At 40.2% G+C, this 144,179-nt stretch overlaps 1 long non-coding RNA gene across 1 annotated transcript; it reads right to left on the minus strand.

Annotated features, from left to right (window-relative positions):
* Positions 1 to 13,612: 13,612 nt before the first annotated feature.
* On the minus strand, positions 13,613 to 79,101 carry LOC122458148. The gene is made up of 3 exons (XR_006278029.1): positions 79,052 to 79,101; positions 48,705 to 48,820; positions 13,613 to 13,875 (listed from the first exon to the last, which is right to left on the minus strand). It is a non-coding gene; the product is annotated as an uncharacterized LOC122458148 (long non-coding RNA).
* Between the last annotated feature and the right edge of the window lie 65,078 nt (positions 79,102 to 144,179).

The raw sequence follows: 144,179 nt of genomic DNA on the forward strand, positions 1-144,179 counted from the left end.
ATACAGTGCTATTCATCAGTACATCTCCAAGTGCTTTGCAAAGGTCAGCATCAATATTCACAGATGGGGAAACAGAGGCACAGAGCAGTAATGTGACTTGCCCAAGTTCATGCAGCAGACCAGTGGCATAGCCAGGAACAGAATCTTAGGCCTCCTTAGTCCCAGTTCAGTGCTCTATCCACTAGGCCACGCTGCCGAGTGTCTTGTGCTGCTGCCTATAATTTAATTTGTATTCAATTTACATAAAGAAATACAATAAATATCAAAGTACAAACCATCATTTTGGCATGAAGTATATGTTTTTCCTGGCCAAAAGTTAATACAGCGGCGGTGTTTGAAACATGCAGGGGAGTGACGAGGAGTAGCTGTTGTATTTCTAACTTATGTCCCTACCAATATTCTTGATCTTAAGATTTAACATGTGAGCTGCAGCAGAGAGATTTGGCAATAGATGTGAGATGGTGCATATGATAGGATCAAAACATTAGTACAACACTTGACAAAACCATGCCAATACCAACTTACATTTACATAGCACTTTCTATTCCCAGAACACTTTACAAACTACGGTTTTGAACCTAACTTCAATGGGAATTTTGAGAGCACAGCAAGGTCAGATTGGGTGCTACCTATTGAGGACTAGATTGAGAGTTTACTCTCAAACCCATCGCAAGGGACGGCATGCAGCTATGCTATTTCAGGAGCACACCAAGAAAGGAACTCTCAGAGTTACAGTTTCCTTCCCAGATCCCCCCTTGCTCTGGGGGCAGTAATATGCTATTGGCATATCCCAATAGCAGATTACTTCCTTGACACAACGCCTGTTTCATTGGTTGACAGAGTCAAGGCTCTGAGCACTTGCCCCCCCCTTACCCCATATCCCTCATGTAGGAGGGGGAGCAGCAGCCCCACCAATGTTGTTCTTCCCTCAATCTGTAACACATAATACAACTAGCTTGTGCACTTGAGCACTGATCTAATCCAGAATGACAATTCCTATAAAGGAGTTATTTTGCCTTTCACCCCTTTCTAAAAGGGGTTACTACTGTGACAGATATGGCAATCTCCTACAACATCGTTAAAGAGACTTTAGTGAATTAAGTTTAAGTATCTTTGGTATCCACTGCATTAAATGAATGGTTCACATATTACTGAGGGCCAAGATTGTATGCAACCTCTCAAGTGGGGAGATATGGCAGATACATGGGGAGACCTGGGGACTATACTGGACAAGTTACACCTTAAGGAGCAGGTCTTTGCCTGCTGATTACCTGTTACATAAGGCCAAGATCAAAGGCCTGAACTGTAAATAGAAATGGCTGCTCTGCTGACTCTGGGTTCTGGTTCTGAATCTGAGGCAGTTATGAACTTGTAACCGTAGGAAAAATTCACTTGTGGGTTTTGAAGGACTGACACTTATCAGAGGCTGATTTTGGAATTGGGGTAACCTTTGGTAAGCTTTTTAGCATGTGTGTAGGTTCTTTTATTGTTTTTAATATGTTTTTCCTGTAATGTTTTCACCTTAAAAATGAACGTGCTTGATTAAAAAGCACTATGCGGTAATGTATAACTGCTGGCAATTATGTTGTTCATAGCCTTCAAAAAGAAAGCAAAACACAGACACTGGCCTGTTTAGGCAGTCTAGCTAGCTGGGAATATCACAGTATAGGCAGGTAACTGTGTGCAGCTGGGAAAACTCCAGTCAGGAAGGAGACAGATATGGGTCTATGCCCAAGAGAGATGACAGCTGAAGATCCAGGAAAAACCTAGAATGGTGCTCCAAAAGGCCCACATAGGAGGAATATAAGAGCAACTGCCCTGAACTGTAACAATGACATATAAACTTTTTGGCATTGATGTATTTTAATGTGTTAATTTTACATCTTGATCTAGCTCTAGCACTGTATTAACTATACTTCAAAAAGAGATTTAAAAAGATTCGCCAACTGACCAAAATAAATTAAATTAAATTTGCTGCTAAGGATGAAAACATAAGTCAAACAAACTCCTGTGTTGTACACAAACAGTAAACATTTTAAGATTTACAGAAGGATTTGTGTTGCAAATAGTTTTCAAAGTACTTAATGAAAGCATTTAAAGAACAAAACAAGTTGTTAGAATCTCTAATTTACTTGACGGGAGTTTCAGGAGGAAAACTTTATAGCTTTTTATTTACAAAAACATTCATTGCTTAAGCTTCTGAGCATGTTTAAATTAGTACGACTAGATTGTGACTTGGACTAAGGGCTTGTCTTCACTACCAGGGAGATCGACACTGCTGCAATTGATGCAAAGGATGTCAATTTAGCGGGTCTAGTGAAGACCCACTAAATCGACAGCACAGTGCTCTCCGGTTGACTCCAGTACTCCAGCTCCCCAAGAAGAGTAAGGGAAGTTGATAGGAGAGCGTCTCCCATTGACGCAGCGCAGTGAAGACACCCTGGTAAATTGACCAAAGCTATGTCGACTCAAGCTATGTTATTCACATGGCTGAAGTAGAGTAACTTAGGTTGAAGAACATCGGTAGTGAAGACAAGCCCTGTGTAGCCATGTAAGGAAATAAGAACTCCTTTTGACACCCATATGCAGGCTACCCATACCTTGGCTCAAGCGTGTGGGAGAGCTACTTACCAACGTACTCCATTTCTGGAACAGGTAGGTGGAAAGTGGGCAGGAACGGGGCAGAGCCTTGCTTTCATCCACACCCCCCACTCACCAGCCAGAGTAGTTGAGCCAAGCCAGCTTACTTGGTTAGTAAGCCAGCAGTAAATTACTACCCTGGGGACCACTATGAACTAAGGGAGGAATTATGCCTCATAGATGTGCCTGTGAGTTACAATATCTACCAGGGATACTACTGGAGTGGAGTAGTAGTGCACCAGCCCTTGCTCACACCTGTGCTTAAAGTAAAAAATAGCTCATAGAAAACAATTACACATTATTGTACTAACCACTGGTTGCAACAAGAACCATCCTCAAAGTTACAACTATCCAATGACTTAATAAAAACAAGGGCAACCTTCCCTACCCATTACCTGAAAAGCCCTAAAAACAAAATGGTCATTGCAGCAAATCAAACAAGTCTGAGTGAATTACATATGATGGGGTGAAATCAACACAGTCATCTGCTTGTGGAGCAATAATTATTCCTTGTGTGCTACTCCAAAAATCATGATGTGATGCCATTATCAAAAGTATCGTATCTCTGAAATAGTACTTCTGGGAATGGTGCCAGATTGGGGTTGATATACCTTTCCCTTTCTGTTTTAAAAACAAATGAATCTTCACTTTTGTCCCTCTGCTGCATCCTTTAACACAAGCCATGCTCCCAAGGTGGAAGAAATATGGAACAGTAAATCTATTTGTTAGCGTAGGATAGAGCTATGCAAACTACTGTGGGCTTGATGCAGGAATTACAGGGTGAAATTCTATTTCCCGTTTTATGCAGAAGGTTTCCTGTTTTATGCAGAAGGTCAGAATAGATGATCATAGAATTGTAGAACAGGAAAGGACTCGAGAGGTCATCTAGTCCAGCCCCCTGCACTCATGGCAAGGACTAAATATTATCTAGACTATAAAGTATGATCATAAAGGTCTCGTCTGTCCTTAAAATTATTACTATTACTATAAAATGAAACTCCATATGCAATTTGCTTGAGTTTGGGTTGTTACTAAGCAGCCCAAGCTCATGAACGCTGGAAACAAACCCAAACCTAATTTCAAATAAAATTGGGCCAATATATGATTTAGAGACCAAGCCAGGTGAAAGTTGGTGGTTTTGGCTTATAAATCCATAGCAATCATAACCAAAGAACATAACGGGTTTCCAACAGCTCTCCATAGTGATAGGTGATGATTCTGGCCCTCTACATTTCCTTACTTGGCTCAGCCTGATTTCTGAGAGACTAGTCCTAGCTCTTTGACACCAAGCCTATACAGCACGGCTTAGCACTGCTGAATTTTGTGGGTGTGAAGGAATTGCCACCACCCCAAACTATTTTGAGGTTGTAGTAGCTCTTGCTGCTTCTGTTTCCCCAATCCAAATACTGCTGTGTGGAGATGCGGAAAGAGCCCTTTAGCAAATGGTAAGTCTGTACATACTTGAAACACTCTGGCGAGAGGAATAGATATCTGTTATAACCCTTGTCATAAATATAAAGGGAAGAGTAAACACCTTTAAAATCCCTCCTGGCCAGAGGAAAAATCCTTTCACCTGTAAAGGGTTAAGAAGCTAGGATAACCTCGTTGGCACCTGACTACAATGACCAATGAGGAGACAAGATACTTTCAAAGCTGGAGGGAGGGAGAAACAAAGGGTCTGGGTCTGTCTGTCTGATGCTTTTGCCGGGGACAGAACAGGAATGGAGTCTTAGAACTTAGTAAGTAATCTAGCTAGATATGTGTTAGATTATGATTTCTTTAAATGGCTGAGAAATTAGATTGTGCTGAATAGAATGAATATTCTTGTCTTTGTGTCTTTCTTGTAACTTAAGGTTTTGCCTAGAGGGATTCTCTATGTTTTGAATCTAATTACCCTGTAAGGTATTTACCATCCTGATTTTACAGAGGTGATTCTTTTTACCTTTTCTTCTATTAAAATTCTTCTTGTAAGAAACTGAATGCTTTTTTCATTGTTCTTAAGATCGCAGGGTTTGGGTCTGTGGTCACCTATGCAAATTGGTGAGGATTTTTATCAAGCCTTTCCCAGGCAGGGGGGTGCAAGGTTTTGGTGAGGATTTTGGGGGGAAAGATGTTTCCAAACAACGTTTTCCCAGTAAACCCGGACGTTTGGTGGTGGCAGTGGAAGTCCAAGGGCAAAGGGTAAAATAGTTTGTACCTTGGGGAAGTTTTAATCTAAGCTGGTAAAAGTAAGTTTAGGAGGTTTTCATGCAGGTCCCCACATCTGTACCCTAGAGTTCAGAGTGGGGAAGGAACCTTGACAACCCCCACCAGACTTTCATCACTGACCCCACAATCTGCCCGCCTGGTTCTGACCTGCCCCGTTACCAGTGGTCCCCGTTGAACAAGTTCCAGACTGGGCAAGGTCTCTGTGCAGCCAACCAGTATTGCTGGGGCGTTTGTGACAGCCCTTTGTGCAGCTGCAGCACAACACAGATGATGGCGCACGTTGTCGATGAATGCCTGCTGACTAGGTTCAGCGGTGGCCTAGAAGAACTGCATCACACCACTGAAGATGCCATCGCTTGGCTAGATGGCTATGTACACGCTAAATAAATAAATGGGCTCCCAAATTCTGCTGCAGACAGTATGCTAGAAGGAGGCAGTCACACTTAGAGAACTGCAATTGTAATATGGAAGAGCTGGTTGGTAACAACGTTGCCACTGTTTTGAAACTTGTTGAGCTCATTTCTGACATATAGTAATTCTGAAACGAGGCCGTTGTATCACTCAGTAAGTGACAAGTTCAGCACTAATCTTTAAAAATTACAGCCTCCATATTGCTCAGCTCATTAAACTGACTCTGTCTTCTGGCCACTCATTCAGCTTCATAATCATTCTCTATTCAGCTACTAACCTCTTCTGTATGTGTAGTTTATAGTACACCAGGAAGTCGAAGTAGATGGAGATTTTCTGCTAAAGAGCAGCAGTTTTTAGTTGTTACTTACTTTAAGTGCAAGGATAAATATGTTAATTCAACATCAAATTTTCAGTCAAAAAAAAATTAAAGCAGGAGTTGCAAATAGTCAGATTCTACTGCAACATTCATTTAGCTCCATGGTATTGTGTTCCATTCCTGTTCTTGTTAAATGTGGTTATTATTTATGCAATACCATTGGGTACAAACACTTAAATTACGCAGGTCCTTACAACTGGAGAAACAAAAAACGAGAGGGGAGGAGGGTTACCGTAAGAGACTGAGATATGCTTAGGGTGGCCAGGGCTGCATCCCCAGAATACCAGACATTCCAGGAATGTCACGACCCCGCCTCTGCCAGTGTGACCTTATATCACGGGTGGTGGGTATCAGAGGCTGGGGGAGGCTGTGCCTCCTCAAACAGCCAGGCATGGCCCCGCCCATGTTCCACCCCCAGTAGGCCCCTTCCTACTTCTTGCTCGGCAGCTCCCTGTCTGCCATGGCCCCGGCTTGGGCTGGGGCTGCACCAACCACTCTTCCGGCACTCCAGGGCTAGCGGGAGGAGGGTTGCAGGGGCTATCCTGGGGCAGAGACTGGCGGCCACTGTCGGCAGGGGAGTCAGGGCTCTGGCGCTGGGTGGGGAAGCAGAAGGGGCAGGGCCTTGGGTGGAAGGGGCGGGGTGGGGGTAGCCTTCTCCCAGGCAGGCAGTTCACGCACCTCCCATGCTGTCATAAATATAAAGGGAAGGGTAACCACCTTTCTGTATACAGAACTATAAAATCCTTCCTGGCCCGAGGCAAAACCCTTTCACCTGTAAAGGGTTAAGAATCATAGAATCATAGAATATCAGGGTTGGAAGGGACCCCAGAAGGTCATCTAGTCCAACCCCCTGCTCAAAGCAGGACCAAGTCCCAGTTAAATCATCCCAGCTAGGGCTCTGTCAAGCCTGACCTTAAAAACCTCTAAGGAAGGAGATTCTACCACCTCCCTAGGTAACGCATTCCAGTGTTTCACCACCCTCTTAGTGAAAAAGTTTTTCCTAATATCCAATCTAAACCTCCCCCATTGCAACTTGAGACCATTACTCCTCGTTCTGTCATCTGCTACCATTGAGAACAGTCTAGAGCCATCCTCTTTGAAACCCCCTTTCAGGTAGTTGAAAGCAGCTATCAAATCCCCCCTCATTCTTCTCTTCTGCAGACTAAACAATCCCAGCTCCCTCAGCCTCTCCTCATAAGTCATGTGCTCTAGACCCCTAATCATTTTCGTTGCCCTTCGTTGTACTCTTTCCAATTTATCCACATCCTTCCTGTAGTGTGGGGCCCAAAACTGGACACAGTACTCCAGATGAGGCCTCACCAGTGTCGAATAGAGGGGAACGATCACGTCCCTCGATCTGCTCGCTATGCCCCTACTTATACATCCCAAAATGCCATTGGCCTTCTTGGCAACAAGGGCACACTGCTGACTCATATCCAGCTTCTCGTCCACTGTCACCCCTAAGTCCTTTTCCGCAGAACTGCTGCCGAGCCATTCGGTCCCTAGTCTGTAGCGGTGCATTGGATTCTTCCATCCTAAGTGCAGGACCCTGCATTTATCCTTATTGAACCTCATTAGATTTCTTTTGGCCCAATCCTCCAATTTGTCTAGGTCCTTCTGTATCCTATCCCTCCCCTCCAGCGTATCTACCACTCCTCCCAGTTTAGTATCATCCGCAAATTTGCTGAGAGTGCAATCCACACCATCCTCCAGATCATTTATGAAGATATTGAACAAAACGGGCCCCAGGACCGACCCCTGGGGCACTCCACTTGACACCGGCTGCCAACTAGACATGGAGCCATTGATCACTACCCGTTGAGCCCGACAATCTAGCCAGCTTTCTACCCACCTTATAGTGCATTCATCCAGCCCATACTTCCTTAACTTGCTGACAAGAATGCTGTGGGAGACCGTGTCAAAAGCTTTGCTAAAGTCAAGAAACAATACATCCACTGCTTTCCCTTCATCCACAGAACCAGTGATCTCATCATAAAAGGCGATTAGATTAGTCAGGCATGACCTTCCCTTGGTGAATCCATGCTGACTGTTCCTGATCACTTTCCTCTCCTCTAAGTGCTTCAGGATTGATTCTTTGAGGACCTGCTCCATGATTTTTCCAGGGACTGAGGTGAGGCTGACCGGCCTGTAGTTCCCAGGATCCTCCTTCTTCCCTTTTTTAAAGATGGGCACTACATTAGCCTTTTTCCAGTCATCCGGGACTTCCCCCGTTCGCCACGAGTTTTCAAAGATAATGGCCAAGGGCTCTGCAATCACAGCCGCCAATTCCTTCAGCACTCTCGGATGCAATTCGTCCGGCCCCATGGACTTGTGCACGTCCAGCTTTTCTAAATAGTCCCTAACCACCTCTATCTCTACAGAGGGCTGGCCATCTCTTCCCCATTTTGTGTTGCCCAGCACAGCAGTCTGGGAGCTGACCTTGTTAGTGAAAACAGAGGCAAAAAAAGCATTGAGTACATTAGCTTTTTCCACATCCTCTGTCACTAGCTTGCCTCCCTCATTCAGTAAGGGGCCCACACTTTCCTTGGCTTTCTTCTTGTTGCCAACATACCTGAAGAAACCCTTCTTGTTACTCTTGACATCTCTTGCTAGCTGCAGCTCCAGGTGCGATTTGGCCCTCCTGATATCTTTCCTACATGCCCGAGCAATATTTTTATACTCTTCCCTGGTCATATGTCCAAGCTTCCACTTCTTGTAAGCTTCTTTTTTATGTTTAAGATCCGCTAGGATTTCACCATTAAGCCAAGCTGGTCGCCTGCCATATTTACTATTCTTTCGACTCATCGGGATGGTTTGTCCCTGTAACCTCAACAGGGATTCCTTGAAATACAGCCAGCTCTCCTGGACTCCCTTCCCTTTCATGTTAGTCCCCCAGGGGATCCTGGCCATCTGTTCCCTGAGGGAGTCAAAGTCTGCTTTCCTGAAGCTAGGATAACCTCGCTGGCACCTGACCACAATGACCAATGAGGAGACAAGTTACTTTCAAAGCTGGAGGGGCGGGAGGGAACAAAGGGTCTGTCTGTCTGTGTGATGCTTTTGCTGGGAATAGAATCAGAATGGAGTCTTAGAACTTAGTAAGTAATCTAGCTAGATATGTGTTAGATTCTGTTTTGTTTAAATGGCTGGTAAAATAGCTGTGCTGAATGGAATATATATTCCTGTTTTTGAGTCTTTTTGTAATTTAAGGTTTTGCCTAGAGGGAGTCTCTGTGTTTTGAATCTGATTACCCTGTAAGGTATTTACCATCCTGATTTTACAGAGATGATTCTTTTACTTTTTCTTTAATTAAAATTCTTCTTTTAAGAACCTGATTTTTTTTTCATTTTTCTTAAGATCCAAGGGTTTGGGTCTGTGTTCACCTATGCAAATTGGTGAGGATTTTTATCAAGCCTTTCCCAGGAAAGGGGGTGCAGGGCTTGGGGGAATACGTCTCCAAGTGGGCTCTTTCCCTGTTCTTTGTTTAACACGCTTGGTGGTGGCAGCATAGGGTTCAAGGACAAGGCAAAGTTTGTACCTTGAGGAAGTTTTTAACCTAAGGTGGTAAGAATAAGCTTAGGGGGTCTTTCATGCAGGTCCCCATATCTGTACCCTAGAGTTCAGAGTGGGGAAGGAACCTTGACACATGCCTAACATCAAAGTATGTGCAAGGGACCAGGGACCAGGCAGACATTCTTCAAAATGGTGTGTCCTGAATCCATGATACTGGACAAAATGGCATCTGGTTCAGTCTGTTCATCTGGTTCAGTCTCTGTATTGGACAGGGCATAAACCATAGAAAACGAGGACTGTCTGGCTATCCTGCCTAGATATGCTTATGGTTATTTTTGTCACTATTTCTAAAGTAAGAGAGCATGTGTCCATCCATCCCTCTAGTGGCCGACTCCAATGGGTCCCCATTTGCATATTAAATGTTGCAGAACCAGGACCTTACAATTCCCATTGACGCTAAATGGAATCACATGCATGTACCAGAAGGCAAAATCAGGCCCTTTTAAAGTCTGCATATAATCAACAATATTGTAATGCTCTTCCCCTTCCCTGCCAGTGGGTGTGATCTGAGAGAAGCCAGTATTCTTTTGTGGGTGTGGGGCACCCTGTTGCCAATGCTAGTGGAGGCAAGTGCTGCTGTGTGAGGTCTCAGGCTGCTTTAAAGTTTGTTGGATTTTTTTTTGACAATTTCATCAAGATCTTTGGATCACCTTCCTTTGGATACCCATAATGCTATAGTAGATTCATGGATTCATAGATTTTACGTCTAGATGGCACCATTACGATCATCTAGACTGACCTCCTGCATAACACAGGCAACAAGATCTTTAGAGAATTGTAATGTTTACATACACTCTTTGGTAGAACTACTAGAGAATTTTAGGTGTGATTGGCTCAGAAACTCGAGAAAGGTGCATTTAAAGACTGTTTTATGAAGTACCTTTGGAAGACAATGGAAAAGTCAAGGCTCTGAGCATTCAAAAGGACTATTCCCTAGTGAATTTTGTTAATTAAAGCATTTATATTTACAAAGAAGATGATTGTAGCTAAGACTTGCTCTTTAAATGACAACTCTATTTGCATAAAGAAAAGGAGGACATGTGGCACCTTAGAGACTAACAAATTTATTTGAGCATAAGCTTTCGTGAGCTACACTCACTTCATCGGATGCATCTGATGAAGTGAGTGTAGCTCACGAAAGCTTATGCTCAAATAAATTTGTTAGTCTCTAAGGTGCCACAAGTCCTCCTTTTCTTTTTGCAGATACAGACTAACAGGGCTGCTACTCTGAAACCTATTTGCATAGTGACAGGGACCAATATTAGGCAAGAGTTTCTGAATGCATTGATAATGCAGGGACAGTGAAAGGGAGGGCCAAAGAAAGAGGCATTTTATTCATTAAGTTCCACTCAGATTGAACACAAATAAGCTGGTTGTTCTTACTCTTTAATATCAACTAGGACTTTTATTTTGACATAGCTTTATATTGAGAACCTAAAGAAGTGATTTATATAATTGGGTTTTACCAACGGGAGCACATTGTTTTTTTTCAGTCTGTGTACAAGTAACATGTATTTAGTGTAGTGAGATTTTTTTTTAATAATGCAATGAATTTATAGGAATATGAACAATGAATATTTAACTATCAGCCAAAGTTCTCAGTGCTAGAACCAACACTTTTCTCTACTCTGTTATGCTTATTAATATATATTTAGCATTAAGCACCCAGTAGGCAATATACAGGCAAATATTAAGGCAAGATCACTGGGGTCTACCAGCATAGATTCAGTTGGAAGCTATGACCCTAAATAGACAACAGAAAGACAAAAGATGATGGGGAATGGGGAAAACTGGATCTCTCAGCCTTAGTGAAGTCTGTTTAAAGAGGAGGAATAGGTGCAGGCACAGCATGGTAGGTCAGAAAGGGTCACAGAAGAAAGTACAGATTGGTAGAAGGATATAGAGGAAGAAACAATGCACTTTTGTAATTAGGGAAGAGTAAACTTATTTGGACTAATTTCAAATCAGTTTAGTCATCACTGGTTTGAATTTCAGCACAAATGTTACTGAGTTCACATTCCTCTTTAGAGAGACTGTCAGGAGGGGGAAAAAGATGAGAGATGGAAATAAACATGCGGTATACCTTTTGGAGGTTGTTCTTCTGGCTGTAATACACAGTAAAGTCTTCCCTATATCTAAGAAAACTTAAACAACGAACAAAAACCAACTAACCCCTCTGCCTTGTGGAAAAACACATTAAAATTAGAGGAAAAATATTTTAAACAAAGGAACTCTCAAACATTATGTTTGCCTCTTCCTCCTGGTAATATTTCGTAGATCACTTAGACTGACCACCTTAGAGCCCTTCACTCTCTATATGCTAGATAACAAGACATTGTTGGCAGATATTATCTATCTTGTTACTTATATGGCACCCCATTACCATGGTATCTGAGGTCTCACAATTTTTCACAAATTTATTCTTACAACTCCCCTGTGAGATAGGTATATCACCATTTTACAGATGGGGACCTGAGACACAGAGAGACTAAGCAATTGGTCTTAGGTCTTCCTGTGGTGAAACAAGGAATTGAACCTGAGCCTCCCAAGTCCCAGATATCAAGCCAAATTCTGCAGTCAGAGTGGTGTAAATCTGGGAAACTCCAATAACTTCATTTGAGTTAATCTAGACATACAGTGGTGTGAATGACAACAGGATTCACTCAATACAGATTATAACAGAAAAAATAAGTAGAGAAATGCATACATCATGAGCCTGTTTCCCAGGTTTAAATCATACTAGATTTAATGTGGTAATAGATGGTAAAGACAAAGAATTTAATAAGGACATTCAAATCTCTCCCCTAAAATTAAGGATCTTGCTCTTTAATAAATCAGCAACAGCCATGCAGCTTCTTCTATCCCACCTTGATTCATGATTATCTGACAGTAACAGTGATGAGGAAGGCACTTTTGATGCTTAATTAGATAAATCAAGGCAGCTTCGCCTTTCTGCTCTTATTGAAAGGTCTTGGCCATCAAGGGCTACCTTGTCAGAAAACCAATAGTTAATTACTTACTCCAAGTACATTGCCCCTATTCAGTTCACTTCTCCTCCTTTGAAATGGCTCTTATGCCTTTGATTAAGCCAGTCTGTAGATCTCGAATAAATATTAGACAGAATGTCTCTTTGAAATACATCCGATTCTTGATTCTTGTCTTTTGCATTTCCAAATATGGAATTGTTTTCCCCAAAAAGCCATTGTTCCAACATCCTGGATGATTAGAACCATTAAACAATGGTCCTTGTTCTGCTTTAGAATTATAGTGCATCCCCCTATTTGTATAATAAGCAGTACAGTACATTACAAAATAGAAATGTTAAGTGGTTCTGCCATACAAATAAACTGAAATATAATGCAAGTGAAGCAAATGTTAAAAAAGAATCACTAAATCACTACTGTCTATATAGACTATGCACATCTTAGGGACTTCAGTGGGCATTGGAGCAGGCCTGTAGGGCCAAATTCTGCTCCCCATTGAGGCAATTGGAATGAAACTGTGTTTCTCTAGGGGGCAGAATTTGGCTCAATATGGCAAGAAGCTAGAATACGAGACAAGCACTTAAGTATCATTTTAAAATATTTGAAGTCACACAAGATAAAAAACTTAAAAGTACAAAAAATGGGTAAGAGGCAATGCTTTCAAGTATTAATTTTGGAAATACAAAATGCATAGCACTGTAGGGCTGATCCTATACCCATTGAAATCAATGGAAATACTCCCACTGCTTTCAATACTTTCAGGACGAAGCCTTTTCTGCATGTGAGTAACTTCAGTTAGACGAGCAGGCAACAGGGTTGTGCATGTGAGTGAAGATATTTATATGTATAAATGTTTGCAGGGTCAGGCCCTTATTCTGAACCTGAAACATTTACTGTTAAGCAAGGTGAATAAGAGCTGCTGTTCAACAACAGCACACACATTTACTAATGGTATTTACATTTATAGGCCAAACTATCTTTTTTTACATATATGATTATAATATTTGCTATCTTGCTCTGCATTGCATTTTCTCCAGTCTTTATAACTTTGTTTTTTTACAGTCAATGATTCTAAGTTGAAGTAACATACTAATCTTTGTACACACGTGAAATGTGCAAAAGTAAAAAATATTCGAAACATTATTAAGTTAAGTTTTTAAATGTGTGCATGGATTTTTTACTTAAGCAGTAATTTTTAATACAAAGTGGATATTTTTATGTGTGTCAGTTATCAATTATTCTGCTCAGTGATTCATTTTAAATCTTCTAGAACTGATGGCCAAAAGATGCTCTAACTGGTTTTGAAGTTCACGCAAAAGCTGGGTTTTTATTTTTAATATGATGTGCACTGAATAACTTCTATAAGAAAAAAAGTTTAACACTATTCTGAATACTGTCCATGCAGCGGGCCCATCTTACTCCTGGCTTTGGCATTATTTTCTAAGTCTTTGTAAATTTATCAAGCTTGATTTATCTTTTTATAATCTACATGCTTTATTACCTTCGTAGTCAGTGCACATTCCTTCAGGTGTGAAAAAGGCCTGACACTGCTATATCTTAATGTCCACAAAGAATCAAGCCACTGTCTTTGACCTGGGTCTTCCTGGGGAAGGTTTCTTTTGGCATGCCTGTTTGCAAGTTTCATCCAAATGAGGTCCCTCTCTCTGACTCCTCTTTTGAGGGGTACTGGAGAAAGGAGAGAAAAAGTAAATCTCTATTGGCCCTATTTGTGCAGGACAGATGTTTCCTGGTTTGATTACAGTTAGAGCAGGGGCACACAGAGGATGTCTACAGTTCATTATAAACTTGGGTCTGAGGGACCAAGGCTTATGGACTCAGTGTTTCCAAGCCCGTGCTTGAGCATCCACACTGCATGGTAAGCCTGGGTTTACAATTGTGGACCCAAGTCTCACAGCCATGCTATTCTGTGTCACTACACAGATCCAATGACTTGGATCTGCAGCTGGGAGTACATCCACACTGCAAAATGACAGGGCCTGGACCTGAATCATAGCAGGACTTGGGCTCTGACCCACCCCCCAGCAGGTCTTAGGAGCAGGATCCTGAGCAGGTTTACTGACCTGAGTCGGAATGATTTGTGAGGGGGACAAAAGTGAGGCTTGGGCTCAAACCTGAGTCAGGGCCCAGCTTCATGTGCAGTGTAGTCTCCACAGAGGAGACTTTAAATCTTTCCCCCACATATACAGGTACTTCTAGACTCGCAGCAATAAGCCAAAGCAGCAGCTACTGTCCTGATGTAAGAGGAACAAAATGAGACTGTTTCAATAGTTTAAATAGGGCTCCTGCAAATCTGCCAAGCCTGATTCATTTGGAAGGAGATTCCCTCATAATGAGGCCTTTTTAAAAGCCTCTTACTCCTTTGATGAAATATTTTCGCTGTGTGAGACATTTAACATCTCCCTCATAATTTTCTGAAAACTCATTCAACTAATACAGCTTGCCAGCCCTGCTCATAAGTCCATTGCAGGAAGAGTGGCATTTAGACTAGGGAACTGCTGGCCCTGCCAGCTCCATGGTGGAAATTATTTGCACTTGTTGTTAAGCTAAAATGGATGAGAGCGGGTATTGTTCTGGTTCAGTTCTCTGTTTCAAAAGCCACCTGACTCAGATGCACTCAGAATGGTTTTATATACTGCTGTGAATTGGAGATACAGAGTTTTGTTGGAAGAGCACATAAGTATCAACCTCAAAGGCTATGAATTCTGTTTTTTTCCCTAAGAGGAGATGACTGGCATGGGGAGCTAGCTGTGGTCACTCAATTAGGGTGAACTCCAAAGAATGGGGCAGATAATCCTCATAAAACTGGTGGATATCCCAATACTTAGATTCACCAAGCCAGCATAAAACAGCTTCTTTATTACCTTACTGGTTACTCAGAAGTCCAAACAACACAGTTCCCTTAAAGTGATCCAGCCTCAGGCTTCCATTCAGGTACCCATGTCCAATATGATGAAAACTTTTTAAAAATTTTATTTCATCATATAAAAGAAAAGGTTCTACTAATCCCAAAGGATCAGACACATTACCTCCCAGGTTAATGAATGTTTCAAATCTTACCCAAATACAAGCTACAGCCAGTTCTTATTAACTAAACTAAAATTTATTAAAAAACAAGAGAGAGAGAATATGGTTAAAAGATCAATATACATAAAGACATGAGTTCAATTCACTTAGGTCAGATTCATAGTAGAGATGGTGACCTTTGTAGGTGCAAAGAGTTCTATCAGAAATAGTTCATAGGTTATAGTCCAGTGTCCAAATATCATATTCAGAGCATACCAGCATAACTGGGATCTCAGTCTTGCGACTCAAACTTCCCTTGATGAAGCCTAAGCAGATCTGAGAAGGCAGAATCAGGACCCAAGGATCTTTTATACAATTTTGACAAGTTGACGTTCAAACAATAATTAGCATGACTTTGAAGGAGATCCATCACCGGTACTTATCTCTAGAAATAACGTAAGGCAATTTGCTTGTTCTTCCACCATTCACAGTACATTTCAAAGAGAGATGAATACCGAGATATCCTGTGTTTACAATTCATTTAAATGCTAGGATGTTCTTATGATCTCTGAACTATCAGAGTACAGCATAGACTGGGACTGTTGATTACATTGTCGATCCTACTCATGCATATGTAAATACACAAAAACACAAACACTATCTTCCTACAGGATTATTTATTTTGCAGGATGTTTATTTATTATTTACAGGAGGGTTATTTATTTTGCAGGATGTTTAACCCTTTCTGGCCATGCATTACAGTATTGTTCTGGTTCAGTTCTATATTCCAAAAGCCACCTGACTCAGATGCACTCAAAATGGTTTTATATACTGCTGTGAATTGGAGGTACAGATTTTTTATGGAAGAACACATAGGTACCATCCTCAAAGTCTATGAATTCTGTTTCTTTTCCTAAGGGGAGGGTATATAATTACCAGGGATAACGATGATGACATGGGTTCTTTTCAGTGCCTATCTCTGTGGTTACCAGATTTCCATACTTTCCATCCATTGTCATAGTTCAATCACACTCTACAATTTCCCTGCGTTCAATACTTTCATATTTCCTGTTTTTAGTTCTGGTTGTGTCCATGGTGGCTAGGCACTCTGTAAGTGCATGAGAAGACATATTCCCTATTATGAGGAGATGGAAACCTAATAAAAAAGAAACATACAAAGAAAAGAAGGAGAGAGCAGTACTCTTCATATCCAGTCATAATTTGCAATGACATAAAAATTATAAATCATGGCTATTAGATAAGAAATTTCAGGGGATGGTGATTAACAGCCTTATGCCATTGGTATGAATTCATTCAAATGCACATATAACAGACATAGTCATGTCTGTATTTGTTCAGGATGTCTACTCAAGTGTGTAGTCATATTTTCTCAAACATATCATATACTGCCATATTTTATCATAATGTTAAATTAAGATTGTTGTCTTGAATGGGAGCCACAGGTAGGTGAAAATCAGGCCAGATGTTTCTAAGTAGTAAGTTAAAGTTTGCTTATTCTCATGAAGGAGTCAATTCTTTTAAATCCTAGGAACCTATCCAGGACATCTTCCCCCACCTACATGAATAAATAATTAATCTATTTTAGGTCTTGTTAGGATACTGCTATGGTGCGTTTTACAAACTCTATGAGGTAAACCACAAATAACAGCATAACCATAATGAATTGACTATCTATATTATTTAAAACCTAAAAATAATTCCTTCCTGAGTATAAATTGAAACATATACAGCAAAAATACACATCAGCCTGTTTGTTAGTCTCTCTGTTCTAGCTAGAAATGAGCCAAAGAGTTGTTTTCCAGCTCAGGATTTTAGGCAGCATTCAGGTTAGTGATTAAATCAAAAGATGGGTTTCAATTTGATTGCACTTGAGTTATGCAACCACTCAGGTGAGATTTTAGCCCCAAATGGCCATAACCTCATACAAGCTGTTCTCAAAAGAGGTAGGCTAAATCTGGACCAGAAAACAGGCCCATTTCACTATTGGATCTCATTTGAAATCAGTGCTGTAGGGGCAGGTTCAGATCTAAAGCTTTCAATCCCAAACCCTTTCTAAATTACAAGGGTTTCAGATAAAAGTTTCACTTTTACCCATCTCGGGCTATAACGGTGGGTAACACAGGGCCGCACTTTTATTAACTTCCAGTTAGAATTATTGGTCCAGATTACACGTTATGCAAACATAGCTATGAGAGAGAGTTTGAGGGACCCTATTTCATGGAGGATGGGGGCCATAGAAAGTTAAAACAATCCCTTGCTCAAGTATCACACACAGTCCTGTCTCTTAAGCACATATAACTACATCCTATCTTGCAAATATTTCAAATGTCAAGAGCATAACTGGAAGAAGACCAGACAATACCAACTCTATCCTTCGTACACATTCCAATCAGACTGATTTGCACTGCCATAACTCACATCTTTTCTGCATTGCCTTGTTTAAGCAATTTGGGAAATTCTGCAGAGGGAGACCACAAAGTGGAAGAGCTACTCCCTTTCTACTGCACCAGCCTAATACTCAGAGTAGCTGCTGTGGACTTTAGTGCCCACTCCCTGTGTGAAGTGTAGACATAGAGTCAGAGGATTTGTGTCATACTTGACTCCAGTACTGCCCAATAAGCTGGAAGTGCAAACACCTGCACGGCCTCCCAAAATCTGGTCCTATCATTTCTACTACAAACGGGCTTTTTTTTTCATCTGCAGAGATCTGTCCCTGAAAGAAAGTGACTTTCACCACTTGCAAAATGCCAGAAAAGCTTAACATTAATCAAAACTAATCTGAAGGAGAAGCAGTAATGAAAAAGTGTTGTCTCAGAAACACACTTTGTAAAATTTTCCATATTTCTAGAATCACAATCGGTGTGCACTGACACCAGAAATGAAGAACAATATAATCTATAATCTAATATTGATATTTATTTTATGAACACCAGGACCTTTTCTGTTCTTCTAAACTCAGGTCTGTAAGACTGCACATTATGGGGAAAAGAAGTGAATTAAACCTGTTAGAGGGTTAATTTTATTTTATATGAAACAATTAACCCTACTTGTCGCAGTAATAAAATTTACTACTACAGGACAGCCTGAGAAGCCAAATGAGCTCTTGCAAAATACAGAAGAATCTGCATTTAAATTAGGCCACAACTCTCTTGAGAGTCTCTCCTCTCATTTGGTAAAACAGATACTCAGAAGTTATACAAAATAAGGATAGACCTATAAGGACCTTAAGTACCATTTATACTCCTAGATCCCTTTATCTGGGGGGAAAGACTGCTTATGTGTTTTATCAAAATGGTACCTTGAACTGTTCCACTAACCATACATGATGGCAGAAAAACAGGATTATAATCAGTGTTTGAACATCCTCACCCTTTTTGTAATAATCCCATGTTAGTTTATTAAATAATAATTTTCACTGTCTAAAGAGAGTCAATGTTTTTGTAAGAGTCTGATTAAAAAGAAAATATAATAGCTAGACAGTGGCAAACCTGTTTTATTCATAGGCAAACAGTTCATCCAAATTGCCTTCAAATCCAGTGGAGATGAGCTGTGGTATGCTGGTAGCATATTCTCTGCCATACACGTGTGGCAACGCTCATTTTTACTTGGTGAAGTGTTTTAAGACTGGAACTTTTCTCCAAAGTATTTGAAAAAAAAAAACAACTTAGCCCTGCAATCCAATTCTTTCTTTTGCCTTTGTGAAGGTGATTATAAAGGTGGCAGAGAAGAAGGATGAGTTTAGGGTTAAGACACTGGACTAGGACTCAGGAGGGTTCAATTTCCAGCTCTGCCATAGACTTCCTAGAGATAAGTTGGGTGAGGTGATATATTTTATTGGGCCAGCTGTTGTGGGTGAAACCAATCACTACACTCTAGAATGAACTCACACAGGAAAATGATAAAAGACAAAAACACACTACCACCTCTGGGTAAATACTTTTCACAGAAAAGCACTCCATATCTTCCTCTCAGTCCTCCTCATCCTCAAAGAAAACCTGCACAACACTGTCAAAAGTCAAGCTCTGAAAGCCTAAATTCAGAACTTTTCTAGACACTTGAACTACCCCTTAGAATATGTGATAACTTCTTGTGCTAAACAATTCTACCCTGCAGTTAGTCATGACTCACTGAGTATCTTTCTCAGACCTGAAGAAGAGATCTGTGTAGCTCAAAAGTTGTCTCTCTCACCAACAGAGTTGGTCCAATAAAATACATCACCTCACCCACCTTGACTTTCTAATACTCAGCTATAACAGCCCTGCAAACAGACTTCCATCCTATGTAAAATGGGGTAAGTCAATGAGACCTTGAGTCAGCAAAGCTCTTAAGCATATGCTTAAATCCCATTGGCATTCTATTTTCAATATCAGTTAAATAGAAAGTATCACACACTGGATTTTATTGCTGAGCAATAGCTGATATATGCATTGTAACATCATAATAGGGGTTGCAATTTTCTGTGGCATATTGTACATATATGTTGGAGAAATGAGCCACCCACTTTTGGACATTGGCAGTTTACATATGCTGTGACTATGTAATGCTAGCCTTTGGTCTGGTGCAGCGTAATTGTCATGGCATATTAAAAAATCTGTATGTGAAATGTACATCCTTCTCAAGAAATACGAGCCACCACAAGAGAAAATATTGCAGCCTCAGTTCACAATTCAAAGAGGCAGTTTCCATTGCAAGGCATTCACTCCTGCAGAGGTTTGCAAAATAATTTTTAATAACTTATTTTGTTCATCCCAGATGTGTGAAGTTATTTAGTGTCCAACTAACTGACTCTCAGGGCCTGCTTCTTGACTGGTGTAAATCAGTGTAGGTCAATAGAACAGGTTCTATAGCCATATAAATAAGAAGAAAACTAAGAAAGAAGACGTGGGGCCGCTAAATACTGAGGATGGAGTGGAGGTTAAAGATAATCTAGGCATGGCCCAGTATCTAAACAAATACTTTGCCTCAGTCTTTAATAAGGCTAAAGAGGATCTTGGGGATAATGGTAGCATGACAAATGGGAATGAGGATATGTAGGTAGATATTACCATATCTGAGGTAGAAGCGAAACTGAAACATCTTAATGGGACTAAATCAGGGGGCCCAGATAATCTTCATCCAAGAATATTAAAGGAATTGGCACCTGAAATTGCAAGCCCATTAGCAAGAATTTTTAATGAATCTGTAAACTCAGGAGTAGTACCGAATGATTGGAGAATTGCTAATATAGTTCCTATTTTTAAGAAAGGAAAAAAAAGTGATCCGGGTAACTACAGGCCAGTTAGTTTGACATCTGTAGTATGCAAGGTCCTGGAAAAAATTTTGAAGGAGAAATTAGTTAAGGACATTGAAGTCAATGGTAAATGGGACAAAATACAACATGGTTTTACAAAAGGTAGATCATGCCAAACCAACCTAATCTCCTTTTTTGAAAAAGTAACAGATTTTTTAGATAAAGGAAATGCAGTGGATCTAATTTACCTAGATTTCAGTAAGGCATTTGATACCATGCCACATGGGGAATTATTAGTTAAATTGGAGAAGATGGGGATCAATATGAACATCAAAAGGTGGATAAGGAATTGGTTAAAGGGGAGACTGCAACGGGTCCTACTGAAAGGCGAACTGTCAGGTTGGAGGGAGGTTACCAGTGGAGTTCCTCAGGGATCGGTTTGGGGACCAATCTTATTTAATCTTTTTATTACTGACCTTGGCACAAAAAGTGGGAGTGTGCTTCTAAAGTTTGCAGATGATACAAAGCTGGGAGGTATTGCCAATTCAGAGAAGGATCGGGATATTATACAGGAGGATCTGGATGACCTTGTAAACTGGAGTAATAGTAATAGGATGAAATTTAATAGTGAGAAGTGGAAGGTTATGCATTTAGGGATTAATAACAAGAATTTTAGTTATAAATTGGGGACGCATCAATTAGAAGTAACGGAAGAGGAGAAGGACCTTGGAGTATTGGTTGATCATAGGATGACTATGAGCTGCCAATGTGATATGGCAGTGAAAAAAGCTAATGCGGTTTTGGGATGCATCAGGAGAGGCATTTCCAGTAGGGATAAGGAGGTTTTAGTACCATTATACAAGGCCCTGGTGAGACCTCACCTAGAATTCTGTGTGCAGTTCTGGTCTCCCATGTTTAAAAAGGATGAATTCAAACTGGAGCAGGTACAGAGAAGGGCTACTAGGATGATCCGAGGAATGGAAAACTTGTCTTATGAAAGGAGACTCAAGGAGCTTGGCTTGTTTAGCCTAACTAAAAGAAGGTTGAGGGGAGATATGATTGCGCTCTATAAATATATCAGAGGGATAAATACAGGAGAGGGAGAGGAATTATTTCAGCTCAGCACCAATGTGGACACAAGAACAAATGGGTATAAACTGGCCACCAGGAAGTTTAGACTTGAAATCAGACGAAGGTTTTTAACCATCAGAGGAGTGAAGTTTTGGAATAGCCTTCCAAGGGAAGCAGTGGGGGCAAAAGATCTACCTGGTTTTAAGATTCTACTTGATAAGTTTATGGAGGAGATGGTATGATGGGATAATGGGATTTTGGTAAGTAATTGATCTTTAAATATTCAGGGTAAATAGGACTAATCCCCTGAGATGGGATATTAGATGGATGGGATCTGAGTTACCCAGGAAAGAATTTTCTGTAGTATCTGGCTGGTGAATCTTGCCCATATGCTCAGGGTTTAGCTGATCGCCATATTTGGGGTCGGGAAGGAATTTTCCTCCAGGGCAGATTGGAGAGGCCCTGGAGGTTTTTCACCTTCCTCTGTAGCATGGGGCATGGGTGACTTGAGGGAGGCTTCTTTGCTCCTTGAAGTCTTTAAACCATGATTTAAGGACTTCAATAGCTCAGACATAGGTGAGGTTTTTCGTAGGAGTGGGTGGGTGAGATTCTGTGGCCTGCGCTGTGCAGGAGGTTGGACTAGATGATCAGAATGGTCCCTTCTGACCTTAGTATCTATGAATCTAGGACCCATGTCAATTTACACTAGATGAGGATCTGGTCCAAGATATTTTCTAGTTTGTGAATGTTTAAAGGGACTTATTTTCTTTTTCAAATGCCAGAATGTGGATCTGAAGTAAAATACATACCCTTTATGTAACTTGAACAATATATGAATGTGTCTATTATCATAGATGAAAATACTATGGCGATGCTTATTCATTGCTTTATGGATGCTAAGCCCTCACATAATGTTCCTGATTGCTACATTTTACATTTGTATCTCTCATTTAAGTGACAGACTTGAAGGAAAAAAAAATCCACAACACATAGCCAGACAACACCCTGGTGACTACCCTAGCTGTCAGGGCCTGACCTAAAACTGTTGATCTCAATCGAACTCTTTTCATTTACTTCAATAGTGTTTAGAACATACCCTCTGTGCTGAAGAGTACAAGTTGTTTCAGCTAAGATTGTCATCAAGTTATACATGAAATTTTTCCTTCTGAGGAAACTCTTGCACTCCTTACTACACAATGCTGAAATATGGGCTGCAGGATGTGGAACAAGGAGTGAGCTGTAGCTCACGAAAGCTTATGCTCAAATAAATTTGTTAGTCTCTAAGGTGCCACAAGTACTCCTTTTCTTAAGGCTAGTACAGTGATCTGATCTTCAGCAGTATTATTTTTGGTCTCTTCACATACAGGTGACCTGGGATTGTATGTAAATTCTCATGAGATTTAATAGCACATTACTTTAATTAGAAATACGGATTTGTGGTTACTTTGTATATAGATGGATTCATTTGGTCAGTTAATATTGGCCAAGGCATCACTATAAATATCCTTGGGTAAGAGCTAGATGAATAATATTTGATAAACAATTTGTCAAATTTGTGATATTTTTGAGAAAAGCTTTCAATTATTTTTTTTTAATTTTCACCCAATCGATGGAACTGTTGAATAATACAAGAGTACCCTTGTTGAATAATTTATACAACAAATTTAGTGAAATGTATATAATACAATATTTGTCAAATATTTCTTCCAGTACTAATCAGAGTAAAAATATGCGGGTGTCGAGCTATTATTATTTATTTGTATTGCAGTGATTTTTAGGAGACGTAGTCATGGATCAGGACTCCACTATGATAGGTGCTGTACAAACACATAACAAAAAGTCCCTGCCCCAAACAGTTTACAGTATAAATGGTTGAGATGTTCCCGATTAGCTACATGTACACGAATCTTCTGACTGGCCTACCAATAGATTGGAAACTGCTCATTGTGTGTGAGTTGACACCATTCTTTCTATATCTGTACCATTCTTTCTGTATAGGGTACAGTAGAATGAGGCCATAATCCTGACTAGGGCCAAAGAGTACTGTCATAAGACAAATAAAAACAGTTTTCCTGTAAGTGAAGCCTCCATCCTTTGATATTCAGGAATGACAGAGATTTCTTGCAGTCTATCCTGTTCAGTCATTAATCTTCATTGGATCATAACTCTGTAAACCAGTCTGCAAAGGATTCATATACATATAAAGGAAATTGGGAAGGGGCGGGAGGGAAGAAAGAAGAGACTCCTTCTAACTTCAGAGTTAATGCCTTTACTAATAATTCTTAGCACATAAATTGCCTTACACATACAAGATCTGTAAGTGGAATTACCCAGCAAGCAAGTAGTAGGAGCAGAAGTATGCTATGTCAAACCTAGCTATGAGCTCTTCTTAAGGCATACCAATGATTAAGAGGGGACTTTCAGCATCCCACAGAACCACATGAATGTAGTGTTCTAGATTGGAGTTACTCTGTGGAAGACATGAGTTTTTAAAGATGGGATCATAACGGTGAACTCTTCATATTCTATTATATGATTTTCGTGAGGCTCCTGTCTCACATGCTGCCTACAGCTGGGAATCTTTAGTCACACTGATTACTATTCCAGTATAAAGAAACTGAGAAGAGATGTTCAGTTTATTTTGATGCTACATGAGTGCTTTTCATAATTAATAATGCACATTTTATTTCCAAATGCAAAAAGAAAACAAACACGGTCTCAGCTGCTGCTGAAGGTTATAGTCAAAACATTGTTCCTTTATCATTGGCTAGAAATAAAGTTTGCAAAATATTGATATGAATTCTTCCTTTGTCATTATTCAGAGCGTCCCCGCCACGAATGCTAAAATTCCCCAACCTGAGCAACCGCCATCTGTTACTACCCTCTGTGATTTTTTTTTAAATGTCTTAGTCTGAAAGAATAAGTCCACCCTCTGCAGTTACACTAGCTGGGATAAAAACTAAGTGCGATCAGACTTCATGCTTCAAGGCAAAAACTCATGGCCAGCAGGGGTTCAGAAGAAATATCCTCCCATACCATAGTATTGCACAATTGGCCAAATGCATTGTGGTTGGTTTTATTCACCTTCCTCTGAAGCATAAGCAAGTATCTGAGACCTGGAACTCAAATCTCTGTTGCCTGGGACAGCAATAGGATTGTGGGGAGACAACAGTGAATTTCAGGCATCTGGGCACCTCCCATCTTCTGCAGTTGTTCTGCATCTTATGTTATAAAACTCTATCATGCTGGTCACTTAACTGGTACTCATGGGTAGCTATCATATAGAATCATAGAACTGGAAGGGACCTCAAGAGGTCATCTAGTCCAGTCCCCTGCACTCATGGCAGGACTAAGTATTATCTAGACCATTCCTGACAGGTGTGTATCTAACCTGCTCTTAAAAATCTCCAATGATGGAGATTCCACAACTTCCCCAGGCAATTTATTCCAGTGCTTAACCACCCTGACAGTTAGGAAGTTTTTCCTAATGTCCAACCTAAATCTCCCTTGCTGCAATTTAAGCCCATTGCTTTTTGTCCTATCCTCAGAAGTTAAGAACAATTCTTCTCCTTGTAATCACCTTTTATGTATTTGAAAACTGTTATGTCCCCTCTCGATCTTCTTTTTTCTAGACTAAACAAACCCAATTTTTTCAGTCTTCTCTCATAGGTCATGTTTTCTAGACCTTTAACCATTTTTGTTGGTCTCCTCTGGACTTTCTCCAATTTGTCCACATCTGTCCTGAAATGTGGCGCTCAGAACTGGACACAATATTCCATTGAGGCCTAATCAGCACAGAGTAGAGGGGAAGAATTACTTCTTGTATCTTGCTTACAACACTCCCATAATTGTTAGCTTTTTTTGTAAGTGTTACACTGTTGACTCATATTTAGCTTGTGGTCCACCATGACCCCAGATCACTTTCCGCAGTACTCCTTCCTAGGCAGTCATTTCCCATTTTGTATGTGTGCACTGATTGTTCCTTCCTAAGTGGAGTACTTTGCATTTGTCCTTACTGAATTTCATCCTATTTACTTTAGACCATTTCTCCAGTTTGTCCAGATCATTTAGAATTTTAATTCTATCCTCCAAAGCACTTTCATTCCCCCCCAGCTTGGTATCATCCGCAAACTTTGTAAGTACTCTCTATGCCATATACAAAAATTCCATTCATTAGCAAGACTATTGTGACATTATATTCCATATTCTTTATGAAAATATGCTTGTGATAGGAATGTGACATAACTAAGCTATATTTTAAGCAAGATGGGCCCTGTAAGGTTTCATTGGAAAAGTTATGATTTATTAAATATGATTATTCTATTTGTATGCATGTATCATTTCTGTACCTGAAATTAGGAATATTGACTATGTATCTATATTTCAACTATGTTACTTTCGGTGATGCCCCTTACTACACTTCTGGTACAACAATGAAAAAGCCTGACAGTGCTAATGGCTCATCAGCAAGAGACAATGGACTGTAAAAGAGCTTAGTCTTCCTGTGAACCTATGGGTCAGCCTGTGAAGAATGGCTACAGGGATCCTACAGAGGCATGTGACCATGTCACCTGATACTGGAACCCAACTTGAATTCTGTACTTTTCCATGAGAAGCTGGGTGTGTGTGTCTCAAACTAGGAAACAAAGGACTCCCGCCTTATGCAAATTCTATTTAAGGGTGGGGAGTGAGGTAATCCAGGTCTTCAGTTCTCCCTTGTTACCCCACCCAAGATGACTGCTGGAAACAACTAAGACTGAACTGGAGGAAAGAACTGAACCCAGGCTGGAAGGGCATTTGGCCTGTGAAGAAGATTATTAGAACCACATTTAGGGTGAGAACTTGCATGTAACTAGTTTCTTTAGTGTATTAAGCTTAGTTTGCGTGTTTGATTTAATTTTCTTAGTAATCTGCCTTGTTCTGTCTAACTACCTCCTTAACTACATAAAATATACCTGTTATAGTTAATACATTTGTTTCTGGTTTACAATATAACCCAGTTTATGTGATTTCTAACTGGGGGGATGAGAGCCCTCCTCCACAATGAGGGAAGAGGTGAATTTCATGTAATGTTGGGTTTGTACTCCAAGTGGGGGTGTACATCTGGATGCTGTGGCAATCCCCTTAAACTGAGGCTTCTCAGAGTGGATCTCTGTGCAGCTGGGTGTGGCCCTGCCTGTGTGCTTGGCTGGGAAAGGCTGGGGAGCTTAGCCCAGCAAGACCAGGTAAAAGGAGGGCCTCAGGAAGAACAGCCTGCCTCAGTGGCATCCTAGCACACCAGGTGACATCCCAGCAAGTCCAACCCGTCACAACTATTTAAAAAAAAATGAGTTTTGTTATTCACCTCTGCAATGACTTTATTCTGGCGAATGTGATTGTTTATTCTAAGGCTAAAGTTTGAATTAGTCAGTGGTGGAATAAACCAGCAAAAACAAAATCAGCACAGGTTAGTTTCAATATTTGTCATCCAGGGTCATATATCAATTGGCCTCACTTGAGTTATTTGTTCTTTACATTATAGCTCTCATTAGAACAATAGACATCAAGCCTCATGGTTAGTACTTCAGGGTAGGGGTAAGTACTCAGTTCTCAGGGTGGAGGGGGTTTAAGCTAATTCAAACCGATACAGTAAGAGTCTACCAAATGGAAGCTTGGATTTAGCAGACTTGGAGTTGTGAGATGATATTTGTATCATGACGGCACAACGTTTCATCTCCACCCCAGCTCTATTGGGCTAATGTTGGATGTCATCACATTGTGAAGCAAACTGTGGTTAAAGGTTTTTTTTTTTAAACCTTGCAGCTATAACCTGCACTTGAACATTTTCAGATTCATCCACCCTCCTCTGCCCTATTGATTCAAGATGTAGTTGGACTCCTTGGAATTGCAGGGAAAGGCAGCATTGGAGAATTTTACCCTGGGTTATTATGTAATTCCTGCATCAGTCAACCCCTTCTACACTTCACAGCTCAAATGTAAGATGTTGTGTGTGCAAGATCTCTTGAGTAGAGCAAGTAAATCAGAAAACAATGGGAGACATCTCAGGAGCATGAGATAAACTATTCTCTGGGTACAAAAGAACATCATATTTTTCATCTTTACATTTGCAGCCAGTGGAGACCCCAAATCTTTCAGATTAAGACATGATCACCTGGATCAAGATGAAGAATTTGCATGCTGGGATCTATACACTACAGAACATTAACCTCCATAGCAATGAAGGAAGGAGATGCAAATATTCTAATTTATACCATTTACGTCCTATGTCAGGCTCCCTGCAAACTGACAACATGCAATGCCGTAGGTTGGGCAAAGTTTGCACTTCCCTTTACACTCTCAGAGCTAGAGTCTAGTTTTCTTCAAGTGCTATCATGAGAACAGCAGTCCCAGAGAGCCACAGAGGGAATTTGAACAACTCTGTACTCTAGCAACACTTATGCAAAAAGTGACAGATTTTGGGAAACAGCCATTAACTTTACAGCAAGAAGCAGTTTTTATTTTGACAAAAGGGAGAACAACAAAATGAAGAGTTCTCCCTATCAGTGCAAGAATTTGAACACACACATATATAAATGGCTAGGGATATTATACCCTGTGCTGTTAGAAAAATGTGTTTGTGAGCACTTCATAATACTTTTTTTCTATTGTTTAAAATTGCTCTGCAGCATTACCTTACCAGGTGGGGCGTTAAAAGAAGACTAACCACAACAGTGGAACTTGTCCTACGCAACATCCCAAAGTATTTCAGTATCTCCATGTACCTCAGAAACGGTGTCTCCTCTCATATGGGACCCACATAGTCTCCAGATTCTGACCGCATCCCAGATAACTCAACTGGGCTGTAGAGAAATTAATGGGGGCAAAAAGAGGAGGATCCTCTTCAGCCTTTTTCACATTCCATCCTGCATTGGGGGTAGGAGGAGGTTAACTGGAGGAGCCATGTAATTGTCCCTATCCCTTGATCACCCTAAAAAAACCCCACACACTGTAAGAGGCTGTTCCAGGATCTTGTACAGAACTATGCTTCATTTTATTCAGGGAGTGTTTACTACCTGGCATCATGGCCACTTTGGCAGTCTAATTAGCTGCACTGTTCTTTGGGTGCAGAGAGCCCCACAAAGTGGTGGAGGGTTTAGGAGGGCCAATGAATAATGACATCTCAGCAATCTAATATTTCCTAATTTACAGCTTGAGCGGCAAATGAGCTGAAAACCTTTGATTCCCTTTCACTATGAGCAGGTGAAGGATGTTGGAATGAAGGGCTGCCTTCTCTCACACATCCCCTCGTCCCCCAGGTGTTGTGAATATGGGGTCTCCACCTGAGTGGTTCCCATTCTCTTTCTGCCTGATACTCCATTTTGGGAGCAGCACTCTGCCTTTAGCCTGTCCAGCATTATAAGAGCCATGAAAGGAAACAGGAACATGGCTCAGAAAAGGACAGAATGGGTTAGGTTTCTCTGAAGTGCTGCAGCTGGCAATATATCCTTACAGCTCACATTGCAGTTGCTGCACAGGTGCCAGTGTCTATAAATATCTGTTGAAGAATCTGTTCTTGCTGCAGAAACTGGCAACGAAGCTCCACAAAATTACAAGGGCTCTGTACTCACTGTACTTAGCCCACCATTTGGAAGTTAGGTCCATTGTAGGAGCAAATGGCTGGACCCTGTGGCAGGAGCAGGGGGCCCAGCTAAGTAAGCAGTTTTCTTACTGGTATAATTATCCCCTCCTCCTCTTTTCCCCTTAGCTATTTTCAGTAGGAAGCCAGAATCTATCAGTATTTACATAAGAAGCGGAGATGGTCATTCATCTATGGCAACCCACCCCTTTGTTTCTCTTATGAACACACTTTATTATCTTATAATTTTCTTAGAAATATTGTAGAAGGGCATGAAAATTTATTTAAGAGAGATTCATAAAACTTAATGAGGCCAAAGCTTAATGATCACACTTATTTCGATTAACAAAAGGCAGACATTGACATGTCAGGAAGTCTAGTCCTCTATTACCAATGAGGGTTAGCAACAGCCATTTCAATCTCTCTCTCTTTACACAAATATTGACATAAGTGATTTACTTTTATCTGATATTCTGACTGACCAATTAAATATATCAATTGCATGAGGTGAGACAATGGCACAGTAACTAATCTGTATTGGTCTACATGATCTGAATTTATGACAACACACAGAAGGATCAAGCATGTCAACAAGAAGAAAACAATCATCTTTCAGAGACTAATCCTGCAAGTAGTTTCCATATAGATATTTGCATTACTTCCTCAAATTATGTTGCCTCATTTAAATGTATGAAGAAATTCTATGAGAACTTCATGCAGTTCAGTCAAAACACGGAGCAGGTTTTTATGTAGGTAAACAATATAGTTACCCCAAGAATGATTTGGCCAAATAGATTGGTTTGGTTTCGTTTTGTTTTTTAAATAGAAATGGGCCTGAACTAGTACTCATGGACCTGAATATTCCAAAACTTTGGGAACGTTTGGATTTTCACTTTGTGGGTTGAGGCCATATCTAGGTTTGTAGCAATTAACGAAACCACAGTGATAGTTTTGTGCAAACCAAAACAGAAATCCTTTTTTTTTTAAAAAAAAAAAAAAAAAGGCAGTTTTGGAACACCATTTTTGTGAAAATGCTGGTGTTCCATAAAAACTTTTGGCTTCTGAAAACTGAACAAAACCTGTTTTGCTTTAGCCTAAAATGCATTCTTTTTACCCAGACTTGATGTTTGTTCAGCAAGGGGCATTCTCTTTCAGTTGTTCTATTAAAAAAAAATTTTTTTTTATAAAAATGAAAAATTTCCTAGCAATTTTATGTTTTCATCAAAAGCCTTTTGCAGGGGTGTGTGTGTGTGTGTGTATGGGGAAGATCAACTAGCCCTACTTAAAAATATTTAACTCAGTCAGCATTGAAAAAACTCTACTAGTCTACTCACTCAAGGCAAGTAACTTTTTAAACAATTGAATAAAATGTTCATTTTGCCCATGACCCCCAGCACAGTAAAGCATGGGCAAGCAGTTTTTGAACCTAGCCAGGCAAAGTTTGAAAGGATGATTTAACTAAATGAAGGATGGAGGACCACAGGGCAGTCTTTGCTTGCACTACATTCCAATAATTTGCTCTGCTTATATTTATACTGTGCTACTTACTTCATCGTTCAACAGAAAAGAAGTCACTCTGTCAGAGGCAATTTACCTCAGAGATAGAAAGTATCTTTATAAATAAATGCACTTACTGTATATACAGAGCTTTTGTACATTTTTAAAGGAAACATGTTTGAAAAGGTACTTTGACTCTATAAGAGATGGATACCAATATAGAGATGACTGGGTCAAGGTTATTGGTCTTGGAACACTATTAAGGCCCTGTGATCATTGTTATTTAGATTACAGTAGTGCCTAGAGGAACTGCCTCTGATGGGGACTCCATTGTGCTAGGCAAAGTACAAACAGTGAGAGTGCTGAAGACCTTACAGCCTAATCAGACCCAGACAGACAAAGGGTGTGAGAGGAGAAAAACATGGAGAGGTGAAGTTTCCTGTCACACATGGACAGTTGCCTCCTGAGTCTCATTCCAGTGCCCATGCTGCCTCTCTATCGCAGATTGTTCTATTAAGGATGGTAGAAACTCTCAAACAATGTATGGGCTGATGTGCGTGAAAAATTTGTTTCATTTCAGGAACTTCCCCCCCGCTACCAGTTTAAACGTACGTTTTCCCATCAAAGAGTATTTGTTTTTTAAATGTAAATATTTTCTAGCTAAGAGAAACATGCACTATACAGCAGGGACAGAAGAAAATCAAAATGCCAAAATCTAGGCTGGCAAAAAGAATGCCATATGTATACAAGTCTAAATATTCTGGATTTATCTTTTTTGGTAGAATTTCTCTTTGGTCCTTTTTCTCCCTCACAGTCTCTATATTTTGCCCTCTGCCTACATTCTATTCCATTTTCCACATGATTTTTCCCATTAGATTTTTTGCAGTCTTTCTATGCAGAACTCGACTCCAAGAATGTTCTAGGCTGCATCTAACATTCAAATACCTAGTGTTCCCTTTCAGATTAATAGGGTGAAATCCTGACCCCATTGAAGTCAAAGGCAACACTTCCATTGGGACCAGGATTTCACCCATAATGTTCAAGTAGGTTTGACAGTAGGCAAAATGAGCTTGCTCATCCCTAAGAACAACAACAAACTGTAAAAAAGAACAGAGGAAAAGGGACAGCCACACACATTTGGCTATTTATGCCTTCCAGATTGTTTTACTTGGAAAGGATCCTTTATACAATAGATATCAAATTGATGATCCTTTTGTGGGTGCCAGTGGAGTTTCCAAAAAGAGAACTATTACAACTTGCTAATAATTAAATAAGATGTTAAGAGCAAAGAGTATAAAAATGACTTAGCAAAGGTATTCTGGGCTAAAATTCTACTCTAATTTCATTTCAGTGGACTCACATAGCTTTAACACAGAAAAAAATATGGCCCGCTATATTTCATCTATTCAAGAGGTTTATCTTAATTCCTGCTTGACACACAGGATCTATGCTTCCTCCTTCCATGAAAAGGTAATTAGATTCTCTTTCTGTATCACAACCACAAGTCAGCTATTGATTGCACTCTCTCTCTCTCTCACACACACACACACACACACACACCCCCCTACCCTTTCACCCATCTCCCCACCCCCAAAAACCACCCATTCACCCACTCACGCACTCCATCTTTCTCTCTTTCCTGCCTCTTGCTACAGCTTTTGTAGCTTTAATAGCACACACATACCATTCAGTCTGATACCCATTTGCTTTACCCTTTTGGTTCTGCCGAACAGCTTTTCATGCCTCTTTCTTTTGTCTGAAAACGAAACAAAAACTTGTGTATCTGAAAATGTCCAAGGAATGCAAAATAATTACTCATGATAGAAAGAGAGAATTAGAGAAACAAGTGATGGCTTGTGTGAGATCTGGCCTTTTGGTGTTAATGTAGCAGAAGTACACACTGCTCTAGTTCATTTAACAGATAAGATCTAGTTCAACCTCAAGTTGTGGGGCTAGACGCAGGAATCACTGCATGAAATCTGTGGAGTGTATTATGAAGGAGGTCAGACTAAATGATCATAATGGTTCTTCCTGGCCTTAACATCTGGGAGTCGAACAGTAATTTAAACCTGTAGCAACCTTTATGGAAATTGGAGGAAGGAGCACAGAATCCAGGGAGGAAGAGTTTGATGGCAGCACCAGGATATGAGTCTGTGTGCACTTGGCTGGAAATACTAAGCTGCAGCTGGATCTTAAATAGTTACCTTAATGAAGAGCAAGTTTAGCTTAATATATATATATATATATATATATATATATATATATATATATATACACACACACACACACACACACATATACCTCAGTCCTCTTATGTTATTATCCAGCATTGTAATACATGGCACAGTAGTGTGGACTTGATCCCATTAATAGTGTGAATAATCTCGTTGATTTAAATAGAATTTAAGAATCATGGCTGTATTCCTAGAACTATTTACAAGATCAAGATAATTTTGCTACAGTACTTCCACTATAGGGCCAATTCCTGTCCCCTCTACTAGGAGTGGTGCTTACTATAGTCGTTCCATTCAGGCCAATGAGACTCTTGCACTAGTTAGCTCTACACATGTTAGTGACACTGTAATAAAATGATACCTGCATAAATTGCACCTTGGATTATATTCTAATCAGATTGGTAGTGTCTTTGGGAGCTTTTCTCTTTCCTCTACAGTGTGCGGGCCACTTGCCGGGATTCTCCAGGTATCTCTCTGTGATGCATGGCTAGAAAGGGTTAAACATCCTGTGAAATAAATAACCCTCAAAAGACATGTGGGGAGATAATGTTTGTGTTTTTACATATGTATGAGTAGGGTCCACAATGTAATCAAGAGTCCCTGTCTATGCTGTATTCTGATAATTCAGAGGTCCAACGAATATCCTAGCATTTAAATGAATTGTAAACATGGGATATCTCGGTATTCATCTATCTTTGGAATGTACTGTGAATGGTGGAGGAACAAGCAAATTGCCTCATGTTAATTTTATAGCTAAGAACCGGTGATGGACCTCCTTCAAAGTCATGCTAATTACCTTTTGAACTCCAACTTGTTAAAAGACATGAAATTGTATAAAAAAAAAATCCTTGGGTCCTGATGCTGTCTTCTCAGATCTGCTTAGGCTTCATCAAGGGAAGTTTGAGTCACAAGACTGAGGTCCCAGTTATGCTGGTATGCCCTGAATAGGATATTTGGACACTGGACTATAACCTATGAACTATTTCTGAAAGAACTTTTTGCAGCTGCAAAGCTCACCATCTCTGCTATGAATCTGCACCTAAGTGAATTGAACTCATGCCTGCATGTATATTGATCTTTTAACCATACTCTCTCTCTCTCTCTCTCGTTTTTTACTAAATTTTAATATAGTGTATTTGGGTAAGATCTGGAATATTCAATAACCTGGGAGATAATGTGTCCAATCCTTTTTTTATATGATGAAATAAGATTTACAGAAATTTTCATCATAGTTGACGTGGGTACCTGGATAGAGGCCTGAGGCTGGATCACTTTAAGGCAGTGGTCTCCAACCTTTTTATGCCCAAGATCACTTTTTAAATCTAAGGGCAACCCAGGATCTACCCCCACCCCTTCCCTGAGGCCCTGGTCCTTCCCCAAAGCCCTGCCCTGCTCACTCCTTCCCCCCACCCTCCATTGCTCGCTCTCACGCACCCTCAGTCACTTTAACCGGGCTGGCGCAGGGGTTCAGGAGGGGACTCTGGGCTAAGCCTGGGGCAGGGGATTGGGGGGCAGGAGAGTGTACAGGGTGTGGGCTCTGGGAGGCAGTTTGGGTGCAGGAGGGGGCTCCAGGCTGGGGCAGAGTTTTGGGATGCAGGAGGGAGTACAGGGTGCTAGCTCTGGGAGGGGGCTCTGGGCTGGGGCAGAGTGTTCTGGTGCAGGTGGGAGGTCAGGACTGGGTCTTGGGGTGCAGGAGGGGGTTCAGGGTTCAGAAGGGGGCATGGGGTGCTGGTTCTGGGAGGGGGCTCAGGGTGGGGCTTGGGGTGGAGGAGGGGTTCGGGGTGCAGGGGGGAATGGGGTGCTGGCTCCAGAAGGGAGCTCAGGGCTGGGGGTTGGGGTGCAGGAGTGGGGCATGGCGTGCTGGCTCCGGGAGGGGACTCAGGGATGAGAGTTGGGGTGCGGCACTGGGCAGCACTCCGGTGGCTCCTGATCGGCAGTGGGCGCAGCAAGGCTAAGGCAGGCTCCCTGCCTACCCCAGCCCCACACCACTCCTGGAAGGGGTCAATATGCCCCTGGAGGCAGGAGCAGCACATGGAGGGAGACCCCTGCCCCCGGGATCACAGGACTGCACTGGCTGCTTCTGGGAATGACGTTGGGCCAGGGTATGCAGGGAGTCTGCCTTAATTGTAGCCACACTACACCACCGGAGATTGCGATTGACTGGGAGATACTCTAGGATCGATCAGTCATTCGCCATTGACTGGTTGGTGACCACTCCTTTAACGGAACTATGTTGTTTGGACTTCTGAGTAACCAGCAAGATTAAAAAAGAAGCTGTTTTATGCTGGCTTAGTAAATTTAAGTATTGGAATATTCACCAGCTTTATGGGGATTGTCTGCCCCATTCTTTGCAGTTCACCCTAATTGAGTCACCATAGCTGGCCCCCACTAGGACTCCGGTCACAATCTCACTTAATCATTTCTTTCCCTGTGGGGGCCTTGGGCACCTGTGCACTTTGGTCCCTCCCTCCTATTCTCTGCTGGTGACACATAATAGTTTAGTCTCCTGTGGTCTCTAATACTCTGGTCTAATTTCAGTTGCTGGTTCATCTTGGTGGCCTGTGATGTACAGGAAGTCAGATGGTCTCTGCTGGTCTTAAACTCTATGACTTTATGACTATGATCATTTATCCTGTGGGGTTGGGGGAAACAAGGGGGAAACACTTTAAAAAGTGTTGACAAAATCCCAATGAGACAATTAGACAAAGTGGTTAGATAGCAATAAAACAGCACTAATACGTTGTACTAAACACCTGTACAATTATAATCAGAAAATTAAAGACAGGCAGCTATGCTCAGCTGGAATGGGAGGAGAGCGCAGGGATGAAAAACAAATTAAAGTCACTAATCAATCTATCTAGAATTTAAATTAATTATATACTAATCCTACTGTGAAGTGAAAAAATAAAAAAGGAAAGAAAGATATAAAAATCCATCAGTGTAACAGATAATAAAAAAGGCTAAAAAAAATCAATCCCTTTCCCACAAAAGCTAACTATTCCAATTCATTTCAAGCACAAATTCATTACAAATCTAATTTAAGTGCCATCATTAAGTGCTTCGTCTTCAACAAGAATTTCCTGTCTCACTCCTTCTCCCCTTATTCCATTTTGAACACTCTTTATGTAGATTATAAACACCCCAAGAAGGGGACCAAGGGGAGTAAAAGAACATACACACACCTATAGGGATTTAGTTGATAAACAATCTTGTCTTGAGCAGGCAGGAAAGATTTGGAGTAAAATCCTGGCTCCACTGAAGTCAATAGCAAAACTCCCATTGACTGCAAAGAGGCCAGAATTTCACCCTTGAAGCCCAGAAGTGCATTATTTCCTTGTTGGGAGAAGAATGGGGGGGGGGCGGGGGAGGACACAGGCACCAGGTGCTGTATTTCTATTTTAACTTATTGACAAATATAGCTGAGTACCAGGGACGCTAGATGGAGAAATCAAAAATGCATCTTATAATTTACAGAGGCACCAGGACATTTCTAGAACTCTAGCAAAACAGTTCTATTCAGACAGTTTCCCTGTGTCTGCTGCTGCCTCTTCAAGACAGTGCTCTCAGCAGCCATATGTCTCCCTCTTAACTCCTCTCCAAACATTAAATCCTATTCTAAGAACATGCACTCAAGCTGTCATTCTAAGTCATTACCATTAAAACCAGGAGGTATGTGTGATTCAACCTCCCTAGGCAAAGAATTAATGGATGAGATACCTTCCTGGCATAACTCCAGTATAATCAATGACATTACTCCAGGGATGACTTTAACTCATTGTCTCTGTTGGGATTGTACAAGTGGATTGTCTCCAGCTGATTTGCAACACAAAGGAAATCCCTTTGAATTCAATGCACCTATCTTTTAAATATAATGTGACCCAATTCATATAATCAGACATACCTCCACTCACTTCTGTCTCACACAAGCTATTGTAATTGGCCAAGAACACCAGGACCAGCTTCCTCCCATCAGAAAAGTTCCATGGAATCTTTAATGTTCATGCAAAGTACACAAAACTTCAGTTTTTAAGGATTCATCTCACTGTAAAGTGCACAGTACCTCTTTATCTACCTTAGAAGGATGAACAGCTGAGTTTTCCTGCTACTTCCTGTCCTTTTCCCATACTCCTATGTGAGGAAGAATAGCTCATATGATAATACAGATCTTATGTAAAAAAAATATGTTTTAAGTGGATTTTATCTCAATAGGCTTTAAAGTGGATTTCTCTGTCAAGATGAAGATTCCAGAAGAAGGCAATCTGTTTGATTTATAGCCCCGTTCCAAAATAGAAAGATTACTGTAAAATTTCTGAAATTAAATTGGAGGTGATGAAAGCTGAACATAAACTTGGACAAATTTTTAATTTTACTGATGAATGAAAATTCAGTGATTGGTTGTTAGGTTTCCTCCTGCTCCCCCCAATTAACTATTTTATATTGAATTTTCCACCATGCCAGTTCTCAAAAAAGGGCTCATGTATTTAGATTTTTGATACTTTGAGAGGGTATTCTCTGTGGTATGCAAAACACCAAATAGTTTTGAAATTGCAAATATAAGTGGGACTTTTCTAAGTTGACACTAGCTAAGGATGATCTAATTCAAACCTGGCTGGACCAAGTTGATTGGTTCCAAGGCCTCAAACTTGGTTTGTCCAAAGACACTGAAGAGAGGTGTTGCTAGGCTGAGTAAGTCAAGTTTTTAAATTAGAAGAAGCAAGGATAGGGCTGAGAAGCTCTCTCTTTCAGGTCAACAAGCCACTTGATTGACATTTAAGAATCTCCAAAACTGACAGCTTCAGCAAGGGGAAGATGTATCAAAAAACCACTCCAGCTTTTGATCTTCCCTTTGTATGAAGAAGGCCTGCTAGCAAGCCAGCCAGCAGACATCACTATCTGGCTTCTTGTCTGCTGTTCCAGATCCTACTTTTTGAGTCTACAAGACAAGGAGAGCTGAAGAGCTTCTATTATCTTTGTCACAGATTCTGTGTAACTGTACCTGTATTCCCCCTCCATGGTCCCTCAAGGGTACTCCCTTAAGTTTTCTGGCTCCCCGCTGTCACCTCTCTTGGGCAGAGACCAGCCTCTCACTCTCTTCTGACCAGGATTTTCATGAAGCCTATGTGTGCGTCAGTTACACTGTTCTTGGAGCAGAGCAGAGGACATGAGGTGTGTGTGTCACCTAGACATGAGGTGTGTGTGTCACATAGCTGTCAAGAACGGAAAGAATAAGTCATTAACAAAACTGGTTAAAGCTGCTCCATATAAACAGAGGATCTGGAAAAAGAACGAGACCCCCCAGTGACTGAACAATGGACACCTAACAGTAGGAAACGCTGGCAGGTTGAACCTGTGAACTCAGCTGCAGAACAAAGGAGAAAGGTGTCAAGTGGCTGGAATCAGGGCTTCCTCTGGAAAGAGACAGTGATCTTGCCTGTGACTGAAAAAGCCAGAGCCAGAAATGGAGTCCATAACAGCTTAGCTGGCTTTTTGCACTGGATTGTCCAGGATAAATGGCTTAACCATTGCCTCTCTTTGCTAATCTAAGGACTTTCTGTATGCCAGGTGACTAATAAATCCTACTGGTTTGAAAAGGCTTCTTGCTGCTCTGAAGGAGTACAGTACTAGTCTTTCACAAGGGTCTGGCTCGGCTGGATTTGCTGCAGGGAGCCACAGAGAAAGCCAGAGATCACTTGTGCCTGAAGGCCCAGTCTCAGAGTTTTGAAAGCCAAAGGCCTGTCCCTATGAAATTGTATGGACGCTTGGGATTTGGCACACTAAAGGGTCACTCCCAAAGGACTGGTGACAGGCTACGATGTAGACAAGACCCTTTGGATCCGTGACACCTGCATCTCACTCCTTCCTGACTGTGATTTTAAGACTGCACAGCCCCCTGCCTTGGACTGTGAGATCCCCAGAAAGCCAGTCTGCGTAAAGGCCAGTATCTGATCTTTGCCTTCTCTCCAAGGGCTACAAACAATATATTGCAAGTTGTTACCAGTTGCCACACAGCTCTCTCTAAGCAAGCACATTTATTCTTAAGGTAAAAACATTACACAGAAAACATAAAAATAATAAAGTTCCAATACACGTGCTAAAACTTACAAAAATTTTATGGGGTGCTAGTACATCAAAGTCTTTCCACCGGTGTTGGGGTCCCCCTTTGGGCAGAAGCTCTTGCTTATTGGTGTATCAGAAAGAAGGCCCTGAGTCAGTTTAAACCATGCCTTTCTTTGTCTGCTGGTCTCTGGAAAACTCAGTTTGAACCAGTACAGACGCTCCCCGGGTTACACAAGACCAGACTTACGCAAATCTGCACTTACGGAAAAAGCTCTGTAAGCTAGAAATAGGAGGGGGGTTTTGTTTGTTTTTTTGGCATAATGGTCGGGTATACATTTTCGACTTACGCAAAATTTGAGTTACGCAAGGCGGAACGGAACGATTGCGTAAGTCAGGGAGTGTCTGTATATTGAAACCTCCCCAAAGGGTGGGTGGCAACTCTCTGGAGGTGTTTACAACCTACGTAATTCATCTTAAATCAGTCCCCATTGTTTTTGGTTCCTGGGGAAGTTTTGGTGTCCTCTGCCTTGGAATCAATCCCTACAATCCCTGACTCATAGTGATACATAAACATAATACTATATGATCCCCAAAGATATTGCATGTGGTTGCAATATCTGTCACAAGCTTATTTTTCTATTATTTTGTCTTTTTTTATTTTTAACTGGGAGATGTTCAGCCTCTTTAGTTTTAGGGTGTAAAAGTCAAAGTGTGCCTGTGTGCATGCACGTGTACACGAACACCCATTAAAGCCATATAGGGAAGTAAATTGTCATAAATATAAAGGGAAGGATAACCACCTTTAGATTCCTCCTGGCCAGAGGAAAAACCCTTTCACCTGTAAAGGGTTAAGAAGCTAAGATAACCTCACTGGCACCTGAGGCACTGGCAAAATGACCAATGAGGAGACAAGATACTTTCAAAGCTGGAGCGGGGGTGGGGGGGGGGGAACAAAGGCTCCTCTGTCTGTGTGATGCTTTTGCTGGGACCAGAGCAGGAATGCAGGTCAAAAATCCTGTAAAGAGTTAGTAAGCAATCTAGTTAGATATGCGTTAGATTCCGTTTTGTTTAAATGGCTGATAAAATAAGTTGTGCTGAATGGAATATATATTCCTGTTTTTGTGTCTTTTTGTAACTTAAGGTTTTGCCTAGAGGGATTCTTTATATTTTGAATCTGACTACTCTAAGGTATTTCCCTTCCTGATTTTACAGAGGTTTTTCTTTAATTAAAATTCTCTTTTAAGAACCTGATTGTTTTTTCATTGTTCTTAAGATCCAAGGGTTTGGGTCTGTGTTCACAAATTGGTGAGGATTTTTATCAAGCCTTCCCCAGGAAAGGGGGTGTAGGGCTTGGGGGGATTTTGAGGGGAAAGACGTTTCCAAGTGGGCTCTTTCCCTGTTCTTTGTGTAACACTTTGGTGGTGGCAGCTTTTAACCTAAGCTGGTAAGAATAAGCTTGAGGGTCTTTCATGCAGGTCCCCACATCTGTACCCTAGAGTTCAGAGTGCAGAAGGAACCTTGACATAAATATTCCCCAGATTTAGATAGCCCTAACTATTGTCTCATAAAACTACCTCATTAAAGTGTATTCTGTGTTTAAAGAAGTCTTTAGATACTTGAAATTGTCATCTGTAATCTCTGGTAAGCAGAAGTTTGACCGCTTTTATTTATCAAGAGTGTTCTGTTAAAGTCTGTATTATAATATTTCTATGGGGGAAGAAGGCTAGCCACCTTATAGGAACTGAAATCTAAAGGGAAGCTTTATAATTGACTCTGAGGTTGTGCTCCAGACATTAGACGATAATTTTGGTTCACCACCACATAGGAATTGAAATCTAGAAGGAAGCTTTACTGTTGGCTCTGAAGTTGTGCTCCATACATTAGATAATAAGTTGGGTTCAGTATTAAGATACTGAACCATTCAAATTAAAGATGTGATTGACTTTGGTCAAATTCTTTAGCTGGGATTGATAACCAAATGGACAGCCCGCATTTTAGAATTTATAAAGAATGACTTTTTTTGTACTAATTTGATTACATAATTACAATTCAATATTGAGACAAATTTGTTGATTTGATATTTGATTATTTTATTCCAATATTATCAATAATAGTTTAGTTTTAGTTACATGTTTTCTTGATTTTGTTTTAATAAAATTGATAAGAGGGCACTGAGTCACATTTCTTTCAATAAGCAATTTGGAGCCAGAATCTTTGAGGATCTGGGTGGAGCTGGCTTACCTAAAAGCTTGACCAGTTTCCCCTAATTAGTCTATTTCTCACACCTAAATTTTCTGTTTTCCCTTACATTGCTCCTGTTATGCCCTCCGCTACTTCAGACAAACTCTCTTCTACCCTCCTTGAGGCCCGTTCACCCATGAATGCCTTTCTGCCTAATCATATCTCCACTTCCTCCTACACTTAAAACACAGATTTATGTTTTGTGTTTGAATTAGATTTTAAGCTCTCCAGGGAAAGGACTAAGGCGTATTCCATGTTTTGTAAAGCACTGTGGACATTAATAGTTCTCTGTGAACAAATGAATGGAAAAAATTGAGTTAGTCAAAAGTTTTCCATCAAAACTTCTTTTGGTTGAAAAATGGCACTTATTTCAAAATAAAACTTTAATGGAATTGTTTTGTTTAATTCCAAATAGTCCAGTTTTACAACAAAAAACTAGAACCCCTGGCCCAAATTTCTGAAAAAAAAAATTCCTTTTATTTCTTTCAAAAATTTTCATGGGAAATATTTAACATTTTCCCAACCAAATCCAGAATAAATAATAATGATAATTAAGAAAATATTAGGAAAGAGATTATCTCATTTGGAAGCAAATGGAAGAGCTTGATCTTTAAACAACTGCCTAAAAAAGTGTCCTATAGCTCTCCCTGCCCTCAAAAAGCCTCAGATAGAGTGACCCTATCAACAGCTCTTTTTAAATAAAGAGAATGAGTGAAGACAAAAGGGCAGTGTGGGCTCAGCAATAAAATATTAGAAACCAAACTTCACAACCACAGTCAAGATGCTGATGGTCATCTGCTAACTGTAAACACCTGTCCTAACAGCCAGTGAAACCTCAGTCCCCGTGAAAGGTCCTCTGTATTGATTAAGTTGGCTTATGTGGCACCTATTACAATTGCAGAGACAATACCAGTCCTTTTGGTGGACACTTTCGCAGCTTTTGCTGCATTTCACTGACTTCCATGAAGCCCATAAACAGCACTTATTACCCACATGCTTCATTTTAGGTGTTTGTTAACTTCATAAAATAAATGTGCCATAAACTTACAATCCTGCTGAACTAGCTGAACTTTTTATTTTTAAAATGGAAAACGTGAAATGTACATTTTGCCAAGATCACTCTCCTGTTTTTTGGCATTTTGTGGAGGTATCACATATCTGAGTGATCACAAGAACTCAGGATAGGTAACTTTCATTCTCCTAGTTATATCAAATGTATTATATTTTTAGGAGAAAAATAGATTCAACTTCACTGATTTCATGCCAAAATTGTTTTACTTCTAGGTTTTTTGTGGGGGTTTTTTTTTGTTAATTTGATTAACCTTTTACCTAGAGCAGGCTAAAAAATAAAAAAGTGCCCCTGTTTTTTCATCAAAAAATTTCAAAGTTCAAAATTTGTTGACCAGCTCTATTTTTAAGCCCCAGTCAAAGGGATATGTTCAGCCCCCCCTCAGAGACCAAAGTTCTTACACTGTCACATACTCTATGTGCCAGATTTTCAAGAGTGTTGGGTGCTGAGCATTTGAAAATCTGGCCCTGAGCTCTTTTGAAAAGCAGACCCCATGTAACAGTAATATTCAGCATGGCAGAAGAGTGTTAACTATAGCAGCCACCAGAGCCTATCATCATTATTCCATGCATTCAGCTACCAGCATGCAGGCAAAAGACAAAATGAGGCTGTCTGTCCTTCTCAGGAGCTTGGACCCCAGGCAGAGGTGCCGACTTCCCCAATTCCCGGGGGGATGCTTGACCCCCGCTGCAACCCAGGCCATGCCCCCACTCCACCCCTTCCCCTAAGCCCTCACCTCCACCCCTTCCTGTCCTTACTCCAGCCCCTTTTACTCCCCCCCCATACCTCCTGCACACCACTGAACAGCTGATTCTGGCAGGTGGAAGGTGCTCAGGAGGGGAAGAGGGAGGAGCTGATCCATGGGGCTGCCAGTGGGTGCTGAGCAGCCACTTTTTTCCCCCGTGGGTGCTCCAGTTGCCCATATAGGTGGCAGGATTGTATTGCTACTAGACTGCCTCACCAACTGTCACATTTTTCTTAGCTCCTGTGAAAGGGATGACCTTAGAGACTGAAGTCTTTTAATTTATCCACTAAACAAGTATAGCATGGGCAGCGGCAGTGCTAGCTTCTTCATGGTGCCTTGTCAATGTGTTTCAGTTATGACCTGGAGGGACCAGTTCTATCTCCATGTTGAGCCTCTTTGCTAAACAAACTATCAGTGGTGTCAACTAGTACTAAATGTGGTTTCTGTGACATGTGTCTGCTAGTACCAACTCATATCACTTAGGCTACTAAGCTGCTATCACATAATTATACCCTTTGGTCAATATCTGTTTGGGCCATATTCAGACTGGTGACCCAGAGAGGAAAAGCCCTTTCTCATTACTGATTTCCTGATTCATCCACTCCTTATGTAATATTTTTAGTTCTCTTTTCCAGAGAGATAAGATGTTGGTATTAATCCTATGTGAGATACTACATATTTGTTACAGATTGTTGCCCAAGAAGGCAACTTACCTTAAGGATCTAGCTGGACAAATCTGGTATATATATCTAACTGGTAGCATTATGTGGAATACAAAAATTATATGAGAACAAAGGAGCACTTGCGATTTTTATTTCAATATATTTAGTGTGACTATTTCTTTGACAGCTTGCCATCCCCTGCTGCAGTTTGCAATCATTTTTCTCAATTTCTTAATTATATGTGACAAAGCACTGCTTGTTGTCCTGTTCCTGGTGATATTAATATATCACTGGGGACATTCTAATGACCTCTGAAAATAATCAAGAGATGGCAAAATGCATCAGTGAAAACTAAGTCTTTTTAAATGCAACTGTTAGTATTCACATGCAGATTTCAAATTTGAACATGAAAGCAATTCCCTAACCTCTGAACTTCCATGTGAACATATTAGATAATTACTTTCTTTGTCTCACACAAAATGCTAAGTCCATTCCGATTGCTTCCGATATTGTGGCTTCCATGCACTCACCTGTAATTTAATAGAATGTACGGGGAGAGATCATATTTACTCTTAGTGAATTTTAAGTGTAGAAGAACAAAAGTGATAGAAATTGAACTTCAAGTTGCAACAACTTTTACTTTACAAATACGTTTTTTCTTTAAAAAACAGTACGTCTATGGCACTTTTCATCTGAGGTTCTCAGAGTGCTTGACAAACATTAAGGGGCCAGCTGTTCATATAGATCAAGGCCACTTTACAGCACTTTAGCACCTTTGAAGTGAGTGCAAATATAATCTGCTTCCAATTTAAGACCCTCTTTGCACTGGTTGGGAATTTTTTGACAAAATGTTTCTTGTGATGCAAAATACTCATTTGTCACAATGGAAATTTTTTTCTATAGTAAACATGCTGGTTTTGATTAATCTGTCATTGGGAAGATTTTTCAGGGGCCGTGTGGAATTCCTTGCCCAAGAGCAAGACCCTCCCAGAATAGCCAATGTACTCATCTCCAATGTGGGAGACTCAGGGTCAGGTTCTTGCTCTACCTAATTCAGAGCAGGGACTTGAACCTGTGTCTCCCACATCCCAGGTGAGTGGCCTGTCACCAGCCTATGGAGTCAGTTTTATGCTCTTTCTCTGTCTCACCGGATATTTAATTATTTTTATAAAGCGGAACAGCTCCAACAGGCAATAGAGAGACACTGACTTTATAGTTTGGTAGTTAGGTAGGGGGGCACTGTTATCTCCATTTTCCAGAACCGAAGTGCTATTTATTCATATTCTTGCTTTTTTATATATATATATAGTTTAGTCATTAGTTGCCAATCCCCCTTTCAGAACCCAGTCAGACTGAACAGGGGTATGCAATACTGAAATAAACAGCTTGCTGGAAAATAAGATGCGTCTTCCGCAGGTCATTTCAATTTACTGATATTTGGTTTCTTATCAGACATAGATTTTGCTTAAAACTTTTGGGAGGCTTTAGCCAATTGTTTGTAGAATTTTTTTTTCTTGCCAAAGGCTGAGGCTTGTGTTGCTTGAGTTTACCCATGCTGAGCAACTGAATCTGCAGGGTCAAGAGTAAAACGACTCTTACCGTTCTCAGAGGCAAGTCACTTCGTACTTCAATAATAAATGGAACAGTCAGACATCCTCTCCAGCTGACAGGATGGAGAGTGGGATGTTTACTGCTCTAGCTCACAGAGTTCACTTTCAGATAAGGTCATCTCCAGTGTACCTTTGAGTGGGAAGCACAGATTAGAAGAAAGGGAGAGGAAACCCTGTGTTTGGCTAGTATTTTCCATAACTGAAACCCCTGAGTCTTCCTCTTTCTTCTTGGTAACAGATAAACCCTTTTCCAACAGCTTCCTCTTCAGCAGTTGGTTATGTGACCTTCTTCTGCACAGAAGTGGATTAAAAGTTATTGGGGCCCTGGGCACAAAGAATATTTGGGCCCCCCTTACTTCCTCTCGCCATAGGGCCCTGTCCACAAGTCTTCCTCTTCCCCCCCCCCGAGGCCCTGCTTCTGGACCAGCTGAAAGCCAGAGCTGGGCCATGGTAAGACCTGCCCAGGAAACCCAGCTGCTCTGGGGAACCCTGAACCCCTCCACCTCCTCAGGGCGGCATGACCTGGGGGACAGAGACATGGGTCCCGGGCAGATGGAGGGTCTAGGTCTCCCCACAGCAGCCCAGGCTCCCTTACCACTCCCTCTCTTACCATTTCCCAGCTCTGGCTTCCAGTACTGGTCATCCTACTTCATAAGCTTTTCCCCAAGATGCAAGGTTCAATTGTTAAAAATCAAATACAAAGTTATATCCCAAGAAATTCAGTAACACCAATATATGTATGAAATACTATCTATGAAAGTGACAGAATTAGAAACATTATAAACAGCATTTGTCTGGGCATTGGAAACTAAAGGCCTTCTAGTTAATGCTGCTGATGTTCTTAGTTTTCATGGAGATAGGAGGGTTATTGGTTCTCACCTGGCTAGTTTTACAAGGTGGCAATGACAGTTTAGTGGACGTGGAACTGCTTGGTAACACATACTGATCTAATATATTCTTTGTGGCCTGTTCAGTGAGATAGTCACTGTGTAGTTGTATTGGGCTATTGGGCTTTCCTCTATGGATGCATTGGTCTAGATTATTAGAAAAAAACAAGCAGGAAAGCAACACAATGGTTCTAGATAACCAGCCTCATGGCAAACATTTGGGGTGATTACAAGACAATGGATGAGGTATTAGCAGTGACTATGCTCCTTCTCAGCTCCAGATCAAAGTTACACAGCTGGGTTGCCAAGGCTGGGAGCCTGGAGATCAAAGAAACACCAAAAGGTTAAAAAGACTCTCTGGAGAAAGAGGGAATGGGGAGTTGTCAGAGAGCTGTCAATGGAGAGAATGGATTGACACAAGGTATGTCTACAGTGCAATTAAAAACCCAGGGCTGGCCAGTGCCAGCTGACTTGGGCTCACGGGGGTGGGGCTAAAAGGCTGTATAATTGTGGTGTAGACATTCAGGCTCGGGCTGAAACCTGGCTCTGGGACCCTGCAAGGAGTGGGAGGATTCCAGAGCCTGGGCTCCAGCCCAACCCTGAACATGTACACCACAGTTAAACAGCCCCTTAGGCTGAACACCATGAGCCTGAGTCAGCTGGCATGGGTCAGCTGTGGGTGTCTAATTACAGTTTAGATTTACCCATAGGAACATACCCTATGAGAGTGGTGGAAGCAGTTGAGGCCGTTCCCAGCTTTCAGAGAATGGTAAACCTTAGGGAAAACAGGCATGTGTATAGACTGTATATTATTTTAAGGATCATTTTCTCGGAAATAGTCTGGTTCTAAATAAGCAATACTTTGCTATAAGAAGGCTGTCTGGTTATTGGATACCACTGGTCATAGTTCCCAGAGGTAAAAGAACCACAGGTATATTGCACCTAAGTCAGACCTATTGGGGTAATCATGATTGATTATAGGGGATTGCATCCCAGGTCCCAGTCTGAGTGTGGAAGACTCATGTGATTCCACCCCAAGAGAGGTGCCAGCTCAAGGCTTGAGACCTGAGTGGGGGTGCACTCAACAAGACCAGAAGGGGTCTGAAGTACAGCTAGCCCAATAATTTGTGATAGACATTGGAGAAAGCCATTAGTTTCTTGTGCTTCAGGAGGACATGCACTGATCTCTTATGGGATCAGGAATGAGTTTTTCCCTCATAGTATAGAAATTGCATAATTGACCAGTGCAGTATAGAGGAGTCTGTCCTTCCTCTACTCTATAGCATCAATATACACAACCCTTAGACGCACGATATTGGATAGATGGGGGGTAACAGTTAGCCCTCATGAGGTAATTCTGACATTTCCCAAAGCCTTGACCAAAGTAGGATATTAAATTGAAGGCCAGCTACTGTCCTGGGAGAAAATTTTATATATATATGGTGGCCCAGGATGATGTTGGTAGTTACCTTAAAAATAAACAACCATCAGAAACATTTTGGAGGTGAGCAGAAGACAGTCTATGCTCTAAACACTATCACCAGACAAACATTTAGGAAATTTTATTTAATCCACTGCAATTCAATTTCATAACTATACTTTCTGTAAACTGCAGCAATTATTGAGATGGAAAAATACATGTTAGTGTGAATCAATAAATAGCATAAAATATATAATTTTTACAAGTTCTGATCAGCAATACCAAATTATTCCAGTGAAAGAAGGGGAAACACGTGTTAAATTACATTATAAGATTTAAAATGCTTGTTTCTGGCCGCAAAAGGACTTTTTCCTCTTTGTCAGTAACACTAGTGATACCCCAAGACAGATCTTTTTGAACAGTTTCACCCTGTGGCAGATATAGGCGATAATCTGCTGGGAAGTGACTAAAGCCATTTCAAACAACAGTTTATAGTTAATCCAAGGAATTTATATTTTAGCTGGAATGAAATATGATGACTCCTTCAGTCATAACACGAGCTGCTGTCACTGTATAAGGATCTATAGTATTATTCATCTGAGGGGAGAATGAAAAAGTCTTTTGGAATGTTTGATTAGCTTGAAGTTGTATGACCTGCAGTGTCATTTATTTTTGCTGAACAATCAATTAATTAAAAATAATCCCGAGAGCAGGGTTTTTGATGGCCTAGAATAGGATTAGACATTACTTTGGGGAGACAGGAGGAGCAACCTGAAAGGAAACCTAAGTCACCTTCTGACAGGAAATCAATTATTTTCTAATTATAAAATGTGCCCTAAAGCGGGGTTGTCCAGCCAGCAGGCCCCATTTGTCCATGAGATGCTTTCATCCAGCCTGTGCCCACCTTTAGAAATCAAAAATAATATTTACTAAGGCTGTAGTGTGCTAGAGTCTTGCCGCCATGGGGTGCATGAGGTAAGGGAAATGGGGAAAGCACATGGCAAAACATTTTGGGCTACTAGCAGCCCCTTCATCAACTACATGTTAAGAAAGATTTGCCACTGGAAGATCATTTATATACATTTGAAGATATTTTTTGTGTAGCCATTTTAAGTTGCATTATATTCCTCACCTCATTTTTCTAATAGAAAATCAGTAATTTCCTCCCAATCCCAGTAACTCTCAAAGAGCTGAAGAGGTTTCCTTTTTAATTGCCTACAGGATGAAACAAATTGTGGAAAAATTCAGCTAGAAAAAAAAAGAGAAGTTATGAGTACATGAAAATAGGGCAGTATATTGAAACTGTATTTCATTTGTATTGAATTGTAAATATGCTATCTGCCTCTCCTAACACTGTGGGCCAGATTCTACCACCCTTTCTTATTTGAGTAGTACCTAACTCTGCAAATAGACTCATGGCAGCTCTTCAGATCAGAACTCCTAGACTTCAATAGAGGTATGACAATTTACACCAGCTAAGGATCTGTCCTACCTCAGTTGGAGTGCTCACAAGTACTATTAAATGGGAAGAAAGATGGAAGAAGATAGTCCTGCATTGTTACAGGGCTAGTCAAAGTCTTATGAAAACTGATATGCTATGATACCTCATGGTTTAGTAACTCTCAAGCTACTGAAAGACTTCTCTCTATGACACTTTTGTGTATTCAGGTCTCTCAGTGATACACATGCTGCTTTGTTGTCTGCTCTTATGAAGAGACCACCTTCATTCTAAATCACATTTATTTCTGTTACCTAGGGAGTTATATTGTTATTTGCACACTTAATTCACGTAATAGAATAGGATTTACAAAACATAAAAGGTACTAATGCTTTGGTTACATTAAAAAACCTAGGCATGCTTTGACACATTTTTTTTATTTTTGGATATTTTTATCTGAAACATTTCTATTTCACATGTTAAAGCTCCTCATCAACAGCCAACTTTATCGAGTAAGTTAAAGCCCCCAAATGTACCATTGCTTCAGGCATTCTGGGATTAGAACAGCCTTCGTTCTGAAGAAATGCTGTGTTACTATTTCATTCTGCAGAGGTATGTGGAAGGCAGTAGAACATTTTGTTTTCTTGCATAAGGTGTTAGATGTTTGGAAATTGTGCCCTCAGTCCACAAATATCAAAAAGATGATGCTTACAAGAGAGTAGGAGAGGCTGGTCAGTGGAAGAGAAGTGGCGCTTGTTTTAACAGAGGCCAAGTACCAATTCTCTTAAGCTCAGTGTAAGCTATATATTGTTATGGGAACAGGTGCATTCCTTAAAGCTCATAGTCTTAAAATCCTGAGTAAGTTTGTCAATAACATGTTTTAATTCATATGACAGAGGCCCTCAAAGGCTTTGCATCATAGCAACGTTAATGGAGAAAGGCTGGACTGAAAATCTGGCCAGCAGGTAAATCACACAAATGCAACACTAAGGACTGAGCTCAGAAACTTGAGAGCTAAAAGAAATTCTCTCATAGCTATTGTATTAGGACTTGTATCCTTCTAGTCTCATAAACTTGAGTAGCTATGACATTCTATCCAGTAGAGGGCAGTAGTATATATGAGTAGTATAAGAGAGCAATATTACAACCTCTGATTCAGCAAACCATTCAAGCACATCATGAATAAGTCTCACTGACATCAAAGCATAAGTTTGCTAACTAGAGACAGCCTGAAACATGTGCTTAAGTACTTTGAATTGATTCAACATATGCACCTACCCATTTTGACTCAGATGCAAGGGATTAAGTCTGGGACATGATGTCCCATATGGTAGTACTGCCACACGACTGAGTTGAAAACTGAGCAGTCTAAAGGAAGCTCAAGTTAAGAAAAATCGTAGCAAACACTAGTTGTTTAAGACTGGGCTGATCCAGATTAACAACTGAAGAGCCTCTGCCTAAAACAGATCAACATCCCTCAAATTCCCATAAATGGAGCATGGGGCCCAAATTCTTGGTGAATCTTGTTTGTGTGCCAAAATAATCAATCACAGGTAGGAAAAGGAATGGAAGAACTTTTACTTAGCTTTCTGTTTTAGACAGGAATTCCCAATACAGGTTTTAGCTGAGCTCACAGGATTTGAGGGTTATGGATTTTAAAGATAAAAAGATACATTATAACAGCCTATGCCTTCTCTAAAATTGGATCGAAACAGGGGAAAATAATCCTTTTAACCTCCAGTTCCTACTGGCAGTAAAATATTTACCCACATACTCAGTGGTGCAATAAATAGCCACAATTTTATGCCCTGCTGGAAGTCCTTCCTCTAAAAAGCAGTTTTACTTCTTGGAATAGCATCCCAGAGTCAGCCAAACAGAACTGGTAACTCTACAATGTCATTCTTAAAAGTATAGGAACATGACAGCTGAGAATGGGATTCGATCATACTGCACCCACATATGGAGAATGTTGTTGCAGAATATTTTGGAATAGTTGCAAGTTACCTTACCTACTCTAGTATAAACCTGTTTGGCATATAAACTGTCAAACATACATAATGAAAAACATACCCATCTTTAACAAAGACAAAAGAATTTATTTCATAAGGCCTATTATAATTCCAAATCTATTATTCTATTTAAACAAATGCTGTTACAGTTGGCTTTCCATGAAACCATTATTAAGTTAATAATATAATTAAATTTTGTCAGCTTAATGAAATTACATATTGATGCTTTTTTCATAACATACTGTGCTGTGTTGTTTTTGCTTAGCAACTGGATTTCATTTTAAAATAAGTGCATGGGAAAGAGAGTGAATCCTATTCATTACTTTTATATGATTTTTTTTATTTATTTATAAAAGGATTATTTTTTCTGATATCTTCTAAAGAAAAAAAGAAAAAAGTTAAAAATAACTATCATCACAATGAAAACTTAACACTAAAAAAGAAAGAGATAGATGTGCATATATTAAATCTCCTCAATTCACCAGACACTGTAATACAACATTAATACTTATCCTAATTTAAATGGCAGGTGGCAACAACAGAAAATGATAATTTATTGCAACAGGTCTGTATGTACAGAATAAGAGTCGGGAGCTACTGTTTTGCCAGTGAAAAAATGTGTGACTGTGTCAATGGTACTTAAAATGAATACCTAGCATAGAACTGGAATTCTCCTAACAGCATGTATGTTAACACTGTGAATGAAATATTTACTGAAAGATTTAGTATCCTGTCTAGTTTAGTTTCCAGGGAAGGGGGAAAATAGCTGGAAATTTCTCTTTCTTTTGGTGACACTGTTTTGTCATAAAGGGACAACAACATTTTCATCCTTTTTTATTCTGTGCTTCAAACATCTCTCTCTCTCTCTCTCTCGTCTAGCTTCTGAACACAATCTTGTATAAATCTGAATAGTCTTTTGGCTTCATTGGAGTTCATCCAGATTTCATAGAATCATAGAATCATAGAATATCAGGGTTGGAAGGGACCCCAGAAGGTCATCTAGTCCAACCCCCTGCTCAAAGCAGGACCAAGTCCCAGTTAAATCATCCTAGCCAGGGCTTTGTCAAGCCTGACCTTAAAAACCTCTAAGGAAGGAGATTCTACCACCTCCCTAGGTAACGCATTCCAGTGTTTCACCACCCTCTTAGTGAAAAAGTTTTTCCTAATATCCAATCTAAACCTCCCCCATTGCAACTTGAGACCATTACTCCTCGTTCTGTCATCTGCTACCATTGAGAACAGTCTAGAGCCATCCTCTTTGAAACCCCCTTTCAGGTAGTTGAAAGCAGCTATCAAATGCCCCCTCATTCTTCTCTTCTGCAGACTAAACAATCCCAGCTCCCTCAGCCTCTCCTCATAAGTCATGTGCTCTAGACCCCTAATCATTTTTGTTGCCCTTCGCTGTACTCTTTCCAATTTATCCACATCCTTCTTGTAGTGTGGGGCCCAAAACTGGACACAGTACTCCAGATGAGGCCTCACCAGTGTCGAATAGAGGGGAACGATCACGTCCCTCGATCTGCTCGCTATGCCCCTACTTATACATCCCAAAATGCCATTGGCCTTCTTGGCAACAAGGGCACACTGCTGACTCATATCCAGCTTCTCGTCCACTGTCACCCCTAGGTCCTAATTTACATTAGTACAGCTAATTTAATTTACATTAGTACAGCTAAGATCAGACCTTGATCCTGTGTGAACCTATCCTTGAACCTATCCTGAAGGATGACCCATCACTCTCACAGATCTTGGGAGACAGGCCAGTCCTTGCTTACAGACAGCCCCCCAACCTGAAGCAAATACTCACCAGCAACCACACACCACACAACAGAACCCTAATCCAGGAACCCATCCTTGCAACAAAGTCTGTTGCCAACTGTGTCCACATATCTATTCAGGGGACACCATCATAGGGCCTAATCACATCAGCCACACTATCAGAGGCTCGTTCACCTGCACATCTACCAATGTGATATATGCCATCATGTGCCAGCAATGCCCCTCTGCCATATACATTGGTCAAACTGGACAGTCTCTATGTAAAAGAATAAATGGACACAAATCAGACGTCAAGAATTATAACATTCAAAAACCAGTCGGAGAACACTTCAATCTCTCTGGTCACTCGATTACAGACCTAAGAGTGGCTATTCTTCAACAAAAAAAACTTCAAAAACAGACTCCAGCGAGAGACTGCTGAATTGGAATTAATTTGCAAACTGGATACAATTAACTTAGGCTTGAATAGAGACTGGGAGTGGATGGGTCATTACACAAAGTAAAACTATTTCCCCATGTTATTTCTCCCACCCCCACCATTTCTCAGACGTTCTTGTCAACTGCTGGAAATGGCCCACCTTGATCATCACTACAAAAGGTTTTCTTCCTCCCCCCACCCTCCCGCTGGTAATAGCTCACCTTAAGTAATCACTCTGGTTACAGTGTATATGGCAACACCCATTGTTTCATGTTCTCTATGTATATAAATCTCCCCACTGTATTTTCCACTGAATGCATCCCATGAAGTGAGCTGTAGCTCATGAAAGCTTATGCTCAAATAAATTTGTTAGTCTCTAAGGTGCCACAAGTACTCCTTTTCTTTTTGCGAATACAGACTAACACGGCTGCTACTCAAATGTGTGATGTCAGTGACTAAGGGTACACAACAGGCACTATATTCCGTATTTGCATTCATGTAGCACTAGATTCTGCCATCCTCACTCAGGATCAGTAGGTAATTTCCGAGTCCCACTGAAATCTATAGGCTTATTTGATTAACACAGTTCTACTCAATGTGAGTAGAAGTGGCAGAGCATGGCTCATAAAAGCTAGTGATAGGGCAGGTTATATTTTTTTAGGGACCAAAGGAAAATAAACAAACAAAACAATTTAAAACAAAATCCCCTCTCAAAACATGAGGTGACATTCAGAAGATAAAACGCTGCACTATACAAGCAACATCACTTATGCTTCAAAACAAAGCCTTAATAGATCTTGTTCATACCATTAAAATACTATTGCACTTGATTTTTCACAGTATTAAAATCACTTTAGAAAGTAATTGTTTAGCTCCCCATGCAATCTACTGATAATATTTCTTTATCTTTTCAAGAAAAGCAAAAGGTAGCATTAAATTATTGTTGCACAGTATGTAACGCAAATGTTACTGAGCACAGAATGGAAAATGGACTTGGTGAAAATAAATATATTCCTCTCAGAAGACTCATAAGTAGGTTTCACTTATTTTACTTAAATTTACACAAATTCACCACTACATTGCTGTACTGTTAATTGTCTTGTTGTAAGACACAAAACTGATTTTTACTATACCCCGTTTGCTGGCAGTATTTTACAGCAGCTATCTGTCAGCGTAAGGGTACACTTACTGAACTCTGCTTTTTACTACTACCAATAACATTACTATGGTGTCTGCTTTGGTCTAACTCATTCAGAAGTTCCAAACACATGAGGTTTCATTTATTGTTTAGCTGATCATAACTCAGTGAGAATTGTAGAAAAACAAAATCTTCTATCCATTGTAAAATTAGGCTCCAATATTATGAGTTATACATACATAATTTTGTTCACAGTCTGAACAGCCTATATCTATTTTATTTTTTTCCAAGAGGGGAAAAGAACTATGCTACTATACACATTACTGTTTTCAATGAAAGTCAAATTTTCTCTTTAGAATCTGAAGTATCTGCATTGATTTCTGCAGTTACTTCAGATTGCACGCATGGTACTCAGAAGAGAATTTGGCCATGAATATGTATAGCGTCTTTCTAAGAGAGGTGTTTTACGTACCTAATTTAATATTTCACCAATATTTCTGGACTCTGTGGGCTAGGACTATGCCCAGACTGAACTATATAGAAAATTCCCAAACAGGTAGGCATACCATAAGCTGCAAGGTAACTATATTTGAGCAGATAAAATAATCTGTTTTCCAGGATGAAATGAGACATCACTAACTGAAGCCACTGGGCATTTTATGCAACCCTAATATAAACAAGCAAACACAAACATTGGTGAGGGTTATAGGCAGATTTAAGTCCACAACTCCAACTGATGCCATGGGTGTAACAGAGTATGATTTAACCCACATGATTTAATCTAAAAAGAAAAGGAGTACTTGTGGCACCTTAGAGACTAACAAATTTATTTGAGCATAAGCTTTCGTGAGCTACAGCTCACTTCATCAGATGCATTCAGTGGAAAATACAGTGGGGAGATTTATATACATAGAGAACATGAAACAATGGGTGTTACCGTACACACTGTAACCAGAGTGATCACTTAAGGTGAGTTATTACCAGCAGGAGAGTTATAACATTCAAAAACCAGTCAGAGAACACTTCAATCTCTTGATCACTTGATTACTGATCAAAAAGTTGCAATACTTCAACAAAAAAACTTCAAAAACGGACTCCAACGAGAAACTGCTGAATTGGAATTAATTTGCAAACTGGATACAATTAACTTAGGCTTGAATAGAAACTGGGAGTGGATGGATCATTATACAAAATAAAACTATTTCCCCCTGTTTACCGCCCCCCACCCCAGCATTCCTCAGACGTTCTCGTCAACTGCTGGAAACGGCCCACCTTGATCATCACTACAAAAGCTTCCCTTCCCCCGCCCCCACTGCTCTCCTGCAGGTAATAGCTCACCTTAAGTGATCACTTTGGTTACAGTGTGTATGGTAACACCCATTGTTTCATGTTCTCTATGTATATAAATCTCCCCACGGTATTTTCCACTGAATGCATCCGATGAAGTGAGCTGTAGCTCACGAAAGCTTATGCTCAAATAAATTTGCTAGTTTCTAAAGTACTCCTTTTCTTTTTGCAAATACAGACTAACATGGCTGCTACTCTGAAATGTGTGATTTAATCTATTGTACCTAAAAGACAAAGACTTATTCTGTGGTCCACTTTGGCTTCTTCAAACCATTTTGGTAGCTCAAAGCAGCAGCTGGTTTAACTGGCTTCTTGAAAAATCCCCTTGTATAAGGGAAATCCTCAGAGGACTGACTCTACTCCACCCCTTTCATGTGTTCCTAGGAGAAAGGGGGTATTGTCAGGATGTCCCTACACCCCAACATTCCCTTAGTGGTCAGAATGACTCCTGAGGCTACAGACAGCAGGGTATAACAGAGCAACCATGAGGCTATTCTAAATTACACTGGAGACAAGAATGGCCTCGGGGTTGCTCTAAATTACACCCAGCTGTCTGTAGCCTCAGGAGTCATTCTGACCACCACGCACACTTAGGACAAATAGCTTAACTCTATTATGGTAAAGAGCTCTGCTTTAGGATGGCCAAGCAAAAAGTGCATCCTGGGACAAAGTGGATTCACAGCTCTGGTTCAGCACATAATTCTATTTCACCCAGTGCCCTAGCCTCACATAGCAAGTGAGTTATGATTTCCAGAATAACTGCCAAGAGCCAGCCCGTCTTGATTTATAACAAAGGGGGATTTTAAAAGAAACTCATTCAGTTTCAAGCAAAAATTGTGCAAGGTGCAAAGGGCTTCACACAGTTGTTAGTTACAGCTGATCATTCAAATGGAAGCAGACAGGATTATGGAAGCCAATGGCAGCTGAAGGCAAAGAGTTCAAGTCCCAGTTAAGGGGGGGGGCTAAAAGAGCCTATTTATCGATTATTAAGAAACTATCCAGACATGACAAAGAGTAGATATTTGCTAGTGAAATGTATTCATGGTTTTAAGGATTCCTTAAATAGGATCTTAATAAAAATAATAGAAAAAACTGGGCATGCAATTATGGAAAGTTTTGGATTTAAAGCAGAAATAGAGGTGAGAACAAATAGAGATGAAATAAGGTAAATTGCCAAGTAACCTACGTTATAATATTGATATAGAAGGGATGAACTGGCTCTGGATTTTGAACACTTTGAAGTTGAGGGTATCCATATTTAACATCTTGGTTTACAACCATCTCTAATTGTTAGCTTGCATTGTCTCCATATTCAGGTTATATATTATACTGTTTTGTACTATTTACATACACCCTCACTTCTTTAATGAAGGCATGTGTTATTTATTCACTTGTATTGTATACTTGTCATTTTATATTCACATGTGAAATCTGTTGTTGATAATTATATATTTCAATCACTAAAATTAATCAGAAATAAGAATATTAAAAAAGGCATGAGAAAATTAGGAAAAGGCCAACATGATCTATCTGAGGGGTAGAGGGTAATAAGCAGGGACCTCAGTCAATGAGGACTTCAGGTCTCCTCTTCTCCTATATCCCATGCTTGAATAATAGGAATATACTAACGACCAACTGAGCAGGATAGTGATGGTGACTGTGTAATGCTCAGGGAGATCAGAGAGGCTACAAAAACAATGGGGGATTTCAACTATCCGCATACTGACTGGCTACATGTCACCTCAGGTCAAAATGCAGAGATAAAATCTCTAGACAAAATTAATGACTGCTTTTTGGAGCAGCTAGTCCTAGAATGCACAAGGAGAGAGGCAATTCTTGATTTAGTCCTACTTAGGACCTAAGTACTCCTGAACAGCTCAGCAATAGCTATCATAATGTAATTAAATTTAACATTCTTGTTAGGGGGGAAATATCAAAAGAAACCCACCTGTGTAGCATTTAACATCAAAAAAGGGGAACTGCACAAAAATGAAAATTAAAAGAAATAGTCACAAGAGAAAAATGCCTGCCGTCTGCATAGAAACTATTTTAAAACACCATAAAAAAGGCTCAATGAAAATGAAAAAAGCAGTAAGAGGACCAAAAAAAAAAAATGCTACCACAGCTAAACAGAATAAAAGAGGTGCTGGTTAGAGGCAAAAAGGCATCCTTTAAAAATGCAAAGTCAAATCCTAGAGAGGAAAATACAAAGGAACGTAAACTCTGGCAATTCAAGTGTAAAAAACAATTATACAGGTCAAAAAAGAATTTGAGGAGCAACTAGCAAAAGACTCAAACTAACAGCAATTTTTTCCCCAAGTACATCAGAAGCAGAAAGTCTGCCAAACAATCAGTGGGGCCACTGGATGATAGAGGTGCTAACGGAGCACTCAAAGAGAAGGCCACTGTGGAGAAGCTAAATGAATTCTTTGCATTGGCCTTCACTGGAGAGAATGTGAGGAAGCTTCCCACATCTGAGCTATTCTTTTTAAGTGACAATCTAAAGAACTGTCCCAGATTGAAGTGTCAAATAGAGAAGGTTTTGGAACAAATTGATAAACAGTAATAAGACACCAGGGCCAGATGGTATTCATCCAAGAGTTCTGAAGGAAATAGGAATTTGCAAAAACTATGGTATGTAACCTATCACTTGAATCAGCCTCTCTAGCAGATGACTGGAGGATAGTTAATGCAACACCAATTTTTAAATAAAGCTCCAGAGATGATCCTGGCAATTACAGGCCAGTAAACCTAACGTCAGTACTAGGCAAATTGATTGAAACTATAGTAAAGAAGAGAATTATCAGACACACAGATTAACATGATTTGTTGGGAAGAGTCAACACAGCTTTTGTAAAGGAAAATCATGCCTCACCAATCTATTGGAAATCTTTGATGGACTCAACAAGCACATAGACAAAGGCAATTGAGTCAATATAGTGTACTTGGACTTTCAGAAAGCCTTTGGTGAGGTCCTCACCAAAGGCTCTTAAGTAAAGTAAGCAGTCATGGGATAAGAGGGAAGGTCCTTTCATGGATCAGTAAAGATTGGAAACAATGGATAGGAATAAAAGGTCAGTTTTCAATGTGGAGAGAGGTAAATAGCGGGGTCTCCCAAGGATCCGTATAGGGACCAGTGTTGTTCAACATTTTCATAAATGATCTGGAAAAGGGGGTGAACAATGAGGTGGCAAAATTTGCAGATGATACTGTCGTGGAAAAATTAACCACGCGTTGTGTTTGGATCAGAACTGAGGTTCCTTTATTCAAACATGTGCATACAGGGAGAGTCAGCCGGAGCTGCTCTGGCGTAAACAGAAAATACAGCTGAAAACCACAATTTGTCAAACCTACTTTCTTCAACAGCATTTTCCTTATTTGGCATATAGTGCAAGCTTTAATAGTAGCTTTGCCTTACCTGGAGTTTAGCAAAAACAAGCTTTTCCTGTTATTGACAGGTTTTTTCTTTGCAGTTAATGTTTTTGTTCTAACTTCTAGTGGTTATGGTTATATTTTTTAAGCTGTGCTGTTTGCAATTTCCCCTCAATGGAATTTTTCTTACTTTCTTCTTATGCTTCATATACACATTCAGTTTGACCAAAGTTTTAGGCCTACTTGGGAAGTTTAGGCCTACTTGGGTCCACTGAATTTTTCCTCTACAATACAAAATTACTTAAGATAGTTAAGTCCAAAGCTGCAAAGAGTTACAAAGGGTGACAGGGCAACAAAATGGTAGATGAAATTCAACACTGACAAGTGCAAAGTAGTGAACACTGAATGAAGGGTTAAAATCCATTGCTAATGTAATAACCTGGTATATGAATTTGTGTACAGGCCCAAAGTCCAGAGTTTGGTCAAGAGGTCAGAGGCCTAGCAATAGCTAAGAGAAAGCAGAATAATCAAAGATAACTTTACTTTTGCCAAGATATGCCTGGTCAGCAAAACACCAGACATTGGGAGCAATAATTGTGTCTTATTCAAAGTTGCAAATAGAACAAAGAAGCCCTGTTTCTGTTGTGTTAGTTTCTTCTGTAGGGAGTTTTCTTCCCACACATCCAACCTTGAGTTTATGAAAGGTTCAAGCATGTCAGTATAAGATATGGTCTCCTCCAGCCTCCCTTTCCCAGGGACCAATGCCTGCCTTAAAACACAAATGAACAACTTGAAAGAATCTTTATTGCCATATACCTTCACTGTTTCTTTGCTTTTACCCCTAGATATGTATCTGTTGGACAATCAAAGGAGCAACTTCATTCCTATGGACCCCAAATCAGAATTCAACATATTTATTTTATACTAAATACATTTATTAAAGTACTAATTAAATGTTAAATGTTAATTTGTTAACTTGAGACCATGGGCGGAGACATCATGTAACCTTTGACCATTGGCTACTGTGCTATCATGTCTTGCTGCTAGAACTATCCAGGGTTGGGGGACTGCCTACCCAGTCACTTCCCACGCCCATGGAAAATCCATATATTGCATTGTAATCAATTGATTGCCAGCGTCTCTGAACCTAATAAGTGAGGTGACACTCAGTCAGCACTGTATGTAATAAACTCCTGTGCTTGACCTCTACACGGTGTGGATTTATGTCTTTCACTGAAAAACATAATCCCAACTATATCTTCAAAATGATGGATTCTAAACTAGCTGTTACCATTCAAGAAAGAGGTCCCAGAGTCAACACAAACAACTCTCTGAAAACATCTGCTCAATGTGCAGTGGCAGTCAAAAAAGTTAACATAATGAAACATTAGGAAAGGGATAGATAAGAAGACAGAAAATGTCATAATGCCACGATATAAATCCATGGTACGCCCACACCTTGAATAGTGCAATCAGTTCTGGCTGTTCCATCTCAAAAAATAATATTAGAACTGGAAAAAGGACAGAGAAGACCAACAAATATGATGATGGGCATGGAACATCTTCCAGAGGAAGACAGATTAAAAAGTCTGGGACTATTTAGTTTAGAAAAGAAATGACTAACAGGGGATATAATAAAGGTCTATAGAATCATGAATGATATAAAGAGAAAGTATTATGTACCCTGTCACATAACAGAAGAACCAGAGCTTCTCCTCTCACAGAGGCAGAGTTATTAAACCCAGAGAAGAGCTCTCTCTCAGCAGCTCAGAGCGTCTTCATCAGAAGCACTACAGTGGCACAGATGTATCGGTGCAGCTGTGCCACTGTAGCTGCTATAGTGTAGACAGACTCAGATGACGCAGTTTATAGTAGATAAAATACAACAGGCCAGAATTCACTCTGAGATTGTAACCTGGTTAGTCCATTATCTAATATTTAGCAGGACTGTTATCAGAGAGATGATGGGTCAAAGTATGCTCTAAGCTGTACTGGTATAATTAAGGTCGTGTCTATTAGAAGACTTGGATTTGTATAACAAAATCAGCTTAAAATCTATCAAGTCATACAGGTACAAGCCCCAATGTAGACATACTGAAACTTGTTTAAACCTTGCTTAAATCAATGTAGTTTAATTTTACCAAATCAAATTTACTGATTTAAAATAAACCAATTTAAATGAGATTTGAGTGCATCTACATTAGGACTTTATGCAGGTGCAACTAGATTAATTTTAAAGAGATTTAGTTCCACCATTGCAAATTTTCTAATATGGATCAGGCCTATGATAAGTATTTCACCCAATGTCCTTTGAGTCCTTATCACCTCATCATATCAGTGACAACAATCCTGCTAAATAATATTTTCTAAGCACTACCTAGCATATCAGACAAGACTAAATTATCACAGACAACCTGCAAGACAGTAGGGTTGTATGCAAGCTATAAGAACAAATAATGGGCACTTCATCTGGAGGTACTACCATTTTTCAGAGTCTTCAGCCATCATGCAGGGAAACTTAATTCTGCAAGTTTAAATTTGGTAGTGACAACATAGTAATAGTGATCTTTTGCCTAACCACTTACCAATTGGTGACTTTAAATTGTTTGCTGGGATCTAGACTTATTTGTATTTTTGAAGAATATGTTTTGCAATCTTGTGGTTGTGAGCTTCCATGAGCTGTCAGTTCTGGTAACCATTGTTTCCCAGGCAATTAAATAGCTTCCTTTTCCCATTTGCCGACACAATGGGCCAAATTAACTGCTGGTGTAACTCTGTTGAAGGCTGTGGAGTTATACCAAGGACAAATTGATACAATGTGATATGCAAAAATATATTCTGTCATGCTGGCTCAGAACAGTTAATGTATATCGTCTTGATGTGTTGGGATAATTTACTGCTTAGTGGGCAATTTTAAAGAAAATTAAGTACCAATATATTGTAATACTAATGGACCATCACAACAATTATTTAAATTATATGTTTCCATGGATATTAATATCAAAATAGAATAAGTTTATGTAAATGACAAACAGTAATTGAAGAGACTGTTTCCATCATTAACTATTATAAACGGTGATTCATGAACATGAAATATAAGGTGGAAGATATGTTAAAATCAATCAACTGCAGATGGACAACATATTGAAATACAAACTAGCCCAATAAATCTGAAGGCCATTTTGTGTACAGTTCTGTATACTACTATTAAGAGATGATGATATAATTTGTGGATAAAGTGACTAGTGCGTGAGGGAAAAAGAAATTGATTGACCCTGTAAGAATACCCCTAAATATATCTGGTTTTATTATTAGCTTTCAAAATATTATTGGAACACTATATTTACTTATAAATAATGACCACAAAATGCTGACTTACAGCAATTACAGTACAGATTCATGTGCTGCACTGTAATGATAGTAATGGTTCAAAACACCAGAGAAATTGTGTATGAAATATATAAACTGATTGGCATGATCCATGTCCCTGGAATAATGTATAATTGGCTGTTATGAAATGGTGTAGGAATGATGTCACCCAAAAACAGGAGAACTGAACCAAATCTACCACAAGATAATATACGTGCATATTTGTTATCTTCACCCTCAAAACATTATAAGGAGGCAGCACAGATAGCAATGTGTAGAATTAAGGTTGCCCAATATTTTCCAATATAAGATCCTATTTTTGATTAAGTTTGCCAATTTTTGGGGAGCTATGTGTCTGTTAAGATAATTTTTTTTTGAAAGTTTCAGCCAAAAATGGTTCAGCTATTTCTGAGGACCAGGCTAGGAAAAAATACTTTGTTTTTTCCATGTTAAAAAAATTCTTCCATCTGTTTTGCTCAGATGCTCTAATGTTTCCATGTTTTAGATCAGGGACTTGACATTTGGCAGTGTCTTGGGGAGATATCAGAAATATGCCTTTTACCACTCCTGTGAAAATCTAACCAAGTTTGAACAAGTTAAAGCCTTTGAAAAACTGTGGTTTGCCCATGTTTCACAGAGACTTGTCAGAATTTGTCAGCAAAATTATCTGAAGATTCCATCTGTACTGAGCATGCTTCATCCTCTCACAGCTTGTGTGTGCTGACTGAACTGTGTATGGGCCATTCTCACAGAGCAACTAAGCATGCTGCAGCCCAAGTATGATTACTGCTCCTACCTGTTGGAGGTTGTTAGGGTGGCAGGCTCAGGAACCATGAACATGGACACTGTGCTCTTAACTGTCCCCCTGCTGACCCAAAGGCAGCATGGAGGAGAAGAAAACAGTCTGACTTGAATGCAAATGGGTGACAGATGGGGGTTTGGGAAAGAGGATAGAACCAAATTGGTTGGGGGGGGGGGAGCAGGACAGGATCTGGGGAAAACAGAAGCAGGACAGGAGACATAAGGTTTATAAACCCTCCAGAACCCGGAGTTGAACCCAGGAATGCTGAGTCTCAACATTCCTTTCCTGTCAGGAAATAACTGAAACAACTAGCAAGATTCAGAGTAGCAGCCGTGTTAGTCTGTATTCGCAAAAAGAAAAGGAGTACTTGTGGCACCTTAGAGACTAACAAATTTATTTGAGCATAAGCTTTCGTGAGCTCACTGTAGCTCAAGAAAGCTTATGCTCAAATAAATTTGTTAGTCTCTACGATGCCACAAGTACTCCTTTTCTTTTTGACTAGCAAGATGAGTCTCTTACCTCCCTGTCTGTTCCACATACTTAGTCTACTACTGCTTCTAGTTACTCCAAACTGTACAGGTCTGTGCTGTGGATCTAAATATCCTAACCCTGCTGATGGGGGGGGGGAAGTAAGGGGGAAGTGAGGGTGCCAAATATGGCTGCACATGATGAAAATTGTAAGTTTCATAAAAATTTAGGAAATGACATCCCAAAAACTTCATCGTTTGCACATTAAGGGAATGCCATATTAAGGTTCCATTTTCTGGGTACCCAACTTGAGACACTTGGGGTTTCAGCTGCAACTGAGGTCAATCTTCTCTGGATATATAGTGTTATAAAATGACATGCACACTGAAAAATCAGTCCCTAGTCTTTTCAAACTGGGCACTCAAAATTAGTTGAGACTTTGACAATTTTGGCTCTAACAGCTGTACCTCAGTTCCTCTTGGTCATATGGGGAGAATATATACTACCTCACTTCACAATGCTGTTGAGAAGGTTAATTAATTAGTGTTTTCAAAGAACTAAGATATTATTATGACAGCACCATAGAAAAGCCCATAAGAAAATTGATAATTCTGTATTCAGTGTAGGGTTTTGGATGATGTAAATAAGTAATGCCTGGGTCATGCATTGAATGATGAGGATAAAAAGAAATATTGAATTACCACCTATTTAGTGAACACCATCATCCCATGGACTGAATGAGCCAGGGATCCTGTGGAAAAACGGTATGTGATCATGTATGAAAAATGTATCAAAATGCATATGCACAAAGAGGCCATATTAAAGTAGATTGAGAAACCTTAATTCTGGTATTTCCTAAATTTTGAATACTTGACTTTGCAAGCTTCATGTTCATTTAACATGCTTTATTAAAATTCTGCATAGCTCGATAGCCACAGCAAACATACCTTTGGTGAAATCAAGTAGATAATGCTTACTCACACATGTGAGCGCCTGCTCACACACATAGAGAGAGAAAAGAAAAAGGTATGTAACTACTGGGAGAATATTTCCTGTGAGAACTGGCACAATTTCAATATTATTTATTATCATAGCATCATACCAGAAAGATCCTCTTTTCAGTCACTAAACCCACCACACCATTGCATATGGAAAATATTAAAAGCAGACTTTTCTCTCTCTATTCTGAAAAACAAACAATAAAGCTACAATATCTGGAAATCCACGAGACAGGGACAGGATTATAGAATTAAACATCATTAGAAAGGCAGTAAGGTAGGGGTGCATTTGAAGGGTTTATAATTAGACATTTGTCAAATTAATTCTAAGATCCTGGGCAAAAACATCATGAGACCTGGCCTAATTATTTCCTTTTGTTCTTGACAAGCTCTTACAAAATATTCTACTTATGCTACCATCCGATGGTATTGTTCAGAGGCTCATCATTTTGGGATGATGGGGGAACGGCAAATGCCAATACAATATTATCTTAATGTCTTTTGCACTGATAAAATCTTCTTGTTGGCATCCCAAAAATAATCCCAGGAATAAAGTTACTGATTATAACTTGTACGGGGAGGGATCATCAGCCTTTTTCCTAAAACACACTTGCAGCAGAATTAATGGGAAAAGGTATGCAGTGATTAATATTTAAATGCAACTAATTAAATTAAATGCTGTAGCTCACGAAAGCTTATGCTCTAATAAATTTGTTAGTCTCTAAGGTGCCACAAGTACTCCTTTTCTTTTTACAAGCAGTTGTAAACCTTATGCTTTGACCTCATGCTTTATACCAAAACCAACTGATGATAGCTAAGTGGAAACCATTTGGTTTTTAATTATACTGCAGCAGGGAATATGTTGTTGTTCTAGGGCTTTTTTTGTCTATTCAAATTATAGTATAAAACCCGAAGCAGAATACAGGTGAGAAGAAAGGAACACTGTTTCTACTTATTCTAAGGCTATGTTTACACTACCACTTATGTCGGTATAACTTATGTTGCTCAGCGATGTGAATAAGCCACCCCCTGAGCAACATCAGTTACACTGACCTAGGTGCCGGTGTAGACAAGTGTTATGTTGGCAGGAGAGATTTCGCTGCTTGTTGGGGACAGGAGAGCTCTCCGAGGTAGGCTTAGAATGGCTACACTAGAGAGCTTACAGTGGCGCACCTGTGGCGCTGTAAACTCTCTAGTGTAGCCAGACCCAAACTCAGTTTGTGTTGTTTGTGAATCGTGAGCAAAAGAGTTGTTTCTTTCTCACATGAGAAATGGCTGGACAAGTGTAACCCATCTGCTTTTATACTATAGCGTCTTACAATAACCTTTATGTTTATATATCTTATATACATCTTTATAGATGCGTGTGTGTATGCGCATGTGTGTATGCATGTGTGTATATGCATGCACACGCACAGCAAAGGAGCACAGCTACAAGTAACAGAAAAACCCAGAAGAGGGAGTGTTGTAATCACAGAGCCTGCTCAGTAATTACCTTGATGTCAGCATAGAAGCCACCACTAACAGAACGCAATTCTACTTGTCTCAGAAATCCTCATCCAGGAGCTGGCCCAGAGCCTGGGGGGAAACGCACTGGTGGAAGTTCACATCAGAGTCAAGTGTCTGAGGGAAAGTGGAGAGACAGGAGAATGTAACTGCTGTCATGGTTGCATCTTAAACCTGTAATAAGTTGGGGTTATTCTAGCCTTCACCTATTTGGGAAGCTCTTTACTAATATAATTTCTGGTCCACCATGGTATAGTTTAGGAACCTAGAGGGACCACTGGGAGAGGAGCTTTTGTCACCTGCACAGGTTACCTAGTCAGTGCAATCACACAATTCACTATTGACTAGGTACTTTAGATGGGATTTTTAATTAATGAGTAACTTAGTGAAATAAAGGTCTGTCAAAAGCATCGACCTGATTCAGCAAAGCTTACTGGGGAAGGATGGTGCTCAGGGAGTTACAACCCTACTGAAGTCCAGCAGATGTATTACTTGTGCCGATGTCTCAAACCTATAACATTTTGGCTATAAGAAAAGGAGTACTTGTGGCACCTTAGAGACTAACAAATTTATTAGAGCATAAGCTTTCGTGAGCTACAGCTCACTTCATCGGATGCATTTGGTGGAAAAAACAGAGGAGAGATTTATATACACACACACAGAGAACATGAAACAATGGGTTTATCATACACACTGTAAGGAGAGTGATCACTTAAGATAAGCCATTACCAGCAGCGGGGGGGGGGGAAGGAGGAAAACCTTTCATGGTGACAAGCAAGGTAGGCTAATTCCAGCAGTTAACAAGAATATCAGAGGAACAGTGGGGGGGGGGGGGAGAAATACCATGGGGAAATAGTTTTACTTTGTGTAATGAGTCATCCATTCCCAGTCTCTATTCAAGCCTAAGTTAATTGTATCCAGTTTGCAAATTAATTCCAATTCAGCAGTCTCTCGTTGGAGTCTGTTTTTGAAGCTTTTTTGTTGAAGGATAGCCACTCTTAGGTCTGTGATCGAGTGACCAGAGAGACTGAAGTGTTCTCCAATTGGTTTTTGAATGTTATAATTCTTGACGTCTGATTTGTGTCCATTCATTCTTGGGTGGGTATTGTAGTTGTAGGAATGCATGATAGAGATTTTGTAGGTGTTTGTCTCTGTCTGAGGGGTTGGAGCAAATGCGGTTATATCGTAGCGCTTGGCTGTAGACAATGGATCGAGTGGTATGATCTGGATGAAAGCTAGAGGCATGTAGGTAGGAATAGCGGTCAGTAGGTTTCCGATATAGGGTGGTGTTTATGTGACCAACGCTTATTAGCAGCGTAGTGTCCAGGAAGTGGATCTCTTGTGTGGACTGGTCCAGGCTGAGGTTGATGGTGGGATGGAAATTGTTGAAATCATGGTGGAATTCCTCAAGAGCTTCTTTTCCATGGGTCCAGATGATGAAGATGTCATCAATGTAGCGCAAGTAGAGTAGGGGCATTAGGGGACGAGAGCATTCCTACAACTACAGTACCCACCTGCTGAAGTGAAGAAACAGATTAACAGAGCCAGAAGAGTACCCAGAAGTCACCTACTACAGGACAGGCCCAACAAAGAAAATAACAGAACGCCACTAGCCATCACCTTCAGCCCCCAACTAAAACCTCTCCAACGCATCATCAAGGATCTACAACCTATCCTGAAGGACGACCCATCACTCTCACAGATCTTGGGAGACAGGCCAGTCCTTGCTTACAGACAGCCCCCCAATCTGAAGCAAATACTCTCCAGCAACCACACACCACACAACAGAACCACCAACCCAGGAACCTATCCTTGCAACAAAGCCCGTTGCCAACTCTGTCCACATATCTATTCAGGGGATATCATCATAGGGCCTAATCACATCAGCCACACTATCAGAGGCTCGTTCACCTGCGCATCTACCAATGTGATATATGCCATCATGTGCCAGCAATGCCCCTCTGCCATGTACATTGGCCAAACTGGACAGTCTCTACGTAAAAGAATGAATGGACACAAATCAGACGTCAAGAATTATAACATTCAAAAACCAATTGGAGAACACTTCAGTCTCTCTGGTCACTCGATCACAGACCTAAGAGTGGCTATCCTTCAACGAAAAAGCTTCAAAAACAGACTCCAACGAGAGACTGCTGAATTGGAATTAATTTGCAAACTGGATACAATTAACTTAGGCTTGAATAGAGACTGGGAATGGATGAGTCATTACACAAAGTAAAACTATTTCCCCATGGTATTTCTCCCCCCCCCCCACTGTTCCTCTGATATTCTTGTTAACTGCTGGAATTAGCCTACCTTGCTTGTCACCATGAAAGGTTTTCTTCCTTTCCCCCCCTGCTGCTGGTGATGGCTTATCTTAAGTGATCACTCTCCTGTAAGTGTGTATGATAAACCCATTGTTTCATGTCCTCTGTGTGTGTGTATATAAATCTCTCCTCTGTTTTTTCCACCAAATGCATCCGATGAAGTGAGCTGTAGCTCACGAAAGCTTATGCTCTAATAAATTTGTTCGTCTCTAAGGTGCCACAAGTACTCCTTTTCTTTTTGCGAATACAGACTAACACGGCTGCTACTCTGAAACCTGTCATTTTGGCTATAGGCAAGACATCCTATTTAACCATTCAGGAGAACAAGCCAGCCATCAACATGGGACTGACTGCAGGTAGCTAGAATGATTTACACAGACAATAACAATGTTGGGGGAAATGCAGCCTAAAATTATAGAACTTTCATTTACTATGCATATTTGACAGCGGCTAGCAGAATGAACCCCTGAGCTGGTCGAGGCAAGTAGGCGATACCACAAAATAATAAAAGATCATTATGTGTCTGTACAATTTAAGAAGTCTTACTGTAGAATAAGTTCTTTACAGGAGGGTAAGGACTATCCCAATGAAGAGTTAATCACTGCAGATAGTTCCAACTAAAAAGTAAGTTGGTTCATCTAGTGAGCACTTAAGAAAAATTGAAAATATTGAGTTGAGACCTGCCTTCAGATACACGTGCATCACTCCTGTACCTTGTCTGCATTAGGAAAATGTGTTTGCATTTTTCTGTACAAGTGCATTTAGTGACTTGCAGCAAATTTCAGTTTTCAGGGGCCATGCTACTTGTATTATCACTTTGCTACTCAAATATGTGAATGGATTCTTTTTCATTTATTAAAGAGAAAGAATGAAGTATGAATGCAGGTACATGAGAGCAGATTTGCTCATTAGGCACCACGGTCCAACATATGGGTTGACAATGATGCCCAATAAATAAGTTCCTGCAGACCAGCTATTATTGGAACAGTAAATACCAGTTTGTCAGTTTTACATTCTCCCCCAACTCAACTGCCAGTCTGAGTCCAGTCACATGGCAATAACTTGTCAACCAGTATGCATATGGACCCAGACATACACTGGAAACAGCAGCTTATGTGGTGTGACAGGGTCGGGCCAGATGGCTATAGGAGAGTAATAGAAGGCAGATATATCAGCCCCAGGTTGAGTAGGTCCATTTTCCCTGGGTAAGGTAACAGGCAAGGTTCCAGAACTATCAGGAACCTTCTGGAGACAATTAAGACAGGCTGATTAGTACACCTGCAGCCAATCAAGAAGCTGCTAGAATCCATTAAGGCAGGCTAATCAGGGCACCTGGATTTTAAAAAGGAGCTCACTTCAGTTTGTGGTGTGCGTGTGAGGAGCTGGGAGCAAGAGGCATTAGAAGCTGAGAGAGTGAGAACGCGGATTGTTGGAGAACTGAGGAGTACAAGCATTATCAGACACCAGGAGGAAGGTCCTACGGTGAGAATAAAGAAGGTGTTGGGAGGAGGCCATGGGGAAGTAGCCCAGGGAGTTGTAGCTGTCGCACAGCTGTTCCAGGAGGCACTATAGACAGCTGCATTCCACAGCGCCCTGGGCTGGAACCTGGAGTAGAGGGCGGACCTGGGTTCCCCCCAAAATCCTCCCAACACCTGGTCAGACACAGGAGGAGTCGACCTGTACAGTGGGTTCAGAAAAATGGCCAAGCTGAGGGCTGCCATGAAGCTCCAAGGCAAGCAAATCCACCAATAAGCGCAAGACCCACCAAGGTAGAGCAGGAACTTTGTCACAGTGTCAAAGTGGGGAGGGAAGGATTACTGTAGGGGCTGCCAAATTTTGGACTGTGGTGATGGGGACTTGAATAAGCTGGAGACTTATGCCTTCATGTGAACATGTTTTCTTTTCAAAATATTAATGGTGGCAATCATAAAAACTTGGAAAACTTGAGTTGAAAACATCAGTCCTCATTGGTACATATTACAATAAAAAGTTGTGCAGCTGGTGTAGAAGGTCCCTTAGCTCCCAATTCCTGCTGCTACCAAATCAGTTCAGCCTCTGTCTTCACTGCTGTGTCTGGATCCTGGGACTTTCTGAACAGATCCCGATAGCTCAGTGAGCAATCAGGCAATTCCCAGTCCAGCTCTTAGTTCATGGAACTAGTTTTCTCCTTTTCTGGGATTTAATGGACAAATGACCTGCAACATTTCATTGTTTTTAAAAACAAAACAAAACATGAATTTTACATTTTGTTTCAGGAACATCCCAAAGGAACTGAAAACTCAAACTGTACTGCTTAGAAAGTTACCTACCCAGTGGAAGCCTTCAATAGTAGAAAAAGAACAATCCCTTTTTGAGGTGTCAGTTTGAAGACACAGTTTCAGCAGGGATTTAACCATTGTTAACAATGCTTGCTGCCCCAAAAGAGGCAAGGAGGGGTCACCACCTTCCACATCAGTCAGCAGAGCTGGCCCCATGTGGACAGGAGAATATGTTGCAACCTCATGAGTAGTGTACTAACCAGCATGCCCTTCTCCACTATGCTACTGGGAGCAAAATGTCTCTTTCAGGCACAAAACTTCCCACAGCTCTTGAGACCATGATGCACTCACTCTGCCCCAGCGTGGGCCAATGCCTCAGACACACACCGAGCCCTTAGTACATAATATTTAGTGAAGACATCATGTCTAGCAAAGCGCCAATGTAGAGAAAACAGCAAACAGAACAATATAGTGCATTGTCTTTTGGCTTGTTTATATTATATAAATTGCACTGTAAACCAACACAGAAGAAAATAAAATTAAACAAATTACACTAGTAAACAGAATGAGCTAATCATTTTGATGCTATGTTCAGAACCAAAATATCTTTTAACAAATAGAGTGAGTCTGTTAGAATGCTACCATTGCCTTTTATATGCCTACTCAATACACTGGTGTGATAAAAAAGAATTCTTTAGAGTGACACAGGTGTATTTGATTTCTTTTACCAACAATTGCATTGCTTGTACCATTAAAAACCTGGGGCCCAGTCATACTCCCACTGAAGTCTAGTGCTGCTGTCACTGAAATTCCGGTAAATCCAGAGTAACATTCCTGGGTCCAATTCATCATTGTACAGGGCTGGCATAACACCTCAGCCCCAGCAAGGCCATTGGTGAATCCTCTGCCAGGTGCAGAGCTAGCTTTGCACTACTTCCAGGAAAGATTTGTAGCTTGCAAAACCTGATAGGGGCCAGCCCCTACAGCCCCTGAACAAGGAAAATGCAAGCCATTTGATCTCAGCAGAGTTACACCGGAGATACATCTGCACAACTATGAGCACATAGGTTCCAAAGTTAGTGATTTCTATGAGGGCAATATATGGCCTAGAAACTTTAACACACTGTTTTTAATTGAAATGCTTCCTATAAATCAAAAATATTAAAGAGGGTCAACCAAGGTTTTCAGAGAGATACATCATTGGTAGATCATACTTAACTAGGGATCTTTGCTAAGAAACTGACGGATTGTCATGAGAGATTAATTTTATTACATGACTGTGTTTTAAATTTGTCAGAAAGAGAAATCTAAGTTTTTTAATGTAATAATCTCAAACTGAACAGATTACACAATCCTTTTGAAAGCAAAGGTATAAAACCTCTCTATTATATCCACATGTATGCATGGCTAAATCTCCACAATTAGTTTTGAAGTAATAGAGAAATCCGATAAGAAAACATTTGGCAAACACTTGCAATTCAGTCCAATTGGAACTGAATTGTGTCTAAAATGCAAAATACTTATTGACTTTGATGACAGCAAGACTGGAGCCTTACAGGGTATGTTTGCACAGCAAAAAAAAAAAACAAAAAACCCATGCTAATGAATCTCAGAGCCCAGGTCAAATGACTCAGGCTCCCGCTGTGGGGTTAAAAATAGCAGTGTAGACGTTTCCACTCTAGCTACAATGAGAAAATGAAAAACCTAGAACCAGACCTACACCTGTTGTCAATTGGCATCTCTCCATTGGATTCAGTGGAGACATTACACCAGATGAGGCTCTGGCCCTTAGAATTTTGCACGGCTACACATAGAGAAATTCAACTAAAGAACAGAGGACCAGTAGATTTTCGCCTTTCACACTCCCACACAGAGCACAATTACTCAGGCTTTAGGAGCTCATTTCCTCTACAGTGACAATTACACTTAGCTTAATTTGCTTTTGCAGAGCCTGACCTTTACTCTTACTTTCTTGAAAAATAGCAGTTATTGTTGGAGGATGTGATGTTATTGACATAATCTGGGACCGTATAGATCATTGTTGCAACCAAAGTCCTGTAGTGGCACCAAATCTTATATAAAGGGGGTCAAATGAGGTGTCTAAGAAAAGGTTATGGTTTGCCGATTATGATTATGCTGCCTATGTGTGTATCATTTTTGTATTTGAAGTTATGAATATTGGCTCTATACTGTCTGTAGTTCAAACTTGTGCTATGCTTTTGGGTGACACCTCAGATAAGTTGCTGTCAGCTCTGCCTAGCCTGCTTGATGGCCCATTAAAGACCATCAGCTATACAAGTGACCCATTGAGAGAAGGCAGACACGCCTTGGGACTCAGCAAGGTATGCAGGGACATGCCTATGGACAGAACTCTGAGGTTTTTCCATGCCATGTGATGGACAGCTTGTCTTTGGAACAAAGAAAGAAAGACCACATGGCAAGAGAATATAAAAAGCTGCTGCAGCTCCTCCATCTTGTCTTCAATCCTGCTTCATACCTTTAGAGGGACTTTGCTACACTGAAGCTTTGAACCAAGGACTGAAAGACCCATCCCAGCTGTTGATGTACTCCAGAGACTTGATTTGAACCTGCCATTTATTCTATCACTGCTGCAAGCCTGAACCAAGAACTTTGCCATTACTGTATGTAATTGATTCCATTTAACCGATTCTAGCTCTCATCTATATCTTTTTCCTTTAATGAATAAACCTTTAGATTTTAGATTCTAAAGGACTGGCAACAGCATGATTTGTGGGTAAGATCTGATTTGTATATTGACCTGGATCTGGGACTTGATCCTTTGGGATCAAGAGAACCTTTTTTCTTTTACTGGGGTATTGGTTTTCATAACCATTTGTCCCCATAACGAGTGGCACTGGTGGTGATATTGGGAAACTGGAGTGTCTAAGGTAATTGCTTGTGTGACTTGTGGTTAGCCGGTGGGGTAAAATGAAAGTCTTCTCTGTTTAGCTGGTTTGGTTTGCCTTAGTGTGCATAGAAACCCCAGCCTTGGGCTGTAACTGCCCTGCTTGAAGCAATTTGTCCTGAATTGGCACTCTCAGTTGGGTCCCGCCAGAACCAGCATTGTTACAGAGGATAAGTGGATTTTCACAAAGTAGCTACTTGAGTCCTGTTGCGAAAACTAGATTTTAGGATGTTATATCCTTTAACTCATCTTATTTGTTACTTTTTTACTGACCTGGCAACACATTTGGGTTTCAGGTTCTGTTGTCAGGACTGTTTTCACTCTGCTAGGCAGGCCCCCAGCATGGCAGAGAATACAGGTGGCACAAAGTTGACATAAAGCTCATACAATAATACCATAGTGTAGCCAACTCAGCCCATGCCCAAAGAAGGCCTTGAATGTGATGTAGCCAGTTTGGTTCCCTGGAAGTCTGAAGGTCATGGGGACCATGAAAGGGTTGTTTTTCCTTACATGAAAACTCTTTTCCCATCTTACATGAAGATAGTCCCAGCTAGAGCTGGTCAGAACCTTTCCCCCGCAGAAAATATAAACTTTTGTTTTCATCAGAAAAACAGCTCCCCCCCTCAATCTGTGGTCCATAAGAATAACACAAGTCTCAGAAACTAAAGAAAGCATGAGTTTGTTACACTGAGGGGAGAGAATGATATAAAGAGAAGAAGCCATTGATTTCCAGCTCAAGAATTATTTATTAGCACATAAGTACTGTGTGTTAGCTTTTCTATACTTGATGTGCAACAATATACTTTCAGTCTGAATAAGTTTTATTTTAGATTAAAGGAAACTAAACTAAATAATAAAACAAGGAAGAACAAAAGTAAAGGCTCTAAGCAAGAGCACAGTGCATGTCTCTTGTTTAGCAAACAGCTCCAGCTCTGCTTCACAAAATGGCAGTGGCTCTGCTGACTGTAGACTACTAGAAATTTAAATGTAGAGTACACAGAAAACTGGATCTACATGTACAACACTGTGCCTAAAACTGCTACACCTAGTAGCAATTAAAAAAAAATCAAATGGACTCCACTTTCAATTCATGATAATAGTTGGCATTTCTATAGTGCTTTTACCTTCAAAGCATTTTACAAACAATTACAATATTTATTAAAAGACAGTCTGTGCTTTTCACTTGCTGGAAGTAGTGCCTGGAAGCCTGATGTTTGGCCCAGTGATATCTTTTGGTGCCTGCTATAGGCTTTTCTATTACTAATTGTCATATGACTGTGGATCCTCAATGAGAAATGAAATTCACTGTGCTCTCAGTAAATAAAACAGATTCTGCCTTAGGATGGGACAGATTGGTCTCTCAGTCCATCACCGATACATTTCCTTTCACATGCTCTAATACACTCTTGCAGTCTCTCTCTCTCTCTCTTTCCGACACCCTCCCTTTCTTTTTTACCTGCCCAAGTTTGGCTGATAATATTGAAAGAAATAAACCTCTCTCAGGGACTCTGACTAGGTTTCTTCTGGTTCCCAGTATATGCCACGCATAGGGTAAAATCCTGACCCTATTTAGATTATAAGCTTTTGGGGTCAGTACCATCTCTTTTTCTGTGTTTGTACAGTGCCTAGCACAATAGGTCCTCACTTTTTGAGAGCCCCTAGGCACTACCATAATAAGCGTAATAATAATAATATTGAAGTCAATGGGTATTCTGCCACTGACTTCAATGAGGCCAGGATTTTACACCTACTCTTTAAAAATGGATAAACCCTCTTTCCAACCTCTTTACACAAAAATTTCAGGTCATTTCTGCCCCATATTACTCTCTTCTTCTCTCTCTCCTGTTCCTCCCAGTGGAGGGGCGAATGTGCCTAATTTATCTATCAGAATTAGTATGTGCTAGTGGATTAGACATGGATAAAGGGCTATAGCTGTCTTTGATTCTCAGCATTTCATACAATAGCACTGGATCATTTCATTTTGGATTAATTTCTTTTTCTTGCCTTATGTTTATTTTTTGGTTCTTCTAGCTTCATAACACTTCAATTCAAATGAAAAATTTACAACAACTGAAAATATTGTCTAATGCTTAAAGGTTCATTATATAGACAGTTCAGATATAGAGATTCTGTTAACTCTCCCTTTTAGCTAAATATGGTGCTTGTAGCACGTATTTCTTAACAAACAGGTCTTAGATAAGCAGGGTCAACACTAGTAAACTGAACAGTTCAATGCTGTAACACAGGGATGGCCAACCCGAGCCTGAGAAGGAGCCAGAATTTACCAATGCACATTGCCAAAAAGCCACAGTAATATGCCAGCAGCCCCCTGTTAGCTCCTCCACCCCGTCCTGTTCCCAGCGCCTCCCACCCACCAGCAGCCCCACGATCAGTGCCTCCCCGTCCCTCCCCGCACCTCCTGATCATCTGTTTTGTGGTGTGCGGGAGTCTCTGCGGGGGAGGAGTGAGGGCACGGTAGGCTCAGGGAAGGGGATAGGAAGGGCTGGAGTAAGGGCAGGGCCTGTGGCAGAGCCAGAGGTTGAACAGTGAGCACCCCCTAGCACATTGGAAAGTTGGTGCCTGTAGCTCCAGCCCCGGAGTCGGTGCCTATACAAGGAGCTGCATATTAACTTCTGAAGAGCCGCATATAGCTCTGGAGCCACAGGTTGGGCACCCCTGCAGTAACAAGTGATCGACTGACTGGACTGAAGGTAGCAAAGGGCAAAACTGAAACTGACCTGGATGTATTGGTCGATCACAGTTACTTGGTCATAAATTAATGGGTAATCTGTCTTTTGCAGTATGCATTTGGTTATATGTTAGGCACATTTTGTTATACTTTATAGCAAGGTCCCTAAGCTCAAAAAGAGATTATGAACTGCCAATGTGATGTGACCTTGAAAAAGGCTAATGCAATCCTAGGATGCATCAGGAGAGGTATTTCTTGTAGAGATAGGGAAGCGTTATTACCGTTATACAAGTCACTGGTGAGACTTGTCTGGAATACTGTGTGCAATTTTGGAGATTGGCTTGTTTAGCCTCACAAAATGAAGGATGAGGGGAGATATGATTGTCCTTTATATATATACACACACATCAGACACAAATACCAGGGAGGAAAAGGCATTAAGGGCCAATGCTGGCACAAGAACAAATGGATATAAACTGGCCATCAATAAGTTTAGTCTTGAAATTAGACAAAGGTTTCTAAACATCAGAGGAATGACATTCTTGAGCAACCTTCCAAGGGGAGTAGTGGGGCAAGAAACCTAACTTGTTTTAAGACTGAGCTTGGTAAATTAACGGATGGGATGATGAGATTGCTTACAATGGCATATGGCCGATTTGAGACTGCTATTAGCAAATATTCCCAACAACTGAGATGGGATACTAAATGGGGAGGGTTATGAGTTGCTATAGAGAATTCTTACTGTAGCCAGTTAGTTCATTTTATCATCCATTGTATTATGTGATGTTATGGTCAATTTATATGCTATTTCATACATAATGTATGTTAAATAGATTTAAAAAATAGTAGGATTATAGAAGTATAGGAATGATAAGTATTTGGGAGTGATGAGTGTGTATTGGGTATATAAGTAACACATGGCTGAAATGTAAAGCCTGCAGACCGAGACCTGTAAGATTTTAGCTTTAGCCATATGAAGCCATATGTTAAGAATGCTTAACATGAGTGAGTGACCTAGGAATAACCCTGTGCTCTTAAGGGCACAAGGTTACTGCATAAGATGTGCCAATAGGTGAGGTTACGGAAAAACGAATTGCAATAAACTGCAAAGCTACTGTCTGAGACCATGAGACACCTGATTGTAACATCTTTAAATGTCTGTCCTGACTGCAGAATATATATCATGTATAAATGCTAATGAGAATAAGAGAAATTACAAACAATCTATGGAAAAATAGAGCACCCCAATATTCATGGGATGTGAAAGTACAGACAAGGAAAAGAAGGCCTACACCTTCATGCATATACATAAGATGTTAGGCATGGTCAGAATTACAATATAAAAGAGGGTTCCCTGTTTGGATAAGAGTATGAAGGCCCAAGGGACAACCCCACAGGAAACCTCAGCAAGAACCATCTCTCTAGCAATGATAGTCTATTGAAAGGTCCATCCAATCCTAGAATATCATTGAGGATGTGATTAGGACTAGTTATAATTATTGCATAGGTTTTATAGGATTTCTATATGCATGGGTAATTGTAATTTATTGCTTTAATAAAACTTGTAGTACAGACAAGACTTTGTACTTGTGATTGTGTCTGTAGACATTAGCCTTGGACTGTATGTGTTCCTAGAGCCTCCAAGTTTGAGAAAAGCACCAGAGGCCATTTCATTCTGTTGATCTTAAAAGTGTAGCAAACAGAGACAAAAACACGGTGGCATAATACATCATTAGTAAATTCACTTTAAATAAAACAAAAACCTACATTTCCCAGTTGTCTGGCTGGTGGGTCTTGCCCACATGCTCTGGGTCTAACTGATCACCATATTTAGGATTGGGAATGAATTTTTCCCCAGGTCCATCTGGCAGAGACCCTGGAGGTTTTTCATCTTCCTCTACAGCATGGGACATGGGTCACTTGCTGGTTTGAACTAGAGTAAATGGATTCTCTTTAACTTGAAGTCTTTAAATCAAGATTTGAGGGCTTCAGTAACCCAGCCAGAGGTTATGGGCTACTACAGGAGTGGGTGGGTGAGATTCTGTGGCCTGCAACTTCAGGAGGTCAGATTAATTGATCATGATGATCCCTTCTGGCCTTAGAGTCTATGAAACTAAAACTGTATATTGTGCATCAATCACAGCAACTTCCCTCTTTTGCCAGTGCAGAACCCTTCATTGATCAGATACACTTCCCTGGCCTACAGCCACAACACAAGCAATAGAAGAATTCCTTAACTATCAATTTAGCTATAACTAGACCATTCAACCCCATGCTTGCATTGCAATGTAACAATATTAATTTCTCATATTTAAACTGAAAAGGGCAACAAGCCAACGGAGACTAATGAGCTTTCAAAGAACAGCAAAGGTCTTTTTGAAGTTGGGCGTTTGATCTTGAGATTTGCCAACATTTTGGTATTCTCTCTTCCCCCAAATTCTCACCCCTGAAAATAGAATAATCTATACTATTCTCCCCTTCATGGATGATATATAATGTATTAACTGACTAGGAATAGACACTAAGAGGGCCTCCTCACTACTACCATCAGCCAAATTTCTACCATACACCAAAAAACCCACCCCAACTTGTGTGTCTCATTTTCCTATCTGTGAAATGGGGACAATTTACTTACAGATGCAATGTCAGGGGTGTTTTGACACTGAAGTCCTCAGATGGAAGATGCCCTAGAAGCGCAAAGATTTATTTATTGTGAGGTTCTGAGAAGGTTAGATAGCTGTGAGGGAGTCAGGCTGGACTGGGTCTCAGGATAATAGTTAAGCAGTTTTATAAATCCCTCACTTTCATCAGCAATAAACTGATTTGCTGATATTAAAAATGAATACATCTCTCCAGCTTTCTATACAAGATATATATATAGTATGTGTGCGCGTGTGCACGCACATGTGCATATCATATAAAATATATTAAAATTTTCTGCTTTTATCAATCTCTTTTGTGTAAACTATGAAATACCATTTAATCTGTGATATTTCTTTTCAGCCACCTTGCTTAGTTATCTCTAAATTGGTTTATTCAGACTGTATCCTCTTTTGTATTTATCTACATTCCATTGCACCTGACATCATGGCTTCCTAAGAGTGATCACTCAACCGTAAAATAAAAAATGGTGATTATTATAGCTAGGAGACAGTTATTTGGTCATAAATTAATGGGTAATCTGTCTTTTGCAGTATGCATTTGGTTATACGTTAGGCACATTTTGTCATACTTTATAGCAAGGTCCCTAAGCTCAAAAAGAGAAAGAAAAGGAAAGTATCCTGAAGACTTGTTAAAGCTATAGATATATTCCTCCTAAACACTCTGCCTTCAGTGGGCCTATTAAGATTTTCACATTCTGCATAGTCATGTGTTTATTTGCTTTTTTTTTTTAAATGTATTTTGGTACCCCTTTGAAAGTGTTACATCCTTTATATCTCAAAGGATGCTAGGCAGGTTTCCTAGGAAAGCATGAGGAAGTTACTGATCCATTCCTTTTTTACTTGATAGCCTTCTTTGCCTCTTCTCCATACTTCTGAATTGGCAGTGCTAGGACATTCAGGTTTTCCTACGATGTGATATTTTAAAAAAAACTTCGGTCTCTCTTTTTACTACTTTGCATTCAATAGACAGATGGAAGCAACTGCATCAGTTCTTTTAAAGTAAAACTTCTATGATCAAAATAAATGTCATCTCTAGAATTAACTATTAAGCGTTATACCACTTAACATGTCAGAAAACTTCCTCAAACACACTGATATTTTGTTTAACTATCTCCCATGAGGATGGAAAAGGCTCTCTTTAAATTTTGTAAGCCACCAAATGAAATCCATGGATAGACTGCAATTGACATCAATAGACTTTTGATGGAGCTCTCTATGAGGGTTCTAATAACCAATGTATACAAATGTCTTAAAATTCAATCTCCAAATAACTTTTCAGTGGCAACTATAATCTCCAGCCCAAAGCAATATTCTTCTCAAACTAAGTGACAATGAATATGGATGCCAGTTGCCAAACAACTAAGAATCAATGAACCAAATTGAATAAATCATTTGAGTCCATTTTTAAGCCTCCTTACAATTTGAATTCTGCTATTCACATGATGTAATATGTGGCTAGACTGTTTTCAAGAGGTACTAACTGATTATTGAAGAACTACAAATTGTGGTATCATTTAAATCAGCCTCTGTATCATATACCTGGAGGATAGCTAACATAATGCTGATTTTTTAAAAGGAGCTCCAGATATGATCTTGGCAATTACAGGCCAGTAAGCCTAACTTCAGTACCAGGCAAATTGCTGGCAAATAGAGCAAAAACCAGAATTATTAGACATATAAATGAACATGATATGTTGGGGAAGAGTAAACATGGTTTTTGAAAAGAGAAATCATGCCTCACCAATCTATCAGAATTCTTTGAGGGTGTCAACAAGCATGTGGACAAGGTTGATCCAGTTGATACAATGTACTTGGACTTTCAGAAAGCCTCTGACAAGGTTCCTCAGCAAAAGCTCTTAAACAAAGTAAGCTGTCATGGGATAAGAAGAAATGTCCTCTCATGGATCAGTAACTGGTTAAAAGAGAGGAAACAAAGGGTAGGCATAAATCATCATCAGTTTTCACAGCAGAAATTGGTGAATAGTGCGGTCCCCCCCAAGGATCTGTGCTTGAGACCTGTGCTGTCCATGTATTCATAAATGTGAAAAGGGGGTGAAGAGTGAGGTGGCAAAGTTTGCAGATGATACAAAATTACTCAAGGTAGTTAAGTCCAAAGCAAAGAGTTACAAAGGGATTTCACAAAAAACTGAGTGACTGGGAAACAAAATGGCCGATGAAATTTAGGGTTTATAAGTGCAAAGTAATGCACATTAGCAACAATAATCCCAACTATATATACAAAATGAGGGAATCTAAATTAATCTATCACTCAAGAAAGTGATCTTGGAGTCATCATGGATAGTTCTCTGAAAGCATCTGCTCAGTGTGCAGTGGCAGTCAAAAAAGCTAACAGAATGTTAGAAACCATTAGCAAAGGGATAGATAATAAGTCAGACGATATAATGCCACTATATAAATCCATGGTGTAAATCCCACACTTTGAATACTGTGTGGGGTTCTGATTGCCCCATCTCAAAACAGATATATTAGAATTGGAAAACAGACAGAGAAGGGCAGCCAAAATAATTAGGGGTATGGAACAGCTTCTATATGAGGAGAGATTAAAAACTCTGGAACTGTTTAGCTTTGAAAAGATACGACTAAAGGGGGATATGATAGAGGTCTACAAAATCATAAAAGGTGTGGAGAAAGTGAATAGGGAAGTGTGATTTACCCTTTCACATAAAACAAGAACTAGGGGTCATTAGGTGTCCCAGAAGCTGGGAATAGGTGACAGGGAATGGATCACTTGATGATTACCTGTTCTATTCATTCCCCCTGGGACACCTGGCATTGGCCACTGTTGGAAGACAGGATACGGGCTAGACGGACCTTTGGTCTGACCCACTATGGCCATTCTTATTAAATTAATAGACAGCAGGTTTAAAACAAACAAAAGAAAGTACTTCTTCACATAATGCATAGCTAACCTATGGAACTTATTGCCAGAGGATGTTTTGAATGCCAAGAGCATAACTGGATCCAAAAAAGAATTACACAAATTCATGGAGGATAGGTCCATCAATGGCTATTAGCTAAGATAGTAAGGATACAACCCCATGCTCCAGGTGTCCCTAAACCTCTGACTGCCAGAACCTGGGACTGGACGGCAGGAAATTGATCACCCAATAGTTGCCCTGTTCTGTTCAATCCCTCTAAAGCATCTGGCACTGGCCACTGTCAGAAGACAGGATATTGGGCGAGATGGACCATTAATCTGACCCAGTCTGAATATTTTTGTGTTTCCAAGATGTGCTGATAGCCTCATAAAGCCCTTCTAGGTACTACAGAGATCATTTAATCTCTCATGCACTCAGATACAGAAGCAGATTCAACAAAAGCACTGCAACCTGGCAATGACCAAATGTGGAAAACCTTTCCCACCTTCTGCAAGCAGCCGCCTATTGGGAACTAGCTATTAGATGAATCTCTTGTGTGTGGAGTCTCGAAAACTGCCACTGGTTCAGTGCTCCCTCAGACCTCTAGCACATCAGTGACTACCACGCTCCAAATGGGAAGGCTCCAATACAGTTGTGAGTGTATTCTCCTCATTTGCGTCATCTGAATACAGTGGCAAAATGATCATTTAATTCAACTACTTCTCATCATGATCTCTTGGAAGCCTTTGTGGGTTTAATGTTTTTGGCTGTCTACAATACATTTAGCTGTTATTATTCAATTTTTGTGGACTGATGCCATCTGTTGCTATGACTGTAAGATTTTTTCCTCAAAGCTTATTAAAGACTCCTTAGGTATGATTGATCGCTTGTACCTTTCACAAAGAAAAGTGAATAAACTTTTATTCACAAAAAATAAAATACTCACAACATAACTAACAGAACTGAGTATAGGGGATATCTGTGTTTTGATTTATGTGCAGTGTAGAACGTCTTATGTTGGATCATGTAAATAGTTCCCCATGGAGCTATTACATTCTAAAGTAACATACCTGGCTTGACTTTTTGTCAATTTTCAAAATTAGAGCTTAATGTGACTTTTCAGGATGAATATAGATTGTAGGTTGCTAATTTAAAGCATTCAGTGCTCCTCAGTGTTAGGAGCTTGGAAGGAAATTAGTCTGTGATTGAAAGTTTTACACTCAGAATCTGGCTTTTATCCCACACATCTTTGCAAACTAACCAGTTGTCTGAGCCATTTCAGAACATCATGTTCTTTTTATTGCTAGATATGCAGTCATAACAATGTCACCATCTGAGTGTATAGAAGCAATAATACATAAGGCATACTATTAGGCTGTCATAGTTGCATGCTTCAGGTGCATGTAAATAATGATGGGCAAACCTCACAAGACTCAGAGGCTCAATAATGATAACTATATATATTTGGATGCTTTCCAAAGCTTATATGAATTAGCCACACCTCTAAGGCTATGTCTACGTGAGCAGAGTGATTCCCAGCTCGCGCAGACATGCTCACACTAGTTTGATGAGAGCTAGGGTAAGTATGCATACGTGAGCTGAGAATCATGCCCCTAGCTTGTAGTATTGACTAAGCCTAAGTTTTCTCCACCAGCCCTTCCTACTTGATATAACACTTCAGCCTCCTTCACTCCTGTTGCCTGTGCGCCTTGCTACTACTTTCTGATTTGCAACCACCTTTGGTACTGAGCATTAAGAAGGTGCCCGCTCTCCCTCAGTCAGCTCTTCATTAGAGGGTGATTGGAGCCCTGGAAAATTCCATGTGGTAGGTGAGTCAGCCATGTCTGAGTTATCTGTGCTCAAACAACATTTTAGTTTTTCAAACAATGGGGAAATTACTGGATATTTTTTTATTCCCTCACAACTCAAAAATAGTTGAATACATTTTGCTGAAACTTTAATTTTTATTTATATTTGTGTATGTGTTTATAAAGTATCACCTTGGAGCTGAATTCAAGCCTGAAAAAGTACTTTTTAGAAAATTCTGAACAGAAAGCAATGGATTAGAATGAAATCCCTGACGGAACCTCAATGGGAACACCAGCTAATAAGCAAACACTATAATGCTATAACCAACTGCATAGCACAAAAAAAGATATTTGTGTTTGTAGTTTGGCCAGCCAGATGAATGATCCTATGTAATTTTAGAGGATCCTAACCCCAAAGCTGTTTCTGAATTGTTAAGCAACTCTGATTATGGCTCTACTGCCTATTACCATGTAAATTAATTACAAAAATACTGAACATTTAATGAAACATAAAATAGATTAGCAGTGAAATACACAATTTTTCTATCGACTTGTTTTCAGCAACTCTTCCTCAGAATTTAAAAACAAATATATATCAATGCTGATTGCAGTATTCACCAATTTTCTAAAATAACGTAATACTTTGTTATATAATTGTATAGAAGGAACCTGGAATTTATCATAATCTCGAGGACAATCACAACAATCTAGTATGGCGAATGTTTAATTGGAGTTAGTATACATATTGGTGTGTTTATATTTGAATATTGAAAGCCAGGAAAAGTAAGGCTCATTAAACGTACTAGCCTCTGTAATACATAGTAATCAGAGGGGGAGCACGTGCTGTCTGCCCCCACCAATATTCCACAAACAGACTGAACTGATGCAATATTTAATTCCTGTGCTCTGCTTTAAGTTCCCTTAACAAAATAAATGCACCATTTGAAATGATCCTGTAATATTCTCCTCTTATCTCTTCTTATAAAAACATTAAGCCATTGTGGAGAGTCAGCTTATATTTTTACTGTGCAGAGCAAATGAGCCTACACATGCCTCCGGTATCCCATAAATTGATTACATAAAACCTTTAAAGGTTGAAACAAGGTATTTAAATATGAAAGAATTATATGCAATAATGTCAGTTAGATATATTCACTCTAAGACATAAAATGCTCTAAAAGTAATGTTTTATAATCTCTGCTTTATACTGCTAGATACTTTTCAAACGTATCTGAACATTCACTGCTTGTAAGTGTTGTGTAACTATTTTGATTTAAAAAGGGAGGAATCACTGTTTTCTAGTTCACAAATCCTTTAAGCAATGTGCATGATGCATCGGTTCTCTTACTTCAGTCACAAAATTGCATTCATAAAGTGTCTGTTTAATTATTACTGTACGAACCCTACCAAAAAAAGCATAAATGGAATAAATCCCACCATCCTTTTGAATAACTTATCTGATTGCCTGGCTGAACCCAATGAATATTGGAGGGAAAGTGGAAATCTGAACGCTTACATACACTTTTCCAGTGTCAGATTTTCTCATGACTATTTCATTGGCTACAGGAGCAAAAAAGGGTCATTGTGATATTCTAGAGTGCAAACTAGAGCAGTGAGAGACTATTTCCTCCCCCACGCCTGCAACCATGGGAGCCTTACAATGTCTTGCTGCAGTTGCTCCCAGCTGGATCACTCCAGCATGCAAACCACACACTGAGGATCTGTGTATAATTGTAACCAGTCAGCCACACTTCAATTACACGCTGGTTTTTACCAGCCTTTTTATACTGCGGGGGACCCCGAACACACTTCCAGTCCAGATTTCCCCCAAAAGTATTTTCTATATTGTCCAGCCTTCTCCTGGACATTCCAACAATATTAGGTCTGTTGCCCCTTTATAGGAACAATACACAACAAGTTGCCACTTTAAATGGAGTTACCCAGGCAATTTAACTGAAGCACACTGGATCAGTTTCAATTCAGAATAAAACCATTTTATTTAACCACAAAGAAAGAGAGAGATTTTAAGTGAGTACAAGTAATGAGGCATAATAGTCAGAAATGGTTACGAGAAAAATAAAGATAAAACACTTCCTAGTGCCTAACTTAAATTATATTTGATTTAAGGTAAAGTCCTTACCACATCCTTCCATCAGCATTACTGACCAAACTATTCAGGTCAAGACCCCCAAAATCCAACGGCTGTTTCCTTTGTCGTCTTAGGTGCAAAGAGGGAGATGGAGAGGAAGAAATGTGTTTTCCCCTCACTTTTATCTGTGAAGCCCCTCATAAAGGTCCATTCAGCTGAGCAGAAAGAGTCATGGAGTCTAGTAGGAAATATGCTTTATGCTGTTTTCTTTCACCTGTGGGTGTTGAGATAGATTTTCTTTTTCTCCTTTCTTTTCCCTCTCGCTGTCTGAGGACTTTGATTACAGCTTATATGCAAACTGAGGTAACCACACATCCCTTTGTTTCAGACCTACTTGACCAGTTGTGCCTAATCGGGGCTATGCGAGTTTGAACAAGTCCATTTAACTATGTGAGTTTGAATATGTGCCTTTAACATTATATAGGGGGGATTTCATAATTTTACCCACAATGGAGCTACATACATTTCACCATGATATTATTGACCAGCAGGTTATTAGTTTTCAAATGATACCTTACAAGGCATATTTTGTTCAAAAAGTATAGTAACAGTGTGTAGCATGTGAGTATAGGGGCACATTCAGTCACAGTCAAGTATCATTAAAATCTGCACACGGTCTTCTAGTCCCATAGTTCATTTTTTCTTACTTTTAAGTGAATGTTGCTTCCTTCTCCAATTAAGACATATGAGTAAACTTTTATTTGAATAAAGGGAATGATTCTATAAGAGTGGCAGAGAGTTTGGCCTCTGGAAGAGGAGGAAAAGCAGGCCGTTTGTCACATCGGAGTCTGAAGGTTTGGCAAAGGGGACAGGAACAGGTTACCTCACTTGTCATAAGACTTGCCTACTGAATCACAAGGGATGGCCTGTTGTGGCAAGTCATTAGTTATTATGAGTGATTTTTAAGTCTACCATATTGAGAAACCATCAACATTCTTCTCCCAGCGTTTTGGAAATGGGATCCCAGAGCATGACTCTTTACTGCCTCCTCACACTGCAAGATTGCATCCAATCTGTGCCAGCTAATTCTGATGTGGTTAACTTCATTTTTTAAATTAATGTCAAATGAATGTTCCCAGAATGAGTTCTGGGGGTTGGCTTGTTTCCTTGAAGCCAGTCTTTCATCACTTCATCCTCCAGGGCATAGACTCTTTTATAACTTACTGGCTCAGGAGTTTATGTAGAATGCTAGCAGAGGGTCAGTGGCTTAGTTTAACCACCGCAGAAGGAATATTCTAGTACTTGTGTTGTTACCACACAACAATGCTATACCTGAGCGGCTAAAATTCAATTGCCTTTTATATGTTACTATAACATATAAAAGGCGTTTCCTGATTAGGGGTCTATATTCCAAGCTGCTGGATTTTTTTTTTTAATATATCACATATAGAAATATTTTTCTAGGTTTTAGTTGTTGTTTGTTGATCAAAGCCTGTTTCAATAATGGAAATACTGTTTGGTCTTTGCAAGATTCTGTGGTACAAATATGAGGAAAAGTGCTGCTATTTATGTTTGTATCTTTTATGTCACAGAGGTCTGAGATGACCCTTTTATCTCCATAAGAACCTTTGGTACTTGTTCGTCTGTCATGGGCAAGTACCATATAATGCTGAGATTGCCTCCACCTATTTCATTCTTTCACTAAAACATGAGTAAGAGAGGTAAAGTAAACAGAGTCAGCTGCTAATGCTTGGGACCAGTGAGATGGGTTCAGCACAGGAAGCAAAGGAAGGAAAGGACAAAGAAGGCTATTTTTGAAGGCTTTCACTTCTCAAATCCCTCCAGAGAGGCCATTAGACCAGTTGGAGATCATCCCCTAGCAGTTCCCCTGTGTGAGAAGGATGATGAAGGGTGGTGGAGAGCTGATTATACTGGCTTTATGCTGCTCTGGGATTTCCCACACTGAGAACCCAGCTGCCCAAATAGGACAGCTTTATGAAGTGGTACAAAGGGACCTTTGTTAGGGGCTGAGAATCTAGCTCACAGGATAGTCTAAAGCATTGGTGCCTGATTGTCTCATCTGGTGTTAAGCATGCATTCGACAAAAAAATTGCAAGTCATTTTTACCAAAACAAGCGTAAGTTACAATGTAGGCAATACACCCCTACCTGAGATAAAGTACTAGCACCTTTTATCAGTATATTTTAAACAAGAACAATTGAGAAAAGACAAGCTGCTGATGACGGCACTGCTTTCAGGGTCTTTGGATGATAATAAAAATGATTGTTTAACATTTGTATTGTCGTAGTGGCTAAAGATTGGATCCCATTGTGCTAGACCCTCAACAAACGTCATAAATATTGAACATGTATAATAATTGTTGATAAAAAGCAAGAGAATACTGGGGCAATTTGAAGACTGCAAATCAGCTGGTCCAGATGATATGCATCGTACAGGATTAAGGGAATTAGCTAACACACACACTATTTTTGGAAATTCATGGACAATTGGGATAGTATTAGACAAGAGGAAAGCAAATATAATACTAATTTTCAAAAAAGGGAAAGCAGAGCAAACCTGATAGCTCCCACCCTGTAAATCTAAGCTCCACCCATAGTGTAATATTGGAAATACTGGAAAATAAATCACAAAACATCAAGAGCTCAGTTATGCCTCTTACAAGGCAGAGCCACAAAGAGGCAGAAGAGGAAGGAACAGTGAGCAGTGGTACCTGGTGATCTTAGACCTTTGTAAGGCATAATGCCCCTCGTACTAGAGGGGAGCAAACTGAACAGTGGGACTTGCTCAATATTGCAAAAAGCATGACCAGTCATGCTGAAACAATTTTGCCAATATGCAGGAGTGGTAGGACCTTGGCCCAGCCCCAGCACAGAAATGCCCCACTGCAAGCAGTATCCAGTTATTGTCCAGTCCAGCCCAGCCATCCAATTCAAGGCTGCCTCTTTTTCAGGGCATTGGAGAGGAATAAGGTCTCGAAGCACCCAATCTGTCAAAAAAAAGGGGCCCTGTTGCGGTTATGCATTTGCCTCAGAAAGTGACTGAATGAAGAACAAATGAAGCCTGGATTTAAAAGGAATAAATCTTGCCAGACTAGAGCCCTTTGGTCAGAGGCCAGGCAGAATGCAAGAGATACAATATATCTGGATTTTAGTAAAACCTTTGATAAAAAAATCTTAACTGAAAAATTGATTCCAACTGGCTTGGCAATTGACAGGGTGTGTGCACATCTTTTCTCTTAGGTGCTTTTTTTAAAAAAAAACCCACATTTTTAAAATAAACACTCTGAAAGAGACAATTGAGTACAAGGGCTTGTCTACTCTTAGAGGATCGACACTGCGGCGATCAATGCATCGGCGGTCAATTTAGCAGATCTAATGAAGACCCACTAAATCGACTGCTGATCACTCTCCCATCGCCTCCTGTACTCCACCAGATTGAGAAGAGTAGGGGGAGTCGACGGGAGAGTGTCTCCCGTCGACGTCGCATAGCAAGTAGATCTAAGCTATGTCGATTTGAGTTACGCTATTCACGTAATTCAAATTGCATAGCTTAGATCGATTTTTTCCCTTTAGTGAAGACTAAGCTGCTCTCCCCTTTTCTGATTTCCCTCCTTTTCCATGGCAGTAGATGTGAGAATAGAAGCTTTCAGTATGGGAGTGTGCCTGTGTGTCTCTCTCTGACCCCATCTTTCTCCCTTTGTTACTGCATGGTTTACAGGGAGTGTATATTTTTCTTTTTTGTTCTTCTTAAAAATTGCATAATGCTATTAGGAAGTGTGTGCTTTTCTGTGAGAGTATGTAGCTATAGAACAGAAGGAATATAATAATTGTAAAATGTGAGCATGCATGTAGGGACTTCCAAAAGAGTAATTCTACTTGTCTTTGTTAATAATGTGAATCAGTTGATATGATTTAATTTAACAAGTCGTTTGTTTCTTCACAAGATAACAGTCATGAAGGTTGTTTTCCTTTGCTTGGTTTCTTAATACAGAAGAAACACTTTCTTCTTCCATGGGGCTGTTCGTTAATTATGAACAATTACCCACTAGGCTGAGAGTTTGTGCTACAGGATTTTGAAATATTATGATTAGGGGAAAGAGGAGCATAACATTTAATTGTTTTAGTATCTTTTTTTTTTAACCTTGCCTTTTTTTTTAAAGCATCCTTCACAGTAACGTGGTTTTGAATTGGATGTGGTTCAAATAAACTGGAACAACAACAAGTATGCCAGGCTTAGATCAGGCACAATTTCTTTTTAAAGACGTTGGATAACAGTATTTGACTCTAAACCAAAATATATTAAGCTGGAACAAGACCAGAATGATAGGCTGGGAGTGCCATTTTGCACTTTAAGAACCCTATTCATCAATAACTGATGGAGCACCACTTAAGGGGGGATTTTTGGCATTGTGTGACATGCTGGTAATTAGAATGGAGTACAATAAGCATTCATTGAACAAGTTATATGATGATGACATTAATCAGAATGGGATATCTGGCATGCAATTAAAGCATAAACATGTTACAAGGACACAGGAATAGCATGCTTAGTGATGGTTGAATTTCAAAAGGTTTGAAGGTTCAAATCAGACAAGCCTCCTGAAGTTGGATGCTTATCAATAATTATTCAGAAAACAATGAGTTTGTACAACAGGGTTAGGAATCTTTTAGTGGTAGTCTTTTAAAAACGAGATGTGAGACATGTCCTTCTTCTGATTGCACGTAATTTACAATTGAATAAAGAGCACTGATATTTCTGGTCGAGGAATAAAAACATTCAAGACATCCTTAGTAATAAGGAACTCCGTAACCATTGTTTGAGGCTGTGTGCAAAGCAGGACAGGTGCTCAGCACTTCAGCAACTTATTCCATAATTCTCAGTAGGGAAGGTCAAAACATGAGACATGAAGGGCCACCTTTCCAAATACTGTCACCTAAGTTATGTACAGAAAATGTGCATGCAGATATAAATAGGCTGTCAGATTATTTAGATTTACCAGCTGGTGCTATTACAGACACAGTTAAAAGTCAGGTTTCTTTAGTTCTTGAGACATAGTTATTATCAGATGTGAGGCACTTCTTCCTAGGTCCTGAGCATATCATGAGTAAAATATGTTCTTTTTGGGTTTCACTCCCTTAGACTGCATATCTGTGAGAATGGTTTTCTTAGACGCAGTTGCTATCTACAGGTTACTCCTTGCAAGCAAACTTTTCCTTAAAAAGTGCTACAGCATTACTTAGATGACTGCATACCTTGCCCGTTCAATTAAGATTTCACTTGGTGTACACATTTCCATTTCCCCAAATTTGGCCCAGTATGATACATGGATCCAAAATCAGGGGTGTAGCTAAAATCTGTAAAACAGTGAGGGAGCTTTCCTGCTATGGGACAATGGGTTATTATAGCAATGACCTGGAATGTTTCACATCAGTAGCTTTAGTTACTAATATAAATAATGTATAGTAATAAAAGGTAGAGTAGTCAAGTGATCCACTGATCTACAAAAAAAATTAGATGTCCCTGAGAGTGAGGGACAATGAAGGAAGAATGGTCTAGTGGATAGGGCATTGGACTGAGACTAAGGAAACCTGAGTTCAATTCCTTGCTTATCCACAGACTTCCTGTAAAATGGGGTTAATACATCCTTACTTGCAGTGGTGTTGTGAAGATAAAATCAATTAAGGAGAAGGTGGTGCTCAGATACTCTTTGATGAGATCCATATAAAATACAAAGGTGAAGGGGTGCTTCATAAGTGATAACCGTTACCATTTTCTCAGGAGTGCCATACAAGGCATATTTCACAATTAAGTTTGCCATGATATTTAAATTTAATGTACTGTTAACTAGGTGGTCACTAAATCCCAAGGAAAAGTATTTAATCCTTTAATTCTTGGTCTTAATCAGCCCTGTGGGATAAAAAAAACTCAGCAGTATCAGCACATGTATCACACCAATAAAATCACTAACAGAATAGGGCTGCGTTAAAAATGGAGCAAAAACACAACTCAGAAACTGATCACCACGGAGGACAGGCAAGCAGAGATAACAGAGACAAAGAATTACTACATTTTTTCCACTTAATAGGACACACACAAACCTGTAACTGTTCAATAATTACTTGGCAATTGCCATACAAAGAAAACCTTTACATTTTCCTATAGAAAATATGGTGGTAACTATGCTTGCAGTTGCCAAAGGCAGTACCATCACTTGTAGTGATTAGATTTAAGAATAATTGCTCAGTGTAAATGACATCAATGATCAGATATAATCCTAAAATTAAATGGTACTACTTATGCAGTCATGTGATCCATGCTTAATTATGCTTATTATTATATCAGTACGTTCTGTACAGTAGTGCTTTCCATCCTATCATAAAATATATTAGTAGCCATCCCGTTGGATCATCTGATAGGAGCCGGCTCACAATCAATTTCTTATTTCTTTTTAATCCACTTTATACTCTTCTTAAATCAGCCTAATCTCTGACCTTGGACGCTGAAAATCATTTAGGAATATGTTTTTTAAAGATAATGGAAGTTCAGGACATCTCTAAAGCAGCCCAGTGCTAACTCCAATGAGAGTTAGGTGCCTAGGTGTTTTTGAAAATTCCGGTAGGTGCCGATCTACATGTTTAGGTACCTTAATACCTTTAAAAATTTGGCCCAACATAACTTAAAACTATGAGTTCAGGAACTTGCACATTACATGCAAAATGCCAATGAGAGTTGCGAGCATTCAGTATCAATTTGAATCAGGCCATTTACAAAAAGATAGGAAGGTTTGTGAATTACATAAGGTTGCCCCTGTTAAAGAAGATGCCACAAACCAGTGGAGAAGTCCACATTGCGCTGAAGACTCAAAGGACTAAATAGCTTAACAATTTTGTTTAAAAATGTGCCTGTACTCTGAAATATGAAAAGGAGTTCTTGTGGCACCTTAGAGGCTAACAAATTTATTTGAGCATAAGCTTTCATGAGGTGTAGCTCACTTTGTGTTTTTATTTAAATGAATATATTGCTCTCCCTCCATCCATGTCCAAAAAAAAGCTCCCCTTCCCACAAGCCTCTTTTCAAGTTTCTTACAAAAATTACTGCAAATGGAAGGATTAGTTAGTGGTGAACAGTGGCAGTCACTATGTTATATCACCTGGAGTGACAGACTGTGCTGGACCTCCAAGAGGTGTAGCCCAGAATTTGCAGCCTGGGTGCAGGGAAGGCAAAGGTGCTGTCCTGATTCTGGGATGCTCTGGGGACCAAAATACTTCATAATAAAATGCCCCCCACGCACTCTCAGAAAAAACCTAGGCAGCCTGTGGTCCTCACTCAGTTATAGAAACCCATCCTGGGATGCCTATTCACTGAACCTGAGCACTACCCAGAATGCCCATAGTGCTACACTCTGAGCTCCTCCCAACTGCACCAGAGCTTGAGAGGGGCCTGCCTAAGGCTGCTCATGACAGTCCTATGCAGTATCTGCAATGAGAAAATTCTCCTAAGGCTATGGGGAGAGCTTTTACATCCCCTGTATGCTGCCCCAGTGGCATACAGAAGCTGTAACAGTGGTGACAAGCCCACCCTTGTACTAGTTACTACAATAGTAATCCATGGCTTCACATGTTTTAGTCCTGGTTTACACTACAAATTAATGTCAGTATTACTGCACGGCTGAGGGGAATGGAAAATTCACACCCCGGGGGGGATGCAGTTATACCAACCTAACTACTGGTGTAGACAGTGCTATACGGGGGATGGGGGAGGGGCTTCCCCCATCAACATAGCTATTGCCTCTCGGGAGGCGGATTACCTACGTTGATGGGAGAAGCTCTCCTGTTGGTGTAGGTAGCGTCTTCACTAAGCACTGCAGCAGTGCAGCTGCACTGGTGTAGCTGCCGCACAGTAAGTGTAGACAAGCCATTAGGCTGTAATTTTGTGTTCTTAGGCTAATTAGTCAGCAAACGGTAACTATATTAGCAAGTGTTTGAAGGAGCAAAGGCTAGATTGCAAACTCTCTGGGGCAGGGATCACAGTCTTCCTTTGCGTTTGTATAGCATATAGTACAGCAGGGCTCCGGTGCTGAGTGGGGCCCCAGGATGATGATAATATAAATGATTATTTAACTTTTGTATCCAGGTAGCGCCTAAAGATTGGATCCCATTGTGCTAGGCACTCAACATGTCAAAGATTGAACATTTATAAGTTAAAACTTGGATCCCAATTAAAATGAGACTGTTTGAAATTAAACAAATATTTTTAATCTGAAACCTAATAAAATCCTGTCAATATGATTCTATTTTACCCCATAGTGTAAAAGATATAAAGGTAAGGAGAAAGATTTATAGACAACAGTCAAACATAATTAGGATTACTATAACAAAGGAACACAACACCGAGGCAGAGACTGGATAGAAATACTAATGGTTTAATGCTCCTACACTGTCTGAGTCAGACTCTTTGATGATGGGTTTATTTTTAAATGCAAGAGGTCTGGATTCAATCCAAGCCGTGCAGGGCACCAGATTTTGAGAAATGAGCAAATATTAGCTGTCTGAGAATTGAGGCAAAGTAACAAGTCACAGTGCCTCTAGCATATCCCCTTTGGTCTCTCTGCACCCCCATTCCTTGGCATGTATTGGAACAATATACATTTCAGATATGGAGTTTGACGGCTCCAGGCAGTGAAATCTGAATTAAGCAGCTCCTCACTTCCTTGGCTCTGTTTAACCAGGTGTTCGTCAGTTGACTCTGTTCCCCTGAGTTTGTACTAAATCAAAACTATATTTTGATAATCAAAACACAGAATATTCAGGATATCATCATTTTAAAACCACAATTATCAGGGAATACAAAATAGTTATTTAAAAAAAAATGAAATGGGAGAGAGAAATTTATTCCCCATATAGCTGCAGCTGTGGAACTTCTCTCATAGTTTAAAAAGTCACTTCAGCCATTAGAAAGCTCTTGGGAAGAAGTCTAATGTTTACTTATTTTATGACTGAATGTTCTGAACAGATTTCACTAACCAGGGATATAATGTGCATATTACTTTAAGGAAGAATTAAAAAAAAACAACAAGACCTACATCTATTTAAAAACTAACATTAAAAAAAAAGTCTGGGATTTTGTTCGTTTGTTACTTAATCATATGTATTACTGAAAGCAGCGCAGAAGTAAGGGTGGAAGTGGGCCACTAAATCTGTTGTGAAAGCTGATATTGATATTTTTAAAAATAACTTTTCTGCTTATAACAATAATTCAATAACAATGTGTTTTAGTCTTCATTTAAAAGCAGTAAGAAAAGATAAATTTGTTGTAAATAGGGTTATAAATGTAGCATTTAAAATAGCGTTAAATATAAAAATTGTGTTTTTAATTTATAAGGGGCTTGCTGTGTGAAAGGGATCACCAGTACAAAAAGTCTGAAAACCACTGACTTAAATCAAGTACCCAATCTCACAATAAGCTATAGCTTCCAGGTTGACTGCCCACATGAGGCTCTTAATAGGATCAGGGCCTAAACTATTGCACTGGCTACAATTTGTTCAGCACACAAGGCCAAAGTGTAAACCTCTTCCCCACATGACTAGTCCCACTAATTTCAGGGACTAACTCTTGTGAGTAACTCCTCACCAATGTGAAGAAGGAGTTCACAATCTGCCACACAGATTTTAGAATACTGTGCATGGGGTCTAACCTTCATTCACACTAACTGCCCTTTACACTGCCAGAATATGAATGAGAGTCAGGCCAGTGGGGTGATACCCTAGCCTCTATGAAGTCAGCCAATGGCAAAACCACCAAGGGTGAGGATTTCATCCTCAGCCCATAAGGCTTTAAATTACCAGGGCCCATTTGTGTCACCTGGGTACAATTCTTTATTTCTATACAGATCATTTTTGTAATATATTAGTTTATTATTTTATCAAATACTTTGTAAATTAAAGTCTTTCACAGGAAGACGTGTGATTACTACTTGATGAATCTTTCAAATATTCTACTTTAAAATACTTGGATCTTTACCTCCCTCGCTATAGTTGAAGCTAAATATTAGTCTCATAATTTTATTGTTGCTTTTCAGCTTGGAAAAGCACTATTTTATTTTATATGCAATGATTACTATTGATATTTTAGTGAAGTACTTCAAGATGTCTTCTACATAGATTTTTCTCTGAAGAAAATGCTTTCGATGTACCCCCCCTTTCCCCATGGTTTTAAAAGGTTTTTGCCCTCTACTTGTTATTCTAAACTAACAAATAATAAGAGAAAAGACAATGGGTCTATTCCGAGGAAAAGGGATGGGACAGAGGAGGTTTACAGGGCTGCATGAAATACTCTATCCCTTTCCCCTTTCTCTTCCCCCTTTTAGACAATATAAAATGCACAATCAAGTAGAGAAAATGAATGTATCTTTCAGAGCTGCTTCATACAGCTTTAAAATTTTGTATTTAATAGGCAACATTCTGCTCTCAGAGCCTCTGTGGTAGAGCGGAGCCTGTACGCATGGAAGAGGGAGATCTGCCTCTCTGGTACCACCATTGCTTACCCTAGTCACAAAGACTATGTCTTTATTGCAGAGTTAACGCGGGTGATTCGTACCTCAGTCTGAGCACACAGGGTAGCCTAGCCTGGGTGTGAGCAGCTACAATTCAAAGCCGGACCTGAGAAACTGTGTTCTCCCTGGTACTGCACTCTCTTGTGTGTCACCAGGATTTTGGTTCTTTGTGCTACAGTAAACTGAGCTGATTCTTTCCCAGTGAATTGCCGTAGAACTCGTCTGTCTCATAGACTCATGGACTTTAAGGCCAGAAGGGACCATCATGGTCATCTACCTCATGCACATTGCAGGCCACACAACCTCACCCACTCACTGCGGTAATAGACTCATAACCTCTAGCTGAGTTACTGAAGTCCTCAAATCATAATTTAAAGACTTCAAGTTACAAAGACTCTACCATTGTCCTTCTAAGCACATACGGGGAATTTTGGGAAGGCACTGAAGGACTATCAGTACACTAGTTGTTTAGCCTGGATCCTCAGTGCAAAGTGACTGGGTTACCAGCCAAAGTAAACACCTCACTTAGACTTCAGTCGACAGCTAGCCCAGGTTGAAAGCACCAACCTTCAGGTTTCATGTTTGGAGGGGAGAGGGTTAGAGGCAACGCCCAAGAAAGAGCCCAATTAACTCTGTAGTGAAGACATGCCCATAGAAGCCCTTCATGGGGGCTCTGTAGGGTTGAAGATCCATGGAGCTAGAAAAGGCACACTGGGACAAAGGAAACACTAGTTTCCTCCGGAGTCTCCTCCTTCGAGACCCGACAGACAACTAGGACAGCTCAGGCTCCACAGAACTGTAGAGGCGTGGGGTGGCAGGGTTGCTAGATGGGTTTTTCCACACCAACAGGAGAAACACTACTAGTTAATATGGTCCAAGGCCTATATATTCTAAAGCATCTACTAGCTGAGTTTCTGGGTGCACAGTTTGAGATGCCAAGGTCCCGATTTTCACTGATGCTGAACATCCACAATCCCAGCTGACTTCAATGGGAATTGTTGATATTCAACAACTCTGAAAATCAACCCTGGCTGCGGGGCTGGATTTACACCTTATGTGCCCCTCAGCACAGAATCTTCAGCACTCCCTACACCCCACCCCCATCTTTAGCTGACCTTTCTGTAAAAAATGAAACTTAGCCCACTTAACTTTTTTTAGGTGCCCCTAGAATGCTGGCACCTCTAGGTATATGCCTACTATGCCTAATTGGAAATCTGGCCCTGTCTGGCTGTTGGGCACCCAAAAATCTGGGCACCCACAAGTCTGTATTGGCTCCTCCAGTTTAGTCCAGTTAATACATCTTCTCGACAAATAGGGTAAGCTGACAATGCTTTTTCAGCATCAACTTTTCCAGCCATCAAAGAATTTGGGGGATATATAGGGAGCCCTGTACCATAATAGAAACAGCTTGGGCAATACAGAATAAAATGTCATTCCTGCTATCATTTTACTTGATGTATTCAATTATTGTTACTTTTTCCCTGATAGCCTCAGTCAAATTCCATCTAATAGAACTTGTTAGTGAAGTAAAGCGTAATCTTTAGTTAGGTGGATTTTGCTGAAAGCTTTTCAAATTTTCAATGAGTTAAAGTGAAAGCAAAAAATTCTCTAGTATCCGCAGGCTAGTATGGGATGTGGAAACAAAGGTTAAAAAGATAGTGGACTATGCTTTTCTAAGATGAAAGGCACCAGTTTTCTCTCTAAGTGTTGAAGAAAATGTCAATCCTATAAGGACATAGATCATGAAGAGGAGACATCAAAGTTTTGTCTTCTCTGTTAATTTTAAATAATGTGTTGTGAGTTACTGGGAAGTGCAGTAGTATAGCAGATCTGTTGTTTACAGTTGATTGCAGTAACCTCAGTTAGATGCTCAAAGACAATTGGGAGACGATTTGGACTAAGGACTAGAGTGGGTCAAATTTTTCCATGCAAAATATATTTTGGCAGAAAATGGTTTTATGACAAAATGGAGATTTTCCCCAATAGTACGGTTGTCATAAAATATTTTTGTTTTTTCAATTAAAATCTGAAAAATATTGATGAAAGTAGAAAAATAGTCTGTTTGGTAAAAATTTTGCACACACAAAAATAATGTCCCGACCCTAAGGTGACAGGGTGCTGTAAGATATTTGCACAGTTACAACAAGAAAGAGAAAGGAAAGGCACATTCATGGGACAGTAAGTGATCCTTTTGTCTGCTTTCTGAATACTCACACTTGCATTGAACATGGATTTCTACTATTCCTTGGTTTGAGAGCTCCTTCCCACTTCCCTACTCCCCCACAGCTAATTTGTTAGCCCAAACTAGAAAGTCATTTAATGGAATAAACCTAACCCTAACTTTGAAATAAAACAACGATATAGGAGTTCTGCTGTTACAGGATAAAAGAGTGGATTTCAGATAAGACCATACAACTGAGAGGAAAAAGGAAATATAATTTAAGGAAGAATAAAAACATGACAAAAGATATCTCTGTGGAGGAAAAAAAATCATTTAATCTACGGTACGTGTTATGGGAAACCAGAGAAATAAATCTGGTTCATCTGTTCTTTTCCTAAAAGTCTCTGTCAATATTTTGTGGAGGGCCTATAATAAGAAAGATCGAAGAAGTCATGGATTATTTTAAGTGAAAAATTGTTAAGTTAGAGTAACCATTACTTAGCTTGAGAATATAAATACTCCCCTATTATTCCATACTGAACCAAGAAAATCCTGAAAACTATTTAATAAATTATATTCTCCAATATAGAGAGATCTGGGTAAGACAGAAGGAAGTAAAGAAAGGGGAGATGGGGGGGGCAGGGAGGGAAAAGTGCCAGAGCAATTTTATTATGCATTAGTATCTGGAAAAAAGAAGAAGAAAACTTATTACAACTGCAGATGCAGCCTCCTGTTGCTCCTCTCTCCAACTCCCTTCCCACCTATCGTGAGAGGAACAAAACTGCTGAAAAGACTGCAGAAAGAGCTTGAGGAAAGAGGGTTGCTTGACTACAGAGGGGGGGAAAGTGAATATGTAGAATGTCTTCATACCCTCCACACAATCTTTGCATAACCTATGGGCAACATGGGAGAGGCCAGGGATTGTCATTCTGTGTTTCCCTCTCTTTTGCAAGCTTAGCATCAGCAGTCCTTATATAGTCTAGTGTTGGACTGTGAATCACTATCAGCAGATAGGTCTAACAAATTTTTAGTAAGGCACAAACACTCACAAAGTAATGATCAGTTACTCACAAGTCAGAAGCTTATAGGGACGATTTCACACACAGTCACCTCCAGCACCAGACAATATACAGCTTCAGCTTCTCTTTATTAGCTTTGACTATTTGCAATTTTTGGGTTCCTTTCTTATGCATAGTATGAGTTTTATTTTTATATTAATTCTGCTTCCCAGTCAGTAAAAGTTTTGTGCTAATTCAAATGTTGTTTCTAGCTTTCTGGTTACTTTACAGAGTATAGGTGATAGCAGCAGCCATACCATCATTACTGGATGGTGGACCAAAAATGAGCACTGCAGGTTAGGGAACTACATTATGAGTTAAGGTCCACAGAAGTCTGGCTCAGGGATCTCTAACCACAATAAAAATATCAGGCCTTGTGCTAGAGTACTACCGCTGGTGTAGCACTCATAAAAGAATGTCAGGATTATTTTTATATATTATATATATATATTTATATATTATATCGGCTCATGGATGAAGAACAGCTAGTTGAAACTGAACCAGAGGTGTTATCCTGTGGGCAGAGGGGCTTAAGGGACACTTAAGGGACAGGGCACAACATTAAACGGGCAGGGTGCAGGTAAATACAGTTTATTCAGTTTCAACCAGCTGTTCTTCATCCATGAGCCGATCTTGTCCAAGCACTGGAGCTGGACCATCTTGGCTATAGTGAAATAATTGTATGGTGAAGCTTAAGTAGAGCTGTGTGTCTTCTGCATACTGCAGGTACACTCAGGCTGATATCTTACTAGTTCTCCTGATGGGAACATGCAGATGTTGAGTGGGACCAGAGAGAATTGATCCTTGTGGGACTCAGTAAGTGAAGGGTTTGGTGATGGAGGCGCAACTTCTTATCACTCCCCTTTGGGAATGCCCCTTCAAGAGGGACTTCTAGTGCATTCCCCTGGACCTCTGCTAACTCTCACGTGAGACAGCAGTGTCTCATGGTTGAGTGTCAAATGCTGCAGGAAAATGAGAATAGATGTGTGCCCTCCATCCACTGAAAGCAGGAGATCATCCAACTAATAGTGTTGATACCTCTAAATCTCTTTATCATTCAATCCACAGTCTTGTCCAGACACTGAGAAATTGAGACAAATTAGGCCATGATATTTGTCCAACCACACTACCTTCATATTATTTCCTCAGTGACCCTTTCACCTTTCCTACTGATGATGGTCTTATTGTCCAGTACTACTCACTAACCCACTCTGAATACTTTCAATCTATAGTACCTGGACTAGCCTAAGCACTTAATACATTTATGAAGACAAATCAGTAGTGGAAGTAGACCACAAGCTCCCAAGGTAGCACTGTGTCATCTCTAATGAGGCAACTCTGCTATTCAATACTTGCCATCAGGTTCCCTATTCCCACCCCACACCGCAACATATTTTAGAAAAGAAATACCTTGCCAATATGAAATAGAGAAAATTAATCTGTTCTTCCACAGTTAGAAAGGTTGAATGCTTCATGACAGTTTAGTTTTCCCTGCAATAATATTCAAATCAGTTTCTGCTTATCTCAGTTCTACATGAGGTTTGCACCCTTAATAGCATTCAAATTACTAAACATGTCAATAATACAGTTTCATTTTTCACACAACCGGGGGCAATCATCTCTTTAATACCTGAGCAAAATGTGCATTATTTTTACCTTTATGCTATATTTCCATGTGTTGTGCTCTTTAAATATGCTTGGGTTGCACATGTAAATATTTGAATGTTCTAAAATTCCATCTGACAGAGGTCTCTAAGAAATTAGTATTTGTTTTTTCAAGACGTGATGTTTTCCTCTATTAGCGGTACATAAGGGGTGTGCCAAAGCAGGCTATTTTAGTCCTAAAGATACTGAAGGCTAGATCCTCAGCTACTGTAAATCAGCCTAGCTCAAGTGACATCAATAAAGGCCAGTTTACTCCAACTGAGGATCCAGCCTTGAGTGTTTTGGATATCTCTTTCATTATATCTAAGTAAAACAGATAAAAGCAGCCCTGAACTCTGAGACACGAACAAATACAAAAGAGATTTCAAAGATTATCTGCTTGCAGTGGTTTCCATCAAGTTATATTCAGCTTACAGTCACCCAGCTTTCTGTTTCCAGGCAAACAAAGCACTATATTAAGTTATTTCAAATTTTGCTCTCTGGGGTAGTTTCATGGGACAGATTTCTCTCATTTTTGCAATGGTGCCAAGGGACAGCAATTATACAGTCTTATTCCAGCACACTTCACTACAGTACAAATAGGACACTTGGTTCAAATGAGCAGACAACACTGAGCAGACACAATTTCAGTCAATTTTAAGCTAACAAACCTTTTGAAAAGAGAAGAAATAACTAATCAACTCTATGAAATAAAAATATGCAATGCAATTCCATGGGTTTATATGCATAAATTAATATACTCCTAATAATCTATTGGGCGCAATTACAGAAATGCCAAGCAAGACGTTGAGAAGGACAAAAAACTGATGCTAATATTCAATATGATCTTATGTGATCCAGTAGATTAAGGCACTTTGAATAATGCCCCCTTCCCAGTCATAAATGATTTTTTTTTAAAAAACCGGTGTGGCGAACATGCATCCCATTCCAAAGCAAATGTTTTATACAATCATTTGCCATCATTTAGGGTAATGTTTAGTTATTAGCTCAGTAAACACATCTAGACAGAGTATATGCATTTTCCTCGCTGGTGAGACTGAGCACATTTTCTTTGCAGAATGCCTATCTGCTAACTGCATTCTAGGCATTTCACAGAAACTTAACACAAAACAATAAAACAGATTAAGAGGCAGGTGTCCAATTCATAATAGGCCCTGACACATAATCCTTTGAGTGAATGGACATAGAAACTGAACTATCCTCTCAACTCTAGAATTCATCTCTCTAGGTTAGGATGGAGGCATATAAATGAAACACTGTGGGGGAACTTACACTGCCGCTATCTGTGCTACATCTTTTATGGTGATCAGTACAAGACCTACCTTTCCGGTCATAGCTGCACCTTTCACAAAAACTAAGTTTACTTTCAACCCAAACAAACATAAAAATGGTTATATCTTTATAACAAAGTAATGTGTAAATTCTACCAACATTCACCAGAGTGGATACCTACACAGTGATCTACAAAAAGCATGTTTTCATCCATTTAAAGGTCAAATGGAATAAATAAAACAGTGGCAAAATATACTACTCTTTATTTTCACTCTATCTGGCTTCTCTATACAACTATCCAAGTCAGCAATATTTACACATGATATAGACAGTCCCATTTAGGACTACAGATTAGTTATTAACAAAAACATCTGAATATATGTAGATAATTCATACGACTGTTCGCCACAAGGGATCTTCCTATTGTCATCCATTTAACTAGTGAGTTATGCCAAACAATTATACAAACAAACAATTACACAGTTCCAGGAAGCTCTGAACAGACTTTGCTATGGATTATTTCCCTTATATTTACAGTCTTCATAGTCTCTGGAAGACAATCACACAGTATAATTTTATAGCTCTGAAGACTACCCAACTACACTTTTCTCAGATGTTAACTGGAAAAAACAGACCAAAATAAAATGCATTTAATAAAATAGCAATATTTAACTATTCAGAATTCACCCAAATCATGATGGTGTAGAGTGATCGCTTTGTGAAAAGTGTTCACCCACAGGTGTTGTGGTGTTTTTGTCTTTTGTCATTTTCCTGTGTCAGTTTATTCAAGAGCCTGCAGTGATTGTTAACAGGCCACTTCACCTTGAATGGTCCCTTGAAATATGTGTTAACTACTTATGCTAAACCATCTGTTCTGCCTTGTATTTAGCTGTAGCTCTCTGAGGTTTGGTCTACACTACTGAGTTAGGTCAACACAAAGCAGCTTATGTTGATCTAACTATGTTAATGTCTATGCTACAACCTTGCTCCCACCAATGTAAGTGCCCTACTACATAGACATAATAACTCCACCTCCACATGAGGGGTAAGGCTTATGTCAGTGTAGTTAGGATGATGCAGTGTCCATGCAGACACCACAGATTCCTTATATCAGCTGCTGGCTAAAATTCTTGCCAATTTCACGGCTTCCTTCTGGCTCCATGAAATTTACAAGAAAGGCTGGTAGGTTCCCTGCTGTGAGCCCTGTGCCTGGCTCACAGCTTGGGCTGTCACGCTGAGGCAGGTTGGGGGATCCAGCTAAAGCTTGGCTGCTCCCGGCTATCTGCTCCCAGCGGGCTGCTGACCAGGCTCCCATCTCCCTGCTGGGAGCTCTGCTTCCCCCTGGCTCCCCACTCCTAGCTGGGCTGCTGCCCAGGCTCCCTGCTCAATCTCAAAGTTGTAGTCACTCAGATTCCATAGTCTCTTAGCTGCCACCATAGTGTGTTCCGTACAAGAACCTATATAAAAGCTCTTGCAAAAACAGTGAGTAAATTCAATAATGAATAAATGCAAGGAACGAGTGAATCTGCTCACAGACATTCCATGAGCAGAAAAGAGGCTATATTAATTTACTAATTAATTTGTTGATAATTATTCACTCAACTCCAATACTAATTTAACCTTTCCTCTCTACACATTGCTTTTAGTAAAGCATCAGCATTGAAATAGTGTCAACTTTGTTCTCTGTTATTATGATAAATTTAAGACAACTTTTATTCCATTTGGAGCCCATATGTTGGTAGAGCAGCCCCTCTTTATTTATTGTACAAATACTATGAGTTTGATCATCCCCAAACCCTCAACTGGTGCACAAGGAATTTTCTTCCTTACTCTACACCCCTTTACGGGGCCTAGGGCCAGTTCGTTTGGGATCCCAGGCACTGTTCCCTGCCAGTACACCTATGGATGTTTAGGCCCTGATCCTGGGACTCTGTCCTTTGACTTCAGTGGGCACTGGATCATGCCGTACCTACCCAAGAATCAGAAGGGGCCATGGTCGAATCCTGAAAACACTTGTTCATGCAAATAGCCCTTCTTCATGTAAATGGTCTCATTGAAGCTAAAAAAAACTACTTGTTTAACTAAGAATGTGGAAGTTTGGGTCTATAGTGAATCCTGATATAGTGAAACTCCATGTTTAGGGAAACATCCGTGAAAGCCCCGAATGGTTTCAGTGTTGGTGATAAATCTCCTTGTGAGGTTTTCTTGTTTAAAAAAAAAATAGGTTTGATTACAAGTGGTTTCTACAAAACTGATTTCACTATCCATGTAGTGTGAATTAGAGTATCAGCGTAATACCATGGAGCCGTTGCTGTGAGCGATTTCCAATGGCACAGATGGCTTCAACCTCCACAGTGAGAGAGTGAGTGTCCTGGCTTAAGTGGATGACCTGGTCCTGACCGTGGACGACCCAGAGAACCTCCAACGTATGCTAGATGTCACTAGTCAAGCTGCCAATTGGATGGGGCTCCGCTTCAATGCAAAGAAGTGTGCAACTCTCCACATTGACGGCAGCAAAAGGGACTCGGTGCAGACGACAGGGTTCCAGAGCCAGGGCGAGCCCGTTATCCCCCTGGCAGGGGGCAGGTGTACCAGCACCTCGGCACGCCGACGGGTTTCCGTGTCTGGCAGACACCCACGGACACCATCCAGGAGATCTTGCAGGATGCCGCCAAGATTGACGCCTCCCTGCTAGCATCGTGGCAGAAGATAAAAGCCCTGAACACCTTCCTGATCCCCCGCATGTCGTTCGTCCTAAGGGGATCCGCAGTGGAGAAGGTACCCCTCAACAAGGCAGACAAGATCGCCCGGCAGCTGGTGAAGAAGTGGCTCTTCCTTCCCCAGAGAGCCACCAACAAGCTGGTCTACATCGCCCACAGGCATGGCGGTGCCAATGTCCTCCGCATGGGCGACATGTGTGACATCACGGTGATCACCCATGCCTTCCCCTGCTGACGTGTCCCGACGCCATGGTAAGGAACATCACAGCAAATGCTCTCTATGATGCAACAAAGAAGTGGATCAGCAGAGCCCCCTCCAACCTAGACATCACCACCTTCCTGAGCGGTTCACGGGATGGTGAATTCGGACGGGACAGGCGTAACATCGCTTCACTGTGGTCCGCGCTCACAATGCCACGCGTCACCTGGGGAAGCGCATCGGCTGCCGCTGGGAATGGTGCGAGGAGCGCCAGGAGCTGGGAGTCCTGGTGCTGCAGATCAGGTCTGATGACAACACCATCGTCACCCCGAGTGCCAGGGACATGCTGGAGAGGACCCTGAAGGTGGCCATCCAATCACTGTACATGGAAACCCTGAAGCGTAAATTGGACCAGGGTAAAGCCTTCGGTCTGACCAGCAAGTGGGATGCCAGCACCCACTTCCTCGCCGGGGGCGGCTTCACTCGTTTCGCTCACTGGCGGTTCATCCACCGTGCCCGGCTCAACTGCGTCCCACTCAATGGAGCCATGCGCAACGGGAACCGAAACAAGTGTTGCAGGAAGTGCAGCTACTCCAATGAGACCCTACCCCACATCCTTTGCAGCTGCAACTCCCACTCCAGAGCCTGGCAGCCGCACCACAACGCCATCCAGAACCGCCTGGTGAAAGCCAACGTACCGCACCTGGGGGAGGTCGCCATGAACAATGCCATCCCCGGTACTGACAGTACCAGGAGATGTGAGCCGGTACGACATCGTGCATCAACCATGGGAAAGGGACCGAGAGACTTTTTCCATTGGACCATATGAACTGAAACCACAAACTCACTGAACATTAAATCCCACCAAATGAGGGTAAATCCATCCTCATCATCGTATCCACTCATTATACTCCACACCTGAACATAGCCATTATATGAACAACATACCCCATATCTCAATGTCTGTACTTTGACCTGTTCAACTTTTACCCCCAATCGGGGAGATTGCAGATTATGTATTCCTTACACCACCCGTTCCTAAACCGAATTTCACACCCCTTGATAATCTGTACCTTATTCCCTGATAACCAGAAACTTCTATGCTTAAACTCTGTACCGTTTTCTTTTTACTTCAACATCATCTTAATAAAATTATTAAATCTGATGCAGTCATTTCCTATCTGGGGAAATCTTGGCTTGGCCTGGGGATGAACTTAATGATGTAGTAGTTCTGTTCCATCTCTAATTTCTATGACATGTCAATTAGTGGATGGTAAAGTCAAGGGTAAAGACATATGTGGAAGTAGCTAAGAGAAGTGTCAAGTGCCTGAATTTTAAAAGGGTTTTGGGAGCACAGTATAAGTGCAATTTATTCCTTTGGGCAAATTATAACCCTGTTTATTAGAGGTCTTACCTCAATTGCATAGCTTAAATGGAGCTCCAGGATACAATGGACTATCAGGCTAACAGATTTTGCATAAATGATTTTTGTTTAAACTACAAGGAAAGCTGAGATGTGCAAACAAAATGAAGCAACATAGGGATCTAATTGTAAATGTCTAAATCATGGACAATCCCACAACTAACAGCTCTTTCTGTGTACATTGTAAGAGACCTAGATTATCAAACAGTTTATTTAAAACCAGAGTTGCCGACACCAAGGTTCATTGCCTGTCAATTCAGAGATGGAGAAACATACAGGACTGTTTTGGGGTTTTACACTCAGATTTATTTCCTTATAGAACCTCAGCCAATGAACTTGTCAAATCAGTAAAATCAAATCAATATAAAAACAAATCATAAAGAAAAAATGTCTCTGCTGAATTATTATGGCATAAGATCCATAATGGATCATATAAAATGAGATTTCCCTTTCTTTTACTGCTGCGGCCTTAATTTCAGTCTTATGGGGCCTGGCTTGTACAGAGGATTGGTGATGAAATACAGATTGGCAATGTGGAAAGAGCTTTTAATCTGTAGGTTGCCAATTAAATTGAGCCCTAGCAGTAGTGAATGAAAGTTGTTAGCGCCTGCCTCTGGTATTATATAGCAAACAGGCTGGTCCCAGTCCAGTTTTTACTGGATATGTTTCCACATTCAACAAACAAACAATCAAATCATCAACACAACTGAAACTAACGTGTGGCCCCAACAGAGAGACCAAGCATTGAATGGGCATAGAAACTTCCATGTGTTAGCTCTTATTCTTAGAGCTGGCCCCTCTCAATCAAACACTAATTCTTAGAACTGGCCCCTCTCAATCAAACAAAACCATTTGAAGCAGAGGATAGTATGAGGAAGCTCATGTTGCCGTGTTCAACTGATCTGGATAAATGATGGACTTCAGTCCCCAGGGCTGGTACATTCAGAAGCACTAAATTCATTTACAAAACTTAAGAATGGTGCTTGTTTCTTTTTGCCTTTTGTTAAGCAACTGTGTAATGTTTTTTGGCATTTCCTGTTCTGATGGATACACATGTCCATATTGTTCCTAATATTCAGCCGTTCAATAGACTTTTTAGGAGATTACGATCAAAAAGCTATTTTCCACAGCTACAAGCTCCAGAGTAGCTGCACAATCATCCATAGGAACCTTAAAAAGGTAAGCGGAGAATTTTGTAACTTAATACTTATTCCTTTAATGAGGGGGACATTTTGACCCAAGGTACGAAACAGGAATTACCAAAATGCACTTACACAACTTTGCAAGGGAACTCTACCACAATAATGAACAACAATATTCACTGGAGTAGATACATGCAATGTATCATTCAAATAAGCACTCACACTGAGCGCTGGCAAATGGAGATACAGCAGTAATGCACTCAAGGAAACACTTAACCCAGGAATGGAAAAATGTGATTGTTAGGGAGGGAAAAAGGCTCTTTTATCAGGAGACCATTGGGCTACCCAAGAACTCCATACATTCACAGAAATAATGGTTCTGTCTGCAACCCCATTTTCTAGATATGCTAACACTAGAACAGTCTTGGCAGGTGCTATATCTTTTATACGTTTAAAGCTCCATAAAAATATTCACACTTTAGCATTACAATGTAGGTATTTTTGGTACCTTTAAGGTCATACAACACCAGGCACAGAGTAATGTCTGATCTTTGCCTGGTTTCTTATGGTCACAGACTCACTCTTGGAATAATAGTGCAAATATTTAGAAAGGGCAAAACTCTCATTGACTTCAATGGGACAAGGAGTTGGCCCAAAGCACACAGCCAATTGCATGTGGTGCACTTCCCTGTGAACACAGATGTCAGCTTATTGGGGGACGTACTCTGAGAGTTATACTTGGTGTGGCCGGAAGCAGTGGAGACACCTTTAGGGAAGGGGAAATCTCAGCTGGGAGCAGCTGAGGCAGTGTTCCAGGTGCTCCCCACTTCATCTCCAGTGGGTGGGGGCTGCTGCTTCGCTCCCCCACATTCTCCGTGCTGACGGCTTGGGGGAGTGAAGGGGTAGGGAAGTCATATGCTGCATCTGGGGGTTCAGGTTCTAGGGCTTGTCCCACCTGTTGCTGCTGCCATTGGTTGTGTGTGTGGGGAGGAAATGTGACGGAGCTGTGTGATGGGTTTCCATACTCTGGGGTTTGGAGGGGAGCGATACGGTTTGCTTCCCACGCTGGATAGCTGCTGCCAATTCCCATCTCAGCCTGACCCTTAATCTAGTATTTGGGGGCTAGGTTGATCCCCAGTTTTGGGCTCTGGAAGGCATTTTTACCTTGGGGCAAAATTAGCAAACTACTGTGTGGGATTTTTCACCCACCTGGGATCCAGGGGGTCTGAGGTGGGGATGGAGGGGGTTAAATTATGACGGTCACAACTTTGACAGGTTCCAGTGCAGTTTGTGGGTTACAAACAACCAGTGTGCTGCATTGGATTGATCCTGGGCACTCACATGGCATGGTGAGTGGGTATGCCTCCATACCTGGCACAGTTCATCACTCCTCTCTTACCTCTGGTGTGGAGAAAGGGAGAGGGTCAGGGGTTGGGATCTAGTCAGGGCATTTTGACAGGCCATAGGTCTAGAGGGCCATGGCTTTCACACTCTCAGCTTTGTAGTACGTCTGGCATTAGTGCCAGCTGAGCACCATGCTGGAACAACCACGTTATATATTCATGCCCACAGATTATTTGAAGTATGTGCATACCAGGCATGAACAGTCTGAGAACTAGAGCTAACCAAAAAATGGATATCCCAATTCATGAAAAATGTTGCATTTTTGAATGTTTTCACCCCAAATCAGGAAGAAAAGTAAAAAAAATGTGAAATTTTTCACATAAGAGATTTCCAGAAAAAGTCTCTCTCAGGAGAATTGAAAGAACGTTTTGCTTATCATCTGCCTGATAGAGAAATGGGGCACTCAGCTTCCCTGCCTCCCCCAGCCCTGCTGCAGCTCCCCACCAGCCTAGCTGCCGGAGAAGCCGCCAGGCTTCAGGGGAGGCAAGAACCAACAAATTAGCCTCCCCACCTCAGCCTTCCCTCACTGGAAGGCTCTTGTCAATTTCTCTTTCTGCCTGCTGGGAGAAAGCAAAATTGACAGGAGCCTTCCAACCGGGCAGTGGGGGAGCTGTCATTTTCATGTTCCTGATAGAAAATGGAAATTTTTCAAGAAAAGGGCACTTTCCTTTGGGAAACCATTGTGATTAAAAGGAAAAATTAAAAATATAGAATTCAATAGCTAAAAAATTACTGGTTTCAGAGTAGCAGCCGTGTTAGTTTGTATTCGCAAAAAGAAAAGGAGTACTTGTGGCACCTTAGAGACTAACAAATTTATTTGAGCATAAGCTTTCGTGAGCTACAGCTCACTTCATCGGATGCATCCGATGAAGTGAGCTGTAGCTCATGAAAGCTTATGCTCAAATAAATTTGTTAGTCTCTAAGGTGCCACAAGTACTCCTTTTCTTTTTTAAAAATTACTGTTCATTAAGACACACCCATGGACAGGAGTTTTCTTCATGTGCAAAATTCAAACAAACAATCTTAACTCTGCTCCGGTAGCAGTTAGCAAGAGAGGTACAAAGCAAACCATAAAGTGACAGAGACAAGCATTTCATAGCAAGAAAAGTTACATAGACTGAAGCTGAGGCAGTTAAATAGTTGCTTACATACAGAGAACAACACAGCCTCAGAGAATTATCAAACAGCAATAGCACTAATATAGAGATTGCACACAATTTTAACCAATTAGCATTACAATATCTTGAGTAAACAAATCATGAAAACACCTGTAATCTCTCTAGCTAATGCTTAAGAAAAGGAAAAAAAGAAAGAGAAAAAACTAATGTAAACCTTAAATCCATCTTGTGCCCTGTGAGCAAGATCCAGTGGGATATAATAGCAGTAGCCTCATGGGGAAAGAAGATGGCAAGGATTAACTCCAAGAAATTTGGACCTGTCTCTGCACTCTGTTACAAAGGCTACAGAAGGGCTACAGATCCTGTACAAAACTGTTTAGTGTGTTCTGTATAAAGTGAGCTTGACAAAGCAGCCAAAATTAGGGCTTTAAATGCCAATATCCACAATCCTAAATTAGGAACTGCAGAAATAATACTTGTGCATTAGAATACTAGAAGCAATGTTCTGTACAAATAGGGTTTTTTTTAAATAAATAACTCTGGGTTGGAGTCCACCCCTATCATGCAGAGCACTGGCTCTCAACCTTTCCAGGCGACTGTACACCTTTCAGGAGTCTGATTTGTCTTGTGTACCCCCAAGTTTCACCTCACTTAAAAACTACTTGCTTACAAAATCAGACATAAAAATACAAAAGTGTCATAGCACACTATTACTAAAAATGATTACTTTCTCATTTTTAACATATAATAAAATAAATCAATTGGAGTATAAATATTGTAAATACATGTCAGTGTATCGTATATAGAGTAGAACAAACAAGTCATTGTCTGTATGAAATTGTAGTTTGTACTGACTTCAAGCTTTTTTGTACTGACTAGTATTTTTTATGTAGCCTATTGTAAAACTAGGCAAATTTCTAAATGAATTGACATACCCTCTGCAAGACCTCGAGGGATACATATACCCCTGGTTGAGAACCATTGACGCAGAGAACTATGAAGTGAGATTAGCCAGGAACTGAAAAGTTGTTTTGGTGTTTACAAAGTAGTGTACTAACTAACAGAACCTAGAAATTTGTCTGCAATCCCCACAATAATGCATCAGAGAAGACCTTTTGTTGAAACCAAAATTTTGATTTTACCCCACCTTTCTCCATTTTCCTTTTCACCAGTGACAGCAATAAAATGATTCTCCTTCTCCTCTTTCTTTTGCCACTCTAACTTCTCAAAACTACCTCAATTTTGGAAAAGCTACACAGCGGTAAAAGGAAACACTATCTTTGTCAGTCTGTAGCTTTTCCAAACTGGAGATATTTTTGAAAATTTAGAGAAAGACAGAAAGGTGAGTAGGTAGGTAGGTAGGTGGCAGGGGGTTGAATGAAATGATGGACTTAAATAACCCTGGACATTATTACTTTTATTGCATTTATTAGCAAAAATGAAACATAAAAAAGTTTACAAAGGGAGAGAAAGATAAAAACAAATCCAAAAAAATTTAGAAAACTTTACAGTTAGCAAAAACACCAAAATGAAACAAACAAATTAAAAGTAAAATTTCTATTTAGTTTTGAAATTTTCCATAAAAATGTTGCTGAAATTGAAATTTTCCTGAGGAAAAAAAATAGTTTTCAATGAAAACCCACTTTTTTCAAGGAAACTTTTTTTGTCAAAATATTTTGATGAGCTCTAATAATAGTACACCACAGGAAAATTAATCTTGGATGCAGCCACAAAAGTAAAGTAATATATGTCCTGGTAAAGGACAGAACAATTATAGAATACTAACTAAAGAGAAATCTTTCCACATATAGTGTTACAGAAAGGCTAATAATTTTACAGCTTTTCAACCATTAGAAATCTTTCAAAACTTCAAATTTAAGAAAAACGTTATATCTGCTGCCAATTTAACCACTCAAAAGACTATTAATATAAACACGCCACAAGGTAAGTTTAACCCCTTCCCTTCTGAAATGGAAATATAAAATTCCCTAAATTAAGTATAGCTTAAGTTTTATTTCAGGAAATATTGTGCCAGATTCTGCTATAAATTACATAGTGAAGCAACTCCAGATTTCTACTGGAGTAACAGGGAGCCAAACCTGCCCCATTCTGTCTAAATGCAAGACAGAAAGTAGCTATATTTCTTTCTGGATATTGTTTTAACTGGTATCTTTAAAATAGCACAATCATCATTCTCATAAAACAATACAGATTGCTTTTTTTTTTCTAAAAATGAAAGCAAAAGACTTGTACATTGGGAACCAAGAAAAAAGAAGAACTATTTGCCTGCTATCTGCTAATAATCTGGGAATTCATACTCCCAGTAGTTTTGCTCATCAATTACAGCACTAATTATTTGTTTGCATTTTGAAACCCCCTCATTTCCTGATATAAATTTAATTTCAGAACTCCAATTCATGCTTCATTATTCCTGAATGGGAGTGGTCTGTGGCCTTTTGATTCATTTGGGAATGTTGTGTTGTGTAGGTAAGAATAAGAGCCTAAGCAGTTAGGTCATAGAGTTACTAATTTTCAAAATATCATAAAAAATTAGTTTCAGGAAGAACAATTGTATCAATGGACATGAAAATAAAGCCTCACACAAAAACAGCTTTGCAATGGTGATGGAGAAAGCTAAAAATGGCAACTTAAAATGCGTAGAAATACTCATAAGCAAGTTTGTTGTTCTCTAAACTATCAGGTGAAAAACTGGAATACCATCAGCACAGAGGACCATTTTGCTTCACCAAGGGCTAGTCCCCACCATTCTATCTAGAAGTTGTGATTATGGTACTTATATTGTAGCAAAGTCATTCTTCCTACCAGGAACGTGTTCCACTAGATATTCTAGTTCAATGTCTTTAAATGTATTTAAAAGTGCCCAATCCTGCAAAGTCCTCCTCCCTGTTAGGGTTGATGGGTCTCTGTGTGGGCTCAAGCATGCCACTGCATGGAGCACTGTGTAGGACAATGGCCAAAGATAGGTACTCCGCTATTTACTGACTAGAATAAACAATAATGAAATAAAGTACCCCCCCCAAAATATATGGGATTTCTAGTCTCTTCCAGTGGGAACTATATACACATAGCAGGCCAACTTTTGGTCAGTGCTATTCATAGGCATGTAATAGAAAACCAGGAACAGTGGCAAGGAGCAGAAATAGGACACTTCTAATCTGGTTCCTGTGGAATATTGTGAGGAGGCCAGTCTACTGGTCCACTATGGCAGGAGCCAAAGAGGGACATTATGGGACATCATTTAGGAATCAGGAGTGTAGCCCACATATTTTTGTATCCAATGAAGTCAATGTGCTTCACACACATTATTCCCAGTAGAAAGACAGTGCCCGAGGGTGCCATGCCAGGGGCTGTTCTTGGGCAGAATATGGGTGCATATCAATGGTTTCTCTGCAGTGCATAGATATACTAGTTTGGTGGGCCATGAGAGCTGCTCTCAAGTGCCAGCAAGAACTGGGCACACAGAGTTGGAAATATAACCTCTTCATTATTGTGTATTTAGAAGTGCCATTCTGTTTTTTCAGGATCATTATAATAAAGGATATCTTAAGTATATGTAAGTGAGCACCTGTTTTACATTTAATAAAATAGCTAATGTGTGTTTAACTGAATATGGATTATTTAAAAAGCAGTAATATTCTTAAAATGGTACACATAATCTGATGCATTTGTATTGTCACAGGCATAGTTCTTGGTTTTTATATAAGAAGATAGAGTGGAACTATGATTCTTACCCCAAGTTTTTTTTTATTCCAAGCATGTGTCAATTGTAATGGGGAACTCCTACTTTCTCTGAGTTTCTAGAACTCCCTGTAGCAAAGGCATGGTCCATTCATATACTAGGAAGGGTAATGTCAACTTTGACCTTGGGCCTATGTCTTTTGGGACATGCGGTGAAGTAACTTGTGGCCATTTTGTTGCGAGCATTGTTGTTTTTAAATTGTTTTCTTGAAGAATTTTTAAAGGGTTATACTGACAAGAAACCTACTCTGTTTGCAGCCAATTTTTCACTGCAATGGAGAGGAAGATGTTAATTTGATGTAGGAGGAATTATGGGTTGTCTCTTAGATAGAGTATTGAGGTGTCCAGCTATGGGAGACCTCTTCCACTGATCTGATCTCCTGTTCAGGACACATGAGTGCTGGCAAAAGCGTGGGTCTAGCAGTAAGCCCTAGACTGCTGTAAAATAGCTTCTTAAGTAGAAGTATGTTTTTCTGTATTTTAGATATATTTCCTTCAATTTTAATCAATCAAGTAATTTTATTAATTATTCTCCCACTCTGGTTCTTTCATGTGACAATCCGAGTCTGACTGCTCATGGCTACATTTACTTAAGTGCTAGCATCAATATTTCTAGGAAGGTGCGAATAAGAAATGGCATTTTCATTGTTTTTTTTTTTCATTTTTTCCTGCTCTCCTTTGTCAGTTTCTGTCTTTCCATAGTTTTCCCCTGCTTGCATAAGTGGCTTCTTTATAAATGACATCTAAACATTGATGTCCCCAAGTGGCCATTCTCTTTCCCTCTGCACTGACCTTTCTGCAGCAGCTGGTGCAAATGAATCTGCAAGATCGATGTAAAAGGCAGTCAGGCTATGTATCTGTCATTCTTCCATATGGCATTGAGGACTGCCAGGGGGGTGGGGGGGGGGGAAAGGGGGTTGAAACACTGTAAATCCAATTCAGACTTCAAGGTGCTTTTAAATGTTGGGGAATCAAAGTAGAGAGGTTGCTTTTGTTTTGCCCAGAGTTTTCCACTTGGAGCCACTAAAATAGATTCACACAGTCAGAAATTATTTCAATAGTTGTTTCTTATTCTCTTGCACTAGACTCTGTCCTTCTTTTCCATGGACTCAGGAATTGATCTTCCCGTACTTTCCCTGTTCCTATTGCTATTCATCCGATGCATCCGATGAAGTGAGCTGTAGCTCACGAAAGCTTATGCTCTAATAAATTTGTTAGTCTCTAAGGTGCCACGGGTACTCCTTTTCTTATTGCTATTCAGACAGTAGCAGATTATCTACCCATCTCCTCAACAATGTGAGGAATTTTTGTGTTGTGAAATATAAAGGCATTGGTAGCCATCCTCAACCCTTCTCCAGATTTAAACTCCTTAAATCTATACAACCACTCTTGGAGTTTCTGCTAGTATTTTTAGCAGAGAAGGACGAATTCTTTATGTTATTCAGTCAATTTGCATCGCTATAGTACTGTCCATTCAAGCATCTGGAGCGTTTTCCAGACATTAATCCTCACAACTTGAGCTAGGTGGCAAACCATTTTCTGCTCAAGCAAAGCTTTTCACAATTTCAGAATTTTTCAGGTTCTGCATCAGGACAAAACCGAGACCTCTCAAAGCTTTTCTAACATGGCCACAATCTCCCCATCACTATAGTTACTAAAAGGTATTATGTTAAGTCAGCATCTTTGTCTTAGTTGTCTAAATATTTGAGAGATAAACTAACATATAAACAGGAAGGAAGGATGGTTTTGTCATAAAAGCTATGGACTAGAATGCAGGAGTCCTGGTTCTTCCATATACTACCTGCATGAAACTGGGCAAGTCACTTGGTCTCTGTCTCACTTATCCATCTGTAAAATGGAAATAAAGATAGTTCCGTACTTCAGAGGGATACTGGGAGAATAAATGCATTATTTTTTGTGAGGCACTCCGATACTATGGTCAGGGTGCCATACAAGTACCTAAGATACCCTAAGACAATGGTACTCAGACCTCAGTGATTCAGGAGCCAGATCAGCTATCAGCATTACCCTAAAGAGCCACAGTAGTGTGAATTCATTGTGTCCTTTACTATAGTCTTATATATTCATATTTAAACAATATGACAGGAAATATTTAGTTTTTAATATATATATTATTCTTATAGAAAAATGACTGACCAAGTTTAATTATTTTATCAACTACAATTGGTTAATAACTAATCAGGATACTTTTAGTGTGTTAATAATTAAATCACACAATGTTTTAATATCATGTGCAGCAAAAAGCCACAGGAGACACATTAAAGAGCCACTTGCGGCTTGTGAGCCTCAGTCTAAGTATCACTGCCCTAAGATATAGCTGTCTGTGTACATCTACACTACGAGCTGTGTACACATACTAATGCTAGCACTCATCTGAGCTAGCATGCTAAAAACAGTAGCATAGCCAGGGTAGCATGAGCAGAAGCAGCACGGGCTAGCTGCCCCATGTACGTACCCACCAGGCTCAAATGGGTTTGCATAGAGGATGGCTAGCCCATGCTACTGCTGTCTTTCCTACACTACTATTTTTAGAATACTATTTCAGAGCATTTCTACACAAGCTGAGAATCATACCCCTCGCTCATAAGGTAGATGTAGCCTTAGTGTACGTGAATACAAACTGAGTTAAGAAACGCTTTTGGAAATAACGACATCCTGTCCTGCCTGGCACACAAACATTACTACACTAACAGATGCTGCCAAAGAAGATACATGGGCTATTAAGACTCAGCAGAAGAGTCCATGACACTCAATTTTCAAAAGCCAGAATAATCCAAATTGAAATTTGGCTAGATAGCTAAGCAACCAAACCTATTTTGATACTAGGGCATCTTTAACAATCACTGTTAGTCAGGACCTCAAATTTTTTATTAAAAAAATAAATGAAATGCCCAGAAAGCTGCAATAAGCCATACTCCAAACTTTATATTGCAACTTCCTCAACAGGTTGGCTATAAATGGTCCATTTCAAAACACTTAATGTGGTGATTTGTTTCCTAATGATGTTCCATAACAACTTTAACACATTAATATCTTAAAGTGTTATAATTCTTTTCAATTTTATTGTTTGTCTAAGCACACAGACATTTTTGATTGTTTAATAAACAGAAATTTAAATTTTACAAGCAGAAACCATAGGTAGACTCTTACACAATGACTGCATGGTGAGGTTGGACAGTCTCGTCCAGCAATAGTAAAGAGTTCAGGAATAGACAACTACCAGCCTATAGTATGGGTCTCCTCTTGTAAATCTTTATGTAGCTGAATGCAATGAGACTGCTTGTGTGAATATGAACTACTCTCATCTAAGTTTGCAGGATCAGAACATCTGTGTAGAGTGACCATCATGATCATAGAAACTGATTTATTTTTCAAGCTGATTTAGATAATTTCTAGTTAAAATATGATTGATATGTTAAACCAGGATGTTGCAGTGGGAGAAAGGTTGGAATCTGGGGGGGAGGGGGAAGAGCATGGGCCATTATAGCAGGGATAAGGGAAAGCCAAGAGAAAACATAGGGGGGGAAATCAAAGCAGTAATCTTAGATGTCTGTATACTATTGCAAGAAGCATGGGGAATAAGCAGGAAGAACTTGAAATGCTAGTTAATAAACACAATTATAACATAGTTGGCATCACAGCTTGACTGGAATATTGGTATAGAAGGGTACAGCTTGCTCAGGAAGGACAGGCAGGGACAAAAAAGAGGAGGGGTTGCCTTATATATTAAAAATATGTACACTTGGACTAAGGTTGAGATGGCAATAGGAGACAGACTTATTGAAAGTCTCTGATAAGCATAAAAGGGGTAAAAAACAAGAGTGATACTCTGATGGGGTCTACTACAGACCACATAACCAGGAAGAGGAGGTGGATGAGGCTTTTTTAAAAAAACTAACAAAATCATCCAAAGCCCAGGACTTGATGGTGATGGAGGACTTCAACTACCTAGACATCTGTTGGGAAAATAACACAGCAGGGCACAGATTATCCAACAAGTTTTTGGAATGTATTGGACACAATGCTTTATTTCAGAAGCTGGAGAAAGCTACTGGGGGAGAGGTTATTCTAGATATGATTTTGACAAATAGGTAGAAACTGGTTGAGAATCTGAAAAGGGAAGGCAGCATGGGTGAAAGTGATCATGAAATGATGGAGATCATGATTCTAAGGAATGGTAGGAGGGGAAACAGCACAATAAAGACAATGGATTTCAAAAAGGCAGGCTTTAGCAAAATCAGGGAGTTGGTAGGTAAGATCCCATGGGAAGCAAGTCTAAGGGGAAAAAACAGTTCAAGAAAGTTGGCAGAGACATTATTAAGGCACAAGAGCAAATGATCCTATTGCATAGGAAAGATAGGAAGTATGGCAAAAGACCACAAGTATGTCTTAACCAGAAGATTGGCAATAATTTGAAACTCAAAAAAAGAGTCCTACAAGAAGTGGAAACTAGGTCAAATTATAAAGGATGAATATAGACAAACACCACAAGGATGTACGGACAAAATTAGAAAGGCCAAGGCACAAAACGAGATTAAACTAACTAGACACACAAAGAGTAATAAGGAAACAGTCTACAAACACATTAGAAGCATGAGGAAGACCAAGGCCTGTTACTCAATGAGGGGGAGGATAGAAAATGTGGAAATGACAGAAGTGCTAAATGACTTTTTTGTTTCAGTTTTCACCAAAAAAGGTTAGTAGCAATTGGACATCTAACATAGTGAATGCCAGGGAAAATGAGGTAGGATCAGAGGCTCTCCAGGGCTTGATGAAATACATCCTAGAATACTCAAGGAGCTTACTGAGGAGATATCTGAGCCATTAGTGATTATCTTTGAAAACTCATGGAAGACAGGTGAGAGGGAAAATATATTGCCAATTTATAAAAAGGGAATAACCACCACCTAGGGAATTACAAACTAGTCAGCCTAACTTCAGTACTCAGAAAGATAATGGAGCAATCAATCAATCAATTTGCAAACACCTAGAAGATAATGAGGTGATAAGTAACAGTCGGCATGGATTTGTCAAGAACAAATCATGTCAAACCAACCCAATAGATTTCTTTGACAGGTTAACAAGCCTTGTGGATGGGGCGGGAAGTGGTAGATGTGGTATATTTTGAATTTAGTAAGGCTTTTGATGCCTCCTATGACCTTCTCATAAACAGACAAGGGAAATACAACCTAGATGGAGCTACTATAAGGTGGGTGCAAACTGGTTGGAAAACTGTTCCCACAGAATAGTTATCGGAGGTTCACAGTCAAGCTGGAAGGGCATATCGAGAGGGGTCCCACAGGGATTAGTTCTGGGTCTGGTTCTGTTCAGTATCTTCATCAATGATTTAGATAGTGGCATATACTTAAAGTCTGCAGACGATACCATGCTGGAAAGGGTTACAAGTGCTTTGGAGGATAGGAATAAAATTCAAAATGATCTGGACACACTGGAGGAATGGTCTGAAGTAAATAGGATGAAATTCAATAAGGACAAATTCCAAGTACTCCACTTAGCAAGAAACAATCAGTTGCACACATACAAAATGGGAAATGACTGCCTAGGAAGGAGTATTGCAAAATTTTCTAGAAGCACCATACCTACCTACTCCTCCAAAATAATTAACTTTTTAAAAAATTCACAGAAAAGAAAGGTCCAATCCAGCTAAAGCAAAACAATCTCACTTTTGATTTCAGCATCATCATCTCACAGTTTCTGTTATCTGCCTTATTGACAACCTCCTCTTTCTGCACTTAACAGGGAGTTATTTGAAAAGGCAACTTGACTGACAGTTGTTTAATAATGTAGATCAAGAAGGAGACCAAGTAGAGGCCTTTCTGTAATCAGGAGCCCTGATTAAGTCTGACAGCCCAATGCTGTCCTGAGGCTGGACTAAGTGGAAAATTATTCCCCTGAATGCTGGCCTTGATATAAACTTCTGCACCCTTTCACAATCCCTAAATGTATACTTTTAAAATATTCAGGCAGATGAGAATTTTTTATAAAAGAAACTATTTTAAATGTTTGAATTTTAGATGTGCCAGATTGGAAACAGATTGCCATAGCAGAACCCCCTTGGTGCTCTAGAATATCCTTACACTGGAGAGAGAGCAAAGAGAGAATTCAGAATGGTTTTCACTTGCAATGAGCTGAGCTGTGTGCAGCCCTTCGCCTTCCCCACGCAGAGCCCCACTGCCATCCGCAGCATTAGGCTGTTAGAGTTAATCTGGGATTCTGGTTACAGATGTCTCCAAACTGGCACAAAGGTCTGCTCACAAGCAGCTCTTTACAGTCAGAGCCTTGGGATGAAATCCCGGCCTCACTGAAGTCAATGGGAATTTTGTCATTGACTTCAGTGGTGCGAGGGTTTCGCCCTTTGTTTATAATCTCCATTTAAGAATACGTGGTTTTGGTGGTTTGTTTATTTTGTAGCTAAATGTTGATGATTTTCTTTCAGGGACATGCACATATTTAGAATCATGTGTGTGCTATTTCTAGTCTGTATTAATTAGGACCTTGTGAGTGGAAGCTGGTAAAAGAAGGATGAAAGTACCTTGTTTGCTAGAACATGCAATTAAAAAGGCTTTTTAAAAATTTGCTCTTGTAGATCTAGCAACCAGTTTTTTTTTGCCAACCAGTTTTCTTCCCCAGCAAACAAATCACTGTTACTGAAGTCTCCAGCTTGCTTCCAGCCAGGCTATGTTGCTCTGCTCCCCTCCCATTTTTCTTTATTTGCTTGTGCTGGTTATTGGTTGGCAGTGGCAAATGCCTAAGAAATACCAGTTCTATGCATGATGATATACTAGCCATTATCACTGATGTCTTAAAGGCCACAGGAGCGTCACGAAATGGACAGATTCCACTGAGTAAGGGCAACAGCATCTGGCTTAGCCCCCCACTGTACAGACAACTTCACAAGAACAGGAAGCTCTCTGGACTGAAAAGTTCTACAAGCATACAGCGAGTGGAGGGCCAGTCATCTGGTTCTTCCAATTTCAGCATTTCAGGGTTATTGTCTGTTGCAACTCAGTGTCATTCTCCTTTCACAAAATAAACTGTGTTTATTAGATTTACATGTCATTCCCATTATTCTCCAAACATTCTGCTTACCATACATTAACCCACTGCAGATACTGGAGCCAGATTCACTACCGGCTGAGTTTATAACTGTAATGCAGTCAATACATACAAATGAATCTGGCCCAGGATGCACATTCACATGGGGTGGGGGGAGAATCTATATGCCCTTTTAGACAGATGCAACGTAGCGAATGTAAATCAAGGGCTTTCCCAGCAACCTCCCCATTCCAACCCTAACACACACATTTTCGTGGATCAACATAGTTTTCAATTTGATGTTCAGATTCTCATTCACAAGGACGCTATCATGAAGTGAAGATATGAGTCCTGGCAGGTTTGGATGGGAAGGGGTACAATGAGAAGGGGTTTCAGAAAGAGAGGACTATGCTTTGGCCTGGAAAGAGGGAAGAGCAACTCTAGCTAATTCTTTAAGAAGGATCTGATGGGGGAGGGCAGAAGGGGCAGACAGGAAAGGAAATTCACTCTAAGAGGAAGAAAGGGAAGAATATGTTGCATGAGGAGTGCTTAACTGAGATAAACAGGACAATTCAACCATCAGAAAAATAAAAAGCCAAGAGAACAAGAGTAGAACATACAGAGTAAAGGAATGAGCAAGAAAATGGAAGGAAGACAAGCCAAAGCACTATATATACACACACATATACACTTCTATTTGCCGTGCTTATTCCAATCTCTAGACTCCTTACATTACATACACGTGCACAATAACTTCCAAAATGTCACAATCAACAACATACTTCAGGTATCAGCAATTAGGTCACCAATCACCAGAAGCAACAAAAATAATAAACCAGCCCACCAAACCGTACAGGTTCAACTAGCTTGGTGTCCACAGCACCCCAACCTAGAAACCCATATTTTCCCAAAAGCCTTTGAGAAATGATCAATTTCACAAACATACCCAGGAGGTCAACAGATCCAGGCCCTGGTAGATGAAAGAGAAGCATCTATTTCATCATGGACAGGAAGTATGATTATTTGGGTTGCTCTGGAGATCACTAGATGGTACTAGAACATGTTTGTGCATTACTATTCTAACTTGGCTACATGGAGGACAAGCCAATTTTGTTGACTCGATTAGATGTTCTTGGGACAAAGGAGATCTCAGCTGTGAAGTGTTGCTGTACCCTAAATAACACTGAGTGATGGGGTACACCTATCCCTACATGTCTGGTAGTATGGTGAGTGTACCATGAGCTCACAGGCAAGCTCTGTAGATGCTTTGAGTGCAAGGCTCAATAGGGCCTTTATTAGGACTGCCAGAAATAAATGGTGCAAATACCTGAGGCACAACTTAATCAATCGTTCCTAACCCAGTCACTGAGGGAAGTCTGGGACAGGGCTAAAGAGATAAGAGCCTTGTGACTCCATACATCAGCTTCTTGCCTGCAGGCTGCCGGCCTGTGTACTCCTACTGCTGGCCCTCTGCCGACAACAGGGAGAATGTGTCCCTGTCTAGCTCGGAGGCCTGCAGACCCAGCTCTCCAGGCCCCAGCTCCAGCTCACATGCTGCCTGCTATCCAGCCTTCCCTCTGCAGACATCTCTCAGGCCAAGGCCTCCTCTCATGAGTACTTACAGTTTCCATCCTTTCTGCAGTTGCTATTATCAGCTAGTGGAGGGCCCATTGCAGCTAGTGCATTAGTTAGAGCAATCCTGAAGCTGCTTTAATTTCTGCCAGAGGCTGGCCAGGCCCCTGAATAACCAGAGAATAGAAAAGCACAAAGATAGCTAATGGAGAACTTGGGGAAAAATCTTCTATCATTTGTATAAAGTTAAGCAAGTACTCTACAAAGTTGAGAGTTTACATTTCCAGACCTTGATTCTTGAGACATTCCATACATACAGCTGCAGGGTTCAGCCTAGGGTTGCCAAGTGTCCCGTTTTTGACAGGAATGCCCGGTTGAAAAGAGATCCTAGTGGCTCCGGTCAGCACCACTGACCAGGCCATTAAAAGTCCAGTCGGCAGCACAGCAAGGCTAAGGCAGGCTCCCTGCCTGCAATCGCTCCATGTGGCTCTCAGAAGCAGCAGCATGTTCCCCCCTCCAGCTCCTATGCATAGGGGCAGCCAGGGGGCTCTGCACGCTGCCCCCACCCCAAGTGCTGGCTCTGCAGCTCCCATCAGCTGGGAACTGTGGCCAATGGGAGTTGCGGGGGTGGCGCCTGTGGATGGGGCAGCATGCAGAGCCACCTGGCCACACCTCCACATAGGAGATGGAGTGGGGACATGCTGCTGCCTCTGGGAGCTGCTTGAGCTAAGCACTGCCTGGAACCTGCACCCCCCGCTGCATCCCAATCCCCTGCTCCAGCCCTGATCCCCATCCTGCCCTGCAAACCCCTCAATCCCAGCCCAGAGCACACTCCTGCACCCCAAACCCCTCATCCCCAGCCTGACTCCAGAGCCTGCACCCCCAGCTGGAGCCCTCACACCACCCTGTACACCAACCCCCTGCTCCAGTCCGGAGCCCCCCCTACACCCTGAAGCACTCATTTCTGGCCCCACCCCAAAGCCCTCACCTCCTCCTGATCCCCAACCCCCTGAGCCAGCCTGGAGAAAGTGAGCGAGTGAGTTAGGGTGGGGAGACTGAGCTATGGGGGGGGGGGAATGGAGTGAGCAAGGGCGGGGCCTTGAAGGAGAGCAGGAAAGGGGGCAGTGCAAAGGTATTCAGTTTTGTGTGAATAGAAAGTTGGCAACCCTAGTTCAGCCCCGTCAGTAAAAATTACATTCTGACTGTCCAAGTGCCTCTATAACAGGCAGACAAGGTGGGTGAGGTAATATCTTTTATTGGACTGACTTCTGATGGTGAGAAAGACATGCTTTTGAGCTACAGAGAGCTCTTCTTCAGCTCTGCGTAGCTTGAAAACCGGTCTCTTATCATTAGAAGTTTGGTCCAATAAAAAAAAGTTACCTCACCCACCTTGTGTTTCTAATATCCTGACCAACACAGCTACAACTACACTGTCTATAAGAGGCAGCAAGTTTCTCTGATTACTCTTTAATGGATAACTTTCTTCAGCAAATAAATCTCTTGTTCCCTAACTCCAGAATGAATGTAAATATATTGCAAATGAATGAATGAATAAATATTATATTGTACCAAATTATATTGCAAATGAATGAATGCAAATATATTGTACCAAACTGCTGAGCAGGACTGTATTTCTAATTTCTATGTTAGATTCATAGCCACATTACTCCCTTCTCCTGCATGTACACTCCTGCTTTATTATCTGTGAACATTCTGGAAACCTGGGCAACAATCTGGAGGACAGATTGTGCATTTTTACTAGAATGTAAATTATTTGCAGACCCAGCAACATCATACTGAGCCTGGAAAAACTTACAAGAGTTGGTTTCTATCATTTATTGAGCAGTGTAAATTAAAAAAAACACTCTACTATTGCTTATGTGCAAGGGCACCAACTGATTGTCTGAGCTGGAGGAAAGTGGTGCTGCACATCAGATGGCTCAATCTAGCAAAAGCCACAAGATGTATTTTATTACTCATACTGGGGAAATTGCACACAGATTGGACCATATTCAAGCCACTTGGAGGAGAGAAGAGCACAGCAGGGATTGTGAATTATAAATTACATACGCTTTCCTTTTCAAAACCACTCAAAATCCAGCCAAGCAAGGAAACTCCTGGGGATAGCCATTAAATGTGGGTATATGGGCCCTAGCAGAGGCAGTGTACAGACTCATGAGGCAGGGACAGAAGAATAAAGTCCCAGCTACAGCTCTTTTCACACCCCTTTCATGTGGGTTTGCTTTATTTCCAAAGCACAAACTCAAACCCACAACGAATCAACTCAAACTACCAGAGGCCTTTTCCGCTTCAGCCACTTGGGAGGACACCTTTTCCAAGGGAAGCCCTGGATACTAAGGAACCCCCTGCACACATACACCAGGGCTTCCCTGCCCTTGGGTCTCTCCTATCTGCTCCCCTTGCTGAAGAGACAAAAAGCCTTATATTCATGCTTGCTCCTAGTCATGTGCCTGTGACTACAGCTACCCGTTTTAAAGGGCCCAAGGGCCATAACAGGTGCACTTGGATTTTCACAAGCACTCCAAGACCCTGTGCCATACTACAGCATTATGGCATTATGATCCTTAGAAACCTGTACTTCTAATCAATATCCTTCCCATCCTGTCATTGTGCTAATTCAGCGTTTCTCAACTGGTGGGTCACAAAAGGCAATCGGAGGGGAGGGTCACGAGATATTGAAAATTTTATTACAATCTAATCAAAGAAAATCTTGCTTCCCCTACTCCCTACTTCCTTACCCTTCAAGATCAAATATTCTCTGCCAACCTCTCAAAATATGCATCCACATAAATTATATAAGCTTATCATTGTTATCATTGATACTGTCCTAGTCTCACTTTTACACTGAATGTTAAGTGGGAGTTATAAAAATGTTTTGACTTCAAATAAGGGGCCACCAACTTGAAAAGGTTGAGAAATGGTACTCTAATTTATGCTAGGGCCAAAGTAATCACCCCCTGTTCAGGGAGCCTATTTTAACTTCTTTAAAGGCATGCTGACAAAGGTTTAGTATAACCACATACCCAGCGATGTTCATTTATAAATCACCAACTCGGTCACCTGAATCAATTATCTATCGGAACCCAACTAGATCTGGGAACCCAAGTGTCTGGGTTTCTCCGGGGATGGGGCAAGTGTATTTATAGCTGCTTTGCAGCACAGGAGTTTAATGACACTCTCTCTTAAAGGGGACCCACAAAGGATTTTTTTTTTAAAAAACCAAATGCTCATGCCCTTTCTGCTTCTTTTCCTGATCCATGATGAGAGCCTGAAATGTTGGGGAATCAAAAACAAAGTTTTAAATGGTGGGACTAAAAATCCTCCCCTCGCAATTGTTCAGTTCTGTCTCTTGCCCCTTGGAATGTCACCATTTCACTAGCTCTCCAGTCATCAGCCTTCCAGCCTAGACCACCTCAATTTCTAGAGTTTAAAAAAAAAGGGGAGGGGTAGCCCTCACCCTACACCTTTTATATACATCATAAACACACAAAAGGGCACCAGTCCATTTCATTTTCATTGCAGGCTATCTTTAAACACAAAAGCTCAAGAATTTGCCGCTAAAAGCCCAAGTTCATAGGCATCTATTGTCCTCATCAACAGCTAACACAGATTGGTGGCTGTAAACCCCATCTGTGGCTTCTCATCTCAGATAGTTCGGTACAGTAATTAGGTTTGTATTTTTTCCCCACTTTTGCCACAGTGCTTTAGGTGTTAATAATGGAAGTGCTGGAAATACACCACTGCTATATATATTTAACACTATTTATTTAAGAAATTTTAACAAGTTTACAAATCCTTGCGCTGTAAATATCAGAAACAAAACAATCACATCAGTTAGCTTTTGTTTAAAGAGACATTATGCAGAGGGTGACACCATATTACAGAGTGAGCATCATTACAATACCTGTGTCTTTTCTAATGATTTTATTCAACTGAGTGAAATCTCTATGTGCACATATTTAACTGACCAGGTATGTCTATCAAATGTTAACATTTAAAAAAAATTGGATAGGTGTGCTGGGTTTTTGTTTGTTTGTTTTGTTGTTTTTTTTTTTTGCAGGTAAATGCAGTTTTGTCCGAGTACCTAATAAAAGGTAACCAAATATCTAAGTATCTATCGGCCCTGTGTCTATTTTGCTGGGTACATAATTGCTGTGTTAATTTTTCCATAAACACAACTTCCCATATTTTTTGAACCATCCCTCAGTGGTTGAAGTATTTTTCCTTTTTCCAATGAGAGTCCACCAATAGCCAAGCAGTTACTAGCAGATGAGAGATTCATCATTTCCTTTTGTGTGACCATTTCCACCAGGAGGCCCTAGGAGGATTGCCAAAATATCCTTTGGTAATAAATATCCAATAATTTGTGATATTTGGTTACATCCCAATACTCTCTAATGACTGGACATGTCCACGATGTACGCATCAAATCTCCTCTTTCGCCACAATTTCTCCAACATTTATCCCTATTCAGTCTCTATTTAATTTTTAACCTCACTGGTATGAGGTACCATTGAGACAGTATCTTAAAGAAAATTTCTTTTATTGTGCTATAGACTGAGGTTGCTGGTCCTCTTTTCCAGATCAAAACCCATTTGTCTATTCACATCCTCTTCCATTATGTGTCATACATGGGCACTTTTGTGTTAGGAAAAATGCCTGCAAAGATCGAGACAAGTTAGTTAACTTTTTCTTAATTGACCAGATACCATCGCTTCTATTAAAGTTAACCTGTTTTATACACAGAGGTTGAGAAACATGTGCCTGACTTGAAAGTACTGGTATCAGGAGAGAGAAGGCCAATTAAAGTTAGTTTTGATCTCTAAATAAGAAAAGCAACATTGCTTTACTGAATATCTGGCCAACCATGTATATTCCAAGGCTCTCCTAATCTTTGAAACTCTCTGGTTCACAATTTAGGTTAAGATCTATTTGCAATGGCTATCAAATGGTTATTTGCAATGGCTGTCATCAGGGAGACAAAAGAACTGATTTTATCTCTAATTCTATCCCAAACCCACAGAGGAGCCTTTGCTAAAGAATGTGTGTACATTTCTGGCAGGCCTGATTTTTTATTAATCTATGGCAGCCTAGCACTGTTTACACTGCCACGGTTTTCTTGTTCAATAAAGAACCAGTGTTTGATCCCCCATCCACCACTGCTGCTTTGAGCTGGTTGGCATGATAGTACCATAGAATATTTGGAAGTTAGTCCACCCTGTTTAATGGGTCTGTACAAAGTATTTGCTCTCACTCTTGGTCTTTTCTAATTCCATATACTTTCTAACAGCAGCTTCTGTATTCATGCTAGGGGTTTTCTGGGATAATCACAGAATGATTGTAAAATAAGAAAGATAGCATTGGCAGAATTTTCATTTTGACCGAGTCTATTTTTCCCTACTAAGACATTGCATTTTCCCCCAGCACTACAGGTCTTTTTCATTTGCTGAAGTAGTGGTTTGACATTTAAATCAGAGAGCTTTTCTAGATTGTTTGAGATTTGAATTCCCAGGTATCTTATAGAATTTGCTGCCCAGTTGAACCTAAATGTCTTCTGGAGGAATGACTTTTCAGAGTTTGGAAAATGTATAGCTAACTTTTCAGATTTGTCATAATTTACTTTAAATCCGGACACTTTCCCAAAAGTTCTGGATTTCTTTAGGGAAATATTTGATTTAGATAAAAATAATACATTGGTCTGCATATAATGCTTTTTTCTGATGTGTTCCTGCAAATTTTATTCTTGTGATGGATCCACTGTTCCTTATCCTCTGTGCAAAAGGCTCCATGGCCGGTGCAAAAAATAAAGGAGACAATGGACATCTCTGCCTAGTCCCTCAGTGTAATTCAAATAGGGGGAATTTAACCACATTAATTTACACAGCTACTTTTGGGCTAGTGTAAAGAGCAATTCTCTATTTAAGAAACTAAAATAGAGGGATAGGACTTGAAACTGAAAGTTCCATTCTATTCTATCAAAGGCTTCCTCTGTGTCTAGTGAAAACAAGAAAAATTGATCTTTTTTTGATCTGGAATTGTGGATAATTCCAAGTACTTTCCAAATATACTCTGACATGTGTCTATCTACTTTGATCTGTATTTACATAAGCTGAGAGCATGGACTTTTGCAATTGGCTCACTCATAATTTTGCTAAAATCTTTATGTCATGATTCAACAGAGATACAGGCTTATAGGAACTGCATAAGGTCTCCCTGTTCCAGCTTCAGGGAGAACAACAACAGTAGCGACTTTCATAGGTTGTGGAAGTTCCTCCCCTAACAGCATGGCACTGAAGGTACCTCTCAAAGGGTCCACTGATACCTTGTAAAATTCAGCTAGAAAACCATCAGGTTCAGCAGTTTTACCACTTCTCATACTTGCTATTGCCTGTAGGATTTCTTTTTCTGTTTCTTTATCTAAAGTTTCTTTGTCAATTTCCCTTATCTTTGGCAAGCCTGCTACTTCCAGATATTTTTGAATAACTTCAGAGCTTGAATCATCTGAAGTATAGAGGTTTTTAAAATAAGCAGCAAAAGTAGCACATATTCCTGATCATTCTTAATTGGTGGAATAATACATTGCTCTTGAATCCCTTTAATCTTTTCAGCCAATAGCCTATAACTTTTATTTCTTTTTCCATCAGATATCCGCTTTGAATACCAAAGGGATTTTTCAGCAGTATTATCATAGTGTTTGCAAAGCAAGCATTCTGCAGGCTAAAATATTTTGGTCTGAGTGGTGTTAAAATTAAATGTAGTCCCCTCTGTCCTTCCTTCATCTGAAGTCATTCACACTCCCATATACCTGAGCATATACCTCCCATATGCCACACTCCCATATACCTACCCAGTAGATTTCATTGAATCTATTTGTTTCTTTTATTTTACCCATTTGTTTTGCCAATTAGGACCTCAACTCTTAAGGAGTCAAAAGAATCATGATGCCCATTCTATTCTGTAGGTGACTATTGTGTGAAGAATCATACAACATGAATGACAAAATCTTAAGTCACTGAAAACTGGACTTTGTTAATTGAGGTGGACCTCAACTGCAAAATATGGATCCAAATTTTCAACCTGTTCACTCCCAGAGCTAGGTGGTGATTTTGGCTTGGGTCCTTCTCCACGAGTAATTCATGATATTGACTAGTGGGTTTGTTTGTTTTATCTGAACTTTATCTAAATGTTGAGACAACAAAAAATACTGTATTTGATGTGGAGTGAATCTGAAATGGCTTCAGTCTGCTCTGTGCCAGTACCATGTTATGATGCCATTGTTAAGACACTTGTGTCCAGATAGATTTTAATAACTGGCTTACTTATTAAAGCACAACTGAAAGTGTTATTATTCTATGTTAGTGCTTTAAATTAGTATATGCCATGAATGAGATTTAACAGATCACTTCTACAGAAGATAAATGCATTGCATTAGATACAGTATTTGTAGCTGTACCCTTCCGAGATATTCAAAGTGAAGAATTTATCCTTGGTTTTGAACCCTCCCTTTTTTGCAAATTGTCACTAATCATAATTTTTATGTTTTTTTCATTGTTTGTAATTGTTCAAACACATTTGAATGAACATGTTAGGGTCTGAGGGCTTTCACAAACTGCTCACAGTGAGTGCTCCTTGGTTCCCTCTCTGTCACATGGTATGATTTCTGTTAACTGACTGGATGAGCTAACCTTCAGGAGAATAGAAGTGGGGAGGATGAGGGATGGGAGACTGTGACAGGGAGACTGGAAGGAGAAGTACTGGTGGAGAGGAACAGAAGGTTTCTCTTTCCCTTGGAATTAGAAGAGATAAGTGCAGCCCAAGACGAGTATGGGGCCTGCGTTTTGATTGAATTTTCAACCTAAAATAAAAATGAGTCCGCTGTCACCTTAAAGACAAACAGATTTATTTGGGCATAAGCTTTCGTCAGTAAAAAAACAACACTTCTTCAACCTGAAATAAATCTCACACAAATGCGGGGGAAGAGGGGGGAGAATGTGGGCAGAAAGCTTGTTGTATACACAGAAAAATCAGAAGGCAGACCTGTGTGATTTATTACTTGTGGTCTCCAGTTTTTTAAAGTCAATTTCACGGTGAGAGTGTGTGTGTGTGCGGGGGGGAGAAAGATGTGTAACTGACTCATGATTTTTAAATGCTTGGGGTTGGATAAAACTGCACTGGGGTAGTTATAATTGGAATAGATCCATAAACCCATGCACCCATTATGTGAAATGGGTGTGGGAAAGTTAATGGTGTGAAAAAGATAAGAGGCAACCTGGGAGGTTGTGGATGGATAGGCAAACAATCCATTTTATTGTGCATGGGGGTAGGAAAGCAAGAGGCTGGAGGAGAATAAGTGACTATTTTAAAAGGCCCACTCCCTGAAAAGTGCCACACTCCCATATCAGAACCATTTCATCACTCTTTTGGCCACTGTCCTTTGTAAACAGGAACAGCTCCATGTTCCAAATTTAGAATATTTTAAGTTTAAAAAATATTGCCAAGTGATGGTTGGACCACTAAGTGTTCCTGAAAGGACAGTGGGGCTTCTGGGTGAATGGGGAAGGATGTGGGAAAGGGTCCAAATGATCTATGGAATCCTCAGAGAGAAAGGGCTATGTGAATGAACAATTATGTATTCAAAATAGGTGGGAAAGCCTTAAACTAGTATTAATATTTGTACTGTGGTGGTGCCAGCTCCCAAGATTTTCAAAAGTGACTAGTGATTTTTGGGTGCCCAACCTGACACCTTAAAAGGCCTGATATTCTAAGGATGGGTGTTCAGCACTTTTTGAAAAACAAACCCCTTTAAGGCATCTCATACTGGACACCCAAAATCACTACATACTCTTGGAAATTTCAGCCAGAGGCCTCAAATCAGGTTGTAGATCCCAATAAGGCTAGGCTCCCTGCAGATGCATAAAGTCCCACTGAATTCAACAAGCCTACTCATCTGAGGGTACGTCTACGCTGAAATAAAAAAGCCACAGCACTGAGTCTCAGAGCCCAGGTCAGCTGACTCAGGCTCGCAGAGTTTGGGCTGCGGAGCTAAAAATAGTAGCGTAGACATTCAGGCTCAGGTTGGAGCCCAAGCTCCGAGACCTCACACCTCATGGGGTCTCAAAGCCCAGCCTCCAGTCCAAGCCCGGATGTCTACACTGCAGTTTTATAGCCAGCAGCTCAGGATCCCTGAACCTAAATCAGCTGACCTGATTTCTTACAGTGAAGACATATCCTAACTGTAATTAAGCTCACACATCGGTACTTACAGGGCCAGGGCCTTGGGTTGCAATTAATTCATTCATGCTATTTTTGGGTACATTATATTTGTGACATTGTCATAGAATTTTGAAATGATGGATCCTTGACTGTGTGCATTTTATGAACCAGTTACTGTACAAATATGTAAACAATATTTAGAGTGTACGTTTTAAAATATAAGATTGTTACAGGTTTTAACAGCTGGGCATGGAAACATTTTACACAAGAAAGTATCCAAAGCAGTCCATCAATATCCATCCTTTGCTAACTAGTATTTTGAACTGAATGATTCTCTGAAAGAATCACTGTAAATATTTTCACAAATGAGTGATTTCACATTATATCCACTAATTTTATCTTCGGGCACATCAAACGAATAACTCAGATATCACATCATTGCAAACAAAAATAAGGTGCACTCACACTGGGTTTTAGCACACAACTGAGAATTGCATTACTGATTGTCTCCAAGGATCTAACCTGGCTTTTAGAGACATATTTTAGGACAGCCTGTCACAAGGTGAACTGGAGATGTTCATTAAAGGGACAGCAATGTTAGCATCTCATTTTTAAGAGCCGGTACCTTTAACTGGGACTAGCTCTTGAAAACACATGAGCAATGCCATGTCACAAAAGAAAGAAGAAAATGCAATCAAAGAGAGGATTATTAAGGGTGATTTATATAAACAAAGTTCTGTAGGACAGACACAGAAGGAAAATGTTTTTATGCACTAACTATGTGACACTCAATATTTTAAAATGTAGCTGTAAAAAATTAAGACAATGTGCCATTTTAAAATATATTTATAGGGGTTCCATTTCCAGTTTAATTTTTATTATAAAGTTCTCTCAGAAGCTGCTTAGGTGATAAAGGTATTGCAAAATGCAGGTTGATAGGAACCATGGGCTCACTGCCTTGTGTTCACTGCTATTTATGGGACAAAGGAAGTAGTCTCTGCTGTATGCAATCTCCCTGGCTGAAATTCATAAAAGGTTATTCAGCAAGAAAGAAGTGATTTGGGAAAATTTGACCCCTTTATATGTATTCTCTGATGGGTATTAGAAAGATTAGAACCTGTCCAACTCAGTACATCTGGAGATGCACTGAGAAGATCCATTTTTCTTATAAACCCTACTGCCAATCAGGGTGACTGGAGTCTGTGGCCTTTCCCTTTGAATGGGCCAATTTTGGTTGGTCTCTCTCTCTCTGTGGCTGCATGATGTGGAAGACCCTCCCATGGGCTAGCAACTGTAGAGGCTGATACAGAATGGACACAGTCCCTCACTCTTGGTGATCAGAAAAATTCTTGTGTTTTACATTCAGCAGCTCTGCATTGTATTGGGCACCAGCTGTACTCTGTAGCCCCTCTCTTCCTATCAAAAGGAAGGATAAAATTCCTCTCCTACGTTAACTTTCTTTTAGGATATTAATTCCTGATGTCAATCATAGAACAAATGATACCAAATTTCTTATATACAATTTAAGAAAAATGGGGTGATTTCACACACACACACCCCAAAGTGTAAGTCATAAGATTTTTACTTCAAACATTTGATGAAGCAAACCTCAATTTTTATAATTTGCAGAAGTTAAATAGTCAAGGCACCCAGAACAACAAATGAAAATCCATCAAGCAAGATGAGTTACAGTGCACTTATTGCAATATATGACACACAGGATAGCTCACTGGTTTTCTGGTTACAGAGGTACTCCAGCTGTATACACTGAAATAGTTAATAGATAAGGTGCCAGTAGATGGTGCTCAAGAATGTGTAGCATAGTACTCGGGTTTTGTAGGACCAATAAAACTTCTTGTACGCTGCAAATCTCTTCCTCTGTGTAAGTTTTACATTAGCTTTCAACAGCCGTTTCCAATTGTCTAACCCGGTCTATGCCAGCACTCTGGATGGCCTCTTACCCGAGAAACCTGTGGAGTCTTAATTGTGCTGTGTTGGTGTAAAGTAGCATCCAAAGGCTTTGGGATAGGAGTGGATAATGTTTCTTAGGATCTGATCCAAGAACTATTAAAGTCAAAGAAAAGACTACCATTGATTTCAGAGAGAGTTGGATCAGCCCCCTAGCAGCCTAACTTAGGCTGGTGTTTGTTCTGCTTTCATTCCCCAGCACCAGTGAAAGACGGGTTATGAAACTTATACATGTTTCAGAAAAACAATTTCCAATGAAGGAAGCCCAGTTGTTGCTGTATTAGTCAATATGTCTCTGTGTATATAATTTCATAATACAGAGCATATAACCGATAGCAGGTATAAGGTTGTTACTAACTAAATCTCATCTAGATATACAGATTTTGTCTGGGTTTCACAGGGGTCACAAAACTAGTGTATTGATTCATACTATAGTGCACTGAAATACACAAGTACTCAGCTAGCTACAAGTTTTATTTATCTATTTATATTTGACACTTCACTTTCCAAAACTTTTAGCCTGTAAAATTAATCTTTTGCATTTAGGCGCTTTGGAGTGGCAGGGATGAGGAAATAAATTGGAACCTCCCCCATACACATATCACTCAGGCTGCATAATTATTTAAATAATTACAGTTTTACCTGCACTAGCTCAGACTACTTTTTTTCCATTTTATAAGTAATACGGAAACTAAACAGCATTTTAGTTTAGGACACATTTGTAAAGCTGAAAAATAGGTACAAAAGCTTCTGGTGGATTTTTCACCATTTCTCAATTGCTTTTTAGTTTTATTAAAATATAGGTACTGTGGCAAATTGCTGGTACAGTTATGATGAGTCCCATGCTTCCTCTTCTTGGGGGGGGGGATTCAGAACACAGTTTCCTGCCCCTGAACTAGAGTATCTACTGTCCCACTAGTAACCCAGAGAAGGGTAGTGGAGAGGGAGGGACCCCGGCCCATCCTCTACTCCAGGTCCCAGCCCAGGGGCCCTAGGGATAGTGGTAAACCACTTGAACTAGTGCTTCCATCCAATGGGCTACTTCCCTCTCCTGCTCTTCAGTTTGTGGGGCTTCCTGCTCTCTCTCTTCCCCCCAAGCCAGGTATCTCTTTACCTAGGGTCTTGGTCTTCTAGCCAGCCATAGCACTTCTCCAAACTCTTCCCTACTTCAACTCCTCCAAACTACACTCTGCTCCAACTCCTTCACTTGGCTGATTGAAGGGGGGGGGGGGAGTTTATCAGGTGACTAGCTTCAGGTGCTCTAATTGGCTTCAGGTGCTTTTAATTAATCTATAGAAACCTTTCTTCCCTCTACAGGGAATAAGGCTTCTCCTCATCCTGGGACTTTCATATCTCTCCTAGATAACTCTCCTCCTGCCTTCTGGCCATGCTGTATCACACTACAAGTTAATATACAGTAATTATGGCTAGTGCTGAATTCCCTTAGGTAGACTCAGAAGCTTCAGATAAGGTCCAGCTAAGCTCCCAAACATGTGGATGCTTATCTGAATGGAACCTCTGAAACTCTAGAGATTTGCCCATTATTTGTCTTTAAAGTATATGATATTGTTCCCAAAAACGCATCTGCATAAAAACTTATGGAAAGGCCCTTTGTGATTTCCAATATAGGGGCCATCTTAATCCTTGGTATAAACACCATCTAACTCATTAATTTTATACCAGTGATTAATGTGTTCCCAGGAGCTTCTCTTCTGGCTTGGGAATTTTATTTCAGTGATTATGAATGATATGAGTGACAAAAATTATGCAATACCTTATTTTGCAATAAGGAAAAATGCATGAAAGAGGAAGAATGCTTTTTCACTTCATTCCCCATGTATTCTTTCTTCTGGTAGGTTGCATGAATTTGCATTTAAACTGTGCATGAACAGTGACAATAACACATTTAATTTTACAGTAATTAAGGTCCCTTGGTATTTTGAAAAATGCTTTTTCATTATAGATATTTAAGTCAAAGAACTAAATGTTGAGAAGACTACAAGATAGCCACTTGTATTTATAAAAAGTGATAATTCGCCATTCATCCACTGGAGGAAACAGTTCACTGGAATGAACTTAAGCACATGGATGTGAAAAACACTTCAAGGGACAACACTGTAGCCTTGAGGTCCTTGTGACACAGAGGCAGCATCGGTGCCAACTGGCAAAGGGTTCATTACAAGCAACTTCTGTCTCTGACCTGACAAACTCACTACGCCTAATAAAACACTGTCTCTGTATTTCTCCATAAAGGGTAGCATGTGAGGTCTCGACTCAAAGCTTGTAACTCACTGATAATCATAAACATTATGAGATGTGTGTACAGGTCATATTTAAGGAATATTGTAGTTATATTGAAAAATATGCCCCTGTGGTCTTGGAGTGAAAGCGAGTGACCAGAGAATCATATGTCTCAATGATGGCCCATTCAAGTGAGAAGGAATTGTGACCATCTCCCTAGCTAGTCAACTATGTCACCGTTCCCTGGCTAGTCAATTACATAATGACTTTCTCAATTGTCTACTGTTGCAACAACCCATAAAAGTCAATGGAAAACCACCCAGGATAAACTATAAACATCAAAACCACTTGGAGGTGAGGAATAAAATGACAGCGAGGGGATTGTCCTGTCTGTGAATAAAGACAAAAGACTGATTCAGTATATCACAGAGTGGAAAAAAGACACTGAGAATTCACTGAGGATGTACCTTGATGAGCAGGGGTGCTTCATGAAGGATTGGGCCCTGGCTCCTTTGCACTTTGGGGGGTGAGAATCCATTTCATTAGATAGGAAAGGGAACTCTTAAGTGTAGGTCTTAGTTCGCATTTTAAGATTTTGTTTTGTATTGTAACCATTTGGTTCTGTCATTCTATTTGAACCTCTATTCCTTCTTAAATAAATTTCCTTTTGCTTTACTTTAATCAAACAAGTGCTGTGTGTGATACAGGAGTGGTAGTCTAAAGTAAAATTGGTAAACTGGAATACACTGTTGCTTTGGAAACAGAGGATCTGGGATTTCTGTGCATATCCAGTGATCAGGGGCTAGATACCACAGAGGAACACTTTGAAGGGACTCAGCAGCTGGGATGCATCTATTGTTAACTGGCAGGGCTGGTATAGCTCAGGGGAGAGTGCTTGAGTGGCTGACAGGCTGGTTGTGTTAGGGAGCTGACACTCAGCTGGCACAGGCAAGACTCCCTCACTTTGGAGACAGATGGCAACAAGGAGATTCACAGCCTTGGGTTACAATCCTCCGGAGAGGTGACACGGGAGGGCGCATGCGGGGGCATTACCTTCTGGCCTTGGAATCTAATATTTCCTTTTTACTGTTTTCCAAGCACAAGAAAAGGCACAAAAGAATTTTTCATTGTCATACAACTTACAATAGAAAAATCAGTTACAATTACATTTTTAAAAATTCTGATTACGTACTTTAATTATTAAACTGGTAGTCCAGCTGTCTCTGTATTTGCTATCTTTCTATTATCTTGTTTTCACAACAGACACTAAGGGAAAAAAAGACAAACGTGGATAGTATTGTAGCCAGAGGGGCATTTAAGCCACTACTTTGCACCTGGGAAGCAGGTTTAATTACTGCAGCTGTCAAAATGTTTTAGTGTAAACAGGTTTCAGAGTAGCAGCCCTGTTAGTCTGTATTCACAAAAAGAAAAGGAGTACTTGTGGCACCTTAGAGACTAAATAAATTTGTTAGTCTCTAAGGTGCCACAAGTACTCCTTTTCTTTTAGTGTAAACAGATCCCTGATGGATCGCTTCTCCTTATTGTGAACTATCATCCCCCAATTCACTCCACTTTATGGTAGAGCTTAAAATACAGGTACCATAAATTATGGAAATGAAGCTTTTATGATTAAAGATTCCTCATCCTGATTCTAATCGTTTCAAACTGCAGAAACTGAAACCACCCTTCATATAAAAATTTAAATAGGATTACGAGTCTGAAACTATTAAAGTAGGTACAATGAGCCTGATTCATCCTGAGCTGGTGCAGAGCCTGGCACAAAGACTGAGGGAAGGCAGCTTAAGCTTCCTGTATCCTGAGGGTGCTGAGAGCTGGCTCAGCCCATGGCATGATGCCGCCCTAACTTGCACGCTGGTTACCATGCCACCCTCTGATCTTTGATGCACCAGAGGAATAACAATGTCATAAGAATGCCTCCGCCATGCCTCCTCCTGCCCTATGCGCCAACATGGCCCACAATGCCATCTACACTAGAGGCTTCTGCAGGCGCAAGGGATGGAGAAGTCAGCAAAGTAGGCCCACCGCCTGCCAGAGGCCTTTATGCTGGAGGTTTCTGAAAGGGGACTTCTATCAGCTTTGTGCCCCTCGTAGATAGAATAGGAACTGCACCTATAGTACATCCGTTGGAGACATGATAATTTAAATGCCTGCACCTATTGGTTTGAATTTTTTTAATGGATTGGCTCCTGTGATGTTCCCCACCCTATTGGGTTTGGTTTCTGTGATCATCTCAGTGATTCATTTTTACTGATGCCAATTTTTTCTGAAAGTGCATTTCAAATTCATATTTATCTGTGTGTCTGAAATTTGCAAATAAAAATATTTGCCCCAGAAATGCTTACATTGCTCATCCAATCAGAGGATAGAAAGAATACCATGAAACTTACCTGACCAGTCGCAACTATGTAACAAGGCTCGAATTTTGGGTATGCATCAAAAAACAAACCTCATGTAGGTGGTATGAGCAAGAGGCACCCAAATGCATCTTATAAATTGTTCATGATGACTTATTCACTATAATCTCATATCTGGATAAAGTAGGCACTGTGTTTTATACTATAAAATCTACACAGACTTTAAAACCATATTAATGTAAGTAAAGCAGGATTGTAGCTGGAGATGTACTTTTATATCATCTTTATGAAATAGGAGACACATTAAACTGAAGACACATTAAATATGCATCCAGTTCTACTGAGTTCAAATGTTAACCCTAGCAGAATGGAATATGGGACATGGGATTCAACATGTGGGGAGAAGTATCCTAATTTGCTTAGGAGCAGCCCCTATCCCTCAGTTGGGCTCATTCTGTTTTGAGGTGGGAAGGGATGGGAGAGGCTCTTTGAAATTCCAACTTCACTCCAAGAATTTTCCTGAAGAACCCTGTTTCATGTTAGTGACACCAGGTTCTTCAGAATAGTCTTTTTGATGAGCTTATGTTTTCTAAGAAACACTTCCTAATGTTTTCAATTTCTGATTTTAAGAAATCTTAAGCTAAATTAGGATGAGCTAAAGCCCTAATCCTGCAAACACTTAAGCACATGTGTAATTTAATGGTATTATCTGCATAAGTAAAATTACTAAATTGTTGCAGGATTGGGGCCTAAATAGTGAATGTGCCAAGTGTGCTAAAGTAACCATCTTCCTTATTTGAGGTACACAAAAACAATCACATCCAACTTCAGCACGCTAACAAAGGTCATGCCACTGGACCATTGCTAGCAGTTTAACTAGTATACTTCTTAGACAAACAGCTTTGGGTTGCTAATAGAACTGTGACACTTCCAGGAGCAGTTGCCAAAATTTTTTTCCAACGAAAATACTAAAGCTATCCAGTTTCAAATTTCATACCGATTTCTTCTTTGTCTTATCTGGTGCCAGATGAATTAAATTGCGGAGACAAGCTCTGACCCTGCAACTGGATCTGTACTAGTGTTGAAGTCAATAGGGCTCACATGGGTGCAGGCCCAGAGTCCATCCCATGTGATCCAGTTGCAGAGTCAGGGCCAATAAATAACATTAGCTGATTATAAAATAAAAACAACTGCCCTGAAAGAATGTAAAGTATCCGGTAAATCCAAAAGAAAGACAGGTAGCTTAATGACATAGTTGAATAAATTGTGGCATATCTGTTCCTTCCCCTCCTTTGTATTGTATATACTTCCCAATTCTCAGCTTCTCATGTTAAAGAGTGAACATTATCTCAGAAGGTGATGAGCAGTTGGGAAAAGATGCATTTTCAATGTGGCCAACAGAACACTACAGATCCATCTCTAACAGTGACAGTAGTAGGACTCCTGAATTATTAGCTGGTTATTATATCCAACCTTTTTCTTAGAGCTTTTGACACCTAGCTTCTCATCAGTCTGATCTCAAAGCTCCCAACAAAATAGCAATATTTTACTCACTCTCTTTCTTCAGCTGTCATAGAAATTCTTGGTGCATTCCTCTGCAAACTACATACAGCAGCTCCAAAGTTCCAGTTGGCCCACTTTCACTGGCTTTGAACTACGGATGTGTAGCCATTCATTGAATCATAGAAGATTAGGGTTGGAAGAGACCTCAGGAGGTCATCTAGTACAACCCCCTGCTCAAAACAGGACCAACCCCAACTAAATCATCCCTGCCAGGGCTTTGTCAAGCCAGGCCTTAAAAACTCTAAAGATGGAGATTCCACCACCTCCTGAGGTAACCCATTCCAGAGCTACACCACCCTCCTAGTGAAATAGCGTGTCCTAATATCCAACCTAGACCTCCCCCACTGCAACTTGAGATCATTGCTCCTTGTTCTGTCATCTAACACCACTGAGGACAGGTGAGCTCCATCCTCTTTGGAACTCCCCTTCATGTAGTTGAAGGCTGCTATCAAATCTCCCCTCACTCTTCTCTTCTGCAGTCTAAATTGGCCAGTTCCCTCAGCTTCTCCTCATAAGTCATGTGCCCCAGACCCCTAATCATTTTTGTTGCCCTCTGCTGGACTCTCTCCAATTTGTCCACATCCTTTCTGTGGGGGGCTCAAAACTGGATGCAATACTCCAGATGTGGCCTCACCAGTGCCGAATAGAGGAGAATAATCATTTCCCTCGATCTGCTGGCAGTGCTCCTACTAATGCAGCCCAATATGCTGTTAGCCTTCTTGGCATACAAGGGCACGTTGTTGACTCATATCCAGCATCTCATCCACTGTAATCCCCAGGTCCTTTTCTGCAGAACTGCCACTTAGCCAATCAGGCCCCAGCTTGTAGCAGTGCCTAGGATTCTTCCATCCTAAGCTTCCTTTTTGCATTTAAGCTCACTGAAGATTTCACTGTTAAGCCAAGCTTGTCGCCTGCCATATTTGCTATTCTTTCTGCACATCGAGATAGTTTGTTCCTGCGCCCTCTATAAGGCTTCTTTAAAATACAGTCAGCTCTTGTGGACTCCTTTCCCCCTCATATTAGCCTCCCAGGGGATCCTGCCTATCAATTCCCTGAGGGAGTCAAAGTCTGCTTTTCTGAAGTCCAGGGTCCGTATTCTGCCACTCTCTTTCCTTCCTTTTGTCAGGAACCTGAACAAAATCATCCCATTGTCACTGCTGCCCAGGTTGCCACCCACTTCCACATCCCCTACCAATTCTTCCCTGTTTGTGAGCAGCAGGTCAAGAGGAGCACGGTCCCTAGTTGGTTCCTCCAACACTTGCACCAGGAAGTTGTCCCCAACACTCTCCAACAACTTCCTGGATTGTCTGTGCACTGCTGAATTGCTCTCCCAACAGATGTCAGGGTGACTGAAGTTCCCCATGAGAACCAGGGCCTGTGATCTGGAAACTTCTATTAGTTGTCCGAAGAAAGCCTCCTGGTCTGGTGGTCAATAGCAGAAGCCCACCAAGACATCACCCTTGTTGCTCTTGCCTCTAAACTTAACCCAAAGACTCTCAACAGGCTTTTCTCCAGTTTCATAATGGAGCTGTGAGCAATCATACTGCTTCCTTACATACAGTGCAACTCCATTTGGACCTGTCTGCCTGTAATGGCAGCTTTAACGTCATACCACAGCTAAGCATGTTGTATATTACTTGTAGTCCACCTCTAGATACTCTGGCAAGGATTCTGAACCCAGAAGATTCCATATTTCCATCTGGGGTAGAAAAACAAGGTTTACCGCTTCTGTGAGAAAGGAGAGAAAGTGTTGTTGTAACCATGTTGGTCCCAGGATATGAGAGACAAGGTGGGTGAGGTAATATCTTTTATTGATCCAACTTCTATTGGTGAAAGACAAGCTTTGGAGCTCCACAGATCTTTTCTTCAGGTCTTTGAGGCTCCAAAGCTTGTCTTTCCACTAACAGAAGTTGGTCCAGTGAAATATTACCTCACCCACCTTGCCTGAGAGAAAGAAAGTCAGATTAAACTACAATCCAACTTTTGAAATCAGGGTCACATATGTGTGATGAGCCCAACCATGGATTGTTACACCCAAACTCCACAGCTGTGGGAAATTATTTGAATTGTAGTTTTGTGAAACAAAAAGACTGATGCTTGTGAATGATTGCACATTATGGCCAGCATTAACTTTCATCATTGAGAGCTAAAATGTTCCCAAAAGCTCTTGGCTACTGGACAGAAGTTGGTCCAATAAAAGATAATTATCTCACCCATCTTGTCTCTCTAATATCCTGGGACCACCAAAGTCTCCACAACACTGCATACAGAGAAAAGTGACAGTTCCAGACTTGCAGGCAGAATTCCCTCAGCATGAATGATATGCTCTGAGAGTTTGAGAGCAGAACCCCTCAATAGAATTAAAGCCTCTTAATCCAATTACCCTGATATTGTTATAGATATCAGATTTTTGTCTCAAGTTTTATTTTTACTTTCACCTATGAATAACTGTCCGGTATAAAGCCATCTGATTTGCTGGCACCAAAACCATTTCGTATAGTTCATTAGTTGAGCTCAATTGTGAATGACTTTCATTCATGAAATTTAGAGCACTAGTTAATTTCAGGATAATAGCATGAATCATTAACCTAATATTGCTAGCATCACCTCTGCTGTAATAATCTGTTTGTACTAATCTGCAGTTGTAGTTGTACTAATCTGTTTTCTTTACTAAGGCTCCAAAAAGTTAATTTTGAAATTTTGAAATTGACTAGAGGGTTCCAGTTTTGATTAAGAGCTAAGCTGACAGCACATCCTTTGTGAAAACTATGCCTTTAAAAACAGATTCATATTAATTCTTCTAGAATTTGTATAACATTATTTACATTTTTAGTGTAATTTACTCTTACTTTTGTTTTTCCTATGCCTCCTCAAGAACCCCCTCCTTCCCTCTCAGGCACATTTACGTATACATATGCATCTTTGGTGAATGTGTGTGTTTTTTCCCTTCTCTCTTTCTCTCTCTCTCTCTCATCATTAATTTAAAGTGTAGTCAAGTAATTCATTGCATTGGCAGCTCCTCTGTTTGGCTGAAATGAAATCTGTTTCCTCTATTCATTTATAGGAAGTAAAAATTCCACAATCACAAATCATTCTCCTGTGCATATTGCTACTAATTATTCTTGATACTTATATAGGGCCTGATTCAATTCTCATAAAGCTTTGGCTGAAATCCTGGCCCCATTAAAGTCAACGGCAAAACTCCCATTGACTTCAGTGAAGCCTGGATTTTACCTCTGGAGCCGGGTTGGGTTTATGTGTAATTTTAATCCATAGACTTCAAAGGATTTCCAAAGGAGAAGAGACAAAGGACTCTTGCTGCTGCAATAGGTTTATGTTAGAGATGGGCCTTAGCTGTAAAGTTTAGATCTGTATCTTGATTTCACCATTTTAACCTCTGCTCCAAGTATCTGAATCAGCCAGTTCTGATTAAATGAGCGTTACTTTGTTACACAATAGCAGTATAATAGTTTAGGCCCTGATCATGCAAAGTCCTACACTCCTGCTCAATTTTAACAATGTAAGTAGTCCTTTTGAAATTATCTGTACTATGTACGTGCTTGAAATTAAGCATGTGTATATGTTTGCAGGAGTGGAATATTAGAATGTGCCCGTAATCAACCCTGTTCAATTTATTTGTCAAAAAAGCTAAAATTTGGTGAACAGCCTTTTGGCTCAAAGGTGAACCTTTCATAACCTTTTTTGGGGGGGGTACGGGGGGGGCACCAAGAAATCATGAAATGTAGTGGATGACAAGAAAAAAGTCATTCTTTTTATGTCTTCAAACCAAAACTGCTAAC

This window comes from Dermochelys coriacea, chromosome 11, assembly GCF_009764565.3.
Source record: "Dermochelys coriacea isolate rDerCor1 chromosome 11, rDerCor1.pri.v4, whole genome shotgun sequence".
Lineage (NCBI taxonomy): Eukaryota > Metazoa > Chordata > Testudines > Dermochelyidae > Dermochelys > Dermochelys coriacea.